We start from the raw sequence: 121,896 nt of genomic DNA, 5'->3' as shown, positions 1-121,896 counted from the left end.
AGTGGCCAAAAGGCGTGAGTGTCACATACTTTGGCCAAAGTAGTGGCACATATAGTTCCTCACATTTATAAAACAGAGAGCTGAACTATAATCACACTTTGTTTTGTTATTACAAAGAAATGGCAAGACACTCAATTAAACATGAAATTTTGAATTTCTTTTCCCTCATCTTATTTTATTTTTGTAAAAATACTTCAGCAATTTTAGTTTTATGTAATTATAATTGTCATCTTAATAAAATTGTTAGCTTAACTGTTTAATTGTATTTTAATTGTAACACATTTTTGGAGAATAAGAAGCATTTTTATTTGACTTTTGTACATGATTCTGTTTGTGGGCTGAGCACATCTGTAGCCAGACAGACCTATATAACAGACTGAGACATCTAGATGTAATCCTAAAGGGTTTAAACCATTGGTCATACACGTGATTATTATCTTTTTTTTCTGGGTTATTCTGAGCAGCAGCAGAAATGATTTTGCTCTGACTTACTCTGTGTCTCTCTCTCCCTGCAGAATCCAGTTAAAGCTTGAGAACTGTCTGTCCAACAAATCATGGCCTACCTAAAACATCACTGTGAGTCCCCATCCTTTCCTGTACACTCAGACAATAATCTGTCATCAGCGTAATAAAACATACCCCTCACAGATCAATTTCACTTAGAATAAACGGCATAAATACTGTAATATCAAACCTAAATCGTAGGTAATCAGATGAGAGGCAGCAGGGGGAAATTATTTCTCTGTTTAACAAAGAAGACAGTGACTGATGCAGATAATTATGCATATTTCTTTCTCTTGACACCACCCTTACATCTCATGCCATTTATCCTCCACGATCAGATGAGCTAAAGAAAAACATCAATGCAGCAACTAAAGAGTTTCTGCATTGATGAAACAGATGGAGCTTACATCTGGACTATTTTACACTGCTTGCACCAGAGTAGCAAAGAGGTATAATCACAATGTCATTTAAAATTACAGCCGTCAACTGTATTAATGAACCCTGCAAATTGTTCAGACTTCCAGGATTCAGAAATGAATTTTACCTAGAAATGAACTTGAATTTTTAATGAGGAGGTTTAAAATGGAACACGATGGAGTAAAGATAGCTAGACGAGATGGTTTTCTGAACAAGCAGACTTGCATAGTCTTTAATAATCCATTGCAAAACATGATCATTTACAAATGCATTAGCAAAAACATCAAAATTTGGAAATATAACTTAGATACATTACATAAATTGCAAAGCATCTTAGGGAAACAACCATGTGTGGTCATGACATTTGCGCATAGCCATTTTACTTGATGTTGTTAAAAAAAGTCACAAAAGACATTTATGTATGACCCTGCAAAATGTTTGTAATTTCACTGCAACCTATAAGAATAACATCTGTAATGTACAATATCACACACAATATGTAATACAATAATGCGTTTCAATCATTAACTTATCCATTTAAATCCTTCTCTTTTTAAAAATGTATTACTTATTTCCTGTTATAATGATACAAACTACAATAGACGTTTATAGGCCGTTAAGACTTCTATAGCAACATACATATTTCTATGGGTTATATATTTATGCAACAAAAAGTTACAGTATCTAAAAATGCATTGTAACAGCTGTCAGATGCATCATCGCATGGCCTGCTCTGGTTTAATTTGGCAGTGAAATGAATATCTCTAAAGGCTAACTGTATCAGAACCCTCTCATAGGAAGAGATTTCATTCATTATACTAAGAGCTGAGAGCCTAAAAAAATCGAGCAATAACACACCAAATCAAGGGCACACCACAACAATATCCAACAGTTATCTAATTATTTAATAATGAATTATTACTATCTGACAATAAGAGTATTAATTATTCTTCAATTGTTTTTCAATTCATACTTTGGCATTGCTTATCAATATTACAGAAATGTATTACCAATTATATCTATTGTCTACCTTATTTCTCCCCTAAAATGTTATAATAATAAAGAGTTATGTTACTATACCTAGTTATATTAATGTCAATCAGGCCCGCAAAATATGAATGAGATTATTAATATTTATTGAAGTTGAGTTCCTATGCCTATTTACATGGTTGTCAATCAGATCAGACTTGTTATGTTACTGTAAGGCTTTGTACCTTGCTGTGTTGTCGAGCTGCATTATGAATGATGAGCAGTTGCTCCACTATAATATTTACCACAGTTTTAAAGGCTTAACTAATTGTAACCATGGCCATGAATTCTCTATTCCAGCTCAAATAAGCTTCATTGTGAATCTCCCAGTGTCCCCACCATCTCCACCTCCACCCATGGATGATCGTGGCACAAAGTCTATAGTGGCAGTGTGTTTAATCTGACCTTTGCTCTGACTCCAGAAGAACATAAACACAAAACAGATCGCCACAGAGCTCAGGAAAGAGAGAAATCCCATGGTGGTAGCAATGATAAGTGTTTTTGCATCAAACGGGTAAGGACTTGACACCCTTGCAGAGGAGTTAGTAGAAGGAGGTAATGAAGTTTCCATCCATCCCTCGTCTGAGAAATATGACACTGTGCGGTTTTGTGGAAGCCCCTCCACTTGCAGACTCACTGAGACGCTGTCGTTGCCTGCTGCATTAGATGCAGTGCATAGATACGTTCCACTGTCCTGTACTTGGGTGTAACGCACCTCCAAGCTCCCATTAGCAAGCACTCGTACTCTCCCGACAGAGCTAAGTGCAGTCTGCTGGGCTGACAGCCAAGTAATAGAAGGTGATGGATAGCCGTCTGCTTTGCAGTCAAACCGTACACTCATGCCCTCCACAACGCTCGCATCCTGCTGCTGCCGGTTCAGAATCTGCGCTCGCCTGCAAGTAAATATAACCGGGAGATCAGCTTCTGAAAAGTCACGAAAAGCCTTCTTGTGTTGATTTAGAGGCGAACAGGTGGGTTGGCGGCCATCGAAATCCAGCCGCCGCCGCCGTCGCATGACCCAGAGTAACCTGCAGTCGCAAGCCAATGGGTTTCTGTCCAGCCTCAGTGTCTGCAAGTTCCCCACGGAGTGGAAGACGCCTTCTTCCAATGTGGACAGACGATTCGAGGACACATTGAGCAGACGAAAGTGGACCAGACCCCTGAAGGCACCTGGCTCAATACGTAGCAGTTTTCCACCTACCAGGTGCAACTGTTGGAGCCGCAGAAGCTCCCCAAGAAGGTTGGCCTGTATGGAGGTGATGGGGTTGTAGGACAAGTCAAGGTACTGCAGGTAGGTGAGAGGACGCAGTGCAGCATAAGGTACGGCGCTGAGATTGCAGTTGCTTAAAATTAAGGTGGTAAGGTTCAGACCTACCAAGCTGTTGCTATTTAGCGTCTCGAGAGAAGGCCAGTGGAGGATCTGCAAGGTGCGCAGTTGGTGGAGTCGGCGAAAGGCATTGTTGGGCAGGACATTTATGGTCAGCTTGCGCAGACGCAGCTTGGTCAAGCTCTGAAGTTGCGACAGAGCCTCGGTGGGGATGGAGGTCAAATTACTGCGGTCTACGTTCAACTCCTTCAGCGCCTGAAGCCCAACAAATGCCCGTTGCGAGATAAACACCAGGTCATTTTCTCCTGCATCGAGCAGCTGTAGATTAATCATGTCCCGAAATGTGTAATCCAGAAAAACCAGGATCTCATTATCACTGATATCCAGACGTTGAAGGTTGGAGAGTCCAGAGAAAACCCCAACCGGTAGGATCTTGAGACGGTTGTTTTTAATCGTCAAGTATCGCAGGTTCTTTAGCCCCTGAAATGTTTCCACCTCAATCATAGAGATTATATTCTCACTTAGGTCAAGGTCCTCTAGCTTTGACAGGCTGGAGAACTGACGCCTGGCCAGCGTTTTCAGCTGGTTTCTTGAAAGATCTAAGCGTTTGGCATTGTTTGGTAACCCCTCAGGCACACCTGTCAGGTGTCTTGAGGAGCAGTTGACCTCTAAAGTGTCAAGGTAACAAGTGCATTTCTGCGGACAGGTGAGGTCTGCAGCTGATAGGTTTGTGAACCACAACAGCAGGACTGTCCATGCGCCCTGCCGGCCACACAGATCCACGAACATCTTACCTCCTTCCTGCCAAAAAAAAGAAAAAAGAAAGAATGAGAAAATAATCTTTGAAAAAAACTGCATACGCTGGTTAGGTATGTTTTGAAGCATGGTAGCTGGTCATGTGCTGGTCCTAAGCAACTAGCTCCTGCTCATAACCACCTTATAAGCAGGTCAGGACCAACTAAGGACCAGCTTAAAGCAGCTTAAACCAGTTGCCATAAAAAACATACATATTCAGCTGTTTTTTAAAAAAAAGGGAAGTTCTTAGAAATGTAATATTTGTATTCTTGTTGGTTTTGAAAAACTTGTATGTCATTCTCGAGAAAAGTTTGAATATGCAATCTACATTTTTTTTATGTCTTCAAAAATTTCACTTAATTACAAAGTATATTTTTAACATTTAGAGAGGCAGAGACGCAGTCTTGACAATATTATTTCTAATTAATGCCAGAAAAGGTTTTCTTTTCATTAGTTATGTCAGGACAGTTTGATATTTCTGGCTTAATTTCCTCCAAAATATCAAAATGAACTTTAATGCAGAAAATATAAACATGCTTCTCTGATCGAAGGATGTTACTTTTAGTCATTGTATGTATGAGATGCATTTGCAATTATGTATTTGTGAATACATTAATAGATATGGACATAACCGATATGGATATATTTGGGTTTTGCCATAGATCAAATGCATCTTGATCAATCAATTGTACTGTACTAAAAAGAAAGCCTTAATAAGCATATACAAGAAGCATTTTTCAAGAGTTATGGATCTTAAATGATTAAATCAGAAGACAAGCTTAGTTGCTTTCCTCACTATTTGTTACTAATGGACTACTTACCAAGGGACTTTTGTGGTGCCAGTTCTCATAACCAGATATTTTCAGGTTGGTATCTACAGTATGTTGGGCTCAGTGGTTGTTGAAGATGCATTTAAGTCACATTTAGAAATCACACTTCCAAAAACCTAAAGCCAGAGAGAAGAGAAGAATCAGCAAAAAATGACTGATACTGTGTTAAGATGATTTGTGCTAACAATCTCTATCAATCTACTCTGCTTTTAGACAGACAGACTGATCTAGACACAGCTGAAGTTGTAAAACAGTTTTTCATCCATTTCTGATGAAGGACGACAGTGGAATGTTTTAGACCTGTTTGCATTTGAATGCACCTCCGTTAGGTAAATAAGAATGACGATACATGTGACAGCTGCACAGTAACACGCTTATTTCCCTTTCTACTGCTCTAGAGCGTCTGATGTGAGAAGACAGGTGTGCAGGGCCCTTTCACTACAGTCCAGCTTAACCTCATGTCACAGGGTGCATGTGGACAGGCCTGGACACAAATTAGAAATTACCCAGCATGGACAGACGTTCAGTTTAATGGACAGAGCTGTGCCAAATGACATCAGACATTCAATAGAACACAACAATGGACTGCTCAATAACACATGCATGGAATCCAGAATACAAATTATCAAAGGTACCTGTGACTTTATACACACATTTCTGACTTTTTATAAATATTAATAATAAAAAAACTGCATAATGTAAAATCAGAATTTTCAGGAAAAAAGTCTTAATTGTGATAGAAAAATGTATCATTTATCTATGTATGCAGAAACTGCGTTCCATATAAATTAATTGAGCATACTCTGAATCAGGAGTAAAACTGCTCTAAAAAATGAACTATTACAGCAATATAAGTTACACAACTTGGACTGAACTTGTAATGCTGTGGATTGAGATCTGAGATTGAGATCTGTTCTTTCAACAAGCGTCCTCAGTAATTTAGTCTATTTAGCTTAGTTTGTTCACTGAATGTTAAATATCTCCTGCATCTGCTGAAGTAATGAGTTTCCTTCTCATTCAGAGAACATTTTGCATCATAAAGATGTTTTGCTTTAATCTATAATTATAGGTAAATAGCCTCAACACACATAAACCTCAGTAATGGTGACAATAAAAAAAATGTTAAATTAAGCATAAAACTGAGCTTTAAATATAACATTAGAAAGTAGCAGTGATGATAAAAACATCAGGATAAAACAAAAACCGCAAACCATGTGAAAAGATTAGAAAATGCATCTCTAATTTATCACATTAGCAGACCTTAATTGAAGTTAAATTGCTTAATAACTCATAAGTTTGTAAACATTTCCAGTAGTCCTTTAATGAATGAAACAAAATGGTAATAAAATCCTACCTTGTCGTGACAAATGATCTCAATTAATGCAGTCCTGCATTACACATCTCCCACTGCTTGCTTGCTTATAGCTGATTCACATGGGTCTAGGTTTCTCACATCTCCTGTTTACACACAAAGCTTCTACAGTATTTTTGAACTTGTTCCTACTGAAACCACTTAAAATGAGGTTGACTTGTTTTCCAGAGTCCAGTGTCGTCCTGTGTCTCTACACAAAGGCCTTATATGGCCAAATAAGCTGACTCATAATGCTGTATCTAGCGAAAGGAGAGAGAGAGAGAGTCAATCCTGGCTTGGCTGTTTTGACACCATATTGGTTTTCCACACAACAGAGAGCCTGGCTTACACAAATTAAAGGAGCAAATCCCTCTCTGTCGACTTGTGAAAGACAGTGCAGCAGGTGTACGAGATCTGGACATGGAGGGGACGAAACACACTGCATGACAACTGAGTTTATATTGATTGCTATGAATGACAGAAATAAAATATATTTGAGGTGAATTTGATGTCATGATTTCAATGTTGAAACAAATTAACAGCTGGCTTTGTGGATGCAATCCAATAAAGCTAAATTAAAGTAAAATGTTCCTGTTCTGCACATTTTTATTTTTATTTATTTTTCCTGTTTTCTCTTTTCTTCCTTTTTCTCTATACTATGTTGTTTGAACTATGTGTATATTCCATATATTCTATGTATTAATAGAACAATATAATATACAAAGAAATGAATATATATGTATGTGTTTGTGTGCGTTTTTTTCTTTTAATTTTGCAATTGTTTTGAAACCGAGAAGCTGAATAAATAAGCTTAACATTGATGTATGGTTTGTTTGGACAGGGCAATATTTGGCGGAGGTACAACTATTTGTATATCTTAAAAATGAGAAAAACCTTTTGCATGCAACATAGATGAGTTCATAGAAAGAAACGGCTCCACGCAATATTGTAATCCTATAATTCACGTCGTACTTGAAAACTCTTTGTATGCATTATGGTTAATGCATCCTTGAGTAGTGGATTGTTTCAGACTGCGCTGACTAGTGGTTGTAGTAGTCGATCACTCGACTACTCAACTAGTCTGTGCAAGCCATAATATATATACAGTGTCATGTTTTTATTCTTATACTGAAATATAAAATAATATAATACAAAATACACATACAAATATTTGAAACCACAAAAATATTTTTACATATATAGATTTTTTTCATTAACAAATTATGCAGAATTAAATTCAAACTTCCAAATGTGTGGCCCAAACTCAAGAAGATGCCTCTCAGTAAAACTTTTGCATAATCAGCTAACCCATCTACAAATCAGCTTTGGCAATGCTCTTATCTAACGAACAACACTCTGCCCAACATTGAGTGTGCCCTTGTTGATCTGATGCAATGTCATCACAGTTAGCCAGCCTTCACTAAGCTGAACACTCACACATTGTGTTGTTTTCTCATATTGGGCCTGACTTTCATACTTTCACGTCAACAGTCAAAACTCATCAGAGTCAGACAGGCTTCATTAGGTTACAGTAAATGACATGGACCTTTGCCAGGTACTATAAACAGGGGAGAAAAATATTTCCTCTGTTGCTGTAGCTGTTCCCCTGACTCCATTAGAAAACCACAACACTTAAAGCCTCTGCAGTCTGATTCCAATTTGCACTTCACTGATTCCAGGCGTGCAAATGGGCTTATAACCGTGCTAAAGTAAGTACTATTGAGTTTGAACTGTGTATATTTGTGCGAAAAGGTCAGAAGAGGGACGTGCCTAGCAAACAGATGAGGGAATCCAGACGTTTTGAAATTAATATTTAACACTAGAGGATATTCACAAAATGCCAGCCAAACCCACAAGAGATTTTATTTTTATCCTTATTTTGGCGTATCCTGCATTTACTGTGTCTAAAATCACTTCAGTGGCAATATCAGAGGTCTCTGACCTGCATATTTAGTGTGATCTCTAACCTCTAAAGTGCATCCAGGGAATGTACTTCACCTGTGTCCCGGAGCCCATGCTATTCTCGTCCCAGCCGGGTGAAAACTGCCCAGAGCCGCTTTCCAATCTCCAATTAGAATTCCTCACATCAATTCTTCACAGCAACAATTGCAACTGAGTGAGAAAGAAGCTGTTTATGGTTCCTGCCCTCTACCCCTGCCACAGAATGCAGCCATGTGAATGAATGCAAGTATTTCAAGCTTTCTGAAACAGGTGTTGTTTAGCAATGGGAGATGATGACAGATCTTCTGGACATGGAGTATTTGTTCCTTTCGAGCTTGCCCGGGGAACGGAAAAATAAATATAACAGAGAAGGTGAGGTTCACACTTGGATGCACAAACCACAGATGCTTCCTCAAAGTGTTTGCATTTCAAGCCCACAGTGAATTTACAAGACGCTTCTTCTCATCCTTCCGTGATCCGCCTTTTGCTGAAAGCCTTAAGGATGGAGTTTAAAAGCATCTCTGTTGTGTGCCTGCATGTGTACCACATAATACAAGCATTTGGTCTCAGCTCCGGTTGATGTGTGACTGATTTTGCTGCTTTAGTCTAAAGGAGTGTGAGAGGAAGATAATCTGACATGGGTGGCTACAGGCTTGTAACAATCAGTTTGACTGTAAAACACTTCAGGCTGCAATATAGTTTGTGTTTTGTGGTAGTGGGTTTGACCAATTTGACTTCATGCTTTTAATATCAGCTTATGCATTTCCTGGGAATCAACAGCAAAGACATTGCTCAGTATCAAATTAATTATTAATTTATTGATTAAGTTATGGTTATCGACATTGGATTTTTTATTAGCATTTATCTGTTACCAAGAAACAGTTACCCAAAAAAGAAAATTAGTTGAAAATGTACCCTGTATCCACAATCCATAATAATGCTTCTTACATTAAAGAATTACATTCTTTTGTCCTCTTCCATCAAAATCCACCATCAAATTTCTTTAGAACAGTGTTTGGAACAGATTTTGATGTGTGCTTATTTCTCCCCTGATTCAGACAAGACAACTTTTTTTTTTTTTTAGTGGAGAAAGCAATAAGAATAGAGGACTTATTTTAACCAGAATCGTGTGAAATTGTGAAGTTAAAAATGTCTTGATGGATTATAAAGACAGTTTTTTTTCACTTCACAAGACATTAACTGATGGACTGGCTCATGTGGAGTATTTGTGGATTATTGTGATGATTTTATCAGTGGTTAAAACTCTCATTCTGATGACACCCATTCACTGCAGAGGATCCATTGGTGAGCGTGTCATCTGTTCTGACGAAGAAGCAAACTCAAACATTCCATCTTATGTATGAATGATTTATTTTTGTGGCGGAAAGCAGAAATAAAACTTAGTAAAAATAAATTAGACAGATAATTGCTGTAGGTATTGTTCACATAAAATGGTATCTAATATTTTGTTTGTGCTGTGTATATTTTACTAAAAAAAAAATGCTTCTTTGTTTTTCATGATTATGTTGGAGCAGCTGAGAGAGGTCATGCTGGGTTTAGATCACAACAGTCTGAAGGACAGATTATGATAATTCAGCTTTGTGCTGGTCACTTTAGTCAGTGCATGTACATTGTGTACCCCAATGAGAATCAAATATAATGAAAAAAGGAAAGTCTGTGTGGAAAAAAATGAGCATGAGATCATCTCACATGTTCCTACTGCCAGAAGTCTAAAAGTGTTTTAAACTAACTTCAACAGAACTTTTCAAGGACACAAAAGTAAGGTCACCTCAGGCTAAACTGAATGCATTAATGTAACTGGGTCATTGCACATGTGCTCAAGTTCATTGTTAATTTTAGGCATTTTTATGGACAACGGATGACAAAGATTTGCATATACACTGTATAATATAAACCTGTGAAACATTCAGCAGGAAAAGCATCAGCAATTCAGTACACATACTGATGGGACAGAGATAATTTGTTTGTGAAGGCCCAGATTCAGATGCTCTTGTCTTCTAAAAATCGAGTGATTTTTAGTGTGATTGTGGAGAGGTCACACATATGGATGTGGTTTAGGCTCATATGTCATCTGTGAAAAGCACAGAATCTGCTTCACTCATCTATGTATTAGACCTCTATAGATTTTAATCCATCAATTGAGGTTGCAACCCAGTCATGCTGACAGATTGCCTCCCATCCAGGGTCACAGATCCATCTCTCAAATGAAACTTCCTTACAAGAAAAACAGCTATTGCTTAGTTAAAAGATAGGACGGGTCTATTGGGAAATTTCGACAGTGAGACCTCTGCATCTGGCTGCGTGTTGTAATACAGAACACCCATTAGCAGGGTCATATGGTGCCCTGGATAGTTCAGTGTTCAAGCAGTCCTAAATAGGTCCATTTTAGGGCAGCAGGATTACACAAAGAACCAGGATGACGCTCACAATGTGAGGCAGACTCATTGGGGCCCCACATCACACATTTAGTCCTGGTGTGGTTTATTAAAAAGGCAAAACTGGTCAAATCTGCACCTGTTCAGTGATATTAAACCATGCTCCATAATGACCTCATAGCGGCAGACCTCATAAATCGCATGCAGATACATATGAGGGCGTGATGAGAATGTCGAGTGACCAAGGAAAACAAACCAGTGATCAAGTAAGTGCTTTTACCATTCCGCCCCATCAACCGGTGATAAATCAGGCCCTGCTCTGCATTACAACTATTCTGATTAAAGTGCTCATCTGGACCAGACCCAAAGCTTGCGCTCCTTTAGCGCATTTGCTGTGCTGCAAATCACTGGCGGTGTGGGATGCTGTTTGAAATCTCATTAGAGAGAACTTGCACAGATTGATTAGTGCTAATTAAGTGACTGCCAAGCATCCCATGGCCTCAATGACCGTGAGACCTGAGACAGAAAACCGAACACACCTGGTGTGCACAGTGCCAGCTGACCAATGGGGTCCCAACTACTATTTTTAGTTGTATATTTGACTCCTAAAAGAAAGGCTATAAAAGTTATGTGCCTCATGACTGATCTCGCCTTGCCAAGTGGGCTTTAATAAACAATGCAACAGAGCTAGCTATCTGTCTATCTGTCTGTCTATCTATCTATCTATCTATCTATCTGTCTGTCTGTCTGTCTGTCTGATATTTTTACGCAAATTATTTTGAAAATATATATTTTTAAGTTTATAAAAGAAACAAACGTAAATAGCCTAAATAAAAAAAAAAAACATTAAAAATGAAAACGTAAATAAGCTTTCTACAATATTACTTCTACCTTGGATGCCAACGTAAATACAATTATTTTGATTACAACCGTATACGAAAAGCGGTAAACCTAATTTATTTATTCATTATTCATATTTATTTATTTATTTATTTATTTTAGCTTAGAGTAATTAATAGCTTATACAACATAGCCTATGTTTTGCCACCCACGTCTGGTTGTCAAAATTAGTGACTTCCAAATAAGTCGTAACCCTGAAGAACTCTAAACAAACATTGTCTAAAATATAGCCAGCATAAACTATAGCAAAAAAAACAAAAAAAAAACACACACTCAAACACACACACACACACACACACAAAGCGGAACTCACCCGCTTCCCCTCACGAGATCTGCATGGCAGCGTTATCATAGCTCTCCAAGTCTCTGTCCATGTCAGCTCGCAGTTCTTTACTTCTGCTCGATGTCCTCTAACATCGTGCTCAGAAAGACGACGAGCATGTCTTGAGACAAGACCCGAATGTTTTTAATCGCTTTGCTCCTTCATTAATTCCTCCTGTCTACGACACATCCCTCCAGGGTCTAGTAGGATAATTGTAGCCTTAATTTAGGTTGGCTGATCTCCGCACTGAAGCTCCTCTGTGCTCGCTCGTCTAACTTCCAGCGCCCACCTGCCCGTTTCAGTACGAGTGAACATCCCAACCCCTGCGGTTTTAGAGAGCAGATCGGTGTTTACTGGTCTATTCAGCAGAGCTGATGAAGGATAACACCTCGTGAGGGCACTCTGGGAGAATGACAGATATTCGCGCGGCTCGGCCAAATCTCCGGATTTAGGTAAAGCAGCAGATGGTTGCCTGAGTGAGACTCGTGGCTTGTAGACTGTAGAAAACATCTCTTAGGACACATGTTTGCTTCAGTCGATTTATACGATAAGACTCACAGTGTTAAACAAAATGTGACTTTTTGTGGTAAACTGGTTTTAATTGCATTGTGTTTGTCAAAAAGAGAAAAGTAGGCCCATACAAAACTTAGATTAAAAGTTTTATTGAATTTAGGGTAAAAGGTAGTTGTTGGCAGTCAGAACTAAATCATAATAATATGGTGACAATATTAAACGAGTTACGGAATAGCATAAAATTAGCCATAAGAAAGTCATTAAAAATCTCATGCTTCAGGCCTAAACATGAACTAAAAGACAATGCACATAGGGAATTGTGGGTAGCCATGCCCATTTCCACATGAATAATATGCTATTCTTACTTGTAGCTTATACCTAACAAAATATAATATATTGATAGCCTAATTGTTACTCTTATGTATTACAAATACAAGTATTGCCTTGTAAAAAGACTATTTTTTTATCTTAATCTGTCTATCTATCTAATTATCTGTAAAAACATTTGCAATAAGATCACATTGTCATTGATTTATATATATATATATATATATATATATATATATATATAGGTAAGGTAAGGTAAATTTTTTTACAGCACTGTCTAATACAGTGCAATTAAGACTGTGATAAATCACTATTTGTTTTTCTTAAGTCAGATGTGCAGGCCTGCAACCAAGATCCTCTAATATGCTGACGATGGTCAGATCTCCCAGAAAATATGCAGGACTAAAATACTTTTCTTTAAATAATATTTAAGAACATTAGCCTTGATTTTAAAATATGCAAAGTCAGACCATCTGTAGAGAGACAACAGTGTTGACAATATGCCCTGTGTTAAACATCTCTGTGGTTAATCAGACTGTGGCAGCTACTTTAGACCTCATGCAAGGATGAAAAAGCCAGACAATCACTTACAATCTTAAATAACTTGAGTGACTTTTAATGGACAGCACAAAACATTGAAGGGATAGTTCACCCAAAAAGGAAAATTATGTCATTAATAACCCTCATGTCATTCCAAACCAGTGAGACCTCTGTTTATCTTCGGAAAACAGTTTAAGATATTTTAGATTTACTCTGAGAGCCTTCTGTCCCTCCATTAAAATTGTGTGTACGATATACTGTCCATGTCCAGAAAGGTAAGAAAAACATCATCAAAGTAGTCCATGTGACATCAGAGGGTCAGTTAGAATTTTTTGAAGCAAAAAACAAAAACTATGACTTTATTCAGCATTGTCTTCTCTTCCAGTCTGTTGTGAGCTCGTTCACTGCAGTGTTGTGATATCCGATTCGCGAAGAATCACTCGATGTAACCGGATCTTCTTGAACCAGTTCACCAAATCGAACTGAATTGTTTGAAATGTTTCACGACTCCAATAAGCATTAATCCAAAAATGATTTAAGCGGTTAACTTTTTTCATGTGGCTGACACTCCCTCTGAGTTCAAACAAACCAATATCCCGGAGGAATTTATGTACTCCAACAGTACACTGACTGAACTGCTGTGAAGAGAGAACTGAAGATGAACACCGAGCCGGGCCAGATAACGAAGAAAACATTGACTCGTTCTCGAGTCAAGAACCGTTTCTGTCGGATGCTTCTGATTCGTGAACCGAGGAGCTGGTGATACTGCACATGTGTGATTCAGCGTGAAACAGACCGACACACAGAGCGTCTGAACCGAACTGATTCTTTTGGTGATTGATTCTGAACTGATTCTGTGCTAATGTTATGAGCGCTGGTAAATCGAAAGCTTGCTTATTGAATTGAACTGTCCGAAAGAACCGTTTCGCGGAAAAGAATCGAACATCCCATCACTACTGGTGAACGATCCCATCACTACTGGTGAACTGGTTACAAGAGAACAAGTCAATTTTTCGTTTGTTATCTGGCTCGGCTAGGTGTTCATCTTCAGTTCTCTCTTCACATCAGTTCAGTCAGTGTATTGTTTGAGTACATGAATTACTCCGGGATATTGGTTTGTTTTAACTCAGAGGGAGTGTCAGCCACATTAAAAAAGTTAACAGCTTAAATCATTTGTGGATTAATGCTTATTGGAGACGCAAACCTTTTCAAATGATTCAGTTCGATTTGGTGAACTGGTTCAAGAAGATCCGGTTACATCGAGTGATTCATTCGCGAACCGGATATCACAAACTGCTTTGTTTTGAACTCTCTCACAACAGACACGGAAGAGAAGACAATGCTGAATAAAGTCATAGTTTTTGTTATTTTTGGACCAAAATGTATTTTCTATGCTTCAACAAATACTAACTGACCCTCTGATGTCACATGGACTACTTTGATTATGTTTTTCTTATCTTTTTGGACATGGACAGTATACCGTTCACACACTTTCAATGGAGGGACACAAAAATTCTCTGAATTAAATATATTCAACTCTATTCCGAAGATGAACGGCGGTCTTACAGGTTTGGAATGACATGAGGGTGAGTCATCTATGACATAATTTTGCTTTTTGGGTGAACTATCCCTTTAACCAGCACTTTTAATGTAAAAGCATCTTGTATTTTATTTTCTCCTTTTGTGTAAGAAGGACAGATATTGCACCCGACGAAATAAATGTTAATTCTGGCCCCAGTGTACAAATGAATAACAAAGGTGTGATATTTAGTCTCAAAAGCAATGAATCAGGTAAATATACCGTAGACACTGCATCCATTTGCTCACAATCATCATAAAGATGTTCCCTAATGGCAACAGATTTATTGCCACATGGTTGTTTACGCCTGTTACAACCCATTGGTAGAACAAGTCAAATGGAAACAGAGATACCTGCACTGGAGTAGCACACATTAGAGGTTTGGGAGAACTGAGACACCCTCCACATTGCCTGTAGGATTTTAATTAAATCTGGCCACTAGAGGGAAAACATTTCAAATGAAGGAAGGGACTGAGAGCAGAAAAGTCTCTAATATAGGAAACATTCAACTTTATCCTCATTTAATAGCTTTAAGTTCTTTAAACTTCATGAAAGTAATACATCACAACAAGACTGGCCTATTTTGACAAACCCTTTGTCTTTTCATTGTACTGTAGTCTAGTTACCAGTGATATAATATAATATAATATAATATAATATAATATAATATAATATAATATAATATAATATAATATAATATAATATAATATAATCTTGATTTATTTATCCAAAAAAAATCTAAAATAATCTAACTGAGATAAAGACTGGGCCTTGGTAGGTTTAAAAAGCCTATGCGTGTTGCACGTTTGTTTCAGAAACTATTTGTCCTTGCATGTTTCCATGTTAAGCTTAAGCTAGCACTTCTTAAAATATCTTTGAATGTACTGTATCATATGTACCAATCTTTAGATATTTATGTGCATATTTAGCCTTAAAATATTGAAACCTTATTCATTGATCCATATAAAATATACTATTTTAACCATAGATGTTGCCACTGTCTGACAGTTTGTTTTGTCAAAAAATTCTTTAATGATTTATTTCTCATTTAGAGTGAATGAGTGACGTTTCTTAAAGCCTTTGTATGTAATGCGTTAGGAAGTGTTATTAAAGGGTATAGTGCATTATAATTATTTATAATCTGCACTTGTAATATCTTGTTGTTAATAATTATAACCAAATTTAAAATGCATAGGGTAACAATTAATTGTTATAATGTGTTAACTGGTAACAATTATTCATGTGCTAACAATGCATTTACTTACCCTTACTCTCTTTTTTACTAAAATGTCTTCTGCAGAGCTTGGTCTGGTATAAAGCCAGAAATGGGGATTATTTGCTTTTAATTTTTTTTTCTTCTTCAATGTTGTAAACAATGTCTTACTGCTGTGTGTTGTACATTTAAAAAAGTATTGTCAAAGGTTGTTTATCTCATGTCCCAGCACAACCTTCTGAAATCTACTAAATCATTACAAGCTGAATATCTCTCTCTCTCTGTTTTTCTGAGTGTCCACTGACACAACAATCTCTTGAACTGCCTTTTTAAATGCCTTACTGACCTTGGCTTAGAGTAAGACGGGATGCAAACTGATTTGTATTGGTCAAATCCTGCCATCACAAACCCTCAGATCCCTGTGCACGTGGCAGATGGGACAGTTTTGAAATTGTGAATGTGCTCTTGCTCTTCAAAGACACTGCAATAATGTATAGTTCGCCAGGCTCTATGTGTCTCAACTCTAATCCCTAGCATGTGGACATCTGTGCATCAATGGTGGTGACACTGGGAAAACAGAAAAAAGCTCCTGTGATTGGATTTATGAATGGAGTGCCTCTGCTTCAGCACATAATGAGGCTTGTTGAAAAAAAAATCCAGAGTGTTAAATTCATTTAATAACCTTGATTTGTTCCGGGTGTGTGCTCATTGTGTGTGTGTGTTTACTGCTGTGTGTGCCACTTTGGATGGGTTAAATGCAGAGCATGAATTCCGAGTATGGGTCACCATACTTATCTGTATGTCACGTCACTTTCACTATGTTCAACCTCTTTCGGTCGCCTGCAATTTGTGCTATTTGTATAGTTTTGATGACTTTACTATTTCATTAAAAGGTGTTTCACTAAAATGTAAGTGTTTTCAGACTAGGTAGTGTTTAGGACATATACAACAGTGCCCACAAAAAAAAAGAGAAAAGTTTTGATGCATGGCTCTGTAGTTCTGAGTCTGAACAAAAAACTGTAAAAAACCTTTGAATCAGAAGTCTCGTGACAGTCATGGGAGCAGACACATGACTCCAGCAAGGCATGCTGAGTTTCTTCAGTTTTGGGGTTAGACTGGAATGTGAAGTAACAGGAAACAGATGTAGAATTCGCTGCTTTGTAATGTGACTGAACATTTGCCTTGCTGGATCTATTTAAATGTATATTAATAAAACAATAATGTATTAAAATTAATATGTGATATTTAATATTTTCATATTTCAACATTTTTGAAAGAGGTATATAAGGCTTAATCCTTAATGCTGTAGCAAAAACACACTTGAACACACACACTCACACACACACACACAATGCCGGCTCTGATCAGGATCAGATGAATGATAAAATAGCCAAAAGTTTTCTAAAGCATGAATGAGCAGGTGTGTATCACCCCCCAAAAAATGTTTCAATCATTTAATGTATCCGGTCAAAGTAAATCCTTCTTTTTAGGTATTGCAGTTTAATATGTAATAATATCAAATTAATACCAGTAAACATTGTGTTTTACTGAGAAACTGCAGTAGATGAGATACAACATAAGTATCTGAAGTATCTTTCTTGCTGCACGGGGGAGAAAAACATTTGCTGAGTTTATTAAAGTGCTGGGGTATTATTTGTACATTTGGTAAACAATGTACAATAAATTACAATAAATAGCAACTGTGTTCCACAAACAATTTGTGCAAGTCTGACTAATCCATTCCCAGTTTTTAAGATGAACACAGTTTTTTTTTTGTTTCCCATCAACAAAACTGAATACATTCTTAAATTTAGTCTTTCAGGCTTGTCACCATGTCAGCAGGCTGTGCTGCTTTCGGCCTGTGATATTTATGGGTTTGCTTGTATGTTTGTGAGTAATCTGCACATAGTGTGAACAACTAACACTAGGGGACTTCCCTCGTTATACATTTATATCTTAGTGCTGACCGCATACCTATTCTGTAGACATCATGGGACAATTTTCAGATAGACCTCATGCAGTGACACACTGCACAGGGAACTCAGGTTGTTGACTAACAAGCGGAAGTGTTCATGACAAGCTAGCATGGTCGTAGGAGAACGAAGCTTAGAAATAAATGCTTTTTATTGATACTGTCAGATCAGTTGAGTTTGAAGACAACTGATTGTCCTTTATTTATGCCAGAAAAAAAGAAGAAAAAATTTAAGCTAAAAAAATGTGATCTGATGAATATACAGAAGGTTACAGTCTCCAAGATGAGAAAATGTCCATCACTTAATATCTTCCATCCTTTTGCAGGATCACAACAAAAACTTGCCTGAAAAGCTGGGTGGACTGTTTCTTTTGTTAGTGTGACTATGACCATCTAGCCTGCTCAAAGGTTTATATGCTGATCAAAATCAATGGCAAGAATCAAAAACTGCTTTCAGTAAGCAATTCCCAAGACTTTATAGATAATTTAAGCAGTTTTGGAACATAAAGGAAAACCTGCAGCAAATGCATTATGTAAAACTAATGGATATGTAAAACTAATGGATGAATTACTACAGTTTGCAAATTATTTTTCCTGACAACTGTAGCTATATGCACATGATTTCACATTATTTAAAGTTAAAAAAAATAATATAAGGTATCTCTAAAATAGCCTATTATCATTTATTTTGTTGGTACAGTTGGTTTTATTACATTTAATTTTTAATACAAATTTCTTTCACACTATTCTCAACTTCCCACTTTTCCTAAAATTGTAACCTGACTCCTGACATCATCGCTCTGAGCTGGTGTTTAAACGATTCCAGATGAAGCGGGTCTTCCTGCTTTTCCCGCAGCAACAACTTCCTCAAAACTTCGGCATATAAAGAGGTCGTCCACTAACCCAGATCCATACCAGCATTCATCTTTTGTTCTGAACTTCTGGAAAACATCCAGGTAACCGAGGTTCCGCTGTTTTTCTTTTTAACTCGTCTTAAATTGTTTTCATAGTTTATATGTAAAATGTTGTAAATGCCTGTTTTAATAGGACTACTTGTAAAAAGTTGTTGGTGCAGCTTTGTTGTATTCACTTTCGTTATCTTTTTACTCTTCAATGAAACTTTAAAAACTTTTATGGTGAATTTCTATTAGCTCATTTCAGAAATCACCACTAAATCCTTATCTCTCTGAAATGACTGAATAAGTTTCACTGCGGTGAAGCTTCACTCGTTCTTGTTTGTGGTTTCAGTTATCACGCCACGTACGTTGCACGAGCGCCGCTCGCGTGATATAGCGTACAGTGTGGCTTTACACCTCTGACTGTAGGTCTGTTTGTCAGGGCATAATGTATGCGTTTGGTGGAATCAGCCTACTCGTGGTGGTGTTGTGTGGACTAGCTCACACTTTGGAGAATCTCACACTGGATGAGGCATGGGAGGGCTGGAAACTCACACATAAGAGGGAGTACAATGGCCTGGTGAGTAACAGAAGACAATACAATAATATTAGTTTCCTTAGGGTTCCAAAAGAGTTAATGAACTAGAGTGGTTAGTGTTTTCATGAAAAAAAAAACAAAAAACAAAAAAACATCTGTTTCTCCCATCTGTAGTAAACAGAGGAAAACTAGCTTGTATTTTTATGACTACACTGATTGGAATGTACTGGCTTAGTCCCTTTCTAAGAGGCCTGTGCTTTTACATGCACTGCAGCTCAATATTAAGAGGGGGGTAGAAGAAAATCTCACAGCTTTAGGATTGGTAAGTTATTTTAGAGTTTTGAGTATAAGGGGGAAATAATTCCACCTAAATCCAAAAAGGACCCATGCTTTATAAAGATTAGATGCATTAAATAAATATTTCAACCAAAAAAAATGAAAATTTGCTAAAAATTTACTCATCCGTAGGCCATCCAAGATTTAGATGAGTTGATTCGTTCACTGAAAGAGATTTGGAGAAATTAAGCATTACACAATTTCCTCATCAATGGATCCTCTGTGGTCAATGGGGGCTGTCAGAATAAGTTTATGCAGCTGATAAAAACATTACGATAATCATCTGGGAAGACTAATCCACATGACTTCAGCACAAGCAAAAAGCTGCATGTTTATAATAATTAAATCCAAATTTAATTAAACTTCAAACCGTTGCTTCTTGCTAAAATACGAGCTCTCTATTATTCAAATTAATATAATGTTCAGGTTTGTGCAATGTATCATCAGCTGGTGGTTTACATACACCAAGAGAACCAAGCACTTGAGCCAAGTGTTTACATGTGTTTTATGGTGGCCAGGATGAAGAGTCTATTCGACGGGCAATTTGGGAGAAGAACATGCTGTTTATTGAAGCTCATAACAAAGAGTACGAACTGGGGATTCATACCTATAATCTGGGCATGAACCATTTTGGAGATATGGTAAGTGCCCTAATTCGATCTGCTAATATTTTGCTGCTGTAAAATGTTTAATGTATTGCTTTACCAACATTTACCAGTCTTTAATGTTGGAAAACATCTGCATGTGGGATCCTGCCCCTTTTATTTTAAGATGTCACAATCTTGCTAAACCTGTTTGCAGAGTATACATGACAACAGCAATGTTCCATCAATAATGTATTACAAAGGCATGTTTACTGAAACTAGATCCAACTTCATAACTTTTGTTGTCTGATGTTTATCTCTCTGCAGACACTAGAAGAAGTGGCAGAGAAAGTCATGGGACTTCAAATGCCCATGTACCAGGACCAAACTAACACATTTATGCCTGATGACACAGTGGGGTTGCCCAAATCAATTGATTACCGTAAACTGGGATACGTCACTTCTGTCAAGAACCAAGTGAGGAAATAACAAAATGTTTCAGTAATATTGCGTTAATATTTCCTCATTCTGATAAACTCTCACACGATCAACACTTTCCTCATCCTCAAGTGCTTTCACACAAATTTCCACAGAATGAGGGTTACAATCTAACTATGATTTATATCATCTGTTGTTTCAAGCCAACTATAGTTATCACTGTACTTAAGCGCCATCCAGTGGTCAGAAAGATTATTTCTCCACCAGTATACAAGTGTTTTAGGCTGTCTTAAGTGGGGGTTTTTTTCACTCTCCTCAGGGTTCATGCGGCTCATGCTGGGCCTTTAGTTCTGTTGGGGCTTTGGAAGGTCAGCTGAAGAAGACCAAAGGTCAGCTAGTGGACCTCAGTCCTCAGAACCTAGTGGACTGTGTGACTGACAATGATGGCTGTGGTGGAGGATATATGACAAATGCCTTCAGATACGTCAAAGACAACCAAGGCATTGATTCAGAGGAGGGCTACCCCTATGTTGGAACGGTAAGAGTCAGCCCTATACAACTAAGTGACTGAGAAGGAAAAATGTTTTGTATGTGAGTGAGTGTGTTGCCATACAACAACTTGTTTTTTTTTTTGTTTTTTTTTAGCAGCGATTCATTTATATTATTTGGTTAAAAGGCAAATTAGGTTTTTCCATTGCTTTGGCACTAGATGCAGTTAGTGACTATGCCTTTCAAAGTACACTGTTTAGTGAGTGACAAACAAACAGCGTTTGTTGGGTGACCACTTTAGGTACTCTTACAGAAGAATGACTTGATTTTAGACCCATATGAAGAAATTTGGTTGTTTTAGTGCATTTTGGATATGCAGTTTAAGTTGCCAGTTGGTAAAGGTGTTCTGCATGGAGAATTTGGAAAAAGTGAACTAAGGATTAAGAAATGTGTCCTAGCAGAAAAACCCCCCAATGTTGATAGTCATGATTTTTCATCTCACTACTACCCCCTGCAGGACCAGCAGTGTGCCTACAACAGCTCAGCGAGAGCGGCCACATGTAAAGGGTTTAAAGAGATTCCTCAGGGTAATGAGAAGGCACTGACTGCCGCTGTGGCAAAGGTGGGACCTGTGTCTGTGGGTATAGATGCCATGCAGTCCACCTTCCTATACTACAAAAGCGGTAACATATCTTTACATCATCTATAATGTGTTTTGTTGTTGTTGTTCTGCTGAAACTTTTACAGTGAAGGATAAGACTAAAACCTTGACCCCCTACTATGTCCAAAATCCATTTCTAGGTGTGTACTATGATCCCAACTGCAACAAGGATGATGTCAACCATGCAGTTCTAGCTGTTGGCTATGGAGCCACACCAAAAGGCAAAAAGTACTGGATTGTGAAGAACAGGTAAGGAAAATATTCTGGAAGCAGAGTGCAGCATGGTTAAAATACAAAAAAAAAGTACATTTAAATAGAAAACATAATAATTAAAATAAACAATTAATAAAAATGTTAATAAATGAATGTTAATAATTTTTTTATGAATAAATAATAATTATAAAAAAAATCAATTTAGTCATATTCAGCATGTAATAGTGTAAAATTTTCATTATCCTTTTTTTTCTTCTTCTTGAAGTTGGGGTGAAGATTGGGGGAAGAAGGGGTACGTCCTGATGGCTCGTAACCGTAACAATGCATGTGGCATTGCCAGCCTGGCCAGTTTCCCTGTCATGTGAGAGCTGGAAGCGCAGGGAGCACACATGGGACCAATCTTGTCTGCTGCTGACCAATAACAAAAGGGACTCGATCACTATCAGTTTGCTACAGCATTAAATAATGATTGGGGAAACACTCTGTAAAAGATGCAGATCTGAATACCACAAGGTTAAGTGTATTTGTGTCTTAGATGTCTTGTTCTTAATCTTATCAATTTGTGCAGTTGAAACTGTTTTGTGCAATATTTGAAATTCAAAAGGGAAATTTTGATATTGTGTATACAGTCTGTTAAACAATTTTTTTTTTAAATTCCCCTGGTGGGATATGATTTTTGAAACACTTGTTTTATGATGTTTTGGTTATATAGATTACCAAGTTTTTTGTGTGGCAATATTAAATAAAATGCTTAATTTTGAGTACATCATTATTTGTGTAAAAGTATCTTAATGTCATTTTCATAAATGTTTTACTTCAATGAGGCTCAATCATATGTTTATCAAACTAATACAGCTAATACCAAGTCAATATCACACCTCTGTACAGAAATGTTATATATAAGAAATGACATTCAGAGAATAAAACAGCAATGCCAAACCACCTTTATGTAACTTGTCTTTAAACCATGGTATCTGTACGATGCACCTGTGGGCATGAAGACTTCGATTTAGTTGTCTTGAGGTGGAAGAGAAATCATCAGAGCCTATATTTTTGGAAGCTGAAACCAAGATGCTGAAATAAAACCAAAACTGTGTAAGTCTAGGCTGTTTAAGCAAAAATCATTACATTTATGCGTTCAGTGGTATGAAATCATATGACCATAACTGAACCACTTCCCCATTCCCCAGATGAATGACCCAGCTTTACCCTTTTTTCTCTTGTATCTTGTACCCATATCTTCACATTCAATAGCTGTCCATTAAAATCTCTGAACTTTGACTTTATATCAAAATTACACTTGCAAGCAAACAACTTTAAATTGCACATGTACAAAATTAAAGATGATGAATAAAAACTTCAGCAATGTATTCATTAGCCACTATTAGTGCTAAAGAGATGCCTGGTACAAATAGCTCTTTTTGTATTTACTTCACACTTTTCCAACAGTAATTCAATCACAATTAAGTATAGTTTGTCTAGATACAATTTTACACATGCAGTTTTTGAGTGTCAGTTCTCTGTAGGCTTCTTTGTTCGAGGCCTCTGGATGTCAGATGCATTAACTGACATTTATCGATTAAATAAGAATTTATTTCAGAAAGCTTTGCATGTTGTGAAATGTAACATGACTATTTAAAATGGACAATGCTGAACACTCCACTTTTGGTTCTTTATGTTTGTTTGTGTACTTTTGGAATTTTTGAAAAGCTGTAGATAAATGTTTCACAGAGCTTTTGTTTCCATCAGTGTGACATGTGTGACATGAAATGATGGATGTTCTGGAAACACCATATTCAGAATCCACAAAATTCTCTTTTCTAAGAGACAAAAGATAATTATGATTTATCACTCTGCATGACTTGTATTTTAACTCGGAAATTCCCTTATCGGCACACATTTGATCATTTTAAATGCAACTATATTATTTCAGTCAGCACCAGGTCAGCACAAATATTTGTCAACTCGAGATGATGACTCATTTTATAAGTAAACAGCAAATGCTTCATGAATGGAAAAATTAGGTCATGCTGCCAGTTGTTTCAGTTCCGCAGTGGTTACATGGACTTTATATCTTTTGCCCAGTGGTAAGAAATGTCATTCTATACACAACATGTTCATTTAAGACCTAAACCCAAAGCTAGATACCAAGCCAAGCGGGTGTTTTATATGTAAATGTGGGCGCGAGCTTGAGTAGCCTAATGTTTAACCACATGATTTCCTCTGGCCGTCTTCCTGTTTCCTGTAAACTTTAAAATATCATGTAAAAATGTATTTGCGGATGTAGGTTTCAACTATCACGTTGTTATCAAGTATTATATATTTCGTCTAAAAGTAAAAATAGTAAAAATCTTCGCTTGAAGAATATCTTCCTCCGTGTTTAGTATATATTCCGCTAGATGGCGACCCAAACACATGATATGAAAAAGGACGTAGATAAGCAACGTTCTCGGTTTCCGATACATGCGAAACTCAGAACCTAGTGCCTACCTAGACAACTTCTTGAAATTGAGGTGTATTTATGACATCTGTCTTTAACAGTTCAGTTAGCAGGTCAGCTGTGAACTGCTGCTGGTAGATTCTTTACAGTTACAGAATAACTGCGCTGGAAAATCCCCTTAAAAACTAGGCTGTATATTTTATTATTATTTATTTATTGAACAATATAAATTTACAAAAATAGACTATAGCTAAATCAAATTCTGATACATGTTTAGGTTACTGCAATTTTCCATGTATCTTACTATTTAATATAATTATTTATTTTTATGTTTTATCATTTGATTAATTGACATTTAATAACTTAATATTTTTGAAATATTGTTTTTTATCATAAAAAAATACATGATATTTTATTTACTATATTAATTTAAAAAAATTATTCCAATTTTATATTTGATTACATTAAATATAGGCTAAAGGTTTTTTTTCAAAGACATCTGTGCCATATCACAATTAGCAGAGATTAGCACGTGATAGAAAAAAATAAAAGCAGGAACCCAAGACGTTCATCATCACCTCCTCGAGAGACCACCAGAAGTAGCCTACTGTTTAAAGTTCGTGAACAGGTAAGAAGAAACCCACGAGTTCATTTTTGTTTTGTTCTCTTTTTTGTTTAATCTTTTGTCTCCTTGTGTCGGGTTTTCCTCCCAAAAAAGTTTCTCTTTCGGTTTTAATTCAGGTGGGGACTGGTTTTATGAGAACACTTCCTCAAAGCGATTTTAAAATGAATTCCAGCGTATTATTAATCGTCTGTAGTAACTTTAGGTTTAAAGCGAAAACGCTCAAAAATCATATTAATTGTCGTGTATGTGTCGTGGAATAAAGGATCCGATGAAGTCGATCAAACACCAGTGTTAGTTTGACTTCCGTTTCTTCCTTATTCTGGCCAGTGTGTTCTCTTGTCTAGTTTGAGTGGTCAGCCTTTTAGAATTGCCATTTCCCTTTATTAATCGATCTACTTAAGCTCTTATCTACTTATTATTTATTATTATTATATAATCTATACTTTTTTTTTGGATTAAAACTGGTCTTGTAAAACGACCCGAGATATGATGGCATATTTCCTGTCATAAGACAGGAAGAATCATAGTTTACATAAGTACAGTGCATTTTGGGGGTTTGTAAATGTCTGAATTTATGAAGTCTTATCACTTATTAGGTTTCCTCAACCAGTTTTACAAAACTTGACTTTCTTTTTGTTCTACTTCTATTTTTCTATTCTATTCACTTATTTTTACTCCATTTCTTTTCCCGTTTCCTTTTGTATAGAAAAATCAGGTGGGTTGTGTTTTTTTTTTTTTTTTTCTCAGTTTGTTTGAATGCATGTCAGTAACTGATGGGCCGTTTTGTTCTTGACAGACCATGATGTTTGGGAGCTTGCTGTTTGCCGTGTGTTGTAGCGCAGCACTGGCCCATTTCAACACAAATCTAGACCAGCACTGGGAGTTGTGGAAGAAGACCCATAACAAGTTTTACTCTACTAAGGTGAGACTAAATTTCATAAGCATCCATAAGATCCAAAAGCTAATCTTTGTTTACTTCTGGATTCGTTTTCATAATGCCGTTTTTTTTTTTTTTTTTTTTTTTTTTTTTTTAAAGAATGGATTCATTATTACTGTGTAGTTTGAAGTGGTGTTGATGCTGTCCATGTATTGAAATGTATATTTACGACTCCGTTTTAAATGCAGTGAAGGATGTCACGTGTGATCCCTGTGATGTGAATGTTTGTTGCAGTTTGAAGAACTGGGCAGGAGGGAGTTATGGGAGAGAAACCTTGAACTTATCACCCTTCACAACCTGGAAGCCTCCATGGGCCTGCATTCATATGACCTGGGCATGAACCACATGGGTGACATGGTGTGTCTGGGTTTTTTTTTTTTTTCCTGATTATCTGCATGCAGCAGCTTCCAGTTTTGCTTCTGGCATGCAATATTGCCTTATCATTCTGCGGTACACCCTTTAATTAGTCTAAAGTTTTCAAAAAGCTCTGTAGCGCACCATTTCAGTAAGTGTTCTGCCCAACCGGAGCTAAGCTAATTTGGGTTATAAAAAAAAAAACAGTGTATTTATATGCACACCCTGGTTTTTTCATGCAGTTCCCATACTGTCAACATGATCTCTGGACACTGAGAATGATATGAAGGCTGTAATACTAAAGTTGTCCTCTGGTCATAGCATAAATTCAAAGCCTGATCCTTTTTCTGTTTCTATCAATTATAATGTCAAATGCATAGCTAAAATTGGCGTACTCCACTGTCAGTATGGTTTTATCATTTGTTTTAAGACTTTCTAAATTACCATAATGACCTACTGTATAAGAATTCCTCTAAATCAGTGCTTCCTAAACCTGTCCTGGAGGCCCCCCTTCCCTGCAACTTTTTAATGTCTCCTTGTGTAACTCCTGATTCCACTCATTAGAGTCCGCAATAACTAAATTGGGTGTGTTTGATTGGTGAGACGTACAAAATGTGCAGGGCAGGGGGTCCTCCAGGACCCGTTTGAGAGGCACTGTATAGCCCACTAAATGTTTTGGATGTCATCCCTTTTCTGTGTATTGCACTTTTGATGTTCTAGAGTAACCCTTTCATTGCTGTAAGACTAACAACCAGACCGTAAGAGGGGGGTTAAATGCCTGTGCCCACTTTGCACTTACCTGAAGCCACCAGGGCTATATTTTTTCATGTTTTCTCTACTGAAAACATTAGCTTTATTTTATAACTGGTAAACTATGCAACTATAACAACTTCATCCTGCCCTGATTTTCCTTTTGTCACTTTGATTCACAGACACCAGAGGAGATTCTGCAATCATTCGCCATGACTCGTGTCCCTCCTAACTATAAGAGGCAAACGGTGAATTTTGTGGGCTCTTCTGGGTCTCCTGTTCCAGACTCTCTGGACTGGAGAGAGAAGGGATATGTCTCCAGTGTGAAGATGCAGGTGTGAATGTAATCCTTTTGACACTATGCTAACCGATCCACTTAATTAGCGGTGTATTTCTATCTAGCATGAAGCAAATTTTATAGTCGGTGGACTGATTGTTTACGAAGTAAAATGGCTTGGTTGTTTCAGATGTTTCTCTTATGATGTCAGGTGGTGAGTTGACCACATTCTGTCAGAAAACATTGCTGTTCTTTCGCTTTAATTTCACTTCCTTCATTTGGTTTGTACAGTCAGTGTTTGAAGGAGCTTATTTCCCCTTTTATGTAACTTCCTCTGATTTGGAAATTCATAGACCAGCAACCAGAAACGGATTGGTCAAAATGTTGTTTCTGTAGCTTCACAAGCAGTTAAGTTCCTGTTTCCTGTTTTCATAGTTTCACCATGTTTCTCTTTTCCGTCAGGGTGCGTGTGGTTCATGTTGGGCGTTCAGCTCTGTTGGGGCTCTTGAAGGTCAGCTGATGAAGGCCACAGGAAAGCTGGTTGACCTCAGTCCACAGAATCTGGTGGATTGTTCTTCCGGTTACGGCAACAAGGGCTGCAATGGTGGTTTTATGAGTTCTGCCTTCCAGTACGTTATTGATAATGGAGGAATAGATTCTGAGTCCTCTTACCCTTATGAAGGAGTGGTAAGTTGTGTGTTAGGGGTCCATGTGAATAAAACCTGCATATCAAGTAATTGCATGAGGAAAATATTAAGGGCACAGTTGTTTGACATCACATTAGAAGTGACCAGGCTGTTTCCACAGTCTGTGCCATACCGATTTGGAGCATTTCTGTACTTTTAAGTTTTGAGTATGAGGTGTGGCTTTTTTTTTTTTCCTCCCAAATACAGTAATCCTTAATGGGTCTAATGTGTCCTACAGCAAGGGCAGTGCAGATACAATCCATCTCACGCTGCAAACTGCACCAAGTACTATTTTGTTCCTCAAGGAGATGAGGAGGGCCTAAAGCAGGCTTTGGCCAATGTCGGGCCCATTTCAGTAGCCATTGATGCCACCCGTCCTCACTTTGTCCTGTACCGCAGTGGTGAGCATTTCTTGTTGCATTTCTATCAGACTGATTACCAGATCTCAAATGTTTATAATTGGGGCTTGTAAGGTGTTCTATTACCTTGTTACCTCCCATCTGTACACCACAGGAGTTTACAATGACCCAACCTGTACAAAAAAAGTAAACCATGCAGTTCTGGCTGTAGGATATGGTGCGATTGCTGGAGAGGATTTTTGGCTGATCAAAAACAGGTACAATTAAGATTTGTGATAATAAATTGACTTGTTTTGACTTTAAAGTATGGCCCCTCAAAGGCTTGTAAAAGCAGAACATCTATGACAAACAAAATTGAAGAAAAATACAAAAACGGATTTGTTTTGTTCTACTTCAACAGTTGGGGTACCCATTTTGGAGATGGTGGCTACATCCGTATAGCCAGAAATAAGAACATGTGTGGCATTGCCGAATATGCCTGCTTTCCAGTTATGTAGCTGCAACATTTCAAAAACAAGAAATTCATTGTTTTGTTGTTTAATTTCTTTGAATGCATGTTTTATATATGGTTTTTACGTTGTCTTTTTAAATATGTCTAAATGTGTTTTATGAGTCTTACAAAATTGTTTTGTTTGGCTTAACTTAAGAGGAAAGAGTACATGTAGTATTTGGAAATGTTTGCAATAACTAATGTAACCTGAATGGTAACAGTCTAAATTATTGGATAAATGTGGACCATGCCATCCACCTACCTGGTCACATCAGAAGAGAAGCCACGGTGTCATCCTGGTTTAACATCGCACATGGAAGCATGTGTTCAAAGTGGTAATCCCAAATTGTTTAAGTGACCATAACATGATTTTTAACTTAGTGTTTGTTTGTTTGTTTTTTTGTGTGGGGTTTCTTTCTTTTTTTTTTTTTTTTTTATTCTTTGGAAAAAAATGTATCCCTTTTTTTGCTGTAGAAATATTAAATGAACTACATTAAAAGGCTGGGTTGTGTGGGTTTTGTGTGTGTGTGTGTGTGTGTGTGTGTGTGTGTGTGTGTATGTGGCTAAGGAGACCCATTTTCTGATCCACAGCCTATCATGGTCAACTCTGTGAAGGGGAAAAAGATGTTCACCTTTAGCAGAATGAGATTTTAGAATGGGTGGTGTATTCGGTTTTGCAATGCAAAAAGACAGTTGTGTCGTATGACAATAGGGATAGATTAGCACGTGATGGAACAAAATAAAAAGCAAAGCAACCCGGAAATCGTTCATAATCGCCACCACAGACGACCAGAAGTGTGGCTTCACGAGTGCACAGGTGAGAATAGACACATCAGGTTTATTTCTTTCCCCACATTTATGGATATAATCTTTTTAATGAAAGTTTGGGTTTTCTTTTAATTAAAGTGGTTACTGCTTCTATTGAGAACTTGTAAAAGAGATTGTAAATGTTTTCCATTTGAGACGTCAACTAATTTCTACCCCTTTGACGTGTATTTATTTTGTTTTCCCTAAAGAAAAGTTTCTCTTTTCATCTGGACAATGTATTTTTTTTTTTCTAAGAGATTTGTATTAGCTACTCTTTTGGGTTGTCCAAAGTCCATGATCTTTCTGAGGATTAATGTTATAACAATGAGATGGCCAACGTAGATTTTAATATAGCAGCTTGCACCGAATTCTTCGCCCTGTACTTGTGATTAAAAAAGAGAAAACGTTGTTTTTCTAAACGCGTCGTCTTTCTGCTACTCCGCTTCTTACGCCACGTATTTAAAATGCTGTCAAGTTTAAACAATGTGTCAAGACAGTCTGTGCTCTGTTCCATTTTGTTTGCTTTTTGAAGCACAATGCTTTCTGTGTGAACGTCTCGTTCGTTCAGCTCACTGCAGTTTTAAATCCACACTGAACGATATCGGTTTTATCCAGCTGGTGGGAGATACAGTAGTCTATTTGATCACTTTCCTGGATCAACATTATTGTCCGAAAATATAGACTTAAGTCAATCCCTACCCCTAAGCCTAACCTTACCCATACTTTATTCCTAAAATCGGTGGGCAATGAAGCCTTAAACAGATATTTCCTGAAAAGTTATATCTAAATTCTGATTGGTTGATTGGAATGTAGGATGTTGATCCAGAAACATGTTGTAAATCACGCTCACCGGTCTAGTTATGTGCGTGTATGTATCGTCTCACACACTGAAATAATCTCTTCATAATGTGGCTGATGACTTAAAAGCCACCTGTCAACATAATGCAATGAGAATATATTAGAAAATAATACAGATGTTTGAATGCGTGACTTGCGATTTGTTCTCATCAGACCATGATGATGTTTGGGAGCTTGCTGTTTGCCGTGTGTTGTAGTGCAGCACTGGCCCATTTCAACACAAATCTAGACCAGCACTGGGAGTTGTGGAAGAAGACACATAACAAGTTTTACTTCTCCAGTAAGGTAAGAATATGATTTTCACAAGCCTCTGTCAGATGATCCAAATCTGGGGCCCATATTCACAAAACGTTTTGTCTTTCAACTAACAGTTCTCCTAAATATTAGTATAAGTTTTTAGCTAAGCGGTTTTTCTTAAAACCTATTCACAGAGCTGCTGAGACAAACTTTCACGAAGGAATAGAGAGAAGTCTAACAGTAAGGACCAAGGGCAACATTATGTTGCCATTTTCAAATAAAGGTTTAAAAATGCTGGCTGTGTGTCATTTATTAAACAATTATATGTTCAGCTAATTGTCAGCCTACATGTGTGCCTCTAATAATTAGTGAATCTGCATGTAAGCAGCTGTTTAATTAGCAGAGTAGAATAATCATGGCTGATAGTAAGACATGCAAACGTAAAAGAAAATCAAAGTGGACACAAGCACAGCTGTTACTTCTTGTCCAGCTGGTTAAGGGAAACAAGGATATAATCAAAGGAAAATTTGGAGTTGGGATAACCAAAGGTGATACCTTTTGAAAAGCTCATTGTCATCAAATGTTTCTAAAATGTATATATTCTTAGGAAGATTGCAAGCAACCGAGTTTTTTGCTCGGTCTTAGTAACTTGGGAGTCCTCTTCACTACTCCTAAAGTTTCACAGATTTAGGAGCTAGTTTTAGTTTTTACAAGCTTTATGAAACCGTCTTAGAGCAAAAGTGCAGCGCCGACCTCATACGTCATTCCCCAGAACTGCTTCAGTTTTACCACAGTGAGCACAAGATAGATTAAAGTGATTATTACATTTTGAATATGGATATTTTTCTTACTAAAACACATCAATTCGCTACAGAAGGCCTTTGTTCTTTGATTCATTGGCTTATTTAAGAACTTTTATATCATAATTTAAAATTAAATATATTTGTAATACTTGGAAAAAAATGAACAAATATCATAGCACGTTTTTTTTTTTTAAATATCACGATTCATGATTTTATCACAATTCTTTGTCATGTTGGTTTTACTATTTTGTAAGCTGTCTGAGCTGTCTAGAGCCCAACTAATTTCCCTATTATAAAGACAAAGCCTTTCAACGTAACAAAATAAAAGAATGACAGATATTTAAGCCAAAGAGGGCCAAGATAAAAATCATTGTTCTTGTTTTTTTTAAAATATATAATAAAGATAGAAGAATGACAAGGATACGCATTACAACTACACATAATATACAAATAAAACAAACAGTGCTTTATTTTCAGGTACAATAGTGTATTTAGCAGGAGCATTCAAAAAATGTAATGAATAAATATAAAAATAAGACCCTACATAAACTAATTTCTAAAGCAATTGTGATGATTTTGGCTCACATTTAACAAAAACCCACCAATTCACAATCTCAACAAATTATAATACTTCATAAGACCAATATAAAAACATTTTTAGTGAATTGTTGTCCTTATGGAAAGTATGTTCATTTATTGTACATGTACTCAATACTTGGTAGGGGCTCCTTTTGCTTTAATTACTGCCTAAATTCGGTGTGGCATGGAGCTGATCAGTTTGTGAAGGGATAGTTCACCCAAAAATGAAAATTCTGTAATTATTTCATGTCATTCCAAACCTGTATTACCAGCAATCTTCAGAATATCTTCTTTTATGTTCAGCATAAGAAAGCAATTGATACAGGTTTGGAGTGACATGAAGTGAGTAAATGATTTTTGATGTGAATGAATTTTTGGGTGAACTATCCCTTTAAGGTATACTAAACTACCTCTCTCTTATTGGTTACAACTGGAGAATGAGATTAATCGTTGTGATTAAAAAAAATTAAAAACAGGTTTTGGGTGGAATATATGCATGTATAAGAAAGTTCAAGAATATGGAATGAATAAATACATTTGTTTCAGCAAATATCATATATTCAAATATTCCCAGAACATGTATATGATTGAAAAGAAAAAGGAATGGTTAGAGAATGAAAAATTACAATACACTGAAATACACTTTTACAATACACAATTTTTTATTATTTATTTTTTTAAGGTAAGAGGTTGCAAACAATATATTTTAGCTACATTTAAAAAAAACAAAAAAAAAAACTAAATTTGTTTATTTAAATGTAGCTAAAATAAACTGATTGCAACCACTTACCTTAAAAATAAATCTTTTAAAAAATACCTTTTTTTGTCAGTATAGGTTGGTACAATGCATAAATAAAAACTGTTATGGATATTTACAACTATACTGATGGACCTAAAGATTCAGGAAATGGTTTACAGTGGTGGAGGAAGTCAAACCAGACAGAACATTTTATTGTTCATATACCAGACAGTATTTTATTCAGACTTGGCAGCAGCTTTACAGAATATTATTACCAACAAAACAACTAGAGATAACATTCTAATAGAAATATACACCGCACTACTTAACCAAATTATGAATAGATGTTCAATTCTGTTGGATACCAGCACATAAAGGAATTAAAGGGAAAGAAACAGAAGACAAATTAGCGAAAAAGTATTAAATCTTAACGACAAAATAGATATTTCCCTTTAAAAAATGGAGGGAAAACATTAACTAAAATCAACATTAATAATCAATGGCAAAAGATTTGGGACTCAGATAATAAAGGAAAAACGAATATTACAGCATTCAAAAAGTAAATTTAAAACTATAAAAACAAAACAGAAGAATTCAGTTATAAAAGACTACGGTTAGGACAAGCACAATTTAATAAAACATTATTTCTTAAGAGGAAAGTGAACACAGATGAATGTGAGATTTTAAATGCAAAGAAAATGTTGAGCAAATTAGGAAGAAAATGGGATGTTAAAGGTATTTTAGGAATAGATCATTCTTAAGTGGAAGTTAATTAATATTTTGCATGAAATTTGTATTAGAGACAAAGAGATGTCCAGTGACCAAGAGAGTAATAAATCAGGCAGTTGTATATTGGGCTTACCGATTTACTATTTTAGAGGCTTAGTATCAAGAGATCAGCTTAATATACACACATACTCCTGATTTAAAGATATTACAGATGCAAATAAAATGTCCATATAAGGATGTAGGCTTACACAAATAATAACTGCACACTAATGGTTACCACAGATTTAGACTTCAAGGATACACAATCTTGCAATTATGTATGGAGAAACAATGATTACAACAGTCCTGGTTGTTTTTCACAGTCGCAGGAAACATTCAGATTTCTGTTTAAATGTGAACTTGTGCACTGAGCTGTATTCTCGGGTCCACTGATGCACACTGACCGATGAGAATAAATGCAGAGGTCCACAAAATGTCTATGAATGTTTGTTACTGCAAATGGATCTTGTTTATGTGGTGTGTATAATTCTTGACTGGGGTTCTACAGCAAATAATATTAATTAGTAATAGTACAAAATGTGAAATTAATGCTAACAGCTCAAAGGAAAAATGTTGAGTCACGGCAGTTCTGTAATGGTGATCATACTTGGCAAATTTAGCACAATATTTGATATCATACTCTATATTAGTCAAAATATAACTTAGCAGTATATCAACTAAAACAATATGATGAACAGTTTAAAATAACGCTCACGGTTTTCAGTGACACACATTCAAAATTCTCACAAGGCAAACTTTGGTGAGAGATTATTAACAGGAACTTTCACATTACAGTTGACGACGTGAAATTGCTGCAAGATGAAATCTTGTTTCGGATTTATACACATTTAATTTGTGAAACATTGGAATTGCAAGACTTCATGAATCTTTTCCTTCCAATGCTCTTGCACAATATAAACCACGCCTACTCCAAAGTTCAGTTGAGTTCAGTTACTGTGGCAAAGTATGCTTGGAAACTGACCTGAGGTCTGTTTCATAAAATACGATAAGAAAAGCAGTGATTAAAGTCCAGCAACTGACTTGAAATAAGAAATAAATCAGGGTTTAAGCAGTTCCATAGATGACTATTTAAGTTCACACAATCTCACTAATTAGATCCAAATTCAATGAGTCAAGATAAGTTGATTCACAAATTTAAGCAGCCCTTAACGTCAATCATAGATTAAATCGAATCCACCATGGCAGACACTGAGTAAATTTTCGCTGTTTAGAAGAAACTCTCCTTATATCTCCTCCGGAGCAAACCCCATCTATATTTCCAGCAGACTGCTTACTAGATTTTAACACCAAACTACCCATCAAATCGAGATCACAAAGGCAGTATGAAAGCAGACAAAGCAGCAGGTCCAGACGGCATACCACCAGAGTCCTTGAAATCAGTAGTTTAAATAACAACCAACATGCTTCACCATCCGCTACAATAAGACTAGCACACCATGGGATTCCACCAAATTTTGTCTCCATTATCCAGCAGTTGTACAGCTACTCCTCATGCCAGGTTATACATAAAGGAAAACTAACAGAATCTTTTGAAGTGCTTTTGAAGTTTTACAGAAAAACCCAACACAGGGATCCGTTGGTCCCAATCTGGCTCTCTGAGAAAGAAAAGTAAGTTAGCTTCAAAATAAACACCATGAAGATTAACTTCAAACAACAGGAGCAAATTCAACTACATGGTGTGGACATCAGATATGTAAATAAGTTCAGCTACCTTGGTAGAGTGGATAGCAAAGATGGAGGAGCGGATGAGGACATTACGAGCCGCTTCAACAAAGCCAGACATGTTTTCAACACCCTACACCCCATTTAGAAATCAACAGTTCTCTCCAGGAAGACCAAAGTCTGCATCTTCAGTAGAAACGTTAAAGCAGTCTCGTTATGGATCTGAAACCTGGATGCTAACAAAAACAGCCACAAACAACCTGCAGACCTTCATTAACAATTGCCTGTGTTATATATTATATTTCAGATGGCCAGAAAAGATCTAAAACTCCAGATTGTGGGAGGAAACAAATCAGTTGCCCCAAATGAACAAGAAATACGAAAGAGGAAATGGGGTTGGATAGGTCACACTCTCTGCAAGAACCTTGAAAATGTCACCAAACCGGCACTGCACTGGAGTGGAACCCACAAGGAAAGAGAAGAGTGGGTGTAGGCCAAAACAGACTTGGAGACGATGCACGGAAGAAAAGGAAAAAGGCAGCTGGATTGTCGAGTTGCCCAAAAAATTGTTGAGGCCCTATGCTCCTTTGTGGAGTCAACGGAATAAGAAAGAATCTGTTTGAGACGTTGTTTTCTTCAGTGCATAAATGACGTATGACAGCTATATTCTTCATCTGTAAATGAAAGTCGTTCAAATATATACATTTTGTTGTCAGGAGTAATCTAGGCATATGCAGGTGAATGAGCATTTTTGCCTTTATTATGACAGGATAGATCAGAACTGACAGAGAGAGACGGGGATGGGATCAGAAAAGGTCCTCAAATCAGGATTCAATGTATGGCAGTATCAACGCAGACAATCCTTGTGTATTTTATAAAACAGGCCTCCAGGGCAGTTCTTGGCTCTTTTTAGGTGGGCCCTAGACCCTTAAAACTATAATAATTTATCTGAATGATCGAGCCAGTTAAGCTTACTCCAAGTTTAGCATTCTCATGTCTTTTGAGTCTTGTTGGTTTAAACATTAAAGTGATTTAAAACAATTCAAGCACAAAATAAAAAAGAGATATCGCGCACACAGAAAGTTGCTGCTTGAATGTTGCTGAAGTTGCCTTTTTTTTTTTTTTCATTGTCTGTTGTTTATGTTGGCAGGATGAGGAGCTTGGAAGGAGGGAGTTGTGGGAGAGAAACCTTGAACTTATCACCCTTCACAACCTGGAGGCCTCCATGGGTCTGCATTCATATGACCTGAGCATGAACCACATGGGAGACATGGTGAGAGCATGAGTCCAGTGTCCCCTTTTCCCTTTTACACTGCATTTCTTTGTGATTTCTTAGGTACTTTCTTAGAGAATTTTTACTTTTCAATAGCACCTGCATAGACTATAATAGATGCCCTGAAAAACAATTGACGATTTAATCACCAGTAACTCAGATTGTCTTTATTGTGTTATGTTGATTCACAGACAACACAGGAGATTCTGCAGTCATTTGCCACGACTCGTGTCCCCCCTGGTTTTAAGAGGCAAACAGCTGAATTTGTGAGCTCTCTTGGAGCTTCTGTCCCAGACTCTGTGGACTGGAGAGAGAAGGGATATGTCTCCAGTGTGAAGAACCAGGTATGATTATACTGCATATTTTGAATAAAATCTGTTATATCTATATGTAGCATAAATGCTAAATGTTTCCTGTTTTAGTAGTTTTATCATGCTTTTCTGTCTTCTGTCAGGGTGCATGTGGTTCATGTTGGGCGTTCAGCGCTGTTGGGGCTCTTGAAGGTCAGCTGATGAAGACCAAAGGAAAGCTGGTCGACCTCAGTCCACAGAATCTGGTGGATTGTTCTTCCGGTTACGGGAACAAGGGCTGCAATGGTGGTTGGATGGCTGATGCCTTCCAGTATGTTATTGATAATGGAGGAATTGACTCTGAATCATCTTACCCTTATAAAGGAGTGGTATGTTATTTCTGTGGGTCCATGTGTTTAAAAACAAACAAACAAACAAAAAAATGATGAGAGTAAATTCCATTAGTGATCCTAGAGCACAAAACCAGTCTTAAGTCACTGGGGTATGTATTTAGCAATAGCCTAAAAAACTAAATTCTGGTTCAAAATAAAAAAAAAACAATTAATGCCAAAAATCATTAGGATATTAAGTAAAAATCATGTTCCATGAAGATATTTAGTAAATTTCCTACCGTAAATATATAAAAACTATTTTTGATTACTTATATGTATTGATAAAAATTCATTTGGACATCTTTCAAAGGTTATTTTCTCAGTATTTTTCCCCAGATTTTCAAATAGTTCTACCTCGGCCAAATATTGTCCTATCCTAATATACCATACATCAATGGAAAGCTTTGTTTATTCAGCTTTCAGATGATGTATACATCTCAATTTAGAAAAATTGACACTTAAGACATTTTTTGTGGTCCAAGGTCACATATTAGAAGTAACAGGACTTGTTATTGTGAGATTTGAGTGATGCTTATGCAGTCAGGTCTCTACATTGATGGATTTATCAGTGTTTGGTACATTTTTAAAAAGCTGCAATCCATTATCATAATAAATATATTGTACTAATAAATAAATATGTCCTACAGCAAGGGCCATGTATATATGATCCATCCCAGCGTGCAGGAAACTGCACCAAGTACTATTTTGTCAGTGAAGGAGATGAGGAGGCCCTGAAGCAGGCTGTTGCCAACGTCGGGCCCATTTCAGTGGCCATTGATGCCACCCGCCCTCAGTTTGTCTTTTACCACAGTGGTGAGAATTTCTTCCCTGTACATTTCAGACTGATTACCATGTCAGGGTATTCAGGTTACAAATTTAGGGTTGAAATGTTTTTTTTTTTTTTTTTTCATTGACAACTATTATAACATTATCTTACATCTGTCCACAGGGGTTTACAATGATCCATCCTGCACCAAAAATGTAAACCATGGAGTTTTGGCTGTGGGATACGGTGCGATTGCTGGACAGGACTTTTGGCTGGTCAAAAACAGGTACAGGCTGACTTGTTGAAATTGTGTGTTCATAAACTGACTGGGTCCGATATTGTTTTGGGAAATGTACATGCAGAAAGGCATGTAAAAAGAACATCTGTCTCAAACAAAACATTAAGATGGAAAAAAACTAAACAAATCCTGATTGTTGTTTTTTACTTGAACAGTTGGGGTACTGGATTTGGAGAAGGTGGCTACATCCGTATGGCCAGAAACAAGGACAACATGTGCGGCATTGCCTTATACCCATGCTATCCGGTTATGTAGCTGAAATCCTGTTAAAATAATGAATATATCAAAATAAGATTCAAGATGTATTATTTTATAATCTTATTTCTTAACTGTAAATTTGTTAAATATGTTTTCCCCCCAATTCTGTTGTCTTTAAAAATGTCCTAATATGGATGTCTTAAATAAATATAGAATTTTAAATCCGTCTTTTTTATTTCTTTCCTTTTTTGTCTTTTAAATCTTTAAAAGGGAATATGCTTTCACTCTACTCAGTATATTTACAAATGACTTGGTTTTATTCAGTGCAACATCACAACGAACAGTTTCACATGAGGTATTAAAGGATTTTTCAAGATAAGCACACAGATAATCAGTTATGATTGACATTTAGATTGCTGTGATTTTTACACCTTTGGTTGATTAGCCACATTCATAAGGTAACACAAGGGAGAGAATGACACAGATGTTCACACCAGCAGAAATAGATTTTAAATAAGTGATAGGTAAAAGAAAAAAAAAAACACTTGCTACCGTTATAGTCTGCTTATCTGAACCATTAATAAGTGGATCTCCAGCAAGAATGCCTTGAGAGAATTAATTCTGTAAGTGCAAATTATTATCCAACAATCAAGTTTGTTAAATGACATTTGTATTGGTGTCATTTATATGACACAGCTAAAATATAACTGCATCATATTTGTAGAGACATGCATATAGTTTCGGCAAGGCGCCACCTATTTGTAATAAAGCAATAAACCATTCATTAAACATTAATAATTACATTTTCAAAATGATTATAACCTGTCATAACATTAGCTTATTGTAAAGAAACTCGGTCATGACAAGAACATAGATACAGGTTTTGCCAAAGTCAGCCGAACTTACTATTTGTCATTTTGATTTGTTGAAAACCTACTTTTTCAAACTCCTCCCAGTCAGTTGGTCCGATTTTCAACAAAGTTTAGTCAGATCGTCTAAAGACTGTGCTGACAAAAGGTCATGAATTTTGTGTTGATAAACAAAACCATTTTTGTACTGTGTTGCAACAAGCTTGAGGCACGATGCCAAAATGACTCTTAGGTTGTATCCCTCCAAAGATTTGACATACTGACACCAAACTTTACCATTGTAACTTCACAGAATATTTGCACATTTATTTGACCACCTGTCAAAACCACCTGTTTGCTCAAAAGTGATAACCCATTAAAATATTACTAGAGGTTGAATTTGTGATTTTCCAGCCAATTTGACTAAAATCACCATGAATGGCTTTAATTACTCATTGCTGCAGTAGGTCTAACACTCTGTGCCATGCTTAGCTCCTCATTTTGCCCCTTTTGTGCTTGGCCCCTAAATTGCTATTTGCAGCTATATTTAATGTAATATTTATTCATCATGTTTTATTGTTCTATTTGACAACAAATTGTTTAATTAATATAGCCTATGAAGCTATATTAATATGAAGCAAAGAGATGCAGGTCTGTTTGAAACTATGCCAAATAATATCCGCTCAAGCTTTGTGTCTATTTTTATTTTAGATGCTGTTTTTTGTGAAGGTCTCATGAAGTAAACTGACCACAGTTTCACTTGCCATCATCGTTTTTTTCTTTAATTTCACTTCCTTAATATATATATTTGTCCAGTCAGTGTTTGAGGGAAATTATTTCCCCTTTCCTGTAACTTCCTATGTGATGTTTGGTCAAAATGCTGAAAGAATGATTGGTCAAAATGCTGTTTCTGCACCTTCAAAAGTCATGAAGTTGTTCCTGTTTTAGTAGCTTTCTCATGCTTCACTCTTCTATCAGGGCAGTTCATGTTGGGCATTCAGCTCGGTCGAGGTTCTTGCAGGTCAGCTGATGAAGACCACACGAAAGCTGGTTGACCTCAGAATCTGGTGGACTGTTCCTCCAGTTACAGCAACAAGAGCTGCAGTGGTGGTTTTATGAAGCCTCGCATCTGTCCACCACAGGAGTTTACAATGACCTGACCGGTACAAAAAATGTGAACCAGTGATTGCGGGACCAGAAAACAGGAACAATCAGAGTGATTGTGAAGTTTTGTGACCATAAATTGACCTGTGTATGATTTTGTTTTTTGAAATGTATCCACTCAAAGGCTTGTTAAAGTCGATCCGTATGAAATTTACTGTTTTATGGTCTAATTTCTTAGTTGTAAATTTGTGTTCTGTATGTAGTTTTACATTTCCATTGCCTTTTAAAAATCCAAATGTATTTTATGAATTTAAAGGGGGGGTGAAATGCTCGTTTTTACTCAATCACCTGTTAATCTTGAGTACATATAGAGTAGTACTGCATCCTTCATAAATCCAAAAAGTCTTTAGTTTTATTATATTCATAAGAGAAAGATAGTCTGTACCGATTTTTCCCGGAAAAACACGACCGGCTGGAGGCGTGACGTGTGGGCGGAGCTAAAGAATCACGAGCGCGAATAGGCTTTTGCGTTGAGAGCATGTGGAAGCTGTGACATTGCCATGAGGGAAAACCCATCATCCAAAACAAACCATGGCTTACAGTCAGATTCAGCCGTTTATTATGATCCAGAATCAGATCCAGAGGCTGAAACTGAACGAAAGCAGCAGCAGCAACGACTCGCTCCGAGCGGGGCTCGAACCCGGGTCTCCGGCATGGGAGGGACGCACTAACAAGGAGGCAGAGATATTTGAAGCAGTTTTACTCACCGCCTGCGGTTCCAACACACGACCGTGACCCTTTTTCCTTGGGATTGCATCATCCTTAAGAAATAAACGATACGCAAATCCGTCGTCAAACTGGGCCTTGTGAACACGCATCTTCGAAATGCGGGGAACAAACAAAAACAATTACACAACTCTGCTGATGCTCTGTAAAAATAAACTCCATCAACTGGTCCCTAAATGCTGTTTTTTTTTTTTTTTGGTAATCTGTGCAGGGTTGTCTTGCCCTGCAACCAAAAACACACTTCTTTTGTGACTTTTCGCGACGCTCTCGCTCTGATCAGTGAAAGTATGTGCTGTTCAGCCTCTTTATATGGGAGCCGCGCTCTTCCGGCAGAAGTGCGTCAGGACCCATATAAGGAAATTCCGCTCCATCTAACGTCACACATAGCCATACTCGAAAAAAACTTTCCGAAACTTGAGACAAACCGGAAGGAGTATTTTGGGAACAAAAATACTCCTTCAAATGTACAACTTAATTTTTGAAACTTTGCCCATGTTTAGCATGGGAATCCAACTCTTTAACAGTGTAAAAAACTCAGTATGCATGAAATAGCATTTCACCCCCCCCCCCCCTTTAAAAAAAATAAATATGACATTTTTAATCTTGTCTCTGAGTTGACATTTTAAATGGAAGAATGCAATTACTCATTGGTATATTTACAAATGTCAACTGGTCAGTTGAGTAAGTTATTATTTTTGTTTATTTTAAACAAATACACCTTTAATCAACCAGGGGTAATCAGAATCAATCTTAAGTCCTGTTCAAACTGTTGCCATAAAATTAGAAGCACACAATTCCCTAGAATATCATTAAATGCTTGAACTTTAATATTTGTACTCATGGAAATTATAAAGTAGTCAAACCTGTTCATTAGTAGGGGGTGTCCCAATACTTTTGCCCATATAGTGTTAGTTAGCTGCCAAGTGTGGTGTAATTTTTCTTAAAAATCTAGTAACAAGAAAACTCTGGACATTTTTCATACTTGGTTTTTAATCATGCCATTGTCACTAAAACTATGATAACTATTTTGGACACATTTAACTTTTGTTTCATAGAAATAAATGACATATTCCTTAAAGGGGTCATATAATGTTACTAAATAACATTATTTGGTGTTATGAAATGTATTTATGCGGTTTAAGGTAAAAAAACACAGTCTTTTCCACATACTGAACATTATTGTTTCTCCTCTATGCCCCACCTTTCTGAAACACATTGATTTTAACAAAAACTAATCGGTCTGAAAAGCGAGGTGTGCTCAGATTGGCCAGCTATCCAGTGCCTTGTGATTGGCCGAATGCCTCAAGCGTGTGATGGAAATGTTACGCCCCTCACCAATACTGTGATGCATGTCCCGGTCAGAACACTGGTGAGACAAGACAAAAACAATAAAACCCATTACAAACGAGCCATATGTTGCATCCAGTGGGGACATAATTACAGATTATAATGATTTATACTGTGTTTTTACTCATTGTGTTGCATCGTGCAGCGTAAACAAAACCATGTCTGCATTTTTGCTCAGAGAAACAACAAACAACAAGCTCTACTCTACACCAGCAGTCCAGTCCTCGCACCCCACCACTCTGGACCTTTGGGCAATGTTGACATCAACAGGTATTCAGGTCCCACGAATTATATAAAATATCCAGACAGAAATTTGTTACTGATTCTCAGTGGGAAAGTGCCTAAGCAAAGTTGCCCAACTTTTTGAGCAAGTTGCATTTTTCAGATGTTCACTCAAACAAAAAGAGTTTAGAAGAGTTTTAAAAAACACTTGGTAGGCTACCTTTGGCAGCTGTGTCATATGACAATAGGCAGATATTAGCACGTGATGGAACAAAGTAAAAGCAAAGCAACCAGGAACTCGTTCATCATCACCTCCTTTACACAGTGCAGTTGCCAGAAGTGCAGCTTAACAGGAGTACACAGGTGAGAGATACATCAGTTACTTTTATCATCACTTGTATCTATTCAATAAGTGTTTTTTTGTTGGTGTTTTCTATCAAAAAAACTTTCTCTTTTCACTTTCTTATCACTTTCTCTTTTAATTAAGCCATTGCCTGGGGTTATAATTGCAGTAATGATAGTGTGTATTGCCCAAAGCCTCTGATATTTTTAAGATAACGTCAGATAATATAGATTTTAAATTAAATTGTTTCACTTTCTTCTATACTAGCGGTGAAAAAGAGAAACTGCTTTTGTTGTTGTTTTTTTTTTTTTTTTTTTTTTGCTTTGTAAACTTCATAAAGCAAAAGTCGTCTTTGAAAAAAAAAGTCCCCTTCCGCCTCGCGTCTCTGCTTTTTCAAGTTTAAAAATGTGTCTCGACAGTTTTGTGTTCTTCCGTTTTATTTTACATATTTAAAGCAGAAAATGCGTTCCGTGTGAATGGCGTTTGTTCATCTCACTGCAGATTGAAGTACCTGTTCCGGCCAGTAGGTGGGACTAAGAGCCCGTTTTCAGTAAATCGTTATTAATTCAAAGCCCCAAATACTAACCAACCAATCAACTTCCCTGATTTCTTTACATGGATATAAACATATAAATGGACATATAGGGTACTATATATAGTTACAGAAGTCATTCACTGGAAAAATCTCTTAATATTGTGTGTTATATGTCGGCCAGCTGTCAACATAATGCAATGAGAATATATTATCACAAAATATTGAATGCATGGCAGTAATTATAACCTGTGTTTTGTTCTTGTCAGACCATGATGTTTGGGAGCTTGCTGTTTGCCGTGTGTTGTAGTGCAGCACTGGCCCATTTCAACACAAATCTAGACCAACACTGGGAGTTGTGGAAGAAGACACATAACAAGATTTACTCCAGTAAAGTGAGAATATGAATGTCATTAATCTGTCAGATGATCCAAAAGAATGTTCTGTCAGGAATGCATTCATTCATGCATCCATTTCTTCCTTGTTTCTTTTCAGACTTGTAATGCTTGATTTATGGGGTTATTTGTTGTAGAAATAATAATGTTTTCATTTATGACCAGTGAAATCAATAGTTGTATATGTTGCTGTATTAAACTGTGGAATTTATTTTGTTTATATTGGCAGGTTGAAGAACTGGGCAGGAGGGAGTTGTGGGAGAGAAACGTTGAACTTATCACTCTTCACAACCTGGAGGCCTCCATGGGCCTGCATTCATATGACCTGGGCATGAACCACATGGGAGACATGGTAAGGACATGAATATAGTGTCCCTTTCTTTCCCCCTTTCCACTGTATTTCTTTGTCTGGGGTTTTTGTTTGTATGCATATACATTCAGTTTGCTTAAAAAAATGGCTGGCAGTATCTAAAAACTAAAAATGTTATCTTTTTTTTGTTGTTGTTGATACACAGACAACAGAGGAGATCCTGCAAACGTTAGCCACAACTCGTGTCCCCCCTGGCTTTAAGAGGCAAGCATCAGAATTTGTGGCCTCTCCTGGGGCTTCTGTCCCAGACTCTCTGGACTGGAGAGAGAAGGGATATGTCTCCAGTGTGAAGGACCAGGTAAGATTATACAAATATATATATATATATATATATATATATATATATATATATATATATATATATATATACACACTTTTTTATACAGAAACAAAATGCTTTTCTTATTTCGATTTTTTTGTATGAGTTTTATTTTATGTCTCAGGACAGCTCTTTTTGCTTAGTTTGAAAGACCTGAGACAAAAGTATTTATAGAATTTCAGGTTCACATTATATTGTAATTATATCTAGCTTGGAGTCAAAAAGTGTAAGTATTTCACAGTTCTTGTGTTTCCTGGTTTTAGTAGTTTAATCATAATTCTCTCTCTGTTGTCAGGGTGCATGTGGTTCATGTTGGGCATTCAGCGCTGTTGGGGCTCTTGAAGGTCAGCTGATGAACACCACAGGAAAGCTGATCGACCTCAGTGCTCAGAATCTGGTGGACTGTTCCTCCAGTTATGGCAACGAGGGCTGCAATGGTGGTTGGAAGAATGCTGCCTTTCAGTATGTTATTGATAATGGAGGAATAGACTCGGAGTCATCTTACCATTATGAAGGAGTGGTAAGTTGTTTGTGCATCAAATTGAAGGAGAAACAAGTGATAATTACAAAACATCGTAGAAACATTTTATATTAGAAGTGTCAGGAACTGTCACTGCAAGATTGTATTCAGAAAGCTGGATTTGTCAGTGCTTCAGTCATTTAAAAAAATAAAAATGCTTCAACCCATTATTATGAATATAATCTAATAAATAAATGTGTCCTAAAGCAAGGGACATGCAGATATGATCCATCCAAGCGTGCAGCAAGCTGCAGAAAGTACTACTCTGTCCGTAAAGGAGATGAGGAGGCCCTGAAGCAGGCTGTTGCCAACATTGGGCCAATTTCAGTGTCCATTGATGCCACCCGCCCTCAGTTTATCATGTACCACAGTGGTGAGTATTTCTCTCATCACATTTCAGGCAGGCTGATTACAAGCCTGTTTCATTGGTTGCTATTATAATCTTTTAAACTAATAATATTATAATCTCACATCCTTCCACAGGAGTTTACAATGATCCATCTTGCAGCAAAACCACAAACCATGCAGTACTGGTTGTGGGATACGGTGCGATTGCTGGACAGGACTTTTGGCTGGTCAAAAACAGGTACAAATCAGAATGATTGTTATGAACTGACTGGATCTGATTTTGTTTTTTGAAATATACCCAGTGTAGTCTTGTAAAAAGAGAACATCTATTTCAGACAAAATACTGAGATTAATAAATAAATATGCTAATAGTTATTTTTGCTTGAACAGTTGGGGTACCCGTTTTGGAGATGGTGGCTACATCCGTATGGCCAGAAACCAGAACAACATGTGCGGCATCGCCTCATACGCCTCCTATCCGATTATGTAACTGAAACACATGCTGAAATCTAGGAATATAGATAAGAAATGTGTAAATTTCTTACCTGTAAATGAGTTTTCTATATCCTTTTTTTTTTGGTCAAATTTCCATTGTTTTTTTTTTTTTTTATCAAAATGTATTTTAAGAATGTCTTACAGTATAAATATGAAATCTCTCTATTGTGAACCTTTAAAAGAAAAATTGCTTTCACTCTACTCAGTATATTTACAAATGACTTGGTTTTATTCAGTGCAACATCACAACGAACAGTTTGACATGAGGTATTAAAGGATTTTTCAAGATCAGCACAGAATGTCCAGTTATGATTGACATTTAGATTGCTGTGATTTTTACACCTTTGTTTGATTAGCCACATTCATAAGGTAACAAAAGGGAGAGAATGACATAAAATGACACAGATGTTCACACCAGCAGAAATAGATTTTAAATAAGTGATTGGTAAAAGAAAACTCGAGTCTGTTTCTCTGAACAATTAATAAGTGGATCTCCAGATGCCAAGAATTCCTTGAGAAAATTAATTCAGTCAGCCTATGTTATGATCCAACAGTTAAGTTTGCTAAAATAAAATTCCTGTGCCAGAGCTTTGAGTCTATTTTTATTTTAGATGCTGTTTTTTGTGAAGCTCTCGTGAAGTAAACTGACCACAATCTCACTTGCCATCATTGTGTTTTCTTTCATTTCACTTCCTTTATATACAGTATATTTGTCCAGTCAGTGTTTGAGGGAAATTATTTCCCCTTTCCTGTAACTTCCTATGTGATGAGTTGGAAATTCAGAAACCAAGTATTAAAGAATGATTGGTCAAAATGCTGTTTCTGCACTTTCAAAAAGTCATGAAGTTGTTCCTGTTTTAGTAGCTTTCTCATGCTTCACTCTTCTATCAGGGCAGTTCATGTTGGGCATTCAGCTCGGTCGAGGTTCTTGCAGGTCAGCTGATGAAGACCACACGAAAGCTGGTTGACCTCAGAATCTGGTGGACTGTTCCTCCAGTTACAGCAACAAGAGCTGCAGTGGTGGTTTTATGAAGCCTGGCATTTGTCCACCACAGGAGTTTACAATGACCTGACCTGTACAAAAAAGAAGGTTCTGGTAATACAAGGTAACTACATGGGGTAGAGTTGGGTTTAGGGGTAGGTTCAGGGTTAGTACCTAGTTGTTACATAGTTATTGTAATTATTATAATAAGTACATAGTATGTACACGAGGAACAGGACTGTAAAATAAAGTGCTACCCTATTCTTAGTTGTAAATGTGTGTTCTGTATAGTTTTCCATTTCCATTGCCTTTTAAAAATCCAAATGTATTTTACTAATTTAAAATAAATATAACATTTTTATCTTGTTTTTGTGTTGACATTTTAAATTTAAGAATGTGATTACTCGTTGTATAAATGTAAACTGGGGCCTGTACCATGAAGCTGGATTAGGTGGCTAGCCAGCTATGTTTCAGCTTAGTTTCCGTCAACCCTGGGTTTTAGGTACTATGAAAGTAGCTCGGCTTTAATCGGTGTTCGTTGCCATGGTATCTTACGCTGCACGGCTAACCTGCTCCGGGGCAGGTTATGTTCTGGATTCAAGATCTCAAACTGAAGGTGAACCAATCAGATGTGAGAGAAGTGACACATGTCTGACACAAAGTCACTCCAGTTTATCTTGCTCCAAATTAAAGGTCACTAAAAATAGAAGTCTGGCTTTAATGATAATAACTCATTTATGAGTAATAAGTCATTTTATGATTTATATAATTATTGTGATTCATATTATTATTTATCTCTTACACACAAGCAAATTTAGTTGAACAGTTATTATAAATTATTTTAAATAAATATTAATGTATACAGATCATATAATATAAATAAGCTGTAGTATCAAAAGATTGAACTATTTTAAAAATTACAAATCTTAACTTACATGTTCAAGTCTCTATCACTATATATTTTCAAATGTATAAACTAAGTTGACAAGTTCCACTTGTGACTACACTGATGGAGCAAGATCATTTATTTTATTAGTCCTCCTTAATTTTTAATATGACATTTAAATTTGTCATATTCTTCAATCTCCTAACCTTTAGCAAAACCTTTAACCTTTAGTTTTGAATCTCGCTGGGTCTCTCGCGAGAAGTAAATCAAACTTGCTTTTTATTGCAAGGCTCGTGATTGGCTGTTCGCCAGTGATGTCACACATTCATGTGCACGCGCTCCACAAACTCAGGATCAAAGCCTGAATTGACAAAGAAAGTTGATGAACCTAATCCTGTAACTCTGAATTTGTTCAGCTACCATCATGGTACAGGCCCCAGGTCAGTTGAGTAAGTTATTATTTTTGTTTATTTTAAACAAATACACCTTTAATCAATCAGCCAGGGGTAATCAGGGGTAATAAAAACTAATTGCCGAACAACACAAATGACTTGTATGTAAAGGGTACAGTCATTTTAGACACTTCCAAAACTGTTGCAACAGAGATTAGATTTTTTTGTAAATACATTAATTCAGTTTCCATCTTTGTTGCCACAGATTGGAAGTGCGTTTTTCTGTTCTATAGAACGGGGTATACTTATACTTTTGTCCATATAGTGTATGTACAAGTCATTGATGTTTGGTTATGAGTTTTTGGCTCAATGTCTGCATTTAAATTCACACCAGAGATGTTGAGTTGGGATTAGGATTTAGCTTTCTGCAGACCAGTCCAATTGTTCTACACTGACTGAATCAATCTTGAGTCCTGTTCAAACTGTTGCTATAAAATTAGGAGCACACAATTCCCTAGAATATGCCTGAACGTTAATATTTGTACTCATGGAAATTATAAAGTAGTCAAACCTGTTCATTAGTAGGGGAGTCCCAATACTTTTGTCCATATAGTATAGCTAGTTAGTTGCCCAGTTAGATTTAGCTAATAATATTTTTCAAATAGGTTATTATAATGTAGTAGTTCATAATTTCTTTATTATTTTCATTTTAAGGTAAAGCTGCCTTTAATCTGATTTTGCTGTAAATGTATAAAGCAAATTGCTTTGTCAGACTATGGGTGAAATTTTACCTCACCTGTGGGGCAAAATGCCCCTTTGATACAAATTTATTTTTTGTTAAAAATCTAGTAACATGAAAACTTGGTTTTTAGACATTTTTCACACTTGGTTTTTAAATCATGGCAAACTGATAACTATTTTGAACACATTTAACTTTTTTTTTTCTTCACAGAAATAAATTACATATTCCTTAAAGGGTCCATATGATGTTACTAAAAGAAACAGTATTTGGTGAAATGAAATGTGTTTATGGGGTTTAAATGTAAAAAAAAAAAAAAACACATATTTTACTGTACACATACTGTACATTATTGTTTCTATTCAATGCCCTGCCTTTCTGGCATCGATTTTAACAAAAACAAATTGGTCTGAAAAGCGAGGTGTGCTCAGATTGGCCAGCTATCCAGTGCATTGTGATTGGCCGAATGCCTCAAGCGTGTGATGGAAATGTTACGCCCCTCACCAATACTGTGATGCATGTCCCGGTCAGAACACTGGTGAGACAAGACAAAAACAATAAAATCCATTACAAACGAGCCATATGTTGCATCCAGTGGGGACATAATTACAGATTATAATGATTTATACTGTGTTTTTACTCATTGTGTTGCATCGTGCAGCGTAAACAAAACCATGTCTGCATTTTTGATCAGAGAAACAACAAACAAAAAGCTCTGCTCTCTAGACCAGTGGTTCTCAATTCTAGTCCTCGAAATAGAACAAAAATCTGATGCCGTAAGAGAAACATACAAAATGTGCAGAGCATGGAGGTGTGAGGACTGGAATTGAGAACCACTGCTACACAGCTCAAAACTCACATTTGAATCTTCAGTGGAAAATCCTCTACATATGTTAATATTCTTACAGTCTGTGAGTCAGAACAGACGGCATTGTAGTCTTCTCTCCCAGGATCAGGAAACAGTCCTCCATAAAATGTGCTGCACACAGCTAAATATTTGGGTTGAACTATTCTGGAACAGTGTTGTAATAAAGCTTAACCACTGATTTCTAGTTGTGTCCTCTTTTGGAAGCCCAAACTAAGTATTTTCTCTTTCACAACGAAACAGCGTCTCTACAAAATGGCGATGGTTGCAACAGTGAGAATCAGAGTTATGCTTTATTTCTTTGCTTGCAAATTTGGGCTGCGTTATGCAAATCTTCCCACATGGTGAAGTAGACATGTGGGGGCGTGTTTAAACAAGGCATTTATGAGGGCGTGAACAAATCTTAACTTCTATAACGAATATCTCTTTAGGTTTGCGACTTTAGTCTTTACATCTTTACAGATATTTTTTATGCACCAAGAGCTTGTAGGAAAATTTGAAATCGCATTATATGGCCACTTTAAGGGGGCGTTTTCCTCCACTCTACCCTATAAACTCACCCTATAACTATTATTTATTTATGAAGTCATTCAGCATTTAACTTTGTTGCCAAAAAGGGCAAAGTGATTAATGTCAAGTTCATTTCTGAGCATCTCTTGCTCCAAAAATGAAAAAAAGTGACAATATGTTTGTTGTTGGTCATTTGATTCACAAGCTTTAGAAACTGAGGAGACTGCAGACAAGGAAGCAAACTAGTCACCTTCTGCCGAAAACTGCCATTTGTGTTATTTACATCCAGTAACTCTTGCTACTTTATTCTTCAGTACAAAACAATGCTGAACTGAATTGCCCAACTTTTTGAGCAAGTGGCATTTTTTTAGATGATCACTCAAACAAAAGAGATTTAGAAGAGTTTTAAAAAACACTTGGTAGTTGGTACATTTGGCAGCTGTGTCATATGACAATAGGCAGATATTAGCACGTGATGGAACAAAGTAAAAGCAAAGGAGCAGGAACTCGTTCATCATCACCTCCTTTACACAGTGCAGTCTCCAGAAGTGCAGCTTAACAGGAATACACAGGTGAGAGATACATCAGTTACTTTTATCATCACTTGTATGTATTTAATAAGTTTGTATGTGTGTGTTTTCATCAAAACACTTTCTCTTTTCACTTTCTTATCACTTTCTGTTTTAATTAAGCCTTTGCCTGTGTTTATAATTGCAGTGATTTGTAATGATAGTGTGTATTGTTCAAAGCCTCTGATCTTTTTAAGATAACGTCAGATAATATAGATTTTAAACGAAATTCTTGCATTTTCTTCTTTACTCGCTGTGATAAAGAGAAACTTCTTTTGCACTGTAAACTTCATTAGGCAAAAGTCGTCTTTGACCCTTGCGCCTCTCGTCTCTGCTTTTTCAGCCTCTCACGCCACGGTTTTAAAGTGCTGTTTCAAGTTTAAAAATGTGTCTCGAAATTATTGTTTTTTGTTCGCATATTTAAAGCAGAAAATGCAATCTGTGTGAATGGCGTTTGTTCATCTCACTGCAGATTGAAGTACCTGTTGCGGCCAGTAGGTGGGACTAAGAGCCCGTTTTCAGTAAATCGTTATTAATTCAAAGCCCCAAATACTAACCAACACCAACCCTAGCAACTTCCCTGGTTTCTTTACATGGATATGAACATATAAATGGACATATAGTACTATAGTATAGTTATATAGTACTATATATAGTTTCAGAAGTCAATGACTGGAATAATCTCTTAATATTGTGTTTAATATGTCGGTCAGCTGTCAACATAAGGGACATTCTAAAATGCGTTTTTCACATTAAGTGTTTTAGAATGTCCCCAAAATGATGCAATGAGAATAATATATTATTACTAATATTGATGTTTGAATGCATGGCAGTAATTATAACCTGTGTTTTGTTCTTGACAGACCATGATGTTTGGGAGCTTGCTGTTTGCCGTGTGTTGTAGTGCAGCACTGGCCCATTTCAACATAAATCTAGACCAACACTGGGAGTTGTGGAAGAAGACACATAACAAGATTTACTCCAGTAAGGTGAGAATATGAATCTTATTAATCTGTCAGATGATCCAAAAGAATGTTCTGTCAGGAATGCATTCATTCATGCATCCATTTCTTCCTTGTTTCTCATTAAACTTGTAATGCGTGATTCATGGGCTTATTTGTTGTAGAAATAATAATGTTTTCATTTATGACCAGCGATATCAACAGTTGTATACGTTGCTGTATTAAAATGTGAAATAAATTTTGTTTTTATTGGCAGGTTGAAGAACTGGGCAGGAGGGAGTTATGGGAGAGAAACGTTGAACTTATCACCCTTCACAACCTGGAGGCCTCCATGGGTCTGCATTCATATGACCTGGGCATGAATCACATGGGTGACATGGTAAGGACATGAGTCCAGTGTCCCTTTTTCTCTTTTCCACTGCATTTCCTTGTCTGAGGTTTTTGTTTGCATGCATATGCATCCAGTTTGCTTTAAACAAAAATTTAAATAAAACTCTTGGCACGAAATGCTGCTTTATTTCCTTGTTTCTATTTTTTAACATGAAGCTATTTTGTGTGAGGGAACTTTTTCTTTCATCCGATATATTTTCTTTACAAACATTTCTAGATGTTTAAGTTAATATAGTGTCTAGAAATTGCACAGCCATAAAATTTTACACTTTGGCTGAAATCGGCTAAATCATGTGCAGTGACAATTTCATCTTCTGAAACTCAAATTTTCCTCTTTCTTTTGTTGATACACAGACAACAGAGGAGATCCTGCAAATGTTAACCACAACTCGTGTCCCCCCTGGCTTTAAGAGGCAAGCACCAGAATTTGTGGCCTCTCCTGGGGCTTCTGTCCCAGACTCTATGGACTGGAGAGAGAAGGGATATGTCTCCAGTGTGAAGAACCAGGTATGATTATACAAAAAAAATAAAATTATATATATATATATATATATATATATATATATATATATATATATATATATATATATATATATATATATATATATATATATATAGATAGATATATAATATAATTTTTTTTTTAAAAAAAAAACTAAATTATTTTCTCATTAGTAGTTTTTTATGTCTCAGGAAAGCTCTTATTGCTTTGTTGATAGACAAGACAAAAGCATTTTTAAGAATTTCAGGTTCACACTGTATTGTTGTTAGGGTGTAGGTTCGTGTTGGGCGTTCAGTGCTGTTGGGGCTCTTGAAGGTCAGCTGATGAACACCACAGGAAAGCTGGTTGAACTCAGTGCTCAAAATCTGGTGGATTGTTCCTGCTGTTGGATAACTGCTGCCTTCCAGTATGTTATTGATAATGGAGGAATAGACTCAGAATCATCTTATCCTCATGAAGGAGTGGTAAGTTGTTTGTGCATCAAAGTGAAGGAGAAACAAGTGATAATTACAAAACATTGTAGAAACATTTTATATTAGAAGTGTCAGGAACTGTCACTGCAAGATTGTATACAGAAAGCTGGATTTGTCAGTGCTTCGCTCATTTAAAAATATAAAAATGCTTCAACCTATTATTATGAATATAATCTAATAAATAAATGTGTCCTACAGCAAGGGACTTGCAGATATGATCCATCCAAGCGTGCAGCAAGCTGCAGAAAGTACTACTCTGTCAGTAAAGGAGATGAGGAGGCCCTGAAGCAGGCTGTTGCCAACATTGGGCCAGTTTCAGTGTCCATTGATGCCAGCCGGCCTCAGTTTGTCATGTACCACAGTGGTGAGTATTTCTTTCTCATCACATTTCAGGCAGGCTGATTACAAAGTTTTCAGGTGGCAAACAGAGTTATTTTTATGTTTCATTGGTTGCTATTATAATGTTATCTCAAATCTGTTCACAGGAGTTTACAATGATCCATCTTGCAGCAAAATAATAAACCATGCAGTGCTGGTGGTGGGATACGGTGCGATTGCTGGACAGGACTTTTGGCTGGTCAAAAACAGGTACAATCAGAATGATTGTTATGAACTGACAGGGTCTGATTTTGTTTTTGGAAATATACCCAGTGTAGTCTTTTAAAAAGAGCACATCTATTTCAAACAATACACTGATGAATAAATACATATGCTAATTGTTATTTTTGCTTGAACAGTTGGGGTACTGGATTTGGAGATGGTGGCTACATCCGTATGGCCAGAAACCAGAACAACATGTGCGGCATCGCTTCATACGCATCCTATCCGATTATGTAACTGAAACACATGCTGAAATCTATGAATATACATAAGAAATATAAATTTCTTACCTGTAAATGAGTTTTCTATATACTTTTTTGTAAAATTTTCATTGTCTTTTTAATAAAAAAAACTAATGTATTTTAAGAATGTCGTACAGTATAAATATTTTTCTCTCTATTGTAAACCTTTAAAAGGAAAAAAGCTTTCACTCTACTCAGTATATTTACAAATGACTTGGTTTTATTCAGTGCAACATCACAACGAACAGTTTCACATGAGGTATTAAAGGATTTTTCAAGATCAGCACAGAATGTCCAGTTATGATTGACATTCAGATTGATGTGATTTTTACACCTTTGGTTGATTAGCCACATTCATAAGGTAACACAAGGGAGAGAATGACACAGATGTTCACACCAGCAGAAATAGATTTTAAATAAGTGATAGGTAAAAGAAAAAAAAAACACTTGCTACTGTTATAGTCTGCTTATCTGAACCATTAATAAGTGGATCTCCAGCAAGAATGCCTTGAGAGAATTAATCTAGTCATCCAATGTTATGATCCAACAATCAAGTTGGCTGAAATCACATTTTTGTTTGTGTCTTTCATATGAGACAGCTAAAATATAATTCCATCATATTTGTAAAGACAAACATATTTAACATTTATTTTGGTCTACCTGCACAGTTTCGGCACAGCGCCACCTATTTGTCAAAAGTGATAAACCATTGACCATTAGTAATGACATTTTCAAAATGATTATAACTTGTCATAACATTAGCTTGTTGTAATGAAACTTGGGTCATGACAAGAACATAGATACAAATTTAGCCAAAGTCAGCCGAACATTAATGTTTGCCATTTTGATTTGTTGAAATCCTACTTTTTCAAACTCCTATTCTTCCGATTTTCACCAAAGTTTAGTCAGATCATCTTTAGACTGTGCTGACAAAAAGTCATGGATTTTGTGTTTATAGACAAAAACATTTTTGTATTGTGTTGCAACAAGCTTGAGGCATGATGCCAAAATAACTCTAAGGTTGTATCTCTGCAAAGATTTGACATAATGTCACCAAACTTTGTGTGTACCATTGTAACCTCAAATAATATAGCACATCGATTTGATAGTGGGAACGCAAAGTTGCCCACATTTTTGAGCAAGTGCATTTTTCAGATGTTCACTCAAACAAAAAAAGTTTAGAAGAGTTTCAAAAAACACTTGGTAGTTGGCAGCTGTGTCAAATGACAATAGGCAGATATTAGCACGTGATGGAACAAAGTAAAAGCAAAGCAACCAGGAACTCGTTCATCATCACCTCCTTTACACAGTGCAGTCTCCAGAAGTGCAGCTTAACAGGAATACACAGGTGAGAGATACATCAGTTACTTTTATCATCACTTGTATCTATTCAATAAGTGTTTTTTGTTGGTTTTTTTCTATCAAAACACTTTCTCTTTTCACTTTCTTATCACTTTCTGTTTTAATTAAGCCATTGCCTGGGTTTATAATTGCAGTGATTTGTAATGATAGTGTGTATTGCCCAAAGACTCTAATCTTTTTAAGATAACGTCAGATAATATAGATTTTAAATTAAATTATTTCACTTTCTTCTATACTAGCGGTGAAAAAGAGAAACTGTTTTTCTGCTTTGTAAACTTCATTAGGCAAAAGTCGTCTTTGACCCTTGCGCCTCGCGTCTCTGCTTTTTCAGCCTCTCACGCCACGGTTTTAAAGTGCTGTTTCAAGTTTAAAAATGTGTCTCGACAGTCTTGTGTTCTTCCGTTTTTTGCATATTTAAAGCAGAAAATGCGTTCCGTGTGAATGGCGTTTGAAGTACCTGTTCCGGCCAGTAGGTGGGACTAAGAGCCCGTTTTCAGTAAATCGTTATTAATTCAAAGCGCCAAACACTAACCAACCCTAGCAATTTCCCTGATTTCTTTACATGGATACGAACATATAAATGGATAGGTTACTATATATAGTTTCACTGAAATTATCTCTTAATATTGTGGCTTATATGTCGGCCACCTGTCAACATAATGCAATGAGAATACATTAATGCAAAATATCCATGTTTGAATGCATGGCAGTAATTATAACCTGTGTTTTGTTCTTGTCAGACCATGATGTTTGGGAGCTTGCTGTTTGCCGTGTGTTGTAGTGCAGCACTGGCCCATTTCAACACAAATCTAGACCAACACTGGGAGTTGTGGAAGAAGACACATAACAAGATTTACTCCAGTAAGGTGAGAATATGAATCTTATTAATCTATCAGATGATCCAAAAGAATGTTCTGTCAGGAATGCAAACTCTATTTCTTCCTTGTTTCTTATCAAACAGGTAATGCTTGATTCATGGGCATATTTTTTATAGAAATAATAATGTATTCATTTGAAACTGAAAATTTCTGATCAGTGAAATCAATAGTTGTATATGTTGCTGTATTAAACTGTGGAATTTACTTTGTTTATATTGACAGGTTGAAGAACTGGGCAGGAGGGAGTTGTGGGAGAGAAACGTTGATCTTATCACCCTTCACAACCTGGAGGCCTCCATGGGTCTGCATTCATATGACCTGGGCATGAACCACATGGGAGACATGGTAAAAACATGAATCTAGTGTCCCTTTTTCCCTTTTTCACTGCACTTCTTTGTATGTGGTTTGCATGCATGTGCATCAAGTCTGCTTAAAATAAAATAATAAAAAAAAAATCTTGGTACACAATTCTGCTTTATTTCCTTTTTTCTGTTTTTTTTTTTTTTTTGCATGAACCTATTTTGTGTGAGGGAACATTATTTGTTTTCATCCAATATATTTTTTTACAAAAGCTTCTAGATATTCAAGTTAATATAGTGTCTAGAAATTGCACAGCCATAAAGTTTTACACTTTTGCAGAAATCGGCTAAATCAGGTGCAGTGACAATTTCATCTTCTGAAACTGAAATTTTCCTCTTTGTTTTGTTGATACACAGACAACAGAGGAGATCCTGCAAACGTTAGCCACAACTCGTGTCCCCCCTGGCTTTAAGACGCAAGCACCAGAATTTGTGGCCTCTCCTGGGGCTTCTGTCCCAGACTCTCTGGACTGGAGAGAGAAGGGATATGTCTCCAGTGTGAAGAACCAGGTATGATTATACCATTTGTTGTTGTTGTTTTTTAAAAACAAAAACTGATTTTGTCATTTACATTTTTGACTGAGTAGTTTTTTTATTTCTCAGGACAGCTCTTTTTGCTTCATTTGATAGACCTGACCTGAGACAAGAGCATTTTTAAGAAATTCAGATTCACATTATAATGCATTTATATTTAGCTTGCCTTGAAGTAAAAAAAAAAAAAAGTTTAAATAGTGTTCCATAGTTCTTGTGTTTCCTCGTTTTAGTAGTTTAATCATAATTCTCTCTCTGTTGTCAGGGTGCATGTGGTTCATGTTGGGCATTCAGTGCTGTTGGGGCTCTTGAAGGTCAGCTGATGAACACCACAGAAAAGCTGGTTGAACTCAGTCCTCAGAATCTGGTGGACTGTTCCTCCAGTTACGGCCCCCAGGGCTGCAATGGTGGTTGGATGAATGATGCCTTCCATTATGTTATTGATAATGGAGGAATAGACTCGGAGTCGTCCTACCCTTATAAAGGAGTGGTAAGTTGTTTGTTTGTCAAAGTAAAGGAGAAAAAAGTGTGTACAAAGGTTCAAGGATGGAAAGGAAGAGGACGAGGGGTCGGCTTGACTGCTGATGGTTTTATTATATAAACAGTTATCTTAATGGTGTCACTCACACCGGCAACAACAAAAACTCTAAAGACTTCCGGGTTGCGGCTTCCGGCTCGTGCGGTTGTCAGCAATCCTTCTCTTTCTCTACTACTCCGGTTTCCCCTGGCATTAAATACTCTCTCCACGGCAATTACTGAAACAAGAGACAGGTGTTGATTATTTCCGTTCAACCCGCTCACTCACCGTTCGTCTCCCGACTCTCTTTCCCGCTGCAGGCTTCGCTAAACCACGCCTCCGTCTCCACATACCCCCACCGCCCGACTCAGCCTCCCCCCCCCCCCCCCCCCCCCCCCGCATTTCTGGAGAGGAAGTCGGCCGCAGCCATCTGAACACTCGGTCTGTGGATCACTTTGAACTTAAATGGCTGTAGACCCAGATACCACTAAGTGATCTGCGCGTTGGTATCTTTCATGCGGTGGAGCCATTGCAGGGGCGTGGTCCGAACAGAGGGTGAACTCCAGTCCCAGGAGATAGTAGCAGAGGGTGAGGACGGCCCACCTGATGGCAAGGCATTCTTTCTCAATGGTGCTGTACTTAGTCTCTCTCCTAGAGAGCTTATGACTAATGTACACCAAACGGCGTTGTGAAAGCTGTCTTTTCTTTGGATAAAGGAGACAAGGGGATCTGCCAATATCCCTTTGTTAGGTCCAACGTCGAATAAAAACGAGCCATGCCGAGCCGATCAAGCAACTCCTCAACCCGCGGCATTGGATACGCATCGAATTTCGACACAGCATTCACTTTGCGGTAATCCACACAGAAACGGATGGAGCCATCCGTTTTCGGAACCAAAACTATCGGGCTCGCCCAGTTACTGGACCCACTCGGCAGTCTTCTTTGGCAGCCGAGCGATGAACTGCTCCAGCACCACCAGGTCGATGATGTGCTCCACGTCACTTCCCTCGGCCAGCAGCCACTTGCGGCAGGAGTCCCGGAGCTGTTGGGCCATCGCAAAGGGCCGACCGTCTTGCCCCAAGTCCAGGGACCGGAAGCGCTGGCGATGTTGCTCGGGGCTCCGGCTGACCCGCTGGATGATGGCCCTCTTCAGGTCGTTGAAGATCAGGAGATTCGCCACCGAGAGCTGTTGCGCGGCCACCTGGGCCTCGCCCGAGAGCAGGGGGATGAGGCGCATCGGCAACTGTTCGTGGTGCCACCCCCATGCTTCCGCTGACTTCTGGAAGAGCTCTAGGAACGCTTCCGGATCGTCCTGGGGCCCCATCTTGTGTAACGGCAGATGCACCGGAACCGTGGGTGGCCCTGTGGCCTCGGCGCGGACCTCCAGGTTGATCCAGCTCCGGAACCTCTCGCGGTCCTCCTGCTAGGCTTATATGATGGTCTGGAACCCCCTTTCCTGGTCGGTCCTCAAGTCCAGCAGGGCCTGATGTTGTTCGCGATGCAGGACCGCGAGGGACGCAATGATGTCCGCGAGTGGCGTGGAGGTCCTTCTTCCTTCCCGGGTTTTGGCACCAGTGTACAAAGGTTCAAGGATGGAAAGGAAGAGGACGAGGGGTCAGCTTGACTGCTGACGGTTTTATTAAATAAACAGTTATCTTAACGGTGTCACTCACACCGGCAACAACAAAAACTCTAAAGACTTCCGGGTTGTGGCTTCCGGCTCGTGCGGTCGTCAGCAGTCCTTCTCTCTCTCTCTACTACTCCGGTTTCCCCTGGCGTTAAATACTCTCTTCACGCCAATTACTGAAACAAGAGACAGGTGTTGATTATTTCCGTTCAACCCGCTCACTCACAGTTCGTCTCCCGACTTTCTTTCCCACTGCAGGCTTCGCTAAACCACGCCTCTGCCTCCACAAAGTGATAATTACAAAACATTGTAGAAACATTTTATATTACAAGTGTCAGGAACTGCCACTGCAAGATTGTATACAGCTGGATTTGTCAGTGCATCGCTCATTAAAAAAAAAAAAAAAACCTTCAACCTATTATTATGAATATAATCTAATAAATAACTGTGTCCTACAGCAAGGGCCTTGCAGATATGATCCATCCAAGCGTGCAGCAAGCTGCAGCAAGTACTACTCTGTCAGTCAAGGAGATGAGGAGGCCCTGAAGCAGGCTGTTGCCAACATTGGGCCAATTTCAGTGGCCATTGATGCCACCCGCCCTCAGTTTATCATGTACCACAGTGGTGAGTATTTCTTTCATCAAATTTCAGGCAGGCTGATTACAAAGTTTTCAGGTGGCAAACTGAAGATCAAAATTATTTTTATGTTTCATTGGTTGCTATTATAATCTTATAATCAAATAATATTATAATCTCACATCCTTCCACAGGAGTTTACAATGATCCATCTTGCAGCAAAATAATAAACCATGCTGTGGTGGTTGTGGGATACGGTGCGATTGCTGGACAGGACTTTTGGCTGGTCAAAAACAGGTACAATCAGAATAATAAACGGAGCAATTCCAATAGGGTCCTCGCACTGCAGTGCTCGGGCCCTAATGATTGTTATCAACTGACTGGGTCTGATTTTGTTTTTTGAAATATACCCAGTGTAGTCTTTTAAAAAGAGAACATCTATTTCAAACAAAGATGAATAAATACATATGCTAATTGTAATTTTTGCTCGAACAGTTGGGGTACTGGATTTGGAGATGGTGGCTACATCCGTATGGCCAGAAACAAGGACAACATGTGTGCCATCGCCTCATACGCCTCCTATCCGATTATGTAACTGAAACACATGCTGAAATCTAGGAATATAGATAAGAAATATGTAAATTTCTTACCTGTAAATGAGTTTTCTATATACTTTTTTTTGTCAAATTTCCATTGTCTTTAAAAAAAAATCTAAATGTATTTTAAGAATGTCGTACAGTATAAATATGAAATATTTTCTCTCTTGTAAAGCTTTAAAAGAAAAATTGCTTTCACGCTACTCAGTATATTTACAAATGACTTGGTTTTATTCAGTGCAACATCACAACGAACAGTTTCACATGAGGTATTAAAGGATTTTTCAAGATCAGCACAGAATGTCCAGTTATGATTGACATTTAGATTGCTGTGATTTTTACACCTTTGGTTGATTAGCCACATTCATAAGGTAACAAAAGGGAGAGAATGACATAAAATGACACAGATGTTCACACCAGCAGAAATAGATTTCAAATAAGTGATAGGTAAAAGAAAAAAAACAACAACACTTGCTACCGTTATAGTCTGCTTTTCTGAACCATTAATAAGTGGATTTCCAGATGCCAAGAATACATCGAAAAAATGAATTCTGTAAGCCTATGTTATGATCCAACAATCAAGTTCGCTAAAATCATATTTTTATTCGGATGATTCATGTGACACGGCTAAAACATAATTGCATCATATTTGTAGATTCAAACATACTTAACATTTATTTTGGTCTCTTTCCTCACTTTTACAAGGTAACACATTTTTTTAGACTTTTCTTTTTTTTTTTTTGGAGGGATAAGCAATCATAAGATCAGCAAGACCCCTCTCTTGCTCCGATTGTCATTCCCATTTGGTCTTTATATTGATAAATGTTCTCACATTTTACACTCTCTCTCTCTCTCTCTCTCTCTCACTCTCACTCACACACACACACGCACACACAATGTTCTCTCTGCTTGCAGGTAGGGCTGTGATTTTGTTGTGTTCACGGATTGATTCCAGCACATTTGGCTATAAAACTTAGTAACGCACAGACGCTCCCTGAATGGATGGGATCTTTGGTACAGTTACATCTCAGCTACACGACACATCACACACAGTTGAGGTAGATGAAATTAGATCGGTCGGGTAGAACAAAAATGGCCAAACGGGTTCCCCTCAGTGGGACGGCGAAATGGAAATATCACTTAAGATTTACACACTGTACTAACTCTTGCACATTTATCTGAAGAGGTTAAACACTACGAGAATATGGCGTGATTTCTGTTCCTCTCAGTAAGCATGTGAACAATGCGTCCACTTTGAGGCGCCAAATACTAAATAACGTTAGACGCGTTTGTCTTGATCTGCTAAACCGGACGCTACAGTTCGTCGAGTGATCTCTAACCATCTACAGCTTAAGTTGGCAAATTATTATAACCTAAATCATTACATCTCTAAAAAAAAGAGAGGCCCGGCTAACCACCAGTGCTGCAACAGGGTGACCTGGAGAGTTGAGACGCACACACGCTGACACCCTTTGCCCCTCGCGCAGCACGCTTACAATTGTCTCTCATTAAACTTTAATTCACATCCCCAAACACCCATTCGCCACCCCACCCCTCCCCTTCCTCTCCGTGATTTGGTAATGAATGCCCTAAGCCCATGGGCCTACCAAGTGCAGAGCGCCAGCCTCAGCCGCCAAGAGGACACAGATAAAAAGGGCCTCTTTGAAGTCGGCAAAAGTCGATGGCCTCTTTCATGGGCCCTCTTTCAAGTGTGTGCTGTGAAGGGGCCTCAACATGCCCTGCAAAGGTTAAACACAGGGGAACGTGAAAGAGCATTGAAAAAGCTCTCCCTCGATGGCCCACCCCGAGAGACCACGGCACAGCACGTACAATCACATCGTACAGTAAGTGTGGACCGCAGTGAGGAGATCACAGTTCAACAGCCTAAATATAGAATCATCTCGACTTCACAGCCACATGTGAGCTGTTTACAACCACGCTGAGTTTCGGTTTGTTCGGTTAGGCTGTGGCCTGAAGGGTCTAGACATGCAGCACATGTGAACGATGAACATGGATGAGTACGCTAGCTTGGCTATTGAAATACTAACACAGAGTTCAAGAGATGAGGACATTCGGGGAGGACAAATATTCATCTTTGGTACTGGGTCTCCTATCATTTTTCACCCACAATCAACACTGGTGAAATAAATACTGATGGTAACTAGCAAATAAATAAAATAAATAGCTAGAAGATTGGAAATAAATACATAAATAATTATAAATAGACAAAGTGGTTCTCAGTTCTTGTTCAATTCAAGCTTGTTGTAAGTATTTTTCATCAGGTTCTTTGAGATTTTCCGGTACGAACAGCCATCGGCCAGGTTGTGTGCTTGAAATTTTTACAAAAACAAATGAATTTCTCCATCCTCAGTGTGACATCTAAGAAATCATTTGAAATCAGATGGAAAATATGCAAGAGCATCCTGGATTCCTCTCTGCAGCCGTTCTGTCAGCAGAAACTCACCAAGAAGTTTTAAACATGAAAGAGTCATGGCTGAGTTCCTCCTCATATTGTCTGAGAGGATTCGACTTCAGTCCTGTGCTGAGACTGTAGTTGTCCCACAGCAGATGCCTTTTTTGGACTATGAGGCCTGGCTTTTTGTAAAGAAGTTGTAAAAAAAGAAATCAAGCTCTCAAATATGTTCATATTTTGGTTTCAGCTTCTTTATCCAGTAGTTTTTCCCTTTAAAAGAATCTCAGAAAGATTCATTTGCATCCTTTTTTTTTTCTTCTTTGGTCATTAAGTTTCCATTTGTTGCAAAATCATCTCTCTCTCTTTTGAGAACTCTAAAAATATCATTTTGACTCTCATTATCAACAAAGAAAAACCAGAAACATTTGCACTGATTTTAGACGCTGGAACGAATTACTAAATTAATAGATTCAATATCTATTCAGTAGCGTTTCATAACCCTCAGTATGTTGATCTGTGAGTGATTTCATAAACCCTGATGTGTCGGGCCAATCCTTTGCGATTAAATCTAAAATAATCAATGCTAAAACTACAATCAAATCCTGTCTCATCTAGACATTGCGAACATCAGACTTCATCTTTGGTTTCATATGCTGTTGATTTGTATACAAAAACACCCTTGATTCAAAATCTCACACTCTAGGAGCTACAGGTAAACCTGTGCTGTGCAGAGCGTAAAACGGCTTGTTTTCCCATCATGCCGTGGAGCAGGTCACTGCTGGAGACGCAGTGCTAGATCCCGACGAGCCAGTGGAGGATGGGCGGCCCTCTTCGGTCCAGCGGTTGAGGTTTCTGCGGCGAGCGTTCATGAAGAAGTTGCTTACTGTAGAAAGCTCAAGGCCAAGCTGCTGAGAAATGGTGATCTGCAGGTCTTTGGTCGGTCTGTGGTTCTCTCTGAAAATGGCCATAAGAGTGCGACGCTGCAGGTCTGTGAAGACTAGCCGGGTACGCTTGGGCCCCTGGTTGCGCTCTAGCTTGGATTGCTCCTGCTCCTTACGCTTACAAGCTGAAATAGACACACAGAGAAAAAAACATTTGTCTACAAACAAGACCTAAAAACCTTAATTGGTCTTTCCATTATTATCAGCAATTTATCTTTGTTGTTTAATAGGCTCCACACTTAATTGCAGAAAAAATCAATATTGTTTGATAAAGGTCTATTCAGTGTAGATTTTTTAAGTGTGACTTTTAATAATAAACAATAATAGAATTTAAAAAGTTTCAAACTATAAACAGCAGAAAAAAAAAAGACTAATGTTTGATAGTTCCATAAAGGAAATTACGGTCAAAGGCTGAAATATTTTCTGATTTTTAAGATCAACATTTTTAAATGCTAACCACTGAATCTGAAGTTTATGTAGTTTAAGGGATAATAATGAAGTCCTTTGCTTTTGTAAAAAAATCTGAAAATTACAGCTGAAAGCTAAAATGTTGCAAGATTACATCTGAAGTGGAACTAGTTTGAGAGATAATGAATACGTACTTTAACTTAAGTAAAAAATATGTAAATAATCAGGTAAATACAGTTAAAAGCTAAAAAGAGAAAGATCTCACCATTTTAAAATGTTAAACATTGCTCATGAATAAGTCCTTAAAATATGAAACAGATCAGGAAATTATGATCAAAATTATGATAAAAAAGGAAAACATTGCATGTAAAATGAAACAGCAGTCCTGTGCAGTAGAAAAAGATGCAACAGTTCAGTTAGAACCAATGTTGTCAATACTTTGCATTATTTTTTTTTAAAAGTATTCATCATACATCGCTATTAATGTTCTATAATATACGGCTTAATTAAATACTGCACTGGGTGTAGACCAGACTATTGTCAGAAACCAGAGAGAGTCTCTATCAGACAACTGCCAACTTGATAGATAGATAAATGTACTTTATTGATCCCCGAGTGGAAATTCAGGATAAGGGAGATTAAGAGATAAAGAGAAAGACTGTAAACGTGCTGAACAATAATGATCTATATCAAATACAATAAACCAGAAGAAACAAAATGTTACGTCTGTTGTCCTTAAAATGCTTAATGTCTGTATCATATTCAAACTCCTGATTCTCTTGATAGGGCCCACTTGCTTTCGCCAATGCAATGGCGACCATTAACTAAATGCTTCCTGATGTTGTAATCATGTGTAAAAGGTAGGAATTACCATGCTATAAATCCTGCGCTCCGCACCACACTCCCAGACATAAACATCCCCCCACAGAGTTCTTATGATCGTGGGAGCAGGCCCTAATCATGATGTATACCACTTGTCTCATGTAGCTGAAACGTGATCGAAAGCCTTTTTCATAAACCACCCCCACCTCCCAATTCCCCCTGCCTACTCCACCCCCTGCTGATTTTTTTTTTTTTTTCGGCCAGGGGCTGATAGAAATTATTGATTAAATCTGTGCTGCTCAGACTCCCCGACCTATAGAGGAGCTTTAACCCCTTTAGTGCTGGATGAAAGGGGAGCTTCTGCGTGCCACACCACATTGATGGTCAATCTCTGCAGGGTGGCAGGGATCTCAACTTAACAATGCAATTTTTATAAAAAATAATTTGGGGCTGAAAATGTAAAAGTAGCAGCATCAGTGAAAAAGCCTCTGCTATTTAAGCTGATTTTATCTCTGTGATTCTTTAAGACAAGAGCTTTAGGCTTCAGTGCTTGTGTGTGAAATCCCAATGCTGTCCGAATGCCGAGCTTTAGAGTAATGATCTCTACCCTGCCCTGCGACTGAATTTCTCTCTGTTCATCTCTCTCCCAATCAAAGCTCAGCCAGTTTGTGAAAACAAACAGACACAACCAACAGAACACATCCACACAAAAGACCTCAGGAAAAACTCTGTGAGAGAAAGAGAGAAACAATTCAGGATATCTAGGAAAACCAGGATACAAATTTAGTTTGTACAAAAAAATGCATTGTGATCTCAGTGTCATGATTTCCCCCCCTAATAACGATAGTGAGTATCTAAAAAGTGCTGATGGATTTTTAAAGGATGGGTTTTTGTAGGATAAATGCTTGTTAAAAATCACTGCATTAAGCTGAATCATCATTAAACGTGTCGGTAAGTTGAACTCCTGCTGTCTCTGAGAGAGGAGGCGTGTAGCCGCATGCATTCTAATGTTTGCTCATGCCGTCTTATTCACAGGAGGTGTGTGCTGGAGCCTTCTGCATTGCTTTCCCAAGGAAATCAATACTAGCTAGTAATTAAACAAAGGGCATGGTGAGAAAAGTCAACACTCATGGAAAGTGGGTTATATAGGGAAATACGGAGGTGTCCACTTATGCTTTTGTGCACAGAAGCTGTGAAAAAAGGCTTCAGAAAAATCAGATGGTAACTGGCCAACAGAAAATTCACGGTCAATATCAATTTAAATTTATGAAAAATATTCCAACTAATAATCCAAGCCTAAATTATGCATTATATATATATATATATATATATTTATATATAGATATAGAAAAAGGTCATAAATAAACAGGCCTTACGTTATCACAGCACCGCTCATCATCCTAAATGAACATTTACTGCCAATCAACATTTCCAGAATGGCATGTTTAGCGACTACCACAGAAAACAACAGCAGGACATGGTACCACTCAGGCCAACAGGGCATTGATTGATTCCATGTATTTGGTTGCATGGAACACCCCTACGACTGAGGGCACAGTGGTCACCAATCAATATCTGTAGTGGTAATGCAAGCAGAATAATTCATTCTGAAGCGTATTTCATGCTTAAGTAACTGATCACTTGGGATTCGGAAAGATTTCGGGAGAATCTGCGTGTCTGTGTTTGTCTCCCACCCCACAATCCTCAGTGGCTGCTGCAGCACGTCAGCCGACATTTTGAAAACCGCCCCATCCCTGCATCAATACCCCCCCCCCCCACCTTCATCCATTCTCATGTTACTGTTTTTCTCTGGATCTCTTTGTGTGCTTTGGACAACAGTTAATATTTCAGCCTCTTTAATGTCAAAACATTGTAACACAGCAAGATTCAATGGATTTGAAATGAAATATGACTTATTTCTCAATAATACACACAATGTTCATTTTGCATTATTAAAACATTTAAGTGCCAATATTTTACCTTACGTTAAGCAATTGTTGGCCAAAGACACTGTTGTATCTGTGGTACTTTTAATGTATTGGGACTGAATAATTTAATGGAAATTTTTCTTTGTAGTTAATCATATGTACAACTTGCCACTGTTTTTAACAATATTTTTCCAGATTTACTACTAATTTTGGGGATATGTTCTATTTCACAACAACAATCCATTTCAAATTCAACTATACAAGCACAAGCTTTTTACCTTCCAGACGTAACGAAGCCATCCTCTGAAACTCTGGCTCCTGCAGCCAATGGGACATCCTCTTGAAGGTTTCGCGGCCAGACTTGAGTTTCCCCCAAGGTTTGGGGTTCCTAAGCAGGTCTGACAGAGTGCCCTGAGACCTGCACAGAACTCGCTCTGCAAAAATGGCCTGTGGGATGCTGTACCTCTTCAGTTCAGTGATGATTCTCTGAGCCACATCTTTGGTGTTGATCTCTTCCCCTCCACCGCCATTCTGCGAGCTGGCCAGCATGCCCTCCCTCCCCAAGCTGGAGTTGGACGAGGAAGGTGAAGAAGAGGGGAGATCCCCGAGTTTGGAAGCCTGTTGGCTCTGGAGGTGGTGCTGATAACTTTGGTTGTATATATGGTGGTGGTAGGTGGAAGTGAGCTGATGGGCATCCATTTTGTTTAGCTGGTGGCTGACCCCATGCTCACCCCCCAGAGAGGGCGGTGACATCTCTCTCCCAAAGTCTGGTGGGGTTCGACAGATGTTACCCCCATTGTTGCCCATGTGGACCTCATGGCCACCTGGAAGCATCTGGCCACTGTGTCCATTCTGACTTCCCAAGCTGCCATAGCCATGCATGGCGGTCTCCAGGCCTGCACTGCCCAACGGTGGAGACAGACCCTGTCCCAAACCAAACTCCTTTCCGTACGGGGTATAGTAGTTTCCTCCCAGGCCTCGATCTTCTCGCATGAGAGTGAAACTGCCAATGACGTTGCTCACAGGCAGGCAGGGATGGTGATGATGAGGGTGGAATTTGTCATCAAAGGGCTGGAGGGGTGTGAGTGTGGTGTAGGTGCTTCCACAGCTGGTTGGTGGGTCCCTGCTGTACCCCAGAGTTGCCATGCTGTGGTCATACGCGGGGCTCTGGTGGTCAGACTCCAGGCCCATGGCGGGGCCTCCCAGAGAGGGACGAGGGAAAGCAGCCGTGAGATCCCGAGAGTGCAGCATGGCTCTGCTGTCCTGACTGTGTGCCAGCTCTACGTGGCAGTGCACAGACATCTCACCCATATTACCATCCATATCTGTACCTTCCTTGCTTCTTTTCTTCTTTATATTCCAGCTGATGTGTTTTTCTAGCCTTCTAGAGTGTGGTTTCTGTAATTTGATCTAAAAACAGTTCCTGATGCTGTTTATATGTCAAAATCTGATTTCAGTGTACTCTCAGAGACATTTCATCACGGTGAAACCGTCTTTGGTCATGCAAGCAAATTCTGTGTTCCATAAATGCTTCTGAATTTATCCATGTGAGTCCTGCTATTGCCTTGTTGACTAAAACTGAAAAAGAGATAGGAGGACCATGATCACTGATTTGTTAATGATGACTAATTCAGCTTTATAGATTAGTCGCAAATATAGTTTAACCACCATGATGATTAATTCCGTTACAAGCTACTTTTTTTGTTTTGTTTATTAATAGCAACCATATTTTGTTTAATTTTGTTTTTAAAATTAATTACATAAATTAACTTTAACAATCCTATCGAGGTTTAAAAACAGGTTGAGAAGAATTAAGAAAGAATTGCTTACCTCGCAACGTAGCTTATCCGACAGGATGGAGAGAAGCGAAACAGCCTCTCCAAAACACAATCAAAAACCTATAATTGGTTGTTCTATACACCTGCAGAAACCCCGAGTTTACCATCACACAACAGTCGGTTTTACGTAACCACGACTTTTGTGTTTCATCAGCACATTTCGGTGTTCAAAACAAGAGAGGGTAATAAAAAAGAAAAAGAAAAAATGCAACGGTCCGGTCCTTCACTCCCGTTATCCGCTAGATTCTCGCTGGACCACGACTGTCGAGGATGCAACACAAATGACGCGTAAGGCCGTACGATTTTATCCGATGTCCGGACTTGACTATGCTGCAAGCAACCGTGTCAAAACTGAGCGCCGATGTATGTCTAAGCATCGCGCTCCGTCGCTGTCATTATCTCTGTGGTTTTGCCCTTCTGTATCCTCATCGATCTCGTCCCCAACTCTTTCTCTCCTCTCTGTCTCTTCCCCAGCCCCCCTGCTCAGTACGTCACACTCTTAAAATCTGACAGATGTGGGGTGAATTTACAACCCTCGTTAACTCCTTCCCTCCTGTGGACCTCAAGAAGCCATTGTCTTAGGTGGGGCTCGTGACAGTGTTCAAATTACAGAGTTTCAGAAAAGGAGACTTACTTATATTAATATATATATATAATTCAATAAGAACATTTTCACGGAGCACTCTTCTGTTGAGGTTCTCGCGCAACCCAAGTTGTCTTCTGATGCCCTAATCATAGTTAGCTAACCAAATAACGGTAGCCTATCTAAAAGAGTTTGTAAACAAAATGCAATTATTTTGTCATAGGCTATATGCTGCTTGTTATATGTAAATCTTTAAATAAAGTAATGAATAATGTTGTTTAGTTTTCGGTCCCTTAAGGAATTTAACGAAAAGTGTTCAGCGTTGCTATGGTTACCTCCTTACGCCAACGCGATTTTGCATTTGTTAGCTAAAATTGAAAAAGCGCAGCAATAGCCTATTTTGAGTCTTAGTATAAAATGTGATACTGATGTAATTTTTATTTATTTAGTTCAATCTACAGCTCTTTAAAAATTGTGTTAGGCCATATTTTTGTTGAGAATATATTATAAATGTGGAAGTTTTTTAAATGTGGGCCTATGGAAAAACAACAACAACTGTGTAATCCAATTAGAAGGCCAAAGCGTTTATGTACTATTAACGTTTTATTTTCTCAAGCTAAGGGCAATTAACTGAAGCAACAAAGCGTAGTGACAGAGAGCTGTTCTTATCAGCTGTTAGCTTTCAGAGGACAGTTAACATAAAGAGTTTGCTCCTCAATCGCAGAAGTGCTAAACAAGAACAATGCACTTGATCTATCCGGTGCGCGCGCACCTATGACCCTCTTTCCAAGAGCACATGCGACCTTTCCTAAAGAGCGCTATATCTAATAATCAACAAAATTACACTGCTGTCATGTTCCCATTAAAAAAGGCATTTTTGCGTCGCGAGTATGTGTGCGTCGGATAGTGAGCGCGAGAGTAGTGTGTGTGAGAGAGAGAGGTGGGAGTTGATGCGGGTAGGTGTTTGAAACTTGGAATATTAATCATATCTGTCTGTCAGTTTAATTTTTAGAGATGAGCAATTCTAGCGCTTGAAAAATTTTCCAGTGCGATGTGGGACTGCTGTCTTCCCGCAGCAGATGCTGCACTATCGATCCGCGCCGAGCAGGGCCGAGGGAGGGAGGGGAGGAGGGGTGTGTGTGTGCGTGCATATGTGTGTGAGCGTGTGCGTGCGGAGAGTCTGTGGCTGGAGGTAAAATGGTCAGCTCTTACCGCAAAAACAGGGGTCTGTTTGAGGGTCGAGGTGAAAGTTCACTCACTGCGGCTGGAGAGCTCGATAGACGATAGAACACTCGAATAAGGACAATCCGATTCAGAGTGCATTGATAACCCTTTACACCCTTTAGAATGTGAAATTCTTATAAATAAAACACAAGAATTTTCCTTTAACCTTTTAATAGCCTACTTTTCTTGTGCATTTTAAAGCCATCTAGAAAATACAGAATAGCATGTGGATTGAATTGGAATTTGTGCGTCGGTAAAAATATTAAAAAATAGCCTATAATATAGATAAACAAAAGTAATGATCAGTATGGATGGTTGTGTAACAATTAGGCTACGTCTCGTTTCTGATATGCATTTATTTTATTTTTCCCGGTACATCAGGATGGTTTATTATTGTTATCTCAAAATAAGTCCATATACCACTCTTGAGTTTTCTGCACGAATTAGAGAGAGGTTATCTGAGAGCTACAAGTTCGGCACCATGTAAGGCATTGCAGAATATTATTCACCAATTCTCCTTTTCTATCTGGGACACGTATCAATGATCAAACATTGTTCAAAACAAACCGTGGAAATCAAAACAGCGGCCAGCGAGTTAGTAAATTATTTATACCTGTCTATAGAGTTCTTTGAGCCTTTGGTCGAGCCACGTCCTCCTCGAGTGGAGTGTATCAAGAGGCCTGCAGGTTAACACGTAGGCCTACGTGAGACTAAACGAGCAAAGCTAAGCAGACAGATAAGAACAGTGTGTGTTCTTTGAAAGTTATTGAAGAGTTTAACTCTTTCACATCATAATGTTACTATCTTGTCTTTGAGACCGTATAGAGATGGTGTTAAATAGCTCATATCACTCAGCACATAACAATTAAATGGCATATTTTATGTAGTGCCCTAAATGAGTAAAACTGAATAAAGGAAATTATGGATATGGGGACAGAACCTCAGATTTTGCAGAAAGACATTTGTACTTCTACCAAAAAAAAAAAAAAAAAAAACAGATTTCTAGTATAAACTGAACGCGCAAAGTTTACAGATTATTCTGTACATAAAATGTGTTTCTGGTAGTCTATTTACGGAATAACTTCACAGTTCAATGCAATTCAAAAGTAATTTGCATTACACATTTGTTTTCCCTTGATATTACCGGCCTTCTGATAAATCTCAAAGACATAAATGTTATTGATCAGAATTGGAAACAGTCTTGTTTGTGTGGTATCTTGAAACCTTTGTGTCAGAATAGCATTTATGTGCATTTATTTTGTCAGGAGACATACAAAGCGAAAAACATTTCTGTTGAAACACGGTAGGTTTCATACAGCCCAATACTATTTATAGAAACATCTAGAAAATTAATAGTAGCCTAATCACTGTTTGTACTTGTAGCCTCATAAGAGTTACGATGGAATTATTATTATTTAAAATAATATTGTTTTAAAAAATGACTTGTGCAGTAGCCTATAATTTCCTAAATCTAACTGTTCGTGTTCATCAATGTTTATCTGTTTGTCTTTTGACCGTAGCTATTTAGCCTAACAAAATATTACAATTAAAGACTTATTAAAAACCATAAGCAATATAACAAAATAGAAAAAAAACGAACACAAATCTGCTAATGCAAAAAGAAACTGTGCTGCAAGCTTAAACTGTAATACGAACATTTTACTACTGTTAACCTACAATTGTCACTTATTCCCTTCAGATTTAACACATTTACATTATTGAGATTATTTACATTATTAGATTCATATGTATACATGCTTTTTTGTCTTAGGTTTGATATTAATATTTTATATTATACTTAATATTTTATATCGGTCTTAATAATTTGGCTCCGTTAACAAGTGTCTAAAAGCACAAAAAGAAATGAATTAAAAATGATACGTAGGCTACTACTAACTAAAACGTGCATTCAAATTCGAAATATAAAAGGGCTAGAACAAATTAATTTCGTACAAAAATAATAGTACGCATGGTGAATAATAAAAAGAAATCGATCGATGAAAAAGTCAATAACTCCATTAACATGCCCGAACCTCACGGAGAGCAGGCCCATGAAACATCACATGAAATTAAAACTTTGTGCGCCTTACTCTAACGTTACAATTATACAAATGTTAAACGGAGGAATAACAATTCAAAAAGTTAAAAAATACATCCATCAATACATGCTATATAGGCTATAAATATAAACAAAAAAATATATATATTTAAACATTTAACATTCTGAGGTAGGTATTTTAACGGACTGCATCAGGAAAAAGAGGAATTCATTCATAAACCTCAGTGTTCATGAACCTCAAGGTACATTTAACATTATTTACGTTGTAGCGTTTATACTCAGGTTGAAGTGTAAAGCATAGATTTTAACATTAAAAAAAGAAAAAAAAGAGATAATAATAGTAATAAAATTATAATAAGTTCGTGTTAAATAGGCTATATACATTACACACGATCTTATGTCTAAGAGCATCTTCATACAGTACAGCTGTTTGCACTGGCTTTAATGTTTGGTTGAAAAATAATTTTAGATTTTAGATTTTGTTCATTTAGGCCATATAACGAAATGCTTTTTTCCCTGCACCGCATCAGGAGGTTGAATTATTCAAAATAATTTACAATTACATAAAATATACAAATCTATCACAGGCCTAACCACGGGCCTACATATAGGTATCCTATTTTATTTGTGTAAAGGTATTTAATATAAATGTTTTATACACTTTTTTCAGACAAACCCTGAGCGAGATTTATTATTTTCACAAATATGAACACTGTATTAGGGGAGTCTGCTAAATTACTATGAAGGTCATGCTCATATACAGCTTTCAGTAACGTTTCACTAGTCACATTCACAAACGTAACCACAATGTTAAAGGATAATATTTTCCATGATTTTACGATTTAACCTCTGAGCCACAGCAAGTGTTCAGCCGCATTCAAATGGGCGCGCGCCCGTGTATTTGGTTCTGTTTATCGATTGGGAAACGTGGGAGTGCTGCCAACATGCAGGATGGCAATCTATTATTACCATTGTGAATTATTAGCAATCGGAGTCTAACAACCGGCCACATATATAGAGTACAGCATGTTTAATATATATTGCTAAACGATTTCTAACGTTTTACATGCTACTGCATAGCGTTTAAATTCGACTGAACACGATTAAATTACGCAGTAAAACAAGTTCAGCATTTTAGTCTTCAGCTCAAATTTGAACGACATAATCGTCAATGAAACAAGATGATGCAATTCAGATCAATCCGTCCGGAATTAAAGCACTGTTGAATCATATTTAACAACATTTAAATTAAGTCCTAAAATTATAATAATAAAATTGCATTAGATCGTTGTCACTAAAATAATTTAAGGAACAAGGCCTTCTCCAAATCAAAACTATAGCAGCATTAAATAGAGTTCCAATTGCCAATGCTAAAAAATCCTCAGCCTAACAATGGGCTACTAAACATACAAACACTTTGCCATGATTCTGCCTACATTTCCATTGCACATTCATTGCACAAAATAACAACCGCAACAGCAGAGGACTTCAAACACCCACATGCACTGCACAATATAAATACACGTCTGCAAACACAACAATCAGCTTTTTTGTCCATGTAGAACTCAGCTTGTGAGTGTGAAGTGAACCTTCACATTGTTTATGTTTATAAGAGCTTGTGTTCTGCATCCCATCTAATAGATGCTCTGTGGGTAGGTGGAGGGTCTGAGATCGCCCCGCTGTCGGTTAGCATCCTTTTCCCTGCCCCTCTCTCTTCCATTTTTGTCCTCTTCCCCTCTCTCTTCTTCGCTCCTCTCTGCTGGAGCTAGCATCCACGTCCTCCATCCCATCTTCAGTTTTATCATAAGACAGTGTTTTCCTGTCCCTAGAAATTTCCCATTTTGTGAGTCCCCTCTGTGTCCTGCATCCATCTATTTCATCACAATTTTTTCCTGTATCCATTTTGCTTTCCTGCCCAGCGATGTGGCTTCTTCCCTGTCTCAGTGTGTGTGTGGCTAGATGCGGTTTCTGTTCCTGGTCTTTTTAATCAGCATGTTAATAAGAAAGGTAACTAATCAATACATTCAATGGTCTGGCGATTGATACCATCTCAGCCTCCCTCCCCTCTCTCTTTAACGCACACACACACATACACACTATGAGCAAAAAAGCTAAATAGTAAACAGAAATATATATAATATATTATATAACAACATTGAGAGACTAATCATTTTCATTTAAGTTGGATCATTCAACAGTGATCTGTCTGATACTGTTATCTTTAAGGAATCTGAAGTGTGGAGTAGATTCGAAATGGATATTTCAGATGGAATTTAAGCATTTGCTTTATTAAATGTGCGGGATCCGCAAACACAGAGAAGGGATGTTTTTTTCCAATATCAACACCAAGAGTAAAAATATCTCTTAGTGAGTATGTGTGTTCTTCACCCCAGGGTAAGGTCTTCTTCTACAAATGGCCAAATCCAACAGGATGGAAAGAGAAAAATGGCAGAGGATAAAGAGAATTCCCTTTCAGAAGAAAGTGTTTGGGGGAGAAAAACATTAAACACACATGCAAACAGAATGGCCTTTAGAGCTGACAGTGTGCAGACCTGCAGTCATGCTTTTACTTCATTGTAGTTTCTTCGCAGTGTGTACATAGCAAAGTTCTCTTATGTTTGCTGTTGGTTGACCTTAACTGTTTGCATGTTGAGCTGGCAGATCAGAGAAACTAGATTGTACATTCTTTTAAAGATAAAGGTTTTTTACATTTTAAACATGCAAGCCTTTTTTAGATAAAGGGCCAAATTCAAGGATTGTGCAAAAGGAATTTTCTGTGTTCAGTGTAAATTATTTTAATCAGTAGCATTTGCCGGATTATATTGATTAATGCAAATAAATAAATACATTTGATGCATCCCTCTTTTTAGAAGAAAATAAAATCATGGTTATGGTATGCAAGTGAATGGGAGCCATTTAAACCAGAAATGTCAAGCTTATATTTTATAAAGGCACTTAAAATTATTCTTTTAAAATATATAAATTGTATGTATTCTTATGTTTTAACAGGCATTTTGTTGTCACGGCAACAAAAGTTGGAGGAAAAGGAATATAATTTTAAATGTGAAGGTAGTAATGCATTTTGTTTACATATGGCATCTTTATGTAACTCAAAATGAAGCTTTTTTTTTAAAGACAAGTCAATTTTGTGTAACCCAGAATATTACCCATAAATGAAAATTCTGTCATCATTTACTCAACCTCATGTCGTTCTTAAACTTATATGACTTACTTTCTACTGTGGAACACAAAAGGAAATAGAAAGGTGAGAAAATATATTTTGAAGGTAAGTAAATTACATTTTGAATTTAATTTTGGTGTCAACCATCCATTTAATTAAGAGGTACAAGGCAAACATTCTTATTTAAAAATATACAGTATCATATACAGTATCATTAAGCTTTACCCATCAAATGTGTATTATTTACATGCTTGGAATTATTAATGACTAATTGAAAAAGCCTAAGTGCCATGTTCCAGAAATCTCTGATATGACAGAAGCCCTATCATATTTCTGGCACTGATGCAAGCTTGTGTTTCAGCTCACGGCTCTCTTCGAATGTGGCGTGCGAGTGAGCGTCCCTAGGGAGGTTTAGAGTGACCACTGCCCCCTGACCCCCCTTTATACTGTCACCCCACAACCCAAACCTCCATCAGAAATGCACCAGTCACCTAGCAACAGAGGCCTAGTAGTCAGAGGTCAAAGACCAGGGGCTATCGCAGATATTACACATACTCCAAGAAACGTTAACATAGATTCCCAGAATTACAGTCAGCCATTTTAAGAATTATGTCATTGCATCATTTTATACTGTATACTTTACATTAAACCTCCATTTAAGCATTGTCAAGTAAAGCATTGTAAATCAAATGCCACGCATGTACAGGAAACACTGAAGTAAAATCTGCCTCTAAGCATGAAAATAAAAAAATGTTAGGGATGAAAAAGTGTGCCCACACACTTTTGACACGAAAACCTCTTTGTTTTCCACTGAATAACAACAAAGGGCAACGATGACCGTTCCATTTCATCCAATCAAGAAAAGGTCACTGACCTCTGACCCCAGCTGACCACAAGAGGAGGATGGGCACGATCCAATCACCTTAAACAGTCAGAGGCAGCACGTCCAGGATGGAAAGAGGGAATGAAAAGAGGGGGGTGGAGAAAGGGACCGAAGAATGGATGGGTGCAGATGCAGCATGAATATTTGCCTTGATCAGACCCTGCAGCACCTTGAATGGAGAAGACCAGAAGAATGAAAGGCACATCCACCTCGAATACATCTGTGCTGTTTTTAATCTGATGGTAAAATGTTATGAAAATTCAGCTTGATATCATCCTAGAGAAGTTAAATCATCATTTCCGACATTATGATAAATGATGACCTTGAAGGCCTAATCCGCTTGTTAAGTCATGACATAAGAAATAGTGTTAAGCATCAGGTTGAAGCATCAGTGCGTTTCAACTGAGATTACTACAGTAACTCAACAACTGTTTACTCACTATTACAGGTGCTGGTTATATAATTAGAATATCATCAAAAAGTTTATTTATTTCACTAATTCCATTCAAAAAGTGAAACTCATATGATATTCATTCATTGCACACAGACTGATATATTTCAAATGTTTTTCTCTTTTAATTTTGATGATTATAACTGACAACTAAGGAAAATCCAAAATTCAGTATCTCAGAAAATTAGAATATTACTTAAGACCAATAAAAAGAAAGGATTTTTAGAAATCTTGGCCAACTGAAAAGTATGAACATGAAAAGTATGAGCATGTACAGCACTCAATACTTAGTTGGGGCTCCTTTTGCCTGAATTACTGCAGCAATGCGGCGTGGCATAGAGTCGATCAGTCTGTGGCACTGCTCAGGTGTTATGAGAGCCCAGGTTGCTCTGTTAGTGGCCTTCAGCTCTTCTGCATTGTTCGGTCTGGAATATCACATCTTCCTCTTTACAATACCCCATAGATTACCCCATATATTTTCTATGGGGTTATGGTCAGGCGAGCTTTCTGGCCAATTAAGAACAGGGATACCATGGTCCTTAAACCAGGTACTGGTAGCTTTGGTACTGTGTGCAGGTGCCAAGTCCTGTTGGAAAATAAATCTGCATCTCCATAAAGTTGGTCAGCAGCAGGAAGCATGAAGTGCTCTAAAACTTCCTGGTATACGGCTGTGTAGACCTTGGACCTCAGAAAACACAGTGGACCAACACCAGCAGATGACATGGCACCCCAGACAATCACTGACTGTGGAAACTTTGCTCTGGACCTCAAACAACGTGGATTGTGTGCCTCTCCTCTCTTTCTCCAGACTCTGGGACCCTGATTTCCAAAGGAAATGCTAAATTAACTTTCATCAGAGAGCATAACTTTGGACCACTCAGCAGCAGTTCAGTCCTTCTTGAAGCGAGACGCTTCTGACGCTGTCTGTTGTTCATGAATGGCTTGACACAAGAAATGCGACAACTGAAACCCATATCTTACATACGTCTGTGCATAGTGGTTCTTGAAGCACTGACTCCAGCTGCAGTCCACTCTTTGTGAATCTCCCCCACATTTTTGAATGGGTTTTGTTTCACAATCCTCTCCAGGGTGCGGTTATCCCTATGGCTTGTACTCTTTTTTCCTACCACATCTTTTTCTTCCCTTCACCTCTATTTAAATGTGCTTGGACACAGAGCTCTGTGAACAGCCTCTTATGCAATGGCATTTTGTGTCTTGCCCTCCTTGTGCAAGGTGTCAATGGTAGTCTTTTGGACAACTGTCAAGTCAGCGGTCCTCCCTATGATTGTGTACGCAGAACTAGACTGAGAGACCATTTGAAGGCCTTTGAAGGTGTTTTGAGTTAATAAGCTGATTAGAGTGTGGCACCAGGTGTCTTCAATATTAAACCTTTTCACAATATTCAAATTTTCTGAGATACTGTATTTGGGATTTTCCTTAGTTGTCAGTTATTATCATAAAAATTAAAATAAATAAACATTTGAAATATATCAGTTTTTGTGTAATGAATGGATATAATATACAAGTTTACAAGTTTTTATGTCTCCTCTGAGATACATTAAACTGTGCGTGTAAATACATTTAAATGCTATTTCAGATGCGTATTCCAGAAATGTTTTCTTATGTTAGAATGAAAGACACTACAGTTAGTAGCAGATGAAGTGCTAATTACACTTACCCAAAAATGCAAAATGGAAGAAAGAGTTCAACTGAACACAATCTTGCTATTCAAGCTGTGCATGAACATTTTAATATGTATTTGCTTCTTTTCCATTTTGCATGTACTTGTACTTTACTTTCAATAATTAAGTATGTTTAAGATAAAAAAAAAATACTTTTCATACTTAAGTACAATAAATATCACATACTTTAAGACGTTTACTTAAGTAATATTCTAAATGGTGACTTCAACTTCTACCAAAGTCATTTTCTGGTAAGATATTTGTTCTTTTACTTGAGTATGGCTTTCAGGTACTTCATACACCATGGACTGTCTATCATAATAAAGGCAAAAATGCCATAAATAAATATTTAAAAACTTCACAAAAATTCCACAGGCTCACAGAGACCATGGAGAAAATTTGAATGGTTCATAAAGTCAAATAGTCATGATTTTTTGGGAATATGACAGAACGCCGTGAGTATATATTGGCAACGCTTGTTTGGTTTTACCAATCATGGAGCGTTTGGATTCATTATGATAGTATGATATGATAACACGAAGTGAAGTGGGAGAGAAAGAGGGGGTGGGGGGTGGGATCGGGAAAGGTCTGCGAGCCAGGATTCGAACTCGGGACACCCAAATCTATTTAAAAAACATTCCATAAAACAGCACTGAAAGTTGTAAGCTTTGAAATTTACATGATCATTAGGACCTTCATACAGTGCATGCAATTTCTTTAAAAATGTTTTTTTTTATGCACATTTTTAGAATTGATGCGCATCTTGGCAGTTTTTTATGCAATATTCCAAAGTGCACATAAAAATAGGTGGATGGAAACATAGCTATTGACAGCCAATGAGAATTTTTAAGAGCATTCCAAGTTGCAGTTGACATACTGTAATTGCAGTACACGATTATAATAAACAGAATGTTATCATCTGTCTGTGTGGACGCAAGTAAAGTTATTGTTATAGTTATCTTTCCTGGTGTAAACAGACCTTAATGTTTCCTTCTAAAAGCTGACCCCAGTATTACTTCAGACATCTTATGAAGGCCAAACAGGCCAGCTGCTCACAAACAAGCTTGAGATTAGGCAACTGTCACTCCATTCAAAAATAAATGGCGGTTCTGTACACACACAGATGGTTGGTCAGCACGTGCCCGAAGGAGGGTAGAGCAGTGACCCTCAGCTGGACACTATGGCCAGGTCAGTGACACTCAATCCCTACTTTCAGGCCAGCTGCTACTAGTTCTGTGCTAATGGCACCTCCCCAAACACACACATACGCACACAACCTTAGGCCCCCTCAGTCTGCCAACAGTGACCAGTGAAAAGGCTGGGATGGGGTGGGGATGGAAGACAGCTGGACACTCTCCACTCTCCTGCCTCCTCAGGGGGTGTCCTAGTGTGTGTGGGTACACGTGAGCGAGAAAAGCTTAATAGCCTGGTGTTGATGAGAGCAATTACAACCAAGAGGAAAAAAAAGAAGCAGTTCTGGCACACATAGACCCCACAGAGAGACAATTAGCAAGTTAGCAATGACCCACTTTAGTTGGCCACATGACTTCCACCTTGTATTTGATTTTCTTGTAAGCATTGTGACATAATCTATCACCTGGCTGCAAACCTATGTCATTTAGCTTTGCAGCTACTTTGGCTAAAGTACCCCAGCAACCGAAGGTCCAATGATCCACAGCTCCAGGCTGTCCAGTACCATGGGCCGGGCTGAGGCAGACAGTCGATAAATCAATAGGTCACTCACGCACGCACGCACACACACACACACAAACACGCACGCACGCGCGTCACTGGAGGGCTGAGAGGCCACATGAAACTACCATTGATTGAAGGGGGTAGGGAGAGCGTTGACGGTCAGAGCTGTGCTTGTGTGTGAGGTTATGGGGCTCACCTCAATTCCTAACACTGCAATTGGGAGTTTAAAAATGCCTCGGTAATGCTTACACACTAAAACAAACACTAAAACACAAACACACATGTGCAAACACACACACACACACGCCGGTATGCCGGTACCTTTCTATCATAACTCAAAACACACTCTAAGTGAGTAAAAGCCTTTGAGTCTATAGTTTCTCACACTATATATATATATATATATATATATATATATATATATATATATATATATATATATATATTTTTTTTTATTTTTTTTTATTTTTTTTTAGGGACAGGAAACAGGAAGCTAAGTTGGATAGAGTGGTGGAAAGAATTGGAAAAAAAAGTCCTTGAGCCATCACTCCTGTCAGCGTGGAGTGTGAGTGTTGACTGATACATTACTATACAACAGCTTCACTAAGCGCGTTATTTCACTTTACTGTAAAAATGAACTAACATTCTATGTAATGACTTGTTTAACCGTATGACTTCTTTAAATGCAATCCATATTCACATAGATTGGGTCTAACAGGATTCTTGTGTTAAGTTGTCTGTTGATCCGCTCTTTGTTGCAGTGTTTTGCTCACTCTTGCGCTCATTGAAAACAGCCTTAACCTGTTCTTCTTCTGTTCTTTGACCTGCAAATTGGGGTCAACGCAAAGTAAAGACCTCTACACTTGTGCAAAGAATGCAGACAAACAGTGGCCATTGAGACACAGATATTGTGCACACCTAAAAAATCCCATATGCTTTCTGAGGAAGCAAACGCAAATTGCACTATGACAAAAAAACAATCATAAATACAATAGATAATAGGTATAACGGTGTATAACATTTCTGGGGGGCACTTAAACCAACACAAGCTGCCAGGGACTAGCACAAGGTGGCAGGGAGTAAAAGACAGGTGTAAATAAACGCCGGGGCTCTGTCCTTGCTCTGTGAGTTGCCATGGCAACGGCTGATAGAGCATCCTATCGATCGCACTGTCCAGTCTGAATTGTGCAGCCCCTGAACCCACTTTTTTTCTCTGTGTGGTGATGGGTGTGGATCAATACCTGATATTGTATGCCTCTTTTGCCTTGCGTCTCTCATGGCTTCCATAATAGTGGTAATGATAGTTAGAGGGAAGCAAAAAGAAAAGGAAGGAGAATGAAACAATAGTAAAAAGACAGCTGGGTCTATTTTGTCACAAATGCAAAGAAAAAAAAACACTTTCTTCTTGGACTGAGAGGCACGCTTTTAAAAACAATAGATAGCCATCATGACACTTTACCTGTGTTATTTGCTTATGCGCTTTACTGCGTCCCACACAGAATTCGGTGTCACCAGCACAGAAAATGTCACATCTGATTTTTCCGCACATCTTGCCGGTCTGCATATGCGAACAGCCACATGCCATTTACCTAATGTGAGGCCGTTTAGTCCTGCCATTGCTTTGACTGTTACACAAATCAGAACGGCTAGGAAGACCAGGCTGCTCCGGTTCAGCAAGAGCTTGTGAAGGAGAGCGAGGCACGGAGAAGGACCTGCGGGAGCTCGTTTAAATCTGGCCTGAGGGATCCCTCCAGCTAGGGGTCACGGTTGGAGTCACAGCGTACTGGATTTAAAGGTGGGGCTCCTTAAGGTGCCTCTGTTGCCCCGAGGCACAGCCATCACAATTCCTGCAGTGCTGGAAATGAAAGGCAGTCTAGGACAAAGGCCCTTTCCTTGCTTATGGCCACTGCTCAGAAAAATTACTCAAATGATTGAGATGTCGGTAACATCTTTCTTTTTACCTCTGTCCTCCCCAGCAACACCCTAGTGTGAGTTTAAGAAGCATTAAAGATGATTCTTGAGAGAACGTATAAAATTAGTTATATATTATTAATTATTTATAGACTAATACTATCATATAAAATTGAAAAAAACAGCTCCATATGTTTCCTAAAAGCGTTATTCACTGATAATTTTTTTTACATGCATAAACTTCCGTCATGCCAGGCTGAGAGGTCCTTGATCTCTAGAGACTCGATTGAAGTCGCTCAAGCTGTTTTTGTGTTTCTATCAGTGTTGCATGGATTTGGCTGCTCGCCTGCAGTACTGAGCTCTGTGCAGCGGTACAAATGTAAATCTGTGCTCCACGGGGACGGAGTGTGAGGGGGAGCGGAGTGGCTGCCCTCGCATCCCTGCGAGATGAAAACCCATCCACTCGGAGAGGCACAGAGGCTACCGGGGCAGAAGTCAGGCGCGGTGGGGCCAGGCATGTGGGAGAGAGGAGTGATGGAGGGAAAGTTTTCTCTGCCTCGAGCGCTCTGCATATGTTGTGAGAGTGAGAGCCTGCAGTGAACTTGGCAGCACACTTCAAAACTTTATGGAGCAGACATGCACACCGCATCCTAATATGAGCTGTCTTGATATGGGATTCTTGAGATTTTTCAGACGCTGTGCCTTGAAATTTTTTTTTTTTTTAATTCTTGGCTCGCCGATATAAGATTTTGCTCGCCTACATTTTGTTTAAAGAGCGCTTTCTCATTGGGTTCGCTTTGTTCTCAAAGCGCTCAGATTAATCATAGTTGATGGTGAACACATTTGGGTAAACAGTGTAAATTTAGGTGCCAAATGTTTACATAACCACTTTTAACATTTAAAAGATACTTAAATTCTTGTATTTACTCACCCTCAGGTCAATCCAAACCTGTATGACTTTCTATCTTCGGTGGACACAAAAGAAGATATATATATATATATATATAAAAAAAGAAAAAATCTGTTATTTGTCCATAGAGTGGTCAGTGGGATCTAGTGGTGTTTGAAAGAAAGCCAAAATTAAATTTAATAAATGACATAATTTTCATTTTTGTAATATAATTTTAATCATTTATTAAATTACTATTATTATATGATCAACATACAAATTATTATTAAAAAATATGTTTTGTTTTTGTAACAGAAGTAATTGATTATCTACCTAAACATCTAGACTACAGATGAAATCCTTCACAACAAAAAGAATGAAAATTAGATACCGACTCAAAATCAGTTTTGTTTTTTAAATTCTGTTTGTAGTCAAATGTAAGACAGATAGCACTGGTCCTGAATCTATGGGTGTCCAGTTTCTGTATTCAATTCGAGGTCCATGTTAGCGAACCACTCTGTCCTGTCCAGAGCTCCATTCACTTCACAGTCAATAGTTATTTATCATCCAACATATTAGCAATTGCAGTGTCGATATGAAGTCCAGTGCTGAAATTAGTCAGTGCCAAGTGTGTAACTACAGCCCAAGGTCAGACACACACTCCACACTGACAGGAGTGATGGTCCGCAGCTCACAGGCACATATATCCAGCCCAAGGTCAAGTGTACGGTACTGCTATTTCAGAGGGAACACACGTGTAAAACACTCTGTCATGTTGAGAGATGCCAAGCATGAAATCAGCTTGATTGTGACACATTTCATTTTATGTTTTGGATGCTAATCAATACGGTAAAAATGGAAGCCACTCGAAAAGATTGTATGCTGTTTTGCTTGGTCATAGATAAATGTGCAATTTTAGTTCATAAGTGGTTTCTCAGCTTTCAAAAGGTGCTAACATGTACACATTCTAATATGAACTTTTTAAGAGTAAATAAGGTACAAAGATACAAGATACCACCCTCTCGAAGGTACAAAAGTAGAAAGTACCTTAGGGGACAGCCCCAGCGACAGAATTGTACCTTTTTTTCTGAGAGAGTGTGGTCTAAAAAATTTGGACAGTCTAGTTAATTAAATGAGACTCTTTTAAACACTTGAGATTAGAGAATGAAGAAAGGAAAAACAATACACGGTCACTAACTACATGCAATGTGTATTAGGTTGAATCAAACTGAAACTATCTTCTGTATTTTTATTACGATGAAAACTTACATATCATTTTTGTTGGCATTCTTTACAACAGGAAAAAAATTAAATTGCACTAAAAGTTTAGCCAAGCTGCTAAGCTGAAGAATTGCTAATCAGCAGCAAAACATTTTCTACCCTTCTGGCAAGGTCAGGGGATCACAGTCCCCTGCTAAATGTCTGAAGCCCCCCCCTCTCTGATGCCCTGAGGGGTAATATCACCCCCCACACACAGATACACAGCCTGACAGCAGCTAACTAGTTCGATTGCTTGGTCCAAACTCCACTCCGCTACCCTCCCCCCAAAGCTCTTTTTACATTGTACTTTGGGGTCCAAACTGAGATATGTTTGCGTCATCAGTGTGAGGTAAACGTGACTTCTAGCATCTGCTGTAAATTAGGTGGAGAAGATGCTAAATGGTTGAAACTCTGATGTCAATACTAAAAGCTTTTGTGTGTATAGGCAAAGGGGCTTCTGAGGTTTCTGATCAGTGACAAATCAAATCCCAAAGACAGTGTTTTTCAGCCGAGCCTGAAACTGCATATCTGGATTTTTTTTTTTTTTTTTTTAGATGCTTTTGTCTCTAGCCAACTTAGAACACTCAGGCAATGAGCCAACAAATATTTTGGAACTAGATAAAGTGAATGCAGCTGTAAACAGGGACTACTACACACTATTGTTGCAATGAAATTCTAGAATATGGTTGCAAAAAACCATTGCTGTGCATTTTTTTAAGTAGACTTAAGATAAAAAAAAAGAAAAGAAGATATTTACAAGTAATAATGAATCTCTCATATTTTAAATAGCTGATTGTTGACAGTTGACTGTCAGCAGGTGCAAATATACAGTAAGATTCAGGCCTTGACTTTACAAGCCTACATTTACTGCTAATGATAATTTTACTAATAATACTAATAATAATTTTATATATACATCTTAACAACTCACCAACATATCCAATCGTGCTGGAAGATGTAATGTTGCTCAACTGTATAGATTGGCATTAGAAAACAAAGCCAGATCTAGTTTTCTGTTCAAACATCTGTAGTCTAATATTTGCACTTCTCTAGACATAAACTCTAAAACCCATTACTCATTAAATTATATCACTCAGGTTCAAGTACATCCATAAAACTGCTTTCCTACAGAAAACTGCACGTTATATATTTTTTATGGAATCACTGTTTTAATACAAAAAAAATCAGGCACAGTGTATGCTGCCATCTAGTGGACTCATTACATCGGCACGTACTGTAAATTGTAGTGACTAAATCTTGCCATGCTACTAACATTTCCTGGCACTAAAAGCAAAATATAACTATTTCAAATTTATCTGTTAGAAAACTAACATAAATTACAAAATACAAAATTAATTTATGCACTCATGTTATCACATTCCCTTAAACCATAAAACTTAACAATGCATTTCTGCAACTATAGTAATCCAAAAAACGAAAACAAATCAACAGCATGCTTGTTGTGTGGCTGTATTAGAAATACTGTGAGTGTACAAGTCAATGTTCTTTAGGTACACTGACTTTGCGCCTCTTCGGGGCTGAAGGCTGGGGATCTTGGCTCAGCGGGAACTCTAACTGAGAGATCTGCAGAGACAGAGGAAGTGTTTAGTTGTGGTAAATTAGTTAATCAAAACAAGATCCCTTGAAAAACCTGTTTTTATGTGACTCATTTGTTTATTTTACATTTGTTGCTGGCTCGGATTGCATGACAGAGTCATCAGAATGACACATTGTATTTACAGTTTTAAAACTGTAAACAAAATTCTAGTGATTATACCGGCAAAATACGTGATACAAATCCAACCAACATGACAAGATACTAGGGATGCACGATAATATCGGCACAATATCGGTATCGGCCGATAAAAGCTTAAAATGGCCATTATCAGTATCGGCCGATATGAATATTTCTGCCGATGAGCCAAACCGATATTCTCTAAGTGAAATAATTGACCTGTTTTTCAGATGTGAATGTCTGTCTACATTTGTAAAATAATACATTTATGGTAGAATCAGTACAGAAGAGATACATGGATTTCTCTTCAGTAAAATTAAAGTTTAAATATATCAGTATATATTTGTATATATATCGATATCGGTATCGACATCGGCCAAAATTATTTTGAAAATATCGGCATATCGAATATCGGCCAAAATCCAATATCGTGCATCCCTACAAGATACAGATATGGATCATGGGCAGTGTATGTCTTACGTGAGGGTCAAGGATGCGTCCGCTCCTGGTCTTCCTTGCATCCACCTTAAGGTCAGCAGTTTTCTTTACCAGACTGTCCATCTAAAATATGCATCACATAATTTAAAACCACTTCCTCTCAGCCACAGTCATTAAAGTAGACTAGTAGTTTACTTGTGTGTGTGGTGAGTTGTGTAGCACTACCTTTGCATTTGTTAGATTAAGATCCTCCTTGCTACTTCTGTGACCCTGTTGTGAGTTCTCCTGGGTTTCTGTAAATGTGACAGACCATGAGCAACAGTTGCTGGTAGTTGGTTGCAGTTTCCTTCATTTAGATTAATGTTGACCTCATTAAACTGGCAAAGCAGAGTCTAATATTCACCTGAGTATTCAATGCCTCTATCAGTGATTACATTCGCCTTTGTTGTACACTCCTGCAAGCAAAAATATCCATCTTTTGAGATCAATCCTCACATTTGGTAAAGGTAAGGCAATAAAGGAAATGAGAAAATATCTGCTATTTATTCAAAAGGCCCTACCTGCTGAACTGAGGTCTCAGACATCACTCCATCCTCAAATGTGTTCAAAGACCATTTTGTACTCACACATACTACCTCCTCCTCATCAAACTGTTCACACACATGAAAGACATTGATCACTGCTTTTCATCATTGATTTGATATTTTCTTCCAGACAGATCAGTAGATGTCTAGCTTCTTTATCTCACCGTCTCGATTCTCCTTTGCTCAGTGGTGACATTCATTCTGAGGCTATGAAAAGGTGTGACCACCTCTCCCATGGTCAGATTTACTGGTTCCCTCTCGAACAACAGTGTCTCGTTGTCATCGTCCTTGAAGCCAGGGGGCTGATACTCCTGAGGGGTCACTGAAACACAAATGCACACTGAAAAGGTGAAAACTAAATTATATTGAGGGTAATTGTAAAAATTAAAAATGCTAAAAACATAAATTAGAAAAATAAATATTTTTCAAGGGACTTTTCCCCTCCTCTCGTGGTATGATATGGCAGGTCAAATTTAAGGTCATCATGCACCAAATTTGAGCTACAGGCTCTTGTTTGTGCATCTGTATGTTGTGTGAAGATCCGCATGCTTTTAAATAACTTGAATAAATATCAATAACAATAATAACTTATTACATACAAAAAAAAAAAAAAACATTCCTTGAAATTGTCTGTCTCACATAGCAAGCGTAAATGTACCCTCATCATAGTAGAAGAGTTTCATGTTGAGACAGATGTTGTCAGGCAGCGGGCCGAGATGTTGCATCAGCACGTAAAGTTTGCGCACCAGCAGCATACTGGATTTCTGGGTATTGTCACAGGCCATTTTACTCTCAATCTGCCCATTTTTGCTGGAAACACGGACAATAATTTTCAAAAGTGCAACATTAATATATAGTCAATATGCAAACACATGGTATTAAAAAATAATGCTGTAAAAAAATGTTATTAGGACATTCCATACAAATACAAGTTATGTATTTTGGGCTAGTTTTGATAACTGCTCAGACAGATAGGCCACCTCTCAAAGTCCATCTGAGGTCCGTTCTCTGTGTACTTGATTTTAAACTGGTAGCATTCAGTCACTTTCTACAACAAAAGCAAAAACAGAAAAGTAAAAATGGAAATTCAGAGTCTTAAATAAACAATGTCATCATGCACTAATTTCATTATTATTGTATTATATTCAAACAGTAATTAACATTCAAGCATGGTGTCTGGTCACCTGTGGATTGTCTGGATCACAGTAAATCTAAAAGTAAAAATAACATTTTCATTTAAAAAATATTATTACACATATATATTATACAGCATATAAACTACTATACTTCTGCATGTAAAGTCTGGTTATAAATTGATTACTGTTTGTTTTAAAATCCATTTGTTAATACTCACTGATAGAAGAACCATGCGCAGCTGATAAAGTAAAGCAGATGCAAAAGGTTTAAAGGTTACTGAGTGATGACCAGTATATATCTGATTACTAAACTGGTTATTCCCCATTTTAAAAAATCTACAAAAATACAGAAAATGGCAAAAGCACAGACTTACGTATCTTTTTTGAAGTGCATCAAAACATCCCTGCAACCTGAAATAGTAAAGGTAAGATACTCTCAAAGCAGCGTATTATACTCCCAAATGATCTAAATGTACTTTATTAAGGGAATACTACCACTGCACAATCTGCTGAGCACCAGGACAGCTTTGCTCTCGCAGTATTAGGACTTTCAGCTCTGTGAAAAGAAAGAAAGAAATTAAGTTGATCAGGATTTCTGTTACCTGTTTCCACTCTAATGTATCGCTTTTACCTCCAACATATTTGTGTCCATAGGCCTTTTCTGGGAAAAGACCTCTGAGGTAAGTGATGCTTGAGACCGCAATGGCTAAAAGTTTCTTCACAAGCACCAGTGACTGTTGTTCGGTGGACACCACATCTGGCAGCATCTGACAGCTCTGAAACACACACACACACACACACACACACACATTCAGTAATAAACATACAGTTAAATGTATGTTACAGCTAACGGACAGGCTAGTAAGCGCCTGGACAAGCTAAAGGTAAAGTAATTTTACGGCACACAGTTACGTTACGTTACGTGGTATTGTGCTGGATGTGAAAAAACAAACAAACAAATATTTAATGTTACCTGAACAGGGCGCAATTTCTGTTCACAAGGCATGATGACTGTAACAAACTCCTAAAATTAGCAACAGCAAATATAATGAGCAATTTTAGTTAACGTTACTGCCTTTGGTTTTCGAACAAAGGCGGTCGATTTTCAGTCACTCAAAAGCACATAGATAGTGAAATAATATAGTTCTCTTACCAGATAAAGTTTACAGTAAAAATATTCGGTGACTCTGATGGACGGCTATACCATAAAATAATAGCAAATATACTATTAAGCGATAATTACGTTGTACCGTCTCAACCAACTTTTAACCGTCAATCAGTCGATCGCGCGCGTCATACGATCGAGTACGCGTCGCGAGTCTCTCTTTTTTTTATTGAAAACTTTTACAATCATACAAAAACACAGGGAAGCGAGATATAAATACACTCCACAAAATAAAAATAAATTCTGGATTTGCATATAAAATTATAGTATTATTGATACATAAAAGAGCAAAAATAAACTTACATTCTTTTGGAAAAATTAAGTACGCTAATCTCCCCCTCGCCATAAACTCCTACGTGACGTCATGCCGAAAAGCTGACAGTACCATATAAATATGCACACTTTTTTTTTTAAAGAAAACAAACTTTTAGAGATTTCTTATGTGAAGTAGAACATTTAATTAATTCGCTAAGATTAATTTATAACAAAAATGTATTTCTTTTTTTTGAGGAGTTGATGAGATCTGTCCTGTACCGTGACTAATACTTGGTTTGATGTATTTTTGTGTCTTATGTATATATTCCTTTTTTCTTTATATGTTCTTTCTTTTATTTTTGTATACATTTTTTTCACTTGTTTTTGTGTATTGACATAAAAAATTTTATAAACTTTGACCGTTTGTGATAAGAAAGCCTTAAAAAAAATCTTAGAAATGGAGACAAAACATTTTTAAAAATACAATAATTTTATCAATAGCACATTGTTAAAATTACTAAAGGTTCTGGTCTATATAAATGTCATTGTTACCTAAGGTATGACAGCTTTGGGAAAATATAATACATGTAGAGTAAGGGATTGCAGATTTCCATATTTAAACCTCACTGCATGACTGATAAATTGTAAATAGTTAATGGTAAATGGTAAATTTAGGCCTAGGCCTTAAAATTACTATTTCAAAAATAGTAATTAAAAGGTATCTCCTATGTAACAGTATTGTCGCAGGCATGATCCATATTAAAAACCTGTATTTTATTGAGAATTTTTATCAACGTCTCTTGGAGATTTAACATTTAATAGTTTAAATCGCCCAATAATGTTTATTGTTGTGTGAGCTAGCAAAGGCATTGTAGCCTACCATTGGTCACTTTTTTTATTTTGATGAGACTATTGGAAATCTACAGGCTGATTCTCCTGTCTCTCAAACATCAATCCAGATTCCTATTTGCTCTTCCGCTGCGGGTCCGTCCTCCAAAAATGACGTCACTGCAGCGAACGCCATTTTGAAATAGAACGCCGTGGGTGGACCAGATCGGACACGAATATATTGCAAAATTTACACTAAAACACGTTGATTAATTGATCAGCAAACGCAGGGCAGCCATGTCATCAGATAACCAGGACACGGAGACGCAATCGGAGCAGATGGACGAGACTCAGGTGGGGATTAGACTTGGGCTGCGCCTCGCTCGGTTCAGTCTCTTGTGGTGTCTGTCAGTTTCATCCACTATTATGTATATACGCCTAAATAGTTTTATATTGAAATGGCTGCTTGCTTCTTGACCATTGACACCTTTAACACAGATATTTCTGACTCTTTGTAATTTGATTTCTGAACTGTCAACTGCATGAGTTGAACAAGGTGATAGACGAACATTTCACAAGCATTGAGCCTCATTCTGATTGGCCAGGGAGCTCAGACGTCACGAAATAACAACGTTTGATTGGTTCATTGTGTCACTTTGGATGTTGTCACGCCTACTTTAACCTGATGGTGTCAGTTGGGTTGTGTGAACAAAAATAACTGGGGCGCCCATTTTTCATGTTTCCGCATAATGTTGTCAAGTTGTCAAGCAAAACTATGATAACCAGGTTCTAATCTTTATGTATTTGAACAAGCCATGTTCAGTTTATTTAAAAATCAGAAAACCTTCATAGAAAATTCAGTGTTTATTGACAATATTGTGCTAAAATGGCATGCAAACATGAGAAATTGAGATTCGGGACACGACCGCAACTCCTCAGTAATGTACTTGGAGTTTTTAAGAGTAGTTTTGAACATAATCGCCTTATTTGCGCTTTTTCCAGGTGGTGCTTAATATAGCAGCTAATAAATTACTTGTTATAGATCCTAGTGAATCAGCATTTTTGACTTTATCAGAAGAGCATGTTTCCTCTTCAGATCTTTTTTATTTACTAATGCAAAACTGTGTAAAAATTGCTGTCAGTGGAGGAAAAAATATATAATGATAAACCACAGTTTTAACCTTTTACAAGAAACTACTTTTCTTTTTGTTCCCTAGACCCAATCAAAAACCTTGGATCAATATCATGGGGGGAAAATAAAATGCTATCTTCTGGGTCCTTGTAGAGTTAAATAAACTAAAAATTAAAAAAAGGAAACCGCATTTTAAATGCTGTTTTATGAATTGTTTTTGACTCACAGAGACTCATAGGGTGTAGCATGTAGAATTAGTTACTGTCAAGATGATTTACAAACCTGTTTTTCTTCAGTCATCATTTTGCTAAAACTGCATGCATATGTATGTGTCTTTCAGCCAACATAACAAGAATTAAAGATCTGCCCCACTTGACACACAGGCCTAGTCATTTGCAAAAATGGTATTTATCATGCAGTCATAATGGAGGCATGCTCAAACATCTATACTCAAGTCTATATCATTAGTCTTCTGTAAAAGCTGCTTTTTGTTGTTTACAATGATCCAGGCCTCAGTCTAAACACACCCCCACATGATTCCTAAGCTTAGGGCGAAACAGAGGATGATTCAAAATGGAACCAGACAACTGAGGTCCTCAAATATTTGTCTTTGTGTAACCTCCTGTAATCTTGCTATGTTTTGCTGCCCTGTGCAAGACCTGAAGACCAATTTGGCTGTTTTACTGTTCAAAACAATTATCTCATCTTACACCACGAGACAGAAATGTGAAGATGTTTACAAATAGTCTAAACCCGATTGACAAAATTTCCAGACATTCAGATTGAAACCAAAATTGCGTTTCCCTATCAAAAAGGGAAGTCTGAAAACACCTGGGAATTGAAAGCCAAGCTAAACAGTCTTGCCCTGAAATGTGATTAAAGGTGACCGCACCTTATGGGAATTACTGAAGGAACAATAACATGATGAAAGCAGTTTTGTTTTATTGTTGTGTTATTATATCGTGGGTGTGAGATTTATTAGCTGAGTGTTGATTATTAGTTTGCTCTTTCTTCCTCTTTATAGTGGATATTTATTAAAAGGTGAAGAATCACCATCATGCCTTACTTGCCAAACTAAAATGACTGTGAAAAATATTTTATTAGATTGTAATGTTTTTTTATGTAAATAGACAAAGCTTTTATTCGGAGGTGTGTCTAACTGATTTATTTAAAAATGTATTACCATATTTTCCAGACTATAAGTCGCACTTTTTTTCATAGTTTGGCTGGTCCTGCAACTTATAGTCAGGTGCGACTTATTTATAAAAATTAATTTGACATGAACCGAGAGAAATGAACCAAGAGATTTGAACCAATAGAAAACATTACCGTCTACAGCCGTGAGAGGGCGCTCTATGCTGCTCAGTGCTCCTGTAGTCTACACTGAAGACATAGAGCGCCCTCTCGCGGCTGTAGACGGTAATGTTTTCTATTGGTTCTTGTTTCTAAATAAATGTGACTTATAGTCCAGTGCGACTTATATATGTTTTTTTCCCCATCATGACGTATTTTTGAACTGGTGCAGACTTATACTCAGGTGCGACTTATAGTCCGAAAAATACGGTACTTGAATGTAGTTTAGAATTTTTGTCTAGTGTAGTACACCTGAGATGTCTTTTATAACCTTTTGTTAGTTGTATACCATGTATAATTTATTCAGAGATCGCTATGAAAATAGCATTGATGCTAATAGCGTATAAATCTTCTTTATAGTCATGGCAGTAAAACTATAATAAAAACGAAAGCAAACAACTTTTTCTGTTTTATAAAGATTGTTTACATTCAAAATCATCTCATACCTCTTTAAAAAAAATACTTGTAAATGGCAAGGATGCAGTAACTGCTCAAGTGACGGTATTAAATTGTTAAAAAAAAACAAAATCCATTTCAAATAAATGCTGTTATTTTGAACTTTCCATTCAAAGAATCCTGAAATGTAATCGCATTTGTACATTTTTTTTTTTTTTTTTTCAGGAATCCCAGGACACAAACTCAAACCCAGTGCGGACAGAGGAGGCCAAATTGAAAGCAAAGTATCCCAGCTTGGGTCAAAAGCCAGGTGGCTCTGACTTCCTGATGAAGAGACTGCAGAAAGGGGTAAGTTCAAACATTTCAACAACATGTTTTTAAAGGCATTCATTCATACAGATTTCTGTAGTTCCAGGTGCTTGCAACATAGCCAAAACAAACAAGACCTTTTTATTATTTCATCCAATTTCAATGCATTTTTTTGTCTTCAGCAAAAGTATTTTGACTCAGGAGATTACAACATGGCCAAGGCAAAGATGAAGAACAAACAGCTGCCTGCCGCAGCCGGTCCAGACAAGAACATCGTCACCGGGGATCACATTCCAACCCCTCAAGACCTTCCGCAGAGAAAATCCTCATTGGTAACAAGTAAACTGGCAGGCTAACGTCACCCATAGGTTTTTGACTAAACCCTCTTACCAAACTTCCAAAAACTCCCCAGCCCCTCCAGACCAGCTTCATCAGGACTGGTTATCGACTTATTTGTTTTTATTTGTTTTCATTTGGGTGTAGAATTTTGCCGTCATTTTTGTTTCACTTCAGCAGGTCTAACCAACCCAGCTCTGTTACCCTCTTCAGTGTCCCACATAGAGTAGGAATAAACAAAACCCTCAGTACTTCAGGCCCCGGTGGAGCATGATGCACTTTACTCTGTGTACCCTGTACATCAGTGAAATTATGAACAAAACCCTGAAGACTTCAGAAAATGCTGTTCAAAAGATGCTTTTAAAAGTGTCCAATTATTTGAAAATGATTTAAGATTGTTTTAAAAGGCATTGTTTCCTAAATAGATTATACTTGATAGCCATTGGCCCCAGATGTACATTGTCAGCCCTCTTTTTCATTCATAATGACAAATGAATGAATGTTTTATGAGAATTTCTTTGAAAAAAGCAAATTTTGGTAAAGAGTGGCTGGTAGCTGTGTAGCCTTCGTCCGCTCTTCTACCTCTCACTCTCTAAATATGGCTCCGTTGAACCAAATAAAGGCTGCTTAGGACTGGATCGTTTTACTATTCTCAGCCTTCACCTTCCATGTTAGGATCTGAGCAAGCGGTTCCAATCAGGCTGATTAGATTATTGCAATCGCAGTTTTTGGGTGTAAACCGAGAATGTTGTAATTCACTGATAATAGCCAAGAGCAGAAATGGTCTTTTAATGTGGCATGATAACAAAAGGGGCTAAAGAAAATGATCTCGTCATCGCACAAAGCATGCGTTAAAAGATAAAGTATGTTCATAGAAAGTAGTGGCTATATGTGTTCAATAATTAGGGCATCTGGAGTCATTCAGCTTTTATGTACACTAAAGGAAATTTGCAGAATTAAGCAGCACCCTTGGTTCACTTTTGTAAAATATTTTAGATCTAAACAGTACAATAGTTAAACTTGGACAGTGTAACATGTTTAAACCATATAAAAAGTATTGGAAAACATTAACCATAGATTGCTTTGACGTGCCGCTTATTACCAGGTTTCAAATCAAAAGCATTTATACAGATGACTTTAGGGCATATTATATCCTGTAACCCATTTGTTTCCTCAATTTTCCTTTTATTTAGCAAAGTGTCCTTCTTCAGAGGGCATGAATTGATTAACCTCTGTAGCTTCTTCAAAGTCTGAGGAAGTCTGTGCAGGGCTGTTTTAAATCATTGGAAACTTTGTAGTGGATCTTAACATCTAATTTATTCCAGGCTGTAAAACTTTGTACACTCCTTAAAGAGTCCTAGTTTGAGGATAGATACTTTACAGAGCAAATCTAGACTCAACCTAGGCAGTCAATCCAGGTGTCTAAATCAGGATTTGCATAGTCTAATAAAGTTGCCCCTTCTAAAACCACATACTCTCCTACATGTGGCCTGAAGATTTAAAAGAAAGTGTGTTAAGCCATGTGAATAAACAAAAACATGTATATTAATGCATATTATTCTTGGTAAAAATAAAATACTGTACTATCACTATGTAAATCTCACTAAAAGGTGAATTACATGTAAGGGACTGAATGTGTTTTTTCATGTATGGTTGAGGAGCTGGTGGCAGTTGGCAATACATCAGGGAAATATGATGGTCTTGACTTAGTTTTTGTCACTTGATGGTATGTGTGGACGTACAATGTTTCCTTTGAGGAATGCGTTATTGCACAATGCTAGGAGATAATCTTATTTTGTGCTGCAGCCAAATTGTAAATAGTCAAACTGTGCATCTGGTGTCATAGTTGTGCATTTTGTCTTGCATTATCTGTGTCGGTTGTCTTTCCAATATACACCAAGTTTGTGTTTTATCTTTTATTTGTTAATATTGTGTGTCTGAATCTCTCTGCTTTTTGTTAAGACATATTGACAAGAATATCATCAATTCTAGTGTGAGAAATGTAAATATTGGGGATTAGGATGCTTGTATTGTAATTAAATAAAGCCACTTTAATTGGGTGGACTTAATTCAGACAAATCTGAACTGAAAACCTTTCCACAATACTGCAATGTGATATTCATGGTAACTACATATTAACTCTAAATCTACAACTTAAGGGGCTCTCTATTAGACACACAAAGATGTATTCTTTGCATACTTCATGGAGCTTTTGGTGTTTAAATATTTTATTTTTGTGCCCCATTTATATATCCTTTATTGTTTCAGTTGTTTTGCCTGAATTACTTTGTGTTTCAAAGTGGATTTCCGGAACTTTCCAGAGTCATCTGGTCTCTTACAATTATATTTACATGGAAGGACGCAGTAAAGCTAGATGTTTAAAATGAATACTGGAGCTATGTCTGAACTTCAAATAAAGTTTTACATTAATAACAAAACCACTGAGTGGTACTTTTGTATTTTTCTAACGAAATTTAAACGTCCATATGTGTACTTTTATGGCATTAAAATGAATTTATATTATAGTGTAAGTAAATCGTGTCTACTAGTTGCCAATGTGCCCATTCCTATCTTGTTTGCAAAATTAAATGGGGCTCTTTGTAAAATAAAAACTAATGTCTGAAGCTTTGGCTGCTTGCAATTTGCTTTTCTTTTCTACAACTATGTCTCACTAGGGGGAGACACTCTAAAAGCGGAAATGCGCGAGAGAAAAAAACATGGGTGGAGTTTTTAAACCCAAACATAAGAATACAGATCATAGGGTGACATTTTTAAACCCAAACATTCTTATGTTTTGGTTTAAAAATTCCACCCTATGTTTTTCTTGTTTTCATGAACACCTCTGGTCGTTCATAAACCGAATACTCTTTAATCCTACCAAAAACCTAGCTGTGAAACATTTTGACATTCAAAATACATTTTAAATAGCATATCATTGCTTCTGCTGATACAAACCCGGTGGCGTTTTACGAAGAGAATGTTAACATTCTCACTGTGACCGCTTTACGAGCGGGGTGCATTTTACGTGCAGAAACAGTCGTGTACCAGAAGTTCCCAAAAGCGCAGGCTGTGCTGTACGTGTTGCGTCAATGATTGGTCAACACACAGCAAATCATCAAGTCCCGCCCCTCTAGGCATATATATATTTAAATAGTGGAAGCTTCTCCCAAACGCTTCCGCCTTGCAAAGTAAAATGTAACGTTAGTAGATTTGAGTGTAGTTACAATTTCTAAGCACATCGTTTAAAAATTGGATAAAAAACATTAGACAAAATTAGAGAAAATGTTTTCTGGGAGTAAAGTATCAAACGACAACGGCCTTTGGCCATGCATTGGAATAGCAGCTCTCAACGTCAACAGCAGCTCGAGCGGGTTTGGTCGCAAGCCACTGGTAATACCAGAACCGAAAGCCCAGAACCAGTTGACAGGGAATGTTCTCCAGGGATCGGTACCATCCTCGCCTGAGACGGAATGCGAGGAAATAAATGATTACACTTCCAGCTACACCGCTCTGGAAATGGACACGCGACAGATTATTGACAGTTTCTTAAAAAGCTTTACAGGACTCCCTCATTCTAAAAATGGGAAAAAACATGTTCTGTCTACGATGAAGCGGGTTGTGGACAGTCTCGTTGTGAAGCACGAACTGGCTTACAAAGGTAATTTCACAAGTAACGTTACTTCCTTTTAGCAAGTAGCGCTCTACGGCTTCCATTTCGCTTTGTTCCATTATGTTTATGGGTTGATAAGAGCAAGGCAAATATTGTTAAAGAGTCTTATGGCAGCCTCACCCTCAACCCACGTACCTGGCCTGGCAGGTTGCGCCACTTCTTGCCACGTATTTCTACATTTGTGAGCCAGCAGTTGCCTTTAACATTTCACTCTTTCAGGTTTGTTTGCACGGCTGAATCTGGAGCAGAAAGGAGAAGATGTGAGTTTTGTCAAGACCGTGGCAACAGAACTCTTCAGCGATGGCATCACAAACTGGGGTCGCATTGCCAGCCTGCTGACTTTTGCGGCATTGGTATCCAAGTTTCAAAATGATAGAGGACTTAGCAAGTGTGTGACTCTGGTGGGGGAAGAGATCTCTTCCTATCTTCTCACAGACCAACAGAACTGGCTGCTCAAAAACAAAGCATGGGTGAGTTTTTTTTTTTAATGACAGGACTGCATATGCCCTTATTTTGAGTTTTCCTTTTGTTTGTAACCTGTACTGACCTTGTGTATGTATTTTTATCCCTTAGGATGGCTTTGTGGATTTTTTTCATGTCCCGGATACAGAGGGAGCTGTGAGAAACACATTGATGGCCATTGGAAGTGTTGCAACATTAGGAGCTGCACTTGCTTATTTAATACGGTGAATCCAAAAGGACTTTGTGACAGATATTGAAAAACAAAGGACTCAAAGTGAACTTTTTTTTTTTTGGTTTTCTTGGAAACATCGAAGAGAAATCAGTTTGCTTTTTAGTTTCAATATTTTGTCTTTTTTTGGATCTCAAATGTATATAAAAACTGGTTCAAATCAAAAACTATTTTTTTATTAAAACGTAAACTTTAAAATGTTCAGATCACAATTGCTGATGTGCATGTAACACATTTATAGCCAGTTGTTTTGTGCAGTTTACACCAGAATCACATGTTAAATTGTCATTACACATCCAGCAGTGTTTTGTATGCTAGAGAATGATATACTTGGCTAAATCGGGAATTTTGAAAAAGCTGTACATTAAAAGTCACAATTATTTGATGCAACCGATTCTTTAAAAGTGTAATGAGCCATTTTAGTACAACACCTTCACAATTTCACTTAGTTTCAGGAATATTCTTTTGCGATTATAGTGCACATGTATAGCACAGATAATTTTAGGTGCTGGCTTTGGCTTGAAGTAAGCTTTAAAGCTTTTTTTTCTAAAAGCTTATGGTGGTTCTGTTTTTGAGTCCTAAGCTTAGGACTATGATAGCCAACCACAAGGCTGCTAAATGTTTTAAATGTTTTCATTGCAGATAGACATTTTAGATACACTTGAAGTTTGAGAGGCCATTGATTTGAGAATTATCATTGATCCTTTTCTGTGAATAATGTTTTCCTAACTGCAAATTAAACCTTGTTTTAATATTCTTAGTTAATGAATCCCTCACCACAGTTAAATGTGGGCTAGGTAAAGTCCAAACTGTATGTGCTTTTAGCTAATCATCTGTAGCTTCAAAGGTTTGCTAGCTTTTCATCTGTAGCTATGTAACTTGTGCAAATGGTTAACGAGTTTACAGTTTCTGTGTATGCTCTTATTGAGGCTTTGTGAAAAAGGCTGCACTGTGCTGTGGATAAATTTTAGGAAGTTTATCAGAGTCCCAAAGAAACTCACTTCGAACACAATTCAAGGTGGGAGGAGGGGAATTCCTGTATCTTATTTCAAAGAGTTGATATTGTTTGATTAGTCATGTTGTTAAGTCACACTGTACCAACTGTAGGACCCACGCATCTTAATACTAAATATACATCCCCCTTACCATCTTTCTAGCTTTTGCCATAAATTATTTGTAATCAAATCTACCAGCCACTGATGTTATGATTATCTGTACGACTGAGTATCTTGACTGTAATCCTGGCTCAAAATATATTTTTGTCACCTATAATCTGTCTTAAATTATTTTTTTCTGAGAAAAAAATAATAGCCCAAGAAATGAATTCCTTTCCAGCTGCTCAGTGTCTAGCAGGAAGCATGACGTTGTAAATATGACATCAGTATGTCATTGTGTTCTTATTCAGAGGAAGTTCGTCAACTGATTTCTTAATCTATTTGTTTGCTCTACTTTTAGCCTGAAGCTGCTGAATGTAGCCAGTTTGGCTTGATTATTTTTTTTATGTGGAAGTAATGGTTGCTAACATCATGACTGTCACATGGTTTTCATGATTAACTTAACTGATTCTGTGCTTTCGTACAGTGAGTCACTTTTTAACGCTGAATGGACATAGTTTTAAAATCACATGAGGCTGAAAGAAACCTCAGGGTCAAAATTCTGGCTTAAAATTACTGTGAATGAAATCAGATGTTTGTGGCTTATATGGCAATGTCCACTTCCTTAGTTAATGGCATCCACTGCCTATTAGAGGTCACAGGAAATATCTCCATAGTAGAATGGCATTCATAATGCATTGACATTCTGGAGATATCTTAAATACTTTGCATGCGTGTACCTCATACCCTTGATAAGGAAAGGGCAGGTAAAGAAGGCAATATCATGAAGGCAGCAGGACTCCAGTGATGGTCCAGTCTATGAACATCTACCAGAGAACCTATTTAATTAGGAATACAGCCTGTGTAGGCTTATAGAAAAAGAGATGTGCTTGAGACACATTGTATGTTTCCTGGTTTATAATACTTGTGCCCAATGCTGGTGGTAGAAATAGTTTTCCATGGGTTTCACTGGGCTTAAACTGTTTCATTAGCATTCTCACGTTTGACAACTTAATGCTAGAAAAAAAAAAGCTAAATGAATGCCCTAAAAGGACAGTTCAACCAAAAAATCTTGTTTTGTGAAAGACTATCAAATATATCAGAAGCAATGATGACAGAATTTAATTTTGGGTGGATTGCCCATTTAACTCTTGAAGCCGGAAATTTGTCTATCAAAACATCTTATACTGGTATTTTATTTTATAATAATAATAAAAAAAACTGATTTGCAAAAGAATCTCCTGACAGAACACAGTTTAATCCTTCATTAGGAAGAAGTCTGTATTGTTTTTTCAGGCTAAGCTTGACAATATTTGTGCAAGTGTTCTTGTTTGCTCAGATTGGCTTTGTGTCTGGTTACAGGCCATCCGTGGGGTCTAATGAGGACTATGGTAATGGCACACACAGGGCCTCACCTGATCCTCCAGCTCACTGCGGCAGCACCTGCTGTGGTTACCTGAGCCAGGTGACACATGGCTGTTAAACTCAGTGGAATACAGGTAAAGCCATGTGACAACAAATGTACTAATCTGCACAATCTTGATCTATGGTGTGTTGTTCAATTATTATTAATTTTCAAGTATCACACAACAGATATCTGCAGTAAGAGGTTAAAAGCCATTTGTGATTGATTTACTTGCTTGGCCAGTGTTCTTGCAGTTGTAGGCTCTTAGGCTTTTTAAAATAACTGAAATAAATTGGCAAAGTGATATGAAACAATTCCGGTGGCCCTGCATGATCATTTACCCATTATTGAGCTGTTTAACTTAATCAAAGTTTAAATAAATAAATTTAAAGCTGAATAAATTTGTGAAGCGGTATGGAACTGTAATGTGGTCAAAACTGGAACTACTTCAACAGTGCAGTTATTGAAAAACATTAGAACAGCCTCCAGCCAATAAGAAACAAGCAATCTAGACTGTGTTATACAATGGACTAATTAGTGTGGGAAAAAAATCCAGTGTAAAGAGTGTACAAACAATGGGCATATCCGGACTGCATGTAATATTAGAAACCACTTTGTTAGATGCATTGTCTATTGATTTCACTGAATGTGGAACAATAGGAGGAGGAACATTCACTATTTTGTAAAGAGAAAAGCAGGCAGAAAAGACATAAATAGCACTTAGTAGAAAACCTTTGGTGTTTAAAAAGCTTAATCAAGCTTGTGTTATCTTAAGGAACATACATTTTATTAATTGTTTTATTTAATTCTGCTTGCGTGCATTGCTTGTTGTGTGAAACACACTGTTTCCTAAATAACAGTTATTTTAATTTTTAAATATCATACCAAACTATCTGCTTTGGCCAAACTCACATGTTTTGCAGGGAAGTTGGTTGGCCTGCTTAAACAGTGACGTTTTTTACCTTTATCCCAGTTTTTGTTATTCTCTTTTTTGTATGTAGTTCCTAGTATTTAGCTTTCATGTTCTGGTAATCTTGCTGATAGAAGAATTCATAATCATGATTGGCCACTGCTGGATAATCAGATTTGTGACCTTTCCTCTACAGCATTATTCCACACGGAAAACACGTCATTTCCACATGCTGTCATAAAGATAACCGTTCTAAAATCAGAAAAAGTGTGCCACCCTCTGACCCCTCAGGTGATGGTTTTATGCGTAATTTGTGTATTTAATAAACATTTCCAATATTTAATCTTCTGGTTAAATGGTTAAACAGTTCCTAGTGGTCTATGAAATATTATTCTGACTCACTGTTAACTTTGAGTCACCTGACTTATGCTTGGATTGAAGTGTTACTTGGTTTATTTACTGTGTACACAAACGCATGAGGTAAAACTCACAAGGCACATGTGGTAGGCTGTCGAACAGCATACATGGTGTAAATATATTCATCTTATCTCATCTGATTTCCCTTATTCTGACTCTTGATCACGTTTTTTTTTATCTTATGGAGACTTCCGTCCTGGGTCATGTATTCCAAGCACATGTAAATGTCATACAAATTATGTCTTTCCATTGTTAAAGCTTTTATACCAAGGTATTTATACAAACAGATATACAGATGCCCAAGAATGTGATTTTTTTTTGGAAGGATGTGCTTGGTTTGTCCGACATGTTGAATTATGTTACATTGGTGAGGCAACTGGACATTTTGTACTATGCCATCAATGCTGAGGTTTCAATGAAACGCAATCTTTTAAATAAGCAAAAGAGTTTAAAATATATGTTGTGTTCTTATATGTAACAGTGTTTTGATTGTTATAGAACTCCAAGCAAGGGGTTAAAAGAACTGTTTACATAGAAGAAGTGCCAGGTTTATCCATTATGGAGGAGTAATTCTTAGTTTTAGACGCCAGCATGTTTGCGGAGAGATTTTCCTCTAAATCCTCATCATCACTGTAAACCTGCTGACTTTATTCTATGATGTGTGGTTGACAGGCAGCAGGTCTTTACTAGTCTTTAGTGGTAATGTGGTCTGGTCTGCTCTAGTTTGGGCTGGTCTGATTCTGTTCAGGCTGTAAAAGGTTTGAGGTGAAGAAGGACAAAGGTTTGTTGACCTATGACACACATTCATTGTCAAAATAACTTACTGACTCAAACTCAGAACATATGAGACTGACTGTTGTTGGGAAAAAGGTAGTGGTCAAAATGTGTGTATTTGTTATGGTTTATTATATACCTCTAGAAACTGTATGAAATTTGGTTTCCACCAGGTTTGAGTTTATAGCATGACATAAGAAATTAAATACTTAGAGTAAGTGTTAAAAAAAAAAAAATCTGCTTTTATGTATAGCCTAGCTTTTAACCATATATATTTCAGATTTTTTGAGGAATAAAAAATATTTTTTCAGCTTTTTGGTGATGTATTACCGCAATTTATGAAATGAGAAATTTCTCGAAATTGAGATTTATACATCCCAAGAAAGCTGAATAAATAAGCATTCCATTTAGGTGTGGTTTGTTAGGATCGGACAATATTTGCCCAAGATACAATGTGAATACCTGGAATCTGAGGGTGCAAAAAAAAAAAAAAAAAAACTCAAAATACTGAGAAAATCTCCTCTAAAATTGTCCAAATGAATTTCTTAGCAATGTATATTACTAATCAAATATTAGGTTTTGGTATATTTATGGTAGGAAATTTACAAAATATCTTCATGTAACATGATCTTTACTTAATATTCAAATTATTTTTGCCATAAAATAAAAATCGATAAATTTGACCAAATTTGTATTTGGCTACTGCTACAAATATACCCCAGCGACTTAAGACTGGTTTTGTTGTCCAGGGTCACATATATAATAAAGGCTTAGTCTGCTGCCATCCTGTCTTTTCTTTTTTGTTCCTAAATGCTTGTAGGTAAATTATTTCACGAAGCATTTACTTTCACTTTTGCTTAAGATTCTAGTAAGATTAGCTTCTCGGTACAAACCTTCAAATGCTCAAAGAAAGGACAACAGTCCTGTAGTCTATGCATTATAATACAATAAAATAACTATAATATAACTAACTATAATATTTGAACATTTCAAATAGTATATATAAAATAAAAGCTCTTCCAGACAAATGAAGATAAAATACAGATAGACGGTCATGCCAGCTGTTGTCAGTTTCTGTATAGGGCCACTGTCCTGCAGAGTTTAGTTCCAACCCTAATTAATCAAACCTGCAGCTAATCAGTGTCTTCAGGATTGCTAGAAGCTTGCAGGCTGGTTTTTTTGCAGCTGGTTGGAGCTATCTGCGGGACAGGACTGGAATTTGACACGTGTCAAGGATGACGTTCAAGATCGGTCCATAGACTGAACACACACTCTTATGTGGCTTGTACTTTGATATGTAAGATGTATCCGTCTCCCAGAATGAGGTGTTTAAAACTGAAACTCTTCAATTATTACAAGTCATCCAATCAAAATTTGGTAATCATTATGTAATGGATTTGTATTGTTTTGAGATCATGTGACAAGGGGAAATTGCAAATACAGTTTTATGGAATTTTTCTTCTTTCAGCTGAGTTCTCTTTTCTGGAATTTTAAAAGCTGATTATTATAGTGATGTCTGGATTTTTTGTCACATGCTGTCTGTCATATGAAAATCGAGAAATAGATGTTGTCATTTTTTGTGGAGAACTAGGTAAACTTTCTGTCTTTCTTTCTTACTTTCCTTTCTTTCTTTCTTTCTTTCTTTCTTTTCTCTTCTTTCTTTCCCACTATTAAATCTAATGTATACAAGTGTATACAAACAGAGATCATTAAAATCTTCTTTGGGAATGTGTACAAGGAAACTGCCGAACCACACCTATTTACATCCAGGAAGGTCATAGAAAACCACCATTCCCCTTTACTTATATTTGTCATTATTTTGCATGATGCAAAGTTTTATGTTTGTTGTGTTCTACATTCAGTTTTTTATTATATTCCCAATGTCAAAATGCATGTCTTGAAAAGCAGCCTAATTGCAAAGTGTCGTGTCTGCAGAAGGTGTTGACAAGGAGTGTCTTGCTGAAGCATGTTTGTTCTAGGGCGTGTAAGATAACTCTGCCTGAGAAGAAATGTAAATGAGGAAACATTTCACTCTAACTAATAAATCCTCAGAAGTTTTATGTTGCAGATGATAAAATGTAAACACATGCAAGGCATGATAAATATAAAGGGATCATTTTTCACCCGTCAGATGTTTTGCATGTGCTGCACAATATTATGAATAGGCCAAAGGTTGTCAGCAGCATGCAGGTGCCTTTGTTTCTTTACTCAACATATGAACATATAATCAATATAAAGCTTGCTATTATGCACAATTTTTAGAGTTTTGAATTTATTTTTATTATTACTTTTTTGCTGTTGCAAAAGTACTCCAATCAAACATGTGGCTTTTTTTTACTTTTAAAAAACTTGCTATTACAGGTTCGGATATGTGTAAATTATTTTTTTGTTTCATGAGAGAACAGTGTTCAAGAGAATTATCAGACGCTATATACAGTATTCTATGTATATATAAATAATACATTCCAAATGGTCTTTTTATCAGGTTTAAACAGTTTTTTTTGCCTTATGCAATTTATCAACTTGAGTGGGGTGGTCGATAACCTTAGAGTCTCAGATGCATTGCTGGATTAAAAAAGTCAAATGTTCATCCTGCAACGTGATCTCACTATTATTTACAATATGTAAAGTGTGGTGGTAAATCTTTAGTATATTCCAATTAACATGGCCTTCATTGTAAACTTATCTGCCTATTGCTTTTTTACTTTTCTTGTTTTATTGAGGAATGGTTAGGTTTAGAGACTCATATATATCAATTTAATAGTAAATGAAACTATACAAATTTATTACACAGCTCTCTGGATTGTGTGATTCTGATTGGTCAGTCATAACACCCCACAGACTTTGCTTGATCTGTGTATATTTCTCTCCTGATTCATCTGAGGTGCCCTTATCACTAGAGAAAGCAATATTTTGGATAGAGGACTCATATTTTAGCCGAAAGCAATGGTTTGAAGTAAAAATACCCTAATTTTGGATTTATTTCTTACAAGGGTGTGCCTTTTTGCTTCAGAAAATGTTAATTGATAGACTGGAGTCTTGTGGATTACTGGGATGTTTTTATCAGCTGTTTATATCTATTCAGCTGTTTGACCTCTCATTCTGATGGTGGCACCCATCCAGTGCAGAGGAGCCAGTGATGAGATTGCAGATTTCTCCAAAATTTTCAGATGAATAAACTCCATCAAATCCCATTTGACTGTCATGAAAGTTACTTATAACTTTGTTGAAATGTCTGTGTTGCACAAAAGATTATCTTGTACATTGTAAAACCATGTTTTCGTCATGCAATTCAGAAGTTGTGACCAGCTTCAGTACTGTGATGTATTTCCAAATGAAACAGCCAGACGGTTGGAAGCGAACGGTTAAGGATGTTCTGTTCAAGCTGATTTCTTTAGAAAAGAAACAACATTTAAGTACTGTAGGTATAAGCTAATTTTCAGATATTGTTTTTGTGTGTGTGTGTGTGGATTCACTTTCATAGATCAATTGTTTACCACAAGACTACAGTAGTAATGTAGTAAAATGCACTAGCAAAGTAAACTAATTCATGCAGACCCAAAGATAATACACAGGCAAAATTATATAATAATTTCACCCCAAATGAATAGACTGCTTTATGTCTGCATATTCCTCAATTTATCAGATCAGGTTGCATAGTTCCTTGAAGTTTTCAGGTGGCTTTCTCATGTTTTACAGTCTGCAAAGTAATCAAGCTTAAAATTGTCAGCATGTTGCAAAAATTACGCCCAAACAACATTGAGCTCATGTTATTTATACACTAACAGGACTCTGACCTTGAGCGAGAACTTGACAGTAACTGTAAACACGTGAGAGCTTGTCATTGCTCTTTTCCCACGACCGACTCTTATTTCAGTTGATCCCTTTTCTTTTTTCCCATGCAGGGTTTAGTTACTTACAAACACATTTCCAAGCAGGGCTTTGTTGTCATTTTCACCTGAAGCATTTAAATATCTCAGTACATTCATTGCAATGGAGACCTGAAGTTTCGAATGCTGCTCTAACCTCACAGAAATGTACCATGTACACGGTGGTGAAACAACTTCTGTCACTGTACAGTTCTTGTGATGTCACCTACAGCATGACACAACTTGTCCTGTTTCGTTTGAAGATACCAGGTTGGCCTAGTCTGATCTGTTTGGCAATGACGGCCTGATGTTTTGATGTCCTTGTTGTTTGGCATTCATTGGTCTTCTTCCCACACCTTTCTGGGAAATGAAAGCTGGCTGCTTCAACCTTGGAGTTTTAGTTAGTAGCTGTGGTTGCCAGAACGTTGTGATTTTACAGATTGAACTTAGATGTACAAAAAAAAAAGAGGATTTTATTAACCAATATAATGTTAAATACCTACTGAAGTACTAAAACCAGTTTCGTACCTTTACACTGAAACAACCCAAAAACAGGTTGTATAATAAGGAAGTCACAAGTAGAATCAAAGCGCATCATACATACTGTAGCTTTCCCACAAGTTGAGGTAAATATATGAAATTCCTACAAACAAATACAAAACACTATCATGGTAACACACAAGACTAAAATGATCCAGAAAAGAATTCATTTAACAACATAAAATGTAACACAAAACCCAAATCTGCTTTAACTAAATAGCTTTTTTTTACAGTTTCTGTATACTTCCTGTGTGACTTGCAACATTCTCTTCATTCTATCTGTTGTCTTGATTTTTTTTTTCATTGTCATTGTTTGCGTAGTCTTGTGAATACTTTGTCATTGTCTTCTGCGTAATTTACTTTTAGTACAGGCCTACTTTTTTTTTTCAATTAAGGACACATTTTGGCATTGTTCATTAGAGGAAAAGAAAAGACTGTTCATTTCACTTCTGTGTTTTCTTACCAAATCAATACATCCATTCTGATTCACATTCATTGGCAATGTTATGTGAAAACAAACAGCATCTTCAGTAGACATGACAAATGGCAACCACAAAGCTTTAAGGAATCTCAGAGACTGTTTATATCAAAAGGTGACAGACACAGCAAACTGATTCATAAGTGGAGGTAGAGGCCTGTGTAAAGGTTATCTTGTTAATAACTTTAATAGTTTCGTTGTGTGGGCGATGAAGGATACGTGGATGTAATTTGATGAGGTTAGTCAGAACAGTCTACATGCCTCTAACCATGAGTGTTCAGCCAGGTACTATGACTGGTATGTATGTGTCGCACCCTTCAAACGAATCTGGATTTGATGGCTACGTGCCTGAAGGAGAATACACGTTGACTTCTTTCTTTTAAAAGAACTGATGCACATTTTAACCAAAATAAACACTACAATGTTAATGAGTCAGTTGATCACTTTTGTACATGGTGGAAAGCTACATTTGCACTGTTAGTTTTAGCTTGTGTCTTCGCACAGTCAACTTTGAAAATTTTCTGCTTCCTCACCAGTGTTGGGCAAGTTACTTTTAAAAAGTAATTAGTTACAGTTACTAGTTACTTCTTCCAAAAAGTAACTAAATTAGTTACTCAGTTACAAATTTTAAAAGTAACTAGTTACTTAAGAAAGTAACTATTGCGTTACTTTCAAGTAAAATTAAATTTTAAATGCTCAAATGTGACCCCACCTCTACCCCTCTTTAACGGAACTTAAAATACATGTGCATTTTCAATTATTTATGATAAATCTGAATATTATAATGAAATGGACACTTAATACAATACATTATTAACAGAAACATGAAACATTGTAAACATCTAAAAAAAATTTTTGCAGTGGGACAAGTGAGACTAGCCTCCAATCAAATGTCATGTATGTAAATATTATGTTTATATAGTGGATCAATGCAAATAACACAATAGATGTTTTGGAACTTTTGATAATTCCTTTTATTGTTCCTTTCATTTCTTGAAGGAAAAAGTAATGTCTATACTTCCATTAAGAGAAGGCTACTTTTGAATTATTTGGGCTCGTCGCCATACCTGTCTCTCTTTGAATGACTGGCTTGGGTTGCTCCTTGTGTGTCCTGTCCTGTCCGACTATGCGTTATTATGGGTCGTTCGCAATTCATGAGCGTTATTGATGATGGGTCGTTCGCGAATGAGCTTTTGATGAGTCGTTCGCGATTCGCGAATGAGCCGACTCTAAGAGCCGGCTCTTTTAGGGGAACGTCGGGAGCTGGCTCGCATATCTGAAGAGCCGACTCTATTTTTACTAATATAGCTTATAGAAATTAAATAATTATGTAATAAAAATTGAAATATTATAGTCAAAGTCATTTAAAGAGCCGTTTGTGAGCAAAAAGAGCCGGCTCTTTCCAGTGAGCTGAGTCAAAAGAGCCGAATACCCATCATGCGTGCTTTCGAACACCCGCCCAACTCTACCTCTGATTGGCTTACAATTAAATTTTACTCTACCTCAGCCAATCGTGAGCATTTATGCGCTTGTCTCGTGCTCTGCCCATTAACCAAGGTAGAACAGTAAAAAAGTGTCTCTCGCTCAGAGATCTATTTGGTCTGATGAGAAAAAAAAACAGCTTCATCAGTTATAGTAACGCGCCGCATTTTTTGGCAGTAACGGTAACGGCGTTATTAAGATGAGAAGAGTAATCAATTAGATTACTCGTTACTGGAAAAAGTAATGCCGTTGCCGTTATTCCCATCACTGTTCCTCACACATAGCCTGGCAGGTTGGGTATTTAAGAACATCATGTGCTTGACACATGCAGCAGCTGTATTGTCGGTAAGGGGTGTGTATATCAGTGTATGTTTGGATGAGATATTCCTTGTCATTTTAACTACCCACCTTTCAGTCACCTGTGCCTGCTGTGGTGTTTACTTCTGTATGCACTCTGATACTGGACACTTTTAAACAGATTTATGGCATAGTTTCACACTTTGGTATATCATTAAATGTTGATTTATTCAAGAAAGGTGATGCTGTTGGTAAATGAGTTTACTGCCTGCTTGGAAGTTTCAAATATCTGCATTGATAAACTTTTCCAGAGATGTTTTATATAAGTGTGCAAATCTTTTCAGTTTAGAGTGTCCTTTAATACTTTTTTTAATAATAGTTAGTGTGTGTCTGCCATTTAGCTTTAGTTTTTCCTGTCCCACAGAATGCATCAAACTGATCAAATGTGACGGTAAAGACTGTTATTTCACATAAATGCTGTTTTAAACTTTCTATTCATTAAAGATTCCTGAATTGAATCAATGGCTATTGAAAATTCAACTTTGCCATTACAAGAATTTATTAATTAAAATATACTAAAATAGGAAATAGCTATTTTGAAGTATAATAATATTTCACAATATTAGTCTGCTTACTGTATTTCTGAATAAATGATCACAGCCTTGGTGCGAATTATTATTATTTTTAAATCTTACATGATAACTACAAACTAACCATTGAACTATAGCTTCTCTTGAGTGACAGATTAGTTATGCAAAATTTTCAACCCTGCTACCTGCTGAATTTTTCTATTTAATTTTATTTATTTAATATTTATTGGTACAATTAACTATTACACAACAGTACATCAATGCTGAATGGGTTTTAAGCTGCATTTAGATGCTCTAAATGGATAACAGTTTTACAAAAATGGCAAAACTAAAAACAAAATGTAGGTAGTTTAACCTTCTGAGGGTTGAGCACATTTCCTTATGCAAACCATAAATCATTTTTGAGAGTTCCAGCCCTATTTTGTTCCTTATTTGTGAAAACATGCCAGATAAATTAAGTTTCAAAAGCATGCTCATGAGGAAGGATGCTTTAGTCTTGATCTGCTATTCTTCTCTCTGCTTCAGGAAAAACGAAGTCATGATGTGAGTGAGCGGTGGGCTGGACATCTGAGACATTACGTCAACATAGATTCAGACAAAACAGGTCAAAATACAAGTCCGTTCTCTGAACATGCCCAAACAGAACCAGTGGCCTTATGTAATGTTACGATGGAATCCTTTTGCCATGCACAATGATGCAGAAGGGAATGACAGCCCAAACAAAAGTAAACTAAACCTAATTCATCAACTCAACAACATTATACAACAGAAATACCTTTAAACATACATGTCTCTTTGAGATTTGCTCTACCGATTACTGCTAACTGGGTCAAGCACAAGTCAAACTGGACTAGTTTTTGTTCTCAGTACACTGTGTTTCTCTACACTTACTAATTACTGTATAACACTGGATAACAAACCTTTATAAGGAAACATTTATCCACCATTTCTGTCTGATGTCTAACATTCCTGTTATTTATCATTTCCTGCTGATCTAATCTAGCCTCTCATTTCAGTGGTGTGTGGTCTATGTACCAAACTGGCCTAAAGGGGGATATGTTACACCCCCACAAAGCTTGTTTCCCGGCAGCAGCATGTTTTTCACATTCCAGAGTTGTGAGATCATATTCCAATTCAGCTCTCTCCTGAATGATATCTGTGTTCAGAGCCCCAAACAACACCATCCTTCATATGGTACCAATCGTGCCGCCCACGATAGACCCTTTGAGCGCTATACCGCACAACAACAACAACAATAAACAGACTCCAGTCTGTAAACACTATAGCACTGTCAGTGCAGTATAATTCAAATAGGGGGAGGTTAAATTTCTTCTGTGAATGAACATACCCCTTCTCAGTTTCACCAATGTTTTGGGATTCTAAAGAGACTGCAGGAGGGAGGGAGGGAGAGAGAGAGAGAAAGAGAAAGAAAAGGAGATGAAAGCCAGACATCAAAGAAAAAAGAAGCCAAATGCCAAAGTGCTCATTGAGGACAAAAGCATTATTTTAAATGCCGAAACCCGCTCAGTCTCCACAGGCATTCTAGAATCAGCTGGTTCACATGATTTTTAGGGCTGTTTTAGAACTTCAAGTTCTGAATAAAGAATGGTTTTAATCTGGCAGAGGGAAGCATTACATCTCCATATCTTGGAACCAACCTCTTCCTTATTCCTTACTTAAATGCTGTAGCACACCTCTGCTGTAAATAACCTTTGGCGTGGGAGGAAGTGAATGCATGACAGAGTAGGAATTTAGACCATTTTAACAACCTTCAAAACAAATCTGAATGCTTTTTCAGTAACACAGCGAGCATAAAGTATGTAAACTTTGTAGGATGGGGTTTATGGGTGTGCACATGTTTTACCTTTGGTTTTCAAATGAATGTAAATGGCTTGAGAGGGAATGACATTGAATGTTTGCTTAAAACACACACTGCAGCTTTGTTACGAGGACAATTGGGTTCTGTCAGTGCTGCATGCAATACTTTCCCAGAAAAAAATTGCAAAAGCATATTGTCTATGGTAACTTCAGAGATTAAAAATACAATGAGCACCGTTTTGGTATATTACACTTTATTTATTGTTTTGAAATCCCTGCATAATGGTCATCAAAAGAAAATTTGGATATGTGTGGCTGGATGAACAAGAGAGAACTGCAGGGTTGGCGATAGATGTGTACTTTAACCTTTCACAGACCGGGAAAAGCAAAGCAAATACGGAACCATGGAATTCACCACTTGGGGAATTCTTCTCACAACCAAAGAATGGTATATTTTAATCATTGGCAAGATGCAATTAATTAAGGTAGACTTTAACTTTTTAGTCCTGTAATGAGTACCTGTCTCATTTAAAGAATTACAGTTTGAAACAGTGTTGTTGTTTTGTAGTAAATTAGACTTTCCTGTAAAATGAGTGGTTCTCTGTCTCAAGGTTTTTCCCATGTACTTTTGCTAATTTTTTTTAACCGTTGAATTGGTTTGCGTTTGGCATTTCCCCCCTCAAACCCACAAAGGTAAGTCCCTAGGCATTTGAACGACCAATGGCCCACAGCCAATTTTCACATTCATTCATGCTTAAAATACTGGTCTTCAAAATTTCACATGCCTTTAATAATTGACTGGCAGCAAATCCTTGTGTATATATAAAAAATGGAGCTACTTGGCTAATCTGAAGTATGTCTCTCATTTACTCTGTAGGGATTAGATAAATGAGTGGCCATCTCCACAAGAATCAGTCTCTTTCAGAGTGACTGGCCTGGGAAAAATGGTCTGCATGCATTTTTGGACGTCATGACATGACAACGTGCAAAACAATGACCATGGAAAAAAATTATTCACATATTTCAGATATGTATTATCTTAATCATAGATGGCAACATCTATGATTAAGATAATACATATCTGAAATATGTGAATACTTATTTTAGGGTTTCATTGAGTGTTTTAATTTCGTTTTGACTAAATGCTATGCACAAATGGCATTGCCAAATCATTAAAAAGATAAAATTTATAATATTTATTTTAATAATATTTTCAAAAAATATATATATGAGTAATACCATGACAGGAGTTTATAGCATTTGATGAAGTGCACTACACAGTTTTCAGAAGAGCCAAGTTCAAAGGTTGCCAAGTTCTACTCTAAATTAGCAGTCATAATTTGTTTTTTTATGCTCCACCAGATTCATATGGTATAACATAAACAGTTAAAATAGTGTTTGGTTATTTTTCTACTATTTATAGAAACATCGTAGTGCTGACACTTGGATGCTAATGATCCGTGATGACAACTAGATGACAACAACAAGAACAGCAGCCACATGCTTTCACAATTTACTTAAGAATAAACTAAAAGATTATTTTTTAATCAATTTTAGTTTACATGTTTCAGTTTATGTCCACTAATAAATAATTTAATTTGGTAAATGCTGCTTTTTGTGAGTGGATATATATTTTTTTAATCAAATTAGTTTTAAAAACTCTTTATCCAGTAGCCTACTGCTCCAAAAGCCTGGAAAAATAATGGAAAGATTTTCAGATCAAATCATTTTGTGAAAATGAGAAAAACCTGTTTCATAGAATTTCATTCTGTCATTTTACTTGGCTACGTTACGTTACATCTGTTGTTACGCGAGAGTTCAGCAGATGAACTTGAATAACCATTTCCGGACACGAGCGTACTTCACTGCAGTCTGTCTCCTCCTGGCGGCTGCGGATGAATATCCTCGTTCTATTAGTTTGGTCTGGAGCAAGATCTGTACATCGATTACTCTCTTAACACCACATTAGGCTAGTGAGGCTGACATTTATTCAGCTGTCAAGCTGGTATGTTCTGATAAAAAATTAAAAAACCTCCAGATGCGCTCCTGATGATGCAGTGATATTCTGTTTTACGCAACAGATTTGCGTCCTGTCCTGAAATCTGGTCCCCTGCTCTATTTTAACTTGTCATGTCATTATAAATGATAAATACCAATCTTATCGTCTTTACATATCTGTGAAATAGATTTAGGAGTCAGGATGAGTTTAGCTTTCAGCAGGGCTCCTCGAAAGACTGCGGGAAACCGCATGTCCAGACTGCTGGATGCAGAGGAGGAGGATGAGTTCTACAAGACCACCTATGGAGGATTTCACGACGTGAGTGATGAAATATCACCTGTGCAGCTTGTTATGGGCTTGTGTTGACACATTTCCGCAGCTGTAATACATGCATACTTCAGCATGAACGTTTGGACTTGAACCTGTAAGAATATGCCCAGTCACTCTGATTTTATTGTCTTGAGACTGTCAGGAGATCTTTATCACATGACTTTATGGAGTCATTGTGTTTTTATTTAGTGCAAATGTATACACAGTATACAATATTTATATTATATTATATTGTATTTATATATATATATATATATATATATATATATATATATATATATATATATATATATATATATGTATATGTATATATATATATATATATATATATATATATATATATATGTATATATATGTATATATATGTATATATGTATATATATGTATATGTATGTTTATATATATATATATATATATATATATATATATATATATATATATATATGTGTGTGTGTGTGTGTGTGTGTGTGTTTGTATATTATTTTACATTTTGATTTTCACATTTAGTTGTGATGTATGTTATGTGCTAAACTCAATGTAATGTGTAGAGATTTTGACAATTCATGTTGTATAGCAGCTTTCCAAATCTATTATTCTAATAAATTAGATGTAGTAGTACATATTGTATAAATTATTTATTCTACCAGAATGCACATTATAAATATATAGATTTAGCCACATTTTCTATACATGTAAAGCTGCAATTCAATACATAATTGAATAATGTATTATTCAGTACGTTGTAATATATTAACAGAATATATATTGTTCTGTATATTTTTGTTAATTAATATTTAATACAATATATTCAATACATAATTATTATATACAATAGTACACAAGGAATATGTATGGAAATGTATTTTTGTGTAAGGTTACGTATATTGTATTTGTTCATTTGCTCATCCTTTTTTTTGTGGAAATATCCTCATATGGTATTTTACTCTCTCTCTCTCTCTATTAAGAACACAATAATAGGGCAGACATTTATTTCAACAAATTTAGACAAAACATTAATAGATTTATACAAAAAGGTAATATAATGTTAATTTAAAACATGCATTATTCAAAACCACAAGGGTCAATTATATATATATATATATATATATATATATATATATATATATATATATATAAATTGAGATTTATTCGAATAAATAGGCTTTCCACTGATGTATGGTTTGTTAGGATAGGACCATATTTGGCCAAGATAACAACTATTTGAAAATCTGGAACCTGAAAAACAAAAAGAAAAGAGAAAAATGCTTAACTTCCAAAATGAAGTTCTTAGCAATGCATATTACTAATAAAAAAATATACTTGTTTGATTCATGATAGGACATTTACAAAATATCTTCATGTAACATGGTCTTTACTTAATATCCAAATGATTTTTGGTATAAAAGAAAAATCTAACCTTTTGACCCATACAATGTATTTTTGGATATTGCTACAAATATATCAGTGCTACTTTTGACTGGTTTTGTGGTCCAGGTTCACAAATTGTATACATTATATAATCTGATAACTAATAACTGAATGCAATCAATGGATTATGAAAATGATATGCTTTTGTCTAGTGTCTCCTCTGTGACTTTGAGTCCTGAAAACGTGATTTCTGCAGGAATCAGGTGATGACGAATATAAGGGTGACCTGTCTGAAACGGAGGATGAGGTGGACAGTGACTTTGACATTGATGAAGGGGATGAACCCGACAGCGAGCAGGAGGAGGATGGGCCGCGTCGCAAGAGCAGAGTGGTGACCAAAGCTTACAAGGTACAGGAGGGTTGCTAAGAAAAAGAGCCTTAAAACCATCATAAAAAGCTACCATAAATAACTTCAGATGACTGTTAATATAGTGCATGAGTCGTATGGACTAGTTTTATGATTCATTTATGGTACTTTTGCATCCTTTTTGAAGTTTCAGTCCTTATTCTATTATCCTTCTTTTATAATCCTTATTTATTACAATCTATTTTAATTATTATAATAATTGCTGTTAATAGTTGCCACTGCTAAGCTACTACAAAATATATTGTAGAAACTTAGTTTTCTGTAAAGCTGTACTTTGCAACGATTTGTATCGTGAAAAATATTGACCAGGACATTCTGTACAGAAAGCAAATAATGACAGAATTTTCATATTTATGCCACTTGTAATCCCAGAACCTTGTTTGTGTGCAGGAGCCAGTTAAAGTGGTGCGGCAAAAACCAAAACAACGGAAACTGGCTGAACTGCCCAGGAGGACAGTCAAGACAAAGATCAACAAATACAACCCTCCAGAACTGCAGGAGGACATCAACAAGAGTGAGACGTTCACACTTTATTTACACATGCACATGTGACATAACCAAGCATACATAAAGGTTAAGTTTTGAAGTTTTTAATTTGTGTAACCTTAAGAAGCAAAAGTATATGGGAAAAAAATGGAAAATATAAAATAATACATTTCCATATATGAAAACTATTGCTTATACCACAATATTGCCATATATTGTTTTGCTATATATTGATACATATAAAAAATATAATGTACTACATTTTAGTGCATGTAGTATCTTAATTGAAACATTAAATTAATTAATTTATCTTTCTTGCGTTATATATTTATGAACTTTTGTCTCATTTTATTGTTTGCATAGTTACACGTCATATATGGAAATATAAGTAATGGTATATCAGAAATAAAGTGTTTACTGATAAGAAAGTTGGATATCTTGTTAAATCATGGCAACACGGTGGGCGGAAAATTAGATTTTACATGTTTAGCTTGATAGATTCAGTGCTAATATTGTATTAATGCAATATATTATTCTGTATATTTTCATATTTTCAAATAATTTAATGTATATGCGGAAATATATTAGTATTTCTGATTTACATTTTTTTTTTGTTTGTTATTTTTAGTTAAATCTGTCAAATCTGACTAGTTTTCCTTATTATTTTTACGCAATGACACACAAACAGTATTATTATCTTTTATTTTTTCATTTTTTACCCATCCTCTTTCTAAGGAATTAAAAATAAGCTAACAGTATTGTATCAACAACATTATCCAACAGGAAGTTGACATAGCAAAAGTAGATGTTCATGATAACAGAGATTTACAAAACTAATAACAAGTCCTGTTAACCTTTGATTACAATTTTACAATATACTCATAAACCACAAAGAAAACAACATCAGGTTCTAAAGTTATTCTTTCTTCTTCACGTTAATTGATTTCCAGTGCAATAAAATGTGTTTGTTTGGTAAGCTGTCAATGAGTCAAGTTTAGATCTCTTCCTTGAACGGCAAAAATTTAAGCATGTGGCGACTACATCATAAACTTTGGAGGGTGTTATAGTAATTGTTAGTAAACTTTGAAATTGTTTTTGTCTTAGACAGGAAGTCGGTGCGTCAGTCAACAACAGAACACACGCGGCTGACGTACTTGAGGCTGCAGGAGAGGCAGGTTGCTCCGCGTCGAAGAAAGGGTACGAGACATGAGCGACCTTTGACCCAGGCTGAACTTTTAGCAGAGGCCAAGGTCACAGCACAGATTAACCTTCGATCACTGGGTGAGGAATTGATACCTGATAACTGCTAATTGTTCTGTCTATTAAACTTGAATGCTACTACTTTAGCTGTTTGTGATTTGTTTATTTATTTTTGACAGAAAACTACGAGCGTTTGGAGGCAGATAAGAAACGTCAGGTTCATATGAAGCGTCAGTGTGTGGGATCTGTTATCCGATATCACTCTGTGCTCATGCCACTGGTGTCTGACGTCACTCTTAAAGAGGAAAACGTGGATGTAGAAGGGTATTTCATCTGGTTCCTCATCTCTTACTCAATGTTTACTTTTTACTTCTCTTGCTTTTTAGGCTTTTATTGTCTTTGACAACCTTTATATTGCATGGCACTTAAAAATATATCGATAAAGTCTCTGAAGTGCTCTCATGTTTACAAATATTTGATTTAATTAATTTGACTTAAAAATACAAAATCAAATGTTTTTTTTCTATTTAGAGCCATTTTGTTTTGAGTAATCTTATGTGTACAGACATAATTTTAAGCATTTTTTAAAACAACTGTTTTTTTTTTATGTATTTAAACATGCTTTAAGTATAATATAAATAGAATGAACAATTAAAAACACATTTCTCAATAAAATAAATATTATTATTAATAAATAATTATTTTGGCTTCACTACTTAAGTTTACAATCTCAGGTTACCATTGCAGTTCGTTCAAAAATAAATGAAACTTATTTATTAATTACGTTAAATGTTAATTTATTTATAAATATATATATATATATATATATATATATATATATATATATATATATATATATATATATATATATATATATTATTATTATTATTATTCTTTTTTTTTTTACAATTAATTCACATCTTTTCAAAATTGTGTAAAATTTTAATGAGAAAAAAATAAGTGCATCTGTATATTTTTATCTTTATATATATTTTATCTTCACATCTCATTAACAGTTTGGACCAAGACGCCCAACAGAATCCAGGGCCTCGCCCTCCACAAGCTCTTTCCCAGTCAGAATCAACCCTAGCTGCGCCACCTAGTGTCATATCCGCTAACACAGCTGCTGTAAACCCTCTCCTGTCCTCAGGGCCTGCCAAATGCTCCCGCACCTACATCACATTCAGTGATGATGAATCCTTCCAGCGTTTCTTTCCCCAGTCCCCACCTCCTCGAATTCCTGTCCAGGAGATCTGCCCTGTTACCCATAAGCCAGCGCTCTACCGAGACCCCATCACAGACATTCCCTACGCTAATGTACAAGCCTTTCGGATCATCCGGGAAGCCTATAAAAAGTATGTGGCGGCCCACGGCCTGCCCTCCACTGGCACAGCGACTCCAGCTGACACCACTGCAAAGAATCTGCGCCAGAAGATCATTATTAAACAAGGCATGTAGAACAATACACAAGATGGAATCTATCTGTCTATCTATCTATCTACCTGGTGACATTACAGTACAACTGGATAATAATGTTTACTGCCGAATCTGTCTAGTGTATTTGTAAGTGCAATAAGCTTCATAGTTGAATGTGATTTTTGCATAAATGCTTAATGTAACTTTATTTATTGTGTTTTTAAAGCACTGTTTTATGTAATTGATTATGTAGTGATGTGTATTTATTTATAATGTGTCCGTATTATTTAAAACAGCATTAAAGATTGCTGTCGTGTAGCCTTTTAAATGCCTTTATATATATATATATATATATATATATATATATATATATATATATATATATATATATATATATATATATATATATATATATATATATATATATATATATATATATATATATATAAAAAGTGGGCCATCTATAAAGTTGTTTTGTTTTGGATAGAACCCACTTAGTACTCAATGCAGCCAATGTATAAACATCAACATTAAATTCGAAACGGATCTTTATTAAGGGGTCTCTCTGACTTGCAGTACCACCTCTATACCCTAGAGGTCACTCCTCTCTACTAAAATTAGAATGAGGTGTTTAATGAGTAAACATGAGTTACTCAAACATATGACTACATGGACCTTCTCTGCAGTGTCAGTGTCAGCCTTCTCTCTGTGTCTCTCTGTTTCATAGTCCTTAATCTCTCAAAGCCAAAATAATGAAATGCTGACCTCATGAAGAATAGCTTGTCCCTGTCTCAGCTCAACCCAGATAGCAAGCTAAGAAGGGAGGGCTTAAGGGGGGAACCACTACCGGGGAGGGGGGCGAGTGAGGGGATATTCTCTGATTTCAAACATAGAGTTGCTGTACAGAAGATCCCAGCAGCTCTGAGTCCTAGTGAGGGTAGGTAACACACTCACTCTCTTTCTGTAATCTGTCTGTGTGTATCTTTTAGCACCAGGACCAGGATGTATTATTATTATTTTAGAGTAAGGCTTTATGGAGAACATTGTTTTGCAGAGTCTGCCTGCAGATGCACCTGTTGATATGAGTGCTTGTCAAAACAACAATCTTTAAATAATCTTTCTTTTATTTCAAATGACAGTTTTTTTTTTATACCTGCTGATTGTCATCCTTTTTTGCTGGCATAATGTTCTTATCCAAACAGCCATTATTTTCCCAGCCAGCCAGTCTTGCTTGCAGTAGTGCTGCACACTGCAGCTTTGCAAGCAGAGAGGATTTACGCAGCTGGAAGTAGCTGACTTGTGAAGCTTAAATTAATCTGAGGGTTGATTTGGAATTGTACAACTTGGGTGGTTAGACTTGGTGAAGTCCACCTACAAATAGTGTGAAGTCTTATGAGCTGTGTGTCAGCTGAAAAATGCTCCCAATGATCAAACTCAATAACTGAGCTATGGATCTGAATAAAAAGGTTGTTTTTTTGGTTCCTGCTGCACATTAGGAGAGTTCTGGACACTTGGCAAAGTCAATTTCTGGTGAATGATACGGTATCTGATGTGTTGTTGCCCAATATTTGTTCAATGTCCTTCTGAAGTACCAGAAGAAAAATAAAGTAAAAATAAAGGTTCCAAATGTTTTATTTTCTCGCAGACATGCCATAGAAGAACCATGTTGGGTTCACATAATTATTTTGATTAGAGTAAAGAAGGTTTTAAGAATCTGAAGATCTTTTTCCACTTTATGGGAAGTTTCCATGGATGTAAAAGACCATTACACTCTTAAAAATAAAGATTCTTTATTGGCATCTTTGGTTCCATGAAGAACCTTTAACTTCCATGGAACTTTTCCAGTTGACAAAAGCTCCTTTATAGTGGAGTAACTTTCTTTGGATGTTCTTC

At 37.0% G+C, this 121,896-nt stretch overlaps 12 protein-coding genes and 1 long non-coding RNA gene across 20 annotated transcripts in view; 10 read left to right on the top strand and 3 right to left on the bottom strand.

Moving 5' to 3' along the window:
* The first annotated feature begins 308 nt into the window (after nt 1-308).
* On the top strand, nt 309-6,581 carry LOC113116121 (uncharacterized). Its single transcript, XR_003293978.1, has 3 exons — nt 309-576; nt 5,301-5,533; nt 6,443-6,581. It is a non-coding gene; the product is annotated as an uncharacterized LOC113116121 (long non-coding RNA).
* On the bottom strand, nt 1,122-12,230 carry lingo4b (leucine rich repeat and Ig domain containing 4b). 2 transcript variants are annotated; one of them, XM_026284032.1, is made up of 3 exons: nt 11,804-12,230; nt 4,894-5,018; nt 1,122-4,078 (listed from the first exon to the last, which is right to left on the bottom strand). In XM_026284032.1, the coding sequence occupies exon 3, from the start codon at nt 4,064-4,066 to the stop codon at nt 2,252-2,254; it is 1,815 nt and encodes a 604-aa protein (XP_026139817.1). In that variant the 5' UTR covers nt 4,067-4,078; nt 4,894-5,018; nt 11,804-12,230; the 3' UTR covers nt 1,122-2,251. The 2 variants fall into 2 exon arrangements, with proteins under 2 accessions (XP_026139817.1, XP_026139818.1); XM_026284033.1 differs by lacking the exon at nt 11,804-12,230 and adding an exon at nt 6,257-6,388.
* A 6,521-nt stretch (nt 12,231-18,751) lies between these two features.
* Nucleotides 18,752-23,053, top strand: ctsk (cathepsin K). 2 transcript variants are annotated; one of them, XM_026284027.1, is made up of 8 exons: nt 18,752-18,912; nt 19,295-19,432; nt 20,245-20,367; nt 20,638-20,787; nt 21,068-21,286; nt 21,755-21,920; nt 22,039-22,147; nt 22,377-23,053. In XM_026284027.1, the coding sequence occupies exons 2-8, from the start codon at nt 19,301-19,303 to the stop codon at nt 22,474-22,476; spliced, it is 999 nt and encodes a 332-aa protein (XP_026139812.1). In that variant the 5' UTR covers nt 18,752-18,912; nt 19,295-19,300; the 3' UTR covers nt 22,477-23,053. The 2 variants fall into 2 exon arrangements, with proteins under 2 accessions (XP_026139812.1, XP_026139813.1); XM_026284028.1 differs by having other exon boundaries at nt 18,796-18,912; nt 19,205-19,432.
* Nucleotides 23,054-25,043: 1,990 nt separating this feature from the next.
* Nucleotides 25,044-29,219, top strand: LOC113116113 (cathepsin S-like). 2 transcript variants are annotated; one of them, XM_026284026.1, is made up of 9 exons: nt 25,064-25,179; nt 25,883-25,891; nt 25,973-26,098; nt 26,348-26,470; nt 27,400-27,552; nt 27,957-28,181; nt 28,419-28,581; nt 28,694-28,796; nt 28,940-29,219. In XM_026284026.1, the coding sequence occupies exons 3-9, from the start codon at nt 25,976-25,978 to the stop codon at nt 29,034-29,036; spliced, it is 987 nt and encodes a 328-aa protein (XP_026139811.1). In that variant the 5' UTR covers nt 25,064-25,179; nt 25,883-25,891; nt 25,973-25,975; the 3' UTR covers nt 29,037-29,219. The 2 variants fall into 2 exon arrangements, with proteins under 2 accessions (XP_026139810.1, XP_026139811.1); XM_026284025.1 differs by lacking the exon at nt 25,883-25,891 and having other exon boundaries at nt 25,044-25,179.
* Nucleotides 25,055-47,013, top strand: LOC113116112 (cathepsin S-like). Of its 2 annotated transcripts, none has more exons than XM_026284024.1 (8): nt 25,055-25,179; nt 44,172-44,297; nt 44,527-44,649; nt 44,813-44,965; nt 45,282-45,506; nt 45,714-45,879; nt 45,990-46,092; nt 46,245-47,008. In XM_026284024.1, the coding sequence occupies exons 2-8, from the start codon at nt 44,175-44,177 to the stop codon at nt 46,342-46,344; spliced, it is 993 nt and encodes a 330-aa protein (XP_026139809.1). In that variant the 5' UTR covers nt 25,055-25,179; nt 44,172-44,174; the 3' UTR covers nt 46,345-47,008. The 2 variants fall into 2 exon arrangements, with proteins under 2 accessions (XP_026139809.1, XP_026139808.1); XM_026284023.1 differs by lacking the exon at nt 25,055-25,179 and adding an exon at nt 43,256-43,390 and having other exon boundaries at nt 46,245-47,013.
* Nucleotides 29,696-38,858, top strand: LOC113116111 (cathepsin S-like). The gene is made up of 8 exons (XM_026284022.1): nt 29,696-29,846; nt 30,848-30,979; nt 36,654-36,776; nt 36,968-37,120; nt 37,231-37,455; nt 38,106-38,271; nt 38,408-38,510; nt 38,678-38,858. Exons 2-8 carry the CDS (start codon nt 30,851-30,853, stop codon nt 38,775-38,777), a joined length of 999 nt encoding a protein of 332 aa, XP_026139807.1. The 5' UTR covers nt 29,696-29,846; nt 30,848-30,850; the 3' UTR covers nt 38,778-38,858.
* A 3,954-nt stretch (nt 47,014-50,967) lies between the features above and the next one.
* Nucleotides 50,968-54,746, top strand: LOC113116110 (cathepsin S-like). Its single transcript, XM_026284021.1, has 8 exons — nt 50,968-51,295; nt 52,156-52,281; nt 52,511-52,633; nt 52,999-53,151; nt 53,416-53,610; nt 53,818-53,983; nt 54,105-54,207; nt 54,357-54,746. The coding sequence occupies exons 2-8, from the start codon at nt 52,159-52,161 to the stop codon at nt 54,454-54,456; spliced, it is 963 nt and encodes a 320-aa protein (XP_026139806.1). The 5' UTR covers nt 50,968-51,295; nt 52,156-52,158; the 3' UTR covers nt 54,457-54,746.
* Nucleotides 54,747-55,695: 949 nt separating this feature from the next.
* Nucleotides 55,696-61,200, top strand: LOC113116109 (cathepsin S-like). Its single transcript, XM_026284020.1, has 8 exons — nt 55,696-55,809; nt 56,564-56,689; nt 56,924-57,046; nt 57,418-57,570; nt 57,857-58,081; nt 60,194-60,359; nt 60,506-60,608; nt 60,807-61,200. Exons 2-8 carry the CDS (start codon nt 56,567-56,569, stop codon nt 60,904-60,906), a joined length of 993 nt encoding a protein of 330 aa, XP_026139805.1. The 5' UTR covers nt 55,696-55,809; nt 56,564-56,566; the 3' UTR covers nt 60,907-61,200.
* A 436-nt stretch (nt 61,201-61,636) lies between these two features.
* onecutl (one cut domain, family member, like) lies at nt 61,637-75,085 on the bottom strand. Its single transcript, XM_026284018.1, has 3 exons — nt 69,250-75,085; nt 67,698-68,997; nt 61,637-64,386 (listed from the first exon to the last, which is right to left on the bottom strand). Exons 2-3 carry the CDS (start codon nt 68,740-68,742, stop codon nt 64,076-64,078), a joined length of 1,356 nt encoding a protein of 451 aa, XP_026139803.1. The 5' UTR covers nt 68,743-68,997; nt 69,250-75,085; the 3' UTR covers nt 61,637-64,075.
* Nucleotides 75,086-85,050: 9,965 nt separating this feature from the next.
* Nucleotides 85,051-90,499, bottom strand: hormad1 (HORMA domain containing 1). 3 transcript variants are annotated; one of them, XM_026284008.1, is made up of 15 exons: nt 90,437-90,490; nt 89,942-89,992; nt 89,600-89,744; nt 89,464-89,524; nt 89,343-89,379; nt 89,187-89,207; nt 89,017-89,043; nt 88,813-88,880; nt 88,491-88,642; nt 87,997-88,154; nt 87,809-87,898; nt 87,652-87,703; nt 87,474-87,541; nt 87,291-87,371; nt 85,051-86,659 (listed from the first exon to the last, which is right to left on the bottom strand). In XM_026284008.1, exons 2-15 carry the CDS (start codon nt 89,972-89,974, stop codon nt 86,573-86,575), a joined length of 1,080 nt encoding a protein of 359 aa, XP_026139793.1. In that variant the 5' UTR covers nt 89,975-89,992; nt 90,437-90,490; the 3' UTR covers nt 85,051-86,572. The 3 variants fall into 3 exon arrangements, with proteins under 3 accessions (XP_026139793.1, XP_026139792.1, XP_026139794.1); XM_026284007.1 differs by lacking the exon at nt 90,437-90,490 and adding an exon at nt 90,122-90,290; XM_026284009.1 differs by lacking the exon at nt 89,942-89,992 and having other exon boundaries at nt 90,437-90,499.
* An 893-nt stretch (nt 90,500-91,392) lies between these two features.
* ensab (endosulfine alpha b) lies at nt 91,393-97,183 on the top strand. The gene is made up of 3 exons (XM_026284017.1): nt 91,393-91,570; nt 94,323-94,445; nt 94,589-97,183. The coding sequence occupies exons 1-3, from the start codon at nt 91,514-91,516 to the stop codon at nt 94,760-94,762; spliced, it is 354 nt and encodes a 117-aa protein (XP_026139802.1). The 5' UTR covers nt 91,393-91,513; the 3' UTR covers nt 94,763-97,183.
* An 841-nt stretch (nt 97,184-98,024) lies between these two features.
* mcl1b (MCL1 apoptosis regulator, BCL2 family member b) lies at nt 98,025-99,857 on the top strand. Its single transcript, XM_026284014.1, has 3 exons — nt 98,025-98,400; nt 98,632-98,882; nt 98,986-99,857. The coding sequence occupies exons 1-3, from the start codon at nt 98,025-98,027 to the stop codon at nt 99,100-99,102; spliced, it is 744 nt and encodes a 247-aa protein (XP_026139799.1). The 3' UTR covers nt 99,103-99,857.
* Nucleotides 99,858-100,518: 661 nt separating this feature from the next.
* The window catches only part of vps72b (vacuolar protein sorting 72 homolog b), a 23,282-nt gene continuing 1,904 nt past the window's right edge, over nt 100,519-121,896 (top strand). The window contains exons 1-7 of one of the 2 annotated variants that reach the window (XM_026284006.1): nt 100,519-101,696; nt 111,485-115,094; nt 116,731-116,883; nt 117,292-117,415; nt 118,492-118,668; nt 118,767-118,911; nt 119,604-120,037. In XM_026284006.1, coding sequence (XP_026139791.1) covers nt 114,978-115,094; nt 116,731-116,883; nt 117,292-117,415; nt 118,492-118,668; nt 118,767-118,911; nt 119,604-120,037 — 1,150 coding nt within the window. In that variant the 5' untranslated portion in view covers nt 100,519-101,696; nt 111,485-114,977. Of the gene's footprint in view, nt 101,697-110,047; nt 115,095-116,730; nt 116,884-117,291; nt 117,416-118,491; nt 118,669-118,766; nt 118,912-119,603; nt 120,038-121,896 lie in introns of those variants that run through there. The other variant, XM_026284005.1, reaches the window with a different exon arrangement.

Source organism: Carassius auratus, chromosome 16 (assembly GCF_003368295.1).
Source record: "Carassius auratus strain Wakin chromosome 16, ASM336829v1, whole genome shotgun sequence".
Taxonomy (NCBI): Eukaryota; Metazoa; Chordata; class Actinopteri; order Cypriniformes; family Cyprinidae; genus Carassius; species Carassius auratus.
Note: the sequence above shows the minus strand (reverse complement) of the source record. Positions and strands in the feature narration are given on the sequence as shown.

What these genes read in the sequence shown, in the direction of transcription:
- lingo4b (XM_026284032.1), bottom strand. Translation starts at nt 4,066, where the DNA reads ATGTTCGTGGATCTGTGTGGCCGGCAGGGCGCATGGACAGTCCTGCTG.
- ctsk (XM_026284027.1), top strand. Translation starts at nt 19,301, where the DNA reads ATGTATGCGTTTGGTGGAATCAGCCTACTCGTGGTGGTGTTGTGTGGA. An exon ending in TGAACCATTTTGGAGATATG is followed by an intron (nt 20,368 to 20,637) that starts GTAAGTGCCCTA and finishes ATCTCTCTGCAG; the next exon opens with ACACTAGAAGAAGTGGCAGA. An exon ending in CTTCCTATACTACAAAAGCG is followed by an intron (nt 21,921 to 22,038) that starts GTAACATATCTT and finishes ATCCATTTCTAG; the next exon opens with GTGTGTACTATGATCCCAAC.
- LOC113116113 (XM_026284025.1), top strand. Translation starts at nt 25,976, where the DNA reads ATGATGTTTGGGAGCTTGCTGTTTGCCGTGTGTTGTAGCGCAGCACTG. An exon ending in TGAACCACATGGGTGACATG is followed by an intron (nt 26,471 to 27,399) that starts GTGTGTCTGGGT and finishes TTTGATTCACAG; the next exon opens with ACACCAGAGGAGATTCTGCA. An exon ending in TCTCCAGTGTGAAGATGCAG is followed by an intron (nt 27,553 to 27,956) that starts GTGTGAATGTAA and finishes CTTTTCCGTCAG; the next exon opens with GGTGCGTGTGGTTCATGTTG.
- LOC113116111 (XM_026284022.1), top strand. Translation starts at nt 30,851, where the DNA reads ATGATGATGTTTGGGAGCTTGCTGTTTGCCGTGTGTTGTAGTGCAGCA. An exon ending in GTTTGTCTTTTACCACAGTG is followed by an intron (nt 38,272 to 38,407) that starts GTGAGAATTTCT and finishes ATCTGTCCACAG; the next exon opens with GGGTTTACAATGATCCATCC. An exon ending in TTTTGGCTGGTCAAAAACAG is followed by an intron (nt 38,511 to 38,677) that starts GTACAGGCTGAC and finishes TTACTTGAACAG; the next exon opens with TTGGGGTACTGGATTTGGAG.
- LOC113116112 (XM_026284023.1), top strand. Translation starts at nt 44,175, where the DNA reads ATGATGTTTGGGAGCTTGCTGTTTGCCGTGTGTTGTAGTGCAGCACTG. An exon ending in ACAAGATTTACTCCAGTAAA is followed by an intron (nt 44,298 to 44,526) that starts GTGAGAATATGA and finishes TTATATTGGCAG; the next exon opens with GTTGAAGAACTGGGCAGGAG. An exon ending in CTTACCATTATGAAGGAGTG is followed by an intron (nt 45,507 to 45,713) that starts GTAAGTTGTTTG and finishes TGTGTCCTAAAG; the next exon opens with CAAGGGACATGCAGATATGA.
- LOC113116110 (XM_026284021.1), top strand. Translation starts at nt 52,159, where the DNA reads ATGATGTTTGGGAGCTTGCTGTTTGCCGTGTGTTGTAGTGCAGCACTG. An exon ending in ACAAGATTTACTCCAGTAAG is followed by an intron (nt 52,282 to 52,510) that starts GTGAGAATATGA and finishes TTTTATTGGCAG; the next exon opens with GTTGAAGAACTGGGCAGGAG. An exon ending in TTTTGGCTGGTCAAAAACAG is followed by an intron (nt 54,208 to 54,356) that starts GTACAATCAGAA and finishes TTGCTTGAACAG; the next exon opens with TTGGGGTACTGGATTTGGAG.
- LOC113116109 (XM_026284020.1), top strand. Translation starts at nt 56,567, where the DNA reads ATGATGTTTGGGAGCTTGCTGTTTGCCGTGTGTTGTAGTGCAGCACTG. An exon ending in TGAACCACATGGGAGACATG is followed by an intron (nt 57,047 to 57,417) that starts GTAAAAACATGA and finishes GTTGATACACAG; the next exon opens with ACAACAGAGGAGATCCTGCA. An exon ending in TCTCCAGTGTGAAGAACCAG is followed by an intron (nt 57,571 to 57,856) that starts GTATGATTATAC and finishes CTCTGTTGTCAG; the next exon opens with GGTGCATGTGGTTCATGTTG.
- onecutl (XM_026284018.1), bottom strand. Translation starts at nt 68,742, where the DNA reads ATGGATGGTAATATGGGTGAGATGTCTGTGCACTGCCACGTAGAGCTG. An exon ending in GGCTTCGTTACGTCTGGAAG is followed by an intron (nt 64,387 to 67,697) that starts GTAAAAAGCTTG and finishes TGTCTATTTCAG; the next exon opens with CTTGTAAGCGTAAGGAGCAG.
- hormad1 (XM_026284008.1), bottom strand. Translation starts at nt 89,974, where the DNA reads ATGCCTTGTGAACAGAAATTGCGCCCTGTTCAG. An exon ending in GTGATCCAGACAATCCACAG is followed by an intron (nt 88,881 to 89,016) that starts GTGACCAGACAC and finishes CTTTTGTTGTAG; the next exon opens with AAAGTGACTGAATGCTACCA. An exon ending in AGCAAAGGAGAATCGAGACG is followed by an intron (nt 87,899 to 87,996) that starts GTGAGATAAAGA and finishes GTGTGTGAACAG; the next exon opens with TTTGATGAGGAGGAGGTAGT.
- ensab (XM_026284017.1), top strand. Translation starts at nt 91,514, where the DNA reads ATGTCATCAGATAACCAGGACACGGAGACGCAATCGGAGCAGATGGAC. An exon ending in AGCAGATGGACGAGACTCAG is followed by an intron (nt 91,571 to 94,322) that starts GTGGGGATTAGA and finishes TTTTTTTTTCAG; the next exon opens with GAATCCCAGGACACAAACTC. An exon ending in TGAAGAGACTGCAGAAAGGG is followed by an intron (nt 94,446 to 94,588) that starts GTAAGTTCAAAC and finishes TTTTGTCTTCAG; the next exon opens with CAAAAGTATTTTGACTCAGG.
- mcl1b (XM_026284014.1), top strand. Translation starts at nt 98,025, where the DNA reads ATGTTTTCTGGGAGTAAAGTATCAAACGACAACGGCCTTTGGCCATGC. An exon ending in GCACGAACTGGCTTACAAAG is followed by an intron (nt 98,401 to 98,631) that starts GTAATTTCACAA and finishes TCACTCTTTCAG; the next exon opens with GTTTGTTTGCACGGCTGAAT. An exon ending in TGCTCAAAAACAAAGCATGG is followed by an intron (nt 98,883 to 98,985) that starts GTGAGTTTTTTT and finishes TTTATCCCTTAG; the next exon opens with GATGGCTTTGTGGATTTTTT.